Raw genomic sequence first — 144,179 nt, 5'->3', positions numbered from 1 at the left:
CAGGTTATGGCTAGTTAACGCTGAATATCTTGTTCAAAATCTTCCCATGATTCAAAGTCATTTCAGAGAGATTTTAGCCTTAATTGCCCTATATTGTCTGTGCTGAGATATCTCTTTCATTTCAAGCAAGCTTCAAAATACATGTCATTGCAAAAGGTGATGCAAAAGCAGAAGAAATAGAGCATTACAGAGTCAGAGCTATCAGAAATGTCACCTATATTCGCTGACATCGTTTGTAGCGTCGGTGGGGGAGAGACAACATGGGAAGTCATATACAACAGGCTTGAAGATGAGTGTCCTAAAATTACTGTCATAAAGGCAATGAATGACTCAATAAAACCTTCGAGAGTCCAATTCAAAGATGCTGCCTCTTCTTTCCTTCATGAAATAGGAGTAAGAGTGAAAATACTCCCATACACTGATATGATTAGATGGGTGGTGGAAAATCTCAGCATTGAAGACAGGCAATTCAGGAACTCGAGGATGGAGCTCATGGGGTCATTCAAAGCTGAAGACTTGAAGCAAATGTATCATGTACCTGACCCTTAGGACATATATGACAAGTCATACCTAGCCAACTTCGCAAATAAAAATGAAGAGTCTTTCAAGATGATCCAGGGCTGGAGGGTACTGTAGAACAAGTTCAAATATGATAAAACAAGTATGTATCCCGTAGCTTCTTTGGAAAACCCCTACAACTATGCAGCTTCTATGTTATGTAGGCTATATGGATTACCTAATAATACCAATTTTTCCATAGAATGGATTCCCTTGATTGACGCTTGTGTCAATTCCCACATAATTAATTGGGCCACTATCCTATCTGATAACTTAGCCACTGCCATCTCCGAGTATCATCAGAAGAGGTCTTGCTCCATAGAGAACCTTCCTCCATTTTATTTTAGTGCCTATATCATGGGTTCCATCTATTTCTGCACTAAATTTCCAATCATGGGCTGGAAATGGACCTTGCAGGACCCCTACCCCATCCATCTCAGCCATAAACAGATTTTGGAATCCCATTATATTCCCCATTTTTATAAAGTATGCCATCTTGTTATTTTACCATTGCATCAATTTATTTTTAATAAGAAAGCCCCCAGGATTTTCAAAGAATCCGCTACAAACCTTATCGTAGTAGGAAAGTATTTTGTTGAAGAATGGTTTACATACATCAGGGTTTTTGGCAGTACAACGAACCCGCATGTCCTCCCTTTGTATGTCTCTGATAAACTATTAGCAAGAGAAATATCCCACCAGACTGTGGGAAAAGGCTTAACCAAGACCCTAAAAGATAATAAAATGTCATTGTGGCCATCTTTTCCCATTCGATTTGGTTCTTTTTCGTTAGCCAATTTCAACCATGCAACCAAGGAATCACTAATCCTAGAGAGCCTCCGGCTCCATACTCTGTCGAAGAGGCAATTCGACCCTGACAAGATAGCACATAATATTACTACTGCAATGAAGATTAAGCCCTTTAACCATGAGGCTAATAATTCTGAAGACCTTTTATAGTCAGTTGAATCATTCAAACAAGCGTTCAAGTGAGCAAGGGCCAACTTGAGTCTTGAAGATTTTGAAAGTTTTCAAGAATTCAGAAACAAAAGGATCGAAATAATTCCATTGCATTTGTTAAAAGACGAGGACAAACCTACACCCAGTGTAACTATCAACAACGAGGGACCAAATTCTTGCATAGAGTATTAGTTGGACACAGGGAAAGCACTGGATACAGGGAAAGCCCAAGACACTGAGAATATAGTGGAATCTAGCAGGAGGTCAGCCGAAAAGCAGGTCATAAGTGACCTGACTAAAGATATCAGTTATGAGATTAAAAGAAGTAGTTTGGAGTAGGAGTGGGACCAATTCAATAAAAAACTACAAGACACTCCTAAGACAACAAATGCCCAGGAAACCACGGAATATCACACTCCTCTACATACCCAGAAAATTACAGAGTCTGAGCCGATGGATGAGCAAGGGACAAGTTCGCAACAGACAGAAATCATTCCTACTTTGTGCACATCGGAAATTGTCCTAAAGGTGACTAAAATTCCTCCTTTAGATGGGTTCTCTACCCCACTTCACAAGGTTATGGTAAGGAGACACAGGAAAAGAAGGATGGTAGAGACACCCGAGATCCCACCTGGGAATGAGCCAATGGACATAGTCTGGAAGGATAGTACTTCCAATCTAGCTGAAAACTTGACCAGACTGTCGCAGTTTACAGGGGCATATACAACTGCCACCATGGATAAATCTACGGAGATATCTATTTTGTTAAGGGAGAGGGAAGTGAAGATAGCGTAGCTAGAGCAATAGTTACAAATTGAAAAAGCAAATGTGAACCAACAAGCTGCTGAACAAATCGCTCAATTGCAATAGAATATGGAAGTGTTAAAAATAAGCCATTAAGCAGACATTTCTGCGAAGAACATGCAAATTCAAGAATTGAAAGAAGCCATGGAAAAATATGAAGATGTCCCTGTTGTCAATGAATTCATCAAAGAGATACTACAACTAAATTCCCTTCTATCAAAACAGCAAGAGAAATTTTGCCAAAGAATGTCGCATATCGCTCCTTATCTAACCACCAATGATCGGTTAACAGATAATACGACTGGCCAAAGAACTGAATTTAATGATTTAAATACAAGGATCTCAGAATTCATTGAATGGAAAGAAACAAAAGAAGGAAGGAGAGCTAATCTGCCCGAGATTGAGGAGACACATAAGGACATTCTATTCACGGATTGGGATGCGTGAATCAAGCAAGCTGAATTAGTAGGGGTGTCAAAGAACATAGTAAAAGAAGTAAACTGCACTTTGCACTCGACCAACCTGGTGAAACAAGGTAACTCGAAAATACTGCCAGATTTAAATGACTTGCATAAAATCTGGAAGGAAAGAGCAGAAATCCAAAGGGAAGCGATCACAAAGTTAGCAAAGACTAACTGGGAGGCATATTGGCAATAACTTGTCAATCCACACAGCCAAATCATGACCCTCAACTACTCACTCCATTCAACTCAACGAATGATGCCACCTCTCACAGATGCTATTTTCGCAAGACAGGTCAGAGCATAGTTTGGGGCACCTCCTCAAGTAAAACCAATGGTCGATATATGTGATTTAAAAGAGAAGCTGACAGACAGAAAGTCATCGTTATAAGCTCTGCTCATCAAGTCACTTTTATTTTTAGAGTTAGTTGACTAGTTAGGAGGAAGTTTGTTTGAAACCTCCTCAAATTTTTGTATAATCTATTTTTTAACATTAGTTAGAATAGTAGTTATACCCTTCTCATGCATTTATAGAAGGGTCCAAAATTTTATCAAAAACATTTGCAAAGAATGCACTTCTGTAAGTTTGTGAATGGCTTGATGAAATTATGGAACATGGTCTTTTCTTTTAAATATCATACTACTTTCCTTTGTTGATGCACAATTGTATACTTGGAAGATAATTTGATCTGAAGAAAGGAGCTAATCTATGTCATTAGTAAAAGGAGCTAATCTGTTTCTGTTTAATTAGTGATAAAATTTCATTTTCACGAATTGTATATGAGATATGTTCTTTATGTTATGCATTAATTGCACTACTGTATGATGCCTAGATGAAATTGTTTATTTTCATATATAATCATTAGATATATGCGATATAGTTTATACATTTCTTTAACTAACTATTTAGTCAAAGAAATTATCTTTACACGTTATCACCTTTGTTTAATGCGTGATTGATCTTTATTATCACATGTCAAACAAATATCTTTTTAGATTGCATATCACACAGAATACCCGGGTTTATATTAGATTAAGTTAGCTAGAGATTTGCATGATATAATAGGCCATTTAGTTATCATTATCCTTACTGCAATCGCTTGAAAACCACCCACTATCATTTTAAAACCCACACTAGGAAACTGGTCCCATCATCCCCAGTCAGAGCCACCACTTCAAACAAAAAAGGAGTTGTCTTTAAGGTCTGGACTGGGTCGTTATCCCCCATTTCGGAGCAGCAGAAATTTGAGGCTTCAACATGTGTCTATTAGGTAAAAGTGTGTTTTTCAGTTTGTTTCTTCAGTATGGATTAGTTTCATTGTAATCCGACAGTCACGATATGTTTTAGACATAGAGTGATTTGACCACTCATATTCTCATAACAACTAACAACTATTGATTCATGGCTTAACACTCAATTGCTTCATGATTTCCATTTAAATGGTACGGAAGGTCATGGTCAATGATTAATTTTGAGAAGGATCTTATGTAAAATATAGTTTTTTGTATTCATAAAATTTCTTCAAGTGGTCACATTAGCTGTTGGGTGTCGAGCCTGGTTATCTTCTTTATATAGAGGTATCACCACATTGGACCCCAGTTTGTAATGTGGCGTAAATGCCACTTGTAAAATGTATGCTGCCACGAGGATCCAAGGGGGGGCGATGACAATTATTTGGAGCCCCCCCCTAGTGGGGGCTCGGGGGCAGCACCCTCGAAGCTAAAAATAGATGTAAAATTTCCTTGTAAAATGTTGTAATTTCGTAGTCAATATGGGCTGCTCATTAGGCGGAGATCTGACGATAGAATTTGTGTTTAATTTAGTTTTTTTTTTTTCCCTAGAAGGAAACCCCTCGCTATATATGAGGGAATTGTATTGCGTTTATGGATATTTGTATTCTGAGCGAGAAAGAGAGAGGATATTGAGACTGAAGAGGGAATTACAACAAATCTATTGTAGGTTGTATCTCTTCATTTTGCTAGATAATATAAAAGGAAGGACTGGTTGTTTCTTTGTGGATGTAGCCCAAATTGGGTTAACCACGTATATCTGTGTCTCTCTTGTTTTATGCATTTTCTGTGTTCATGTTTCTGCAATATATTTTATGTGTTCCATTGCTCTGTAATATATAATTTTCTAACAACTGGTATCAGAGCCGAAGGTCTATTTGGCTGATAAACTCGGACGAGAGAAGGGTTCCTGGTTTAAGTGGGAGTAATGGCGGAAGATGGTAGGTTTAGGGTCGAAAAATTTAATGGCCAAAAGTACCAGCTGTGGAATATGCATATGGAATATTATCTATATTAGAAAGATCTATACCTACCATTGAGCAAAAAGACAAAGAAGCTGGTGAGTATGACAGACACAGAATGCGATATTCTCGACAGAAAGGTACTTGGAACAATACGGGTGTGCCTAGCAGTGTCAGTAGCCTTTAATATTTCAAAGGAAATGACAACATAGGGTTTAATGTCGGCATTGGAAAAATTATATGAAAAACCCTCAGCCTCAAATAAGGTATTTCTTATGAAGCATTTATTTAATATGAAGATGTTAGAAGGTGGATCTGTTGTTGATCATTTAAATGAATTGAATACAATTACCAGTCAATTAAGTTCTGTAGGGGTAAATTTTGATGATAAAGTTAGGGCTATGTTATTTCTGTGCTCATTGCTAGAAAGTTGGAATGGATTAGTTATGGCCATTAGTAACACTGTCTCTGGATCTAGTACTTTAAAGTTTGATTATGTTGTCACTAAAATCCTTAACAAGGAAATGTGATGGAAAGGCTCTGGTGAGACATCATGTAATGCTTTAACTGCAGAGACTAGGAAAGAGGAAAGAGCCTAGGATATCACAGTAAGTCAAGGAAAGTCATATCCAAGTCCAAATCAAGGATAGTGTGTTGGAAATGCAGGAAGAAAGGACACCTGAAGAATGATTGCAAGTCTCGAAAGGGAAAAGAAGGAGACGATCAACAAGAAAACAATCATGAAGCGAATGTGACAGGTGATGTGTTACAAGATGCTTTGATTCTTTCATTAGAAAATATTATTGATGCATGGGTGGTAGATTTAGGGGCCTCATTCCATGCCACACCTAATAGGAAACATTTTCATGATTATGTTCAAGGAGATTTTGGATAGGTTCGATTGGGTGATGATAAAACCTGTAAAATCATTGGAATGTGTACAGTTTTCATAAAACAAAAAAATGGAAATAAATGACTATTGAAGGAGGTAAGGCATGTTCTAGATCTAAAGAAAAATATGATTTCAACATGGCAGTTGGGAGGTGAAGGTTGTGTGACTACTTTTACAGATAAAGCCTGGATGTTGGGCGTGGGATCCCCCCAAGGCAAATTTTGGAGCTTAAAGCCCAATTTTTGACTAAGTCCATTGTAAAGACTCCACGATTTGTGGGCGTGGAGCGCGAAGTGGTAATAGAGTCATAGGGTTGTCCGCCCTTACTTTTGTAAATGTAGTGTCAGTTTAAGAGACCTACCCATGGTCCACGGCTCTAAATGTAAAAAGGATAAGAAGAACAAGGATCTAAGAAATCCATGAAGCAATAAGTCGAAGTGTAGAGGTGTGCCTTTGTGTCGTAGAGTAGGAAAAGGCTCTGCAGCTGAGTGCACAGAGGCCTAGTAGTCTGCATCTGAGTGCATGGACCCTTGCAGCTGAGTGTGCAGGGCAGGTGGAGTCTGTAACCGTTGGAAGCATTAATAAAGAGAATTTTAACCATATTTCTATGTATCTTTTTCTGTTTTATGCATTGAAGTATATTGGGTATGAATTGCATGTTTATTGTTTATTTACTGCACGAACTTATATAAATATTTTGAGTAAGGGAATATAATATAAGGTATCTGTTTATGCGAATATAACTGATTGTTATAAGAAGATAAGTAAGACCCATGGTGTGACTTAGGGAAATAGTACAGATCGATGCTCCAGTAGTGCGGAAGCCCCTCAGCCCCTGGTTAGGGTTGTGTGAAGACGAGTATAATAGGGCGCAAAGGCCTCGCAAGTCAGGAAAGTACGCGAAGTCACCTGAGTAAAGGTATTCACAGTTGGATTAAATCAACCCCTCAGACATCTAAAGGGTGCGGAAACCTAGTTCCAGCATCCCCCCATACTGCTTCGGGTGAGACCTCATTTCACGCCCCACAGACTGTTGCTGAAAGGGCCAGTAGTACAGGGATTTGTTTGGCTAATTAACTTTGAACCTGGGTCAGGCCACAACAAGCCAACAAATGGTTCCGTTGCTAGGACCGAAATCTGCATAGAGATGTCTGATGTCGTATCATTGGAATCCAACTAAGAAAGAAATTGAAGGTTGGTTGGACAGGAGAATTCACAATTTTGCGACGCAGGAGAACAGGAATCTGTGACTATTAAAAGAAGAGTGGCTAGATTGCTACCTGTACACAAAGATTCATGAAATTTTCTTCGCACCTTTCCCTACTGAGTTGTACGAGTGGATCACAAAGTTAGCAGATAGCCAAGGAAAGTGCAAGCTCGACAGTCATATTGTGTGGACCCCAGAATTGGTGCGTAGATTGGAAGCATCAGAGAATAAGATCGCAAGCATTTTTGATCACTAGCTCGATCGAATTATAGGAGGATTCATTACTAAGTTCGCGGTAGATACTTCAATCAACTATAGTGAGGTAGAGCAACGCTTCCTTAAAGGACCACGGGGTAAGTACATTAAGTCTCTAAACACTTGGATTAAAATTCTATTGTTTGAAAAGTGGATCTGCGAATACATTGATGTTTGGGGCTATGTGAAGTGGGAAAATTTACAGAAACGAAGGTGGTACAAAACTAGAAACTAGCCCCTTGATTTCACCTCTGTGAGGAGCGAGGAAGAGCTCGCAAAGGTCTCACGAAGAAGTGCGATCAATTTGATAAGGTAGAGGATTCCACACATACCACCTCCACCCACACCACCACCAGTTTCATTTCCTTCATCCCCATCTTCGCCCATACCACCTCCGCCACCACCGCGAGTCAATATGGAAAGCGCGATAAAGTTGCCAGTGTTCAAGGGAGTAGGAAATGAAGATCCATGCCAGTTTTGGTTTGTGATATAAGTTGTATGGGAAGCACAGGGAGTTATAGATTATAATATAGAGAAAGCAATGTTGGTAAGTGCTCTGCAGGATCGCGTACTGACCTGGTATATTAAGCATTATAATGATAATCCGAATGTGGGGATCGCAGACATCCAAATTGTGCTGAACAAAGAATTTAGTAGGCCGAAGTCAGAGGCGCAGTTGATCATTGGGTTCAAGGAGATCACGATGCTACCAGGTGAGACCCCCTGGGAATTAGATCAGAGACTGAAGTGCATGATTCGCGAAGTTAATATGACCTTGACGGATGGACAACACTGCTAATGAATTGTAGCATTGTTAATGCCGCATTTAAGGAATGCACTGCCACAACAAAGGTTAACAACTCAGGTAGAGGCCTTGGAGATCATGATGGGGTTGCATGAAACCCCGATACATGATCCTAACCTAGGGGTTAAATAGATCCACACGCAGTTGAAAAACTTGTGCCTTGAGATGCAAATTCTGAAACCGGATAGGACAGCTCGCCCGGAAGTGCGCAAAGAGGTATGGTGTGTTAAATGTAAAGGTTAGGGTCATGACAAGGACCACTGCCCAGTGTTCGCAAATTACGTCATGGGAGGAGGACCGATGTCGTTAAGACTGAAGGCCCAAGCAGGACCTAGTGCGGCGCCTGCGTTGTGGTGCGTGATTTGTCAAATAGGAGGAAAGCATGCTATGGAAAACTTCCAGTTGTTGCAGAAGTAAACACATAATTCACAACAATTGTTCTGTAATTTCTGTAGATCAGTGGGACACGATGAGCGCACCTATAGGAGTTATGAACTGATGATGGATAGGACTCCCACCTATAGAGTTCAAGCCGAAACGTGACCCCTTGACCAGAACACAAGAGTTGCGTGAACCGGATTTCAGGGGCGTGGATGAGGTCGAGGTGGAGGAGGACCTGGAAGAGGTTGCGGACAGATGATATGTTACGATTGCGGGGGACCAGGACATTATGCCCATGATTGTACGAATCCAACGTGTCCATCACGCATGTATTGTACCTTGTTCGATCATGAGACGGAGGATTGTCCCACACCGATAGTGATGCTATGCAACAAGGGAATGCTCCAACCTCCCCCGAATCAGAACCTATAGATGATGAGGTCTGAGCCGAGCGAGGAAGACCCTAACATGAACATTGTGCTCCAAAGTGGAATTACGGCAGGGGATGATAAAGGCAAGAAGCCTAAAGATAGTACTTGCGTTCGCAAGGCTCCGATGAAAGAACCAGAGTTTGACTTGGAGCTCGCTAAGAAAACCTTCATGGAAACTAGGAAGAGCTTCGCCAATGCCTCCACTTCAGGAAGAAAAGATAGACCGGAGCTAGAAATGGAGCCATCAATGCTCACGATGTTCCTAAAAACATGCATGAATCTACTACGCAACAATAAGGTTGTAAAGGGATTGTAGGAACTCATAAATAGATGCACTGGGATCGCGCCAGGCGAACTGTGCGTAGTCTGGAAGATTGGAAAGCATGCAATGAGGATGAGAAGAGAAATGAGATTGACCTTGTAGATTGGAGAATATGAGATGGACCAAGTGATTCTAGATCTAGGAGCGGACACGAACGTTTTGCCAAAGAAGACATGGGAGTGCATGGGAAGGCCTGCGCTACAATGGTCTCCTATCCAGCTGCGAATGGATAACCAACAAAAGATCATACCTATGGGGAGATTACAGGGAATCACCATGGATATTGAAGGAGCAAGCACGCTAGCAGACTTTGAAGTGATAGAGTTTGTGGATGACAACAATCCCTACCCTGCGCTATTAGGAATAGATTGGGCCACTGACATGAATGGGGTGATAAATCTGAAGAAGAACAAAATGTTTTTTGAGAAAAATTCTCTGTACGTAGTCATACCTTTGGACCCTGCAGAAGAATCATGCTACACAGAGCTAGTGCACGACTATGAAAATGATGATGACTTGAATTGCATCTACAAGATAACCGCGCAAGAGCAAGATTGGGTAAATCCCACTGTGGATGGAAAAATCTCATGGGAGCACGAAAGCTCCTGTACATCGGGTTCCGACGAGGAATTAGAGCGATGGCAGAACTGGTTGCACGAGGTGGCCATGCTGATCTGTAATATGATGACAAGATCGTTGCACTGCGTATCAATGGAAGTAAGGGATCTGCCTACTTATGATGGGTTAAGTGAGGTAGATGCTTTCCTGAACAGATTTGAAAGAGAAGTGCTCGAACAGCAACGTTTCGAGGCTTTGAAATGGGTACTCTGCGCTATGCTCACGAGGTGGTGGGGTAGGCACCAAGGAAGCTTTGAGGACTGGCGTGAGTGTAGTAGACTGATGCGCATGCGGTTTGGGAAGCCTTAGATGTGTCTAAAAAGCAAATATGATGGACGAAATAATTTGCGTGTGCATCTGTCTAGATGGGTACAGGAATATGCTAAACACCCTGTGCGGATGCACATGGACTTTGCATTCGGGAACATGGTCAATAAGCAGGTGTTGATGAGGTAGTTGTGTGAATGGTCCCTCCAGTTGGAACGACGAAGGGTGGAAACAACGAGTGCGTAGAAGGCTACCCACGCAGAAGCCTTTAACGAAGTGTGTGAAGCATTGAATAAGGTATATAATGTGTAGTGGAGTGATTGGGACCTGCATGTACCAATGGTTTTATGGGCTTATAGGACAACGTTCAAGAAACTGACGGAACAAACACCTTTCTGGCTAGCTGATGGAGCAAACACTATCTTCCCAATAGAGTATAATATTCCTAGTCTGCGTATAGCAGTGCCAGTATATATGAGGGTTCGTGGAGCCTTGGAAGAAGGAATAGCGCAACTAACCGAAGCAGAACACTTGGGACATGAGGAAGAAATCCGACATGGTGATCTCAGGCTCTAAGAACTCATGAAAGAAAGGGTGTGATTAAGGGAGAAAATCACTCTGATAGAATCGGAAGTCAAGAAGCTTGAGGAGGAAATAAAGAAGGCTTTTCTTGATAAGAAAAACAGGGTGATAAAACAGGGTGCGCACAATTACGTTGAAAAATCTAGGGACTACCACCAAGAGTTGATCAGTTCGATGCCTTGGATTGGACCCTATATTACTAAAAGGATCACCCATGATGGCGCAATGCAGATGCTGAAGTGCACAATGCAAATGGTAAAAACCAAAAGACAGATTTGTTTCAAGAGAAGTGATGGATGACCGGTTGGAACCCTATACAGGTGGTGCGGCCACCTGACTAGCTGTGGGAAGTAGAGTCTTAGCACTCCCAACAGTTGAAAGGAGGCATGGGACTATAAACTACTCTACTCGAGAGCTGCGCAATGGCAAGGGTGTGCGCAAGAGTAAAGCGTCACAAGGTCCGCGACCGTGCAAGGGGGGTTGCGCTGTCGCGCGGGTTGATTGGAAAGTGACCATTATAGTCACTATTCACAATGTGATTCTTGACTTGAGACCAAATGGAGCAGGCGACAGGCATTTAAGATGAACTTTATGGGCAAGATTTGGGAAAATATGCTGCCAAGGGAGAATTAATGGACCGGATTTGGGGAGAACGGTCGAATTCAAATTCAAAAGGCGTTATAAATTACAAAGGGATGCCCAGCAAACAACACTTGGTCATTTGTGAATTAAGCTGTCGTGTGCCCCGAGTATTCCGAACCGAGACCTGTTTGTCCTGTGGATAGCGTTGGTAGAGCACCTGAGTGAATGGTTGAGAGATTTCTGGACGAACAAGATGGTAGCATCTAAAGAAGCCAGGGAAATTGTCGAGATAACCGCCGAAGAAGCCGTGAAGGACATGACCATACAAGATGCTCCTAAGGGCATCGGGATTGTTGTGGATATCCATAAATCACCACGCACGCCAATACCAAAGAAAGATACACAGTTAATGATTTCGGTGCATGTGTCCCCTCGAAACCCTATGCGAACCAGATTAACAATGGAGGAAAAAGGGAAAGCGATGAACCTGGGAACCGATGAGGAGGAAGAAGACCTTGAGGATCTCATAATTGAGGAGGACGAGGACGAGGGCATGGAGGAAGGAACCATGGCTGCACACCCTCCAACAAAGTTGCCCGCGTATGTTCCCCTGTGGAAGGGGAAGGCAAAGGTGCCCAAGGACCTCGATGAGAGCAAGAGCTCTTTGCAGACTCTACTCCTCCCAGACGATATCATTTTTGAAGGAACGCACCTGGGATGGGTGCTGAATTTAAAGTTCAAATATTGGGATCTTGCCAACCACGAGAAATTCCCTCACTTGGCGACCGCGCAACTCATGAAGCCGAATCAGAACACCATGGCGGGAGATGTAGAATTGGAGCCACACAAGTGGTTGCATAGAGTCGAAAAGGTAGGGGTGTTGAACCTGCTCTGGGTGCTGCATTACCATCGCGCCCCAGTGACTATCTTCGTCATCAGGCAACTTCTCTACCTGGTGCGTGATGGGTGTTTATGGATGGAAGAGCCCATCCCCATCACAGACCACTTAATCCATCGAATTACCCGGCTCTCGTGCAACGGAGAGGACCCCACAAACATTTCAGAAGGTAAGAGCAATGATTTGGCCATCACGGAGGCCATGAAAAAGAAATATAAGCTGGAGAAGAAAAAGAGGGGCTACACAATCTCCAGCATGAACAACAAAGCATTCAAAGTCATGACTCAATACTGGCAAGTAAGCTCATGTGGAAGTTGTTAGCACTTGAAATTTCACCTCAGGCTGAGAAAGGTAAACCTCAAGGCTACATCAAACCATTCAGCCTCGTAGCTAGCCCTACGGGGCAGGAGAAGGCTCTCTCCAGTCAATCTCGGTAAATCTTCAATGGGATGAGATGACCAACAAGGTAACACTGATATTAGGCTAGTAAACTGATTAAAAAGGTGGATTTGGGGTTTTTTGGGTTTTTGGTGGCAAATTGAGGAATTGCAATTTTGGGTGCGGGGATTGGACACAGTTTCTGCAGGGGGTTCCTTGGGGCAAGGTAGGAAACAGTATTGATGCCTTAAAGTGAGATGGATGATCAGGAATGAAAGATGAGGAGCTAAAGAGAGCAAACAATGACTTTGAATTCCCTTTAGACAGTAGAAAACATTGAAATTAAACAAATTTAAAAGCAGAGCATGGCTAGCATGAATTCATACTTTAACACTTCATTTGTTTAATGTGCAACAGTAAAGAAAGGAAATGAATCACATAACAAAGCTTACAAGAACACTGAGAAAACACACCATCAACACATGAGTCCACAAGAATCCCAAAGATGACTGCAAAACCCTGGTCTTCCTTAGCCAAAAATTGCAGAGATACATTGAAAATATACAATGATAGCTTCTCCCTCAAGAGTCCAACCATGAAAATGAGCAAGAAAGTACATAATATAGATGATCTAACCTCTTTCCCTGCCTCCATGGGTCGAGCTCACTATCCTAGGAGCTGTTTGAACCACTTCTAAACTAAGCACTACAAAATAGGCAGTCAAAACAACTTGCCTCTATAAACTTGGAAACCAGTTCATACATTCAATTTTTACCCTTTACATAAATGAATCTTCTAGAAGTGTTAAACAAGAGTAAAAGTATCTAAAAAGTGTCACAATTACACCCAAGAGGACCATCATTAACCTCAAAAAGTCAAAAAGAGTCAAATCTGCGTTTTCTGGGCTGAACAAGTCAATTCTGGCAAAATCTGCTCAACGGGTCGCGCCCCCCTGCTCAACGGGTCGCGCACATTGGAAGCTCTGTTTGAGGCACTTGCAGGTGTCAGCATTGGGTGCAGGATAGCTCGTTGGAAATTTCTGTGAGTCTACTTTCCAACCCAACTGGAATTTTTGAATTTGGAGGTCATTTACCCTGTCAAAACTTAATTCTCCCAAGACTGGTTTCTGCGACTCAAAAAAGGGGCAGAAAGTCAAATTTTGCATGTATTTTGACCTTCTGGAGGCCCAAAACCCCATAAAAACTCAAGTCCATCCATAGGCATATGTAACTTTGCATAACAAATCTAGAAATGATGAGTTTTTGTAAAAAGGAGCTGTCATGACAAAGGGTGTCACTGGGGGTGAGACCCGTTCAGGAGCCAAAACCTGTAAATTTCCAAAAAATGCCAAAATTACCCAAAACTTTCATAATTTTTTGGGATTTGAGCTGTGGCTAGGCTAATGAGTGCCATGATCCTTGAGTGAAACCTCAGCCAAGATACAGAGGGGATTTGGCTTCTTTCTCTGTTTTTGAGCCTCGGTCAACCTTCTTTGAAAAACTTTCATTTTGGCTTTGCATACATGCATCCTTGCCCAATAATGATTTTTCATATTTCTCAGCAGCTTTTTCTCTTGGTTGGCCTTAGCCAACAACCTCTCTAAGTATGCATTCACCTGAATGAGCATTGACTCTCGGTCAGCAGGAAATGGATCACCGGGTCTTCTTCGGTTCAAGACTCGGTCACTACGAATCCTCCATAACTCATCAAGTGCTTTCTCCTCCTCTAACTGTTTGTTCCGCTGCTCCAAGTAAGTGATAGTCCATTGGGCACCCTCAAGTCTCTTCTGCAAAGCATCATTTTCAGCCCTGAGATGCTGAATGATCTCCTTTGCCTCTCGGCTAGGAGAACTGGCCTCAAGATCAATGACCTCGGTGTCTGGGACTCTTGATGGACCCTCATGAATCATGGGCTGTTTGCCCCTCTGTGCTGATGAAGAGAGTGAGGCCCCTTCCACCTGATGTGGAGATAACACTCGCTGAGCTGATGATGAAGGCGAGACCCCTTCCACCTGCTGTGGAGATAGTACTCGCCTAGCTGCTGCAAATAAGGCCCTTGGGCCTTTTTGATAGGTGACCAGAGGTGTGGAGCTGACATGTCAGGTGACCGGAATATCAGGCTGCTGAGATGGTCCTCCCTCCTCATGAATGACCTCCTCATGATGTGGCTGAGGTGGCACTATGAAAAACTCACGAGAGATAAACTCCTCCCATGAGATACCCTGCTGTGTCAATTGATGCAAGACTATGAGCTGAATCAAACCATAATGACATAAGCTCCTGTACTGCTGGGCCGGGGTCTTCTTCTGCAACATGGGCACCATCCTCTGAATGTTATGAAAGAAGAAGACCGGGATGTTCATCATCCTCACTCGGGTGAAATGCATCAAAAGGCGAATGTGATATGAGTACACCTGTGAAAATCTGCCCTCACAGGTAAAATAGTGCATAATAAGCCTCATGATGGGAGCATACTCGCTCCGGAGAAATCTGAATGGAAAAACACCCGCCAAATGTCTCATGAATGGTGGCCGGACATAAGGCTCAAAGTGAACAAAATCTAGCAACCTGCGCTTAGGCCACACCTCACCAACATTTGGTATCCCTGTAGCATGTGAGATCACCTCGGGTGTCAATGTAAAATCTACCCCTGCTAGATTGACATGTCCATCATGCAAATGTAAAACAAAGAGGCGGGCCAACTCTCTGTGATGTTGAATCCGGGAGATCCTCTCACAAAACTGATAACAAGACATGTACTGAAAACAAGTCACTACCATGGGACAAGCCTGTAATTCTGCCAAAGAGATGGGCTCCTCTCGCTTATGATGTCCACCCTTACCACCCCTACGAGGCCTCCTTTGTACCTCAACCTCTGTAGATGATGAATGGTCATCACTTTGCTCATAAGTTTCGGTTTCTGACATGGTTTAGGAGCAAAGTGGACAAACTGAACTGCTGTCTCTGCCTGCAAAAAGTGCTGAAATCTATGCTGTTTCAAGGGGAAAAAGACATGAGGGAAATGTTAGGGGAGGGATTCTTTAACAAGGAATGGGAATATATAAATATAACAGGGAATTTTTTAAGGGAAATGTTGCAAATCATTTTGCAGACAGGAATACATATTTATAATTGGAAAATCATTTGCAAAGATCATTGTATATGGGAAAAAACATGTATGAAAGTGAACATGGGAATATGCTTACATGCATTAATAGGGGAAATAGGCAAACCATACACACAACATGCTGACATATTTACCAACATTCTTGTTTTATTTACACATGCATATGGTGGGGGAAACTGGGGTTTTGAATTTTGTTTTTTGATGCTTTGGGAAAGGGGTAGGGTTTTCATTTTTTAATGATTAGGGATGGGGAAAGATTTGCATTTTATTTGTAAAATAATATGGGAAAAGAGATGAACATATAAGTGTGAGTGAAAGGGAAAGGAGGGAAACAAACCAAAGGGAAAAATAACTTGAAACAACATAAACCCTAGCACCATTTTCTCATTAACATTGCAACCATATAAAGGAGTTCCACTTGCAAAATTTTAATCATTTTAACATGTTCATGACACCCACCATCATAACCAGGAATTAATCCATGTTTAGAGCACCCACCTCGAGCAAATTGATAGCTTGGAAGGAGTTTGAGCTAAGTTGTTTGAAGTTTGCAGCAAGGCGGTTCAACGGGTCGCGCACCACCTTCAACGGGTCGCGCCCCTCTGACGGGTCGCGCCCGTTGTTTTTCTGAACGGTGGGAGACCCTCTGATGGGTCGCGCACACCCAACAGGTCGCGCACCTGGCTCAACGGGTCGCGCACCTCTCTGCTGCCCGAAATTGCTCTGCCGTTGCTTCTTTCTCAAAATCGCTCTCTCAAACCTCTCTTGCAAGAATTAGGATGCACAATGAAAGTGAAAGGAGGGAATTTAGGCTTTTATGGATTTCATTTGAAAAAATTTCATTCATAAATCCACTTTCTAATGTTTTCCTTTTGACACTTTATAACACTAATTTTTGGTTTCTTTTATCCTGATTTTGACTTATTTGAGTGCTTTGACTTGATTCTTTTGGCAAGTAGATCATCTGAGGGATCTTGGCAAGGGGACCAGGGTTGCATTTTGTCTGCCGAAGACTTTTGAAATTTCATCACTTATTTACAAAAACTGAGAAAATGACCTTGGCTTTAAAAACAGAGTTTTTAAATCCAAGGTGAAAGTTCACTGTACAAGATAAAAATATCGGAGAAACATGTTTACAATCCTCCCTCTAGCTTGCTGAGTACTCATGGATTTCCAAAGACATGACCTTGCAGAGATAAATGACCAAAACCCTAGACCTAGGACTTTGACCTCAAGACAAATCAAGACAAGCTTGAAAAACTTAATGACTGATATGACCTGATCCAGCAAAGCCAAGAGGGGTATAAATAGACCAGCTCCTCCATCAGGGTTATGGCATGCCTAACGGGATGCAAAATTTGACACTGATGAGACACCTACTAATGCAAATGCAAAGATCTTTGATCACTGATGGAGGGCTTTCAAGACCGACACTAACAGAAGTGTCGTGCGGATGAGGTGCTTGCGCCGGTGGTTGCACTTGCTGAACAGTGCGCGGAGGGGGTCCAGTTTAACTGGTCCGAGTTTTTTTGTAAGGAGTTCCTGGGAAATTTTCGCGAGGCACAGGAACAAGGAAAAACTTTCCATTGTGCATGGATTTTACTATCGATAGTGCTAGTGGCTAGGGAATTTCTAGACGACAGCCAGTTCCCCACAATTACAAGGGATCTCCCAGAGGCCGTGAAGTACGCTTCATTGTGGGCCACTAAGGATGCGAACAAGATCCGTGACAACAAAATATTTTGGGTGTTCATGGAGATGAACATCAAAATGGGGATTAACGCAATCCGTGGTTATCACCCACTGTCTACAACAGCTTGCAAAGTTTTGCAGAATTTAAAGCGGACTTTCATCACATCTACTTCAGGGCGTGCAAGGATCCTGCAAAGAAGTGGAACGAACTACCTTATATAGCCACAAATGATATGATCTTTGATGAGCTTGAGACATGGCCGTTAGAGTGGTGCACTCTAGACATCTCTACGCTGGAAAAATCTGCTGCACAGAAGAAGGAGGAGGCAAACTGTTCGTGATGTAGTTGGCAGAAAAAGAAGGAAAGAAGCAGTAGCAGCAAAATCGCAGGAGGCACGAGACATTGCACAGACAACAACAGAATAGAAAAAGGCCGCAACAACAACAACACATAAGGCAACATAGAAGGCGCGTGAGGGCAAGAAGTTGCCTTTGCCTGAGCAGGAGAAAGAGATGGAAACAGAGGAAGAGGAGGGTGGCGCGGACCCAAAAATAGTGTCAACACAATTGAAGCGCCAACGCTCGAGCGAGCGGATGGTGCAACGCAAGAAGGTAAAAGCATCCAAGCTGTCTATTGACCCGATCACCCTTACTGAGGGAGATCTGCATGATAGAGGTGAGATGATGTGATCTGGAATTTATCCAGGACAAAGAATTAAAGGTATTACATACTCATGTGCATGGATGTGCCTATGTTACTTATGCAACGAATCGATAAGATTGCTAGAATACATAGACACTGAGGCAAACAACGAAAACATAACAGTCAAACATGTAAAAAAAACAAGTTTAATAAGGAGTTCACCCAATGCTCCTGGCTACGTCTCCTGGTCCAGCCTTTCAGTGGTGGCCTCTCTATTATGTTTTCAAGTAGAGTTTTACAACAGTGAGCTTGATTCGAGACTCACTAAATAGAATGGAGCCAGTAAGAATGGAGTGCACAGACTCTCCTTACTGAAACTCGACCTCTGAGGGTCACAATAGTATGACAGGCCTATACCGAAGAGCTTGCTTGAACCTCTCAAGCCTTCAATGGAGTACACAGACTCTCTGACTCTCTCTGGCTCTGTCTGGCTCGATGTTTCCTTCAGGTCAGCTTGAATTCTACTCTCTGTTCTCTGCTATTAGCTTTCTACGTCTTTCTGTTGCCTCTCTGTATGTTGCCTCCTCTACTTCTGTCAGTTCATGGCTTTAAAGCCAGATTGTTATTTTCACTGTTCATTTCCACTTCCCAGCCTTCTGGTTTCCTTTCCTCTGTCTGTTCGGATTCCTCTGCTCTACGTCATCATCACTGGGTAACACCTCGTAGGGAGGTGGCCAGCTATTTTCTAACAAACTGGGTGTCAGATTCCTTGAATCATATTTGAATGGTCGTTAAATCTGTTTGCTTCAAGATTGCCCGCGAACACGAATCATTTACCAACTCATCATCCACGTCAGAATTCAAATCCCCTATCATCTTGCTTTTTGACCTGTCAAATCCGGTCAGCCATCGGGACGTATCTCTGCTGTCGATCTAGGCCCCCAGATCCTATGGTCGTCCTTCATATTGGGCGGACAAGTCGCACGGTGTTTACCGATCCGATGTGGGCAGTTTTCTCTCTCTTTTGCCGGATGCATGTCGCTCGATGTGTGGCATCGGGCAGGACTCAGCCAAAACTGCTTACCGCCTCGAAGCCTTCCAACATCCTGCTGGTTTTTGGGAATCCCGCGCTACGAAACTGAAACAGTTACTTTTCTGAATTTTATAACGATTTCAGGTCCAGGCGCTTCAGGGCTTTCCTTCACTGAGGGGGACGCCCTACGATACGCGATTATCAGAATCCACCTCTATTTCCTGAATTAGCCTCCGGTTTTTCCAGTTTTGTGCCATCGCACTTTACCATGGGCCAACAATCTGCGCGCTTGATCGAGGGTCCTCGTTGCTCCGCTCTGGTCACAACTGCAATTGTTATGAGGATTCCTTCTGATAGCTTCGATATTTTCTAGGACTTGAATCTTTTAGCATAATTTGAAATAGTCATGAAAACTTAGAGAGTTTTAGGATCCAATTCGGATCATGACCTTCCCACTGAAAAAGCTTTTGGACCACCAAAAGTTGGTTTTATTTCAAGCATCAATCAAGTGAGGGTATTGCTTCCTTGCTTGCTCAATTTCTATCCATTTCACACTGCTTGGCTTTGAACCTTTGAGTCCGATCCTGAGGTACTCAACATCCCCTCTGTGTGTAGTTCTTACCTTCCTGTCCAGAACTGTATCTTCCTGCAACTCATTAAGATATTCAGGTAACAGATCATCAATAGAAGGCAATTGACTCTGCTCTTCGGGATCTTCAATTAATGAAGGTTCAAATAGTCTCAAGCTGTCTGCATTAACAACTGAGTAGATGTGCATGTAAGCTGGTAGATCAAGGCAAAAAGCATTCTCACCAATTTTCTCAAGTATCTTGAAAGGTCCATACCTTATTAGCTTCAGCTTCTTACCTTCACCTTGCATTCGGTCTTTGCTGATATACAGCCAGACTTGGTCACCAACTTGGAAACTATGCTCCATCCGATGCTTGTCATGCCTTGCCTTGTACTTGCCTTGGATCTTTTCCAGCTATTCCTGTACTGCCTGGTGAATCTCTTGGATTTGTTCAATGAACTTGGTTGCCTTGTCCACATCACTGTGTCCATCAACTGCTATGTCTTTACCAAAGACAAAATCCAAGGGAGACCTTGGTGTGAAACCAAAACATGTCTCAAAAGGAGATCCTTGTGTAGAAGAATGTTTAGCTTGGTTGTAAGCATGCTGCACATAGCATAAATGTTCATCCCAAGGTTTTGGATGCTTGCTACAATAGCCTCTGAGCAACTGGATCACTATCCTGTTGACCACTTCTGTTTGACCATCTGTTTGCAGATGAAAAGTTGTGCTTTTCTTCAGCCTGGTGTCCATCAATTCCCACAAACTTGACCAAAATTTCCCAACAAATCAGGTATCTCGATCAGATATAATGGAAGTGGGTAATCCAAAATGAACCCATACATGCTAAAAGAACAACTTTGCAGTTTGTTCAGCTGTAATCTGTTTGTTACAAGGTATTAAAATACACATTTTGTTGAACCTATCCACAACAACATATAAATAGTCATGACTTTTCCTAGATTTAGGTAGTCCTCCAACAAAGTCCATGGAAACACTTTCCGAAGGATGAGAAGGAACTGGTAGTGGAGTGTACAAGCCTAGTTTTCTATTGATGGGCTTGTTTTTAGCACACATGGTACACCCTCTTACATATCTAGAAACCGTTTCATTCATTTTTGGCCAATAACAAAATCTTTGCAGTTGTGCAACCATTTACTTACACCAAAGTGACCTGATATTAGAGAAGTGTGTGCTTCTCAAATTATCTTTACTCTTTCATTTTGTGGAATGCATAGCTTCCCATAATGATACAAGAGTTGGTCCTTAATATGATAATCCAATTCTTCTACCCATTTGCCTTGACTCAAAGTTGCATATACATCTTTAAAATCTATATCTTAAGCATATTGTTCGATGTAGCTTTCATGCAATACTGAATTATGCTTAAGTATAGTAGATGCATTTATAATTGGTCTAGATAACATATCTGCAACTTTATTGTGTATGCCCTTTTTATATCTGATGAATAAATGAAACTGTTGTAGAAAACCCATCCATCTATAGTGTCTTGATTGCTGCAACATAGTTTTGGAGTGTAGATATTGAAGTGGTTGATGATCAGTATGTATAACTGTCTCTTTGCCCATTAAGTAATGTTTCCACTTTTTCACACTCTGTACTAATGCATACAATTCTTTATCATATGTGGGATAGTTAACTACTACAGAATTAAATGTCCCGGAATGATAACATATGGGTTTACTGTGCTGCATCAACACTGCTCCCATGGCATAGTCACTGGCATCTGTTTCAATCTCAAATGGTCTTTGAAGATCGGGAAGTGCTAGTACTGGTGCTGTACTAATCTTTTCTTTCAAGGTGTCGAAGGCTTTATGTTGTTTGCCTCCCCACTGAAACACCTTGTTCAATCCTGTTAAAGCATGTAAAGGAGCTGCAAATAAGGAAAAGTTAGAAATAAACTTTCTCCAATATTGTGTTGCTCCTAAGAAGCTTCTAACTTCTGTAGCAAATTTGGGTTTAGGCCAGTTTACAATGACTGCAACCTTAGAGGGATCTATCTTTAATTCACCACCCCCTATTATATGTCCCAAATAATTCAAAGATGTTTTGCCAAATTCACATTTTGAGAGTTTAACATAAAGTTTTCTCTTTTCAAAGCATCCATTGTCTGCTTAACATGCTTTAAATGTTCTTCCCATGTTTTGCTAAATATAAGAATGTCATCTAGATATACAATAACAAAATCATCAAGAAAAGGTCTGAGTACATCATTCATTACTCTCATGAAAGTAGCAGGAGCATTAGTTAAGCCAAAAGGCATAACTAGCCACTCATACAATCCCTGCTTTGTTTTGAAAGCAGTCTTCCATGCATCTTGTTCTACAACTCTGACCTGATGATAGCCACTATGCAAGTCTAACTTGGAAAAATAAACAACTTCTTTTAATTGATCTAATAGATCACCTATGCGAGGAAGGGGACAACGATTTTTGATCGTTATCTTATTCAGTGCTCGGTAATCAATGCACATTCTCCACGAGCCATCTTTCCTTTTCACCAAAATGATTAGAGACCCACATGGTGATGTGCTAGGCCTGATGAACCCTTTCTCAAGCAGCTCCTGTACCTGCTTCTTTATTTCTGCATTCTCTAAAGCGGACAACCTGTACATTTCGATGCTAGGCAATGAAGCATCTTGCTGCAAATTAATATCATGCACTATTTCCTTTTGGGTGGCAGAACTTTAGGTTCTTGAAACAATACGTCATATTCTAAAACATCTTTTTCTAAATCAGCTTGTTCTTTAACATCACAACCTTCAAATACATTGGTTTTATCAAGTTTCTTTTCCTTTACAACTATCAGTAAAAATTGTTTGCATGAATTTACAATTCGTTTCATCTGCCGAAAAAATCAATGAATTACAACTAATGAACAGGCCCAAAAATCTTAAATCTGAAATCATTACCCTATACAGAAGGGAAAAAATGAATGAAATTCACTCTTTATAACAAATGAGATTGCTCATATTGAAGAGAAGAGATTATCTTCTGGGATAAGATGGCACACTCTGCAGCTGCCCGTGAGGGTTTCAGTTAGGGTTACTGTAAACCCTCCCACAACCGCCTGAAGCTACCCGTGCACCTGAACCGCCTGTTACCTGGCCCGGATTTTCTGGCACCATCTGTCGTTTTCAATATGACCTCGAACACTGTCGGTGACGTTATGGAAACGGAGGAGGAGGTTGATTATTCTGAGGATCCGCTCCCCTCTCAGGTTATTTTTGGTCGACCACATTTCAGCTCGTCTTCTGCAGGCCCTAACCTTTCGCCGCACTCATCGCCGCATCTCTCTCCTGTGGTCACTCTCCCGGATCCCCACCCTCCACACTTGCCTGAAGGTTCATCTCCTCACGCGCCCCCGGGCCTGGAACTCCCCCCTCTGTCTCCAGGGACCCTCCGCTTCCTGTCGACTGTCATTCCACCGTCGCCTTCATTTGATCCGCACCCTCCGTCCACCTCATTCCTGGCCGCATCTTCTTCTGGACTCCCCCCCTCGTCGACGGCCGGGCCCTCTGCCCCCATCCTCTCACCCTCGGGTTGTTTTGAAACCCCCGCTATTAGGGTCAACTCATCGAAGGCGACCCCACTGGAAAGCTCCCCGGACCCATTGGCGGATCACCCTTCAACTCCGCGTTCGGGAAAGAAAAGAACCAGGTGCGTCAAAGCTACTTCCAGGGACATTTCAATTCGATTTGGAGAGACTTCGACTATTGGGGAGGCTGCCAAAATGGCGAACACCATCCTAGTCGGGCATGTTCGAGGGCGTGCATATTCGGCTGCCCGACTCACCCTCTGGGTGAAGGAGATCTGGGGAGGGGTTCTTAAGGAACTCCCTGAGGTGCAAGTTCTGCCCCGAGGCTGGTTCGCCCTGCATTTCGCCAAGGAAAACTACACTGATATGGTACTAGCCAGGTACTGGCACATCGAGATGGCGCCGGTGTTGTTAAAGAGATGGAGCCCCCTCTTCGACCCTGAACGAGAACAGATAGGGGCTGGGCCATTATGGGTTCGCCTGCCTGGGCTCCCCCTACAGTACTGGAGCGAAGAAGTCTTCATTCGCATCGGGAACGCACTGGGATCCTACCTCGACCATGACCGCACTTTTGTGGAGTCCAGAAACAGAACGCTTGCTCGCATCCTCGTTCACCTAGACACCCGCGAAGGATTGGAGGAAAAGATTACTCTTCACTGGGGCAGATTCACGCGGGTTCAGATTCTGGATTATGAAGGGGTGCCATTCAGATGTCGTCGATGTCACAGAGTGGGTCATATTTTCAAGGACTGCCCTCTCAACAAAAAACAAGAAGATGCTCCTTTGACATCTACCATTCCCTCGAGGACCATCTCTCCGGCCATGCAACGCTCTTCGGCTGCGAGCACCCCCACCAGCATAGCTCAACAGACACATGGTGCAGCTCAATGTACTGTATCAGCGCCGGTCACCAGATCTCGGGCAGCCTCAGCAGCCACTACTGCTCCGGGTACTTCTCATCTCTCTTCTCTGTCTTTATACTCCAATGTTCCCTCTTTGCACTCTCCCGCATTGTCTGTTGCATTTTGTACATTGCCCACCTCACCGGCCATTGCACCTTCGGCGCCCTCATCTCACATGATTCCCTCGCCATCATCCTCTCCATCATCCTCCCGGGGTTCTAAGCATAACTATAATCTTCGCCCTCGTTCCCACACCCTAGGCTCACATCTGAAAATTGCTGGATTGGGCATCTCATCACCAGGGCCGAACCCCTTATCCGCTTGGGGGAGAAAATCTCATATTACTAAATCTATCAGGAGAGCGGAAACTGAAGTTGCCACTGGGTGACAATCCACTATCGTTGGGGTTCTTAGAGTGATGAACACCCCTAGGAACCTTCCTCCATGAAGTGCCTTTCCTTCAATTGCAGAGGCCTAGCTAGCGCCTCCAAGAAGCTAGCCCTGAAACGACTGTTTGGATCTTCTCCTGTAGATATAATCCTTCTCCAGGAAACCCTGGGTCCTGCCGACTCCATATCTGCTTCTCTCTCCTCCATCACCCCGGGATGGCAATACTCGGCGATGGACTCCACGGGTCGTTCGGGGGGGCTTGCGATTGGTTTCAATCCTGCTACTATTAGGGCTCATGGTACTTGGGGGGGACCTGGATTCATGGGACTCGACCTCTTCTCGGTCGATCTGGGTAAATGCCTCCGGGTTATTAACATTTATGGACCCTGCCATCATAGAGAATCCTTCTGGAATCACCTCCTGAGTTTATCGATCTTCACTGCTGAGAATATCATCCTGGGGGGCGACTTAAACTTTTCACTGGGCTATAGTGAATCCTGGGGGTCTATGGCACAGATAGACTCGATAACCGAATATATGACCGACCTCCTGGATCACCATGACCTGCTGGATGTTCCCATGAATAAACCTCTCCCCACCTGGAGGAACAGAAGAATTGGAGAAGCTGCCCTGGCAAGAAGACTAGATAGATTTATGATGAAAGGTACTCTGTTTCAGCAGCTTCATCATTACAAACAATGGGTCGGTTCTGGAGGAATATCTGATCACCATCCTATCTACCTGGAGATTGCGGGTCCTAACCAAAAACCAAAAGCCCCCTTCAAATTCAACCATAGCTGGTTACAGGACCCATCCTACATTAAGTTGGTCAAGGACTTCTGGATACTACATCCGATCGACAGATCAGACTCGCTGGCAAAGGGATTCTGTATGAATCTATCGCAGCTCAAACATCTTACTATCGACTGGGCCAGAGAAAAAAACCATAAGGAGAATTCTGCACTTAAGCTCATAGAATCAGAACTATCCACCCTCACAGATGACAGAGGATTGGGTTTTACCACAGCTGAAGATAAAGCCCACCTGGTGGATCTAGAAAACCAGAAGCTAAAAATCTTGAGGGAGCGAGAAGAATCTGCCAGACTTCGTAGCAGAGCTACTTGGCTAAAAGCCGGAGATGACAATACTCGCTTTTTTCATAATTATGCAAAAGGCAGAAAGGTAAAGAACACCATTTGGAGCCTCCCTATGCCAGATGGTGGTGTAGCAGACACTTTCCCCAAGCTCTCACAGCTGGGATCATCCCACTTCAGGAACCTCTACAAACAGCCACCAGGTGCAACTATTGCAGATATCATCAACATTGCTGGTCACTTCCCCAGATTTGTAAATGATGAAGAAGCGGAGATCCTCTTTGATCCAGTGACACCTGAAGAACTTGAAAGCACCATTAAGTGGTTCAAGAAGGATCGAAGCCCGGGGCCGGACGGATGGACCATCGAATTTTACATCGCCTTCTATGAGCTAATTAGCAATGACTTACTGAGGGTGGTTGAGGAATGTAGAGTATCGGGATCGCTATACAATGCTATCAATTCAACTTTCATAGCTCTAATCCCCAAATCTGATTCCCCTTCCTCTTTTGATGATTACCGTCCCATCTCCCTCTGCAACGTGCTCTACAAGATCATTTCCAAAATCATAGCAAATCGCATCCGTCCCATCTTGTCTCGTCATATCGCTCCTCAACAATTTGCCTTCCTCGAACACCGACAGATCCATGAAGCCATTGGAGTGGCTCAAGAAGCCCTCCATACTATCTGGACCAAGCATCACAAAGCCATTATCTTAAAGATTGATCTAGCCAAGGCTTTTGACCGGGTCAGTTGGCTCTATCTCAAGATGCTTCTCATTCATCTGGGGTTCCCTAATAATTTCATCACTTGGATCATGGCCTGTATCACCACTCCCACCTTCAGTGTTCTGATAAATGGATCTGCATCCCAGTTCTTCCACTCTGAACGTGGTCTTAGACAGGGCTGTCCTCTGTCTCCCCTCCTCTTCCTGATCGTCATGGATGGCTTGAGTCACCTTATTGAATCGGCTAAGAGAAATGGGGATCTTTGTGGCCTTAAAATTACAGATGACTGCTTCCTCACACACCTTCTTTTTGTAGACGATGTCCTGATCTTCCTTGATGGCAGCATTCGAGATTCTCGCTCCTTCTCTAACATTATCTCCCTTTTCTCATCCGCCACAGGGATGCTGGCCAACCACTCAAAATCCTCCATTATTCTTTCCAGAACTTCTATCCAGGAATCACAACTGGCCCATCATCTATTTCCTTATAGCATCCATCCCTTAGACAATGGACTCAAATATCTGGGATTCAGGATCAAGCCTGTCAGCTCAAAGATCATGGACTGGGTATGGCTTGTTGCAAAATTGGAGAAGCGCCTCAATATCTGGAGCCATCGATATCTCTCCCGAGCGGGCAGACTTGTACTGGTAAAAGCTGTCTTGGAAGCGACCCTGGTCTTCTGGATGGCTCTTGCCTGGATTCCGCGAAACATACTGACCAGGTTACAGCAAACTCTCCGGCCGTAAATATATCTGTGGAATGGAAATCAAGATAAGCGCATATATGCTTGGGTCGGCTGGAAAAATATCACAACACCAAAAAAATGGGGAGGATGGGGCCTAAAAGATCTTCCTACATTCGCTCAAGCACTCGCGACAAAAATGGGATGGACCTTGCTCACTGGTAACAATCTATGGACAATCATTACATATCACAAATATATATGGCCTCTCCATATCTTGGATTGGATTCGCCTCCCAACCTGGCCAAAATCTGGCATATCATCAGTATGGAAAGCTCTACTCAACTCTATGCCAATTATCAGGGAAAATTTGGTATGGAAAATCAATGACGGAACTCTGGCTCGTATTGGTTTGGATCCATGGAATGGTAGTGGCGGTAGGCATATTCTACCCGAAGATCTCATCCGTCATCTGCACTCACAGAACATTAAAGTATTGGCTGACATTGCAGATCCTCAAAACTCTTCCATATTCGACCAGCGCTGGAAATCAGCAGTCCAGATTAATATCCCACCCCTCTGGCACCAGGACTGGTCTTCATATATCAGCGCATTAACAGATTCGCATATCAGGATCAAACAAGGGCAGGATGAACTCATATGGTATCACTCGGAAAACGGCATCTACACTCCAAAGTCCGGCTACCTCACTTTGATATCACACAAGGTTCCAGACACTATCTCATTTTGGTGGAAATCTGTTTGGAAACTCACAGCTCCCCCCAGGCAAAAAATTTTCTTCTGGTGCATATTAAAAGGAGTTGTCCCCACTGGGGAATATCTCATGCGTCGTGCAGTCCACGGACCGACCTGGTGCACCCTATGCAAACTCACCTCAGAAACGAGTGCTCACCTGTTTATAAACTGCTCTTCATTAAAGGCATTATGGCAAACACTATCATCCTCTATACAACACTCTGGAAAATGGGAGGGAGAAGACATAATCCGAACTTGGGAATCTTGGTACTACAATCACAAAAACTCCAAACTACAAAGTCTGCCTGTAGTCATTTGCTGGTATCTATGGCTTGCATGAAATCGATTGATTTACGATGATAAATCGGTAAACTGGCTACATCTTACTACCCTCATCACTTCAGCCTATAATGAGCTGCCTGAGCTGCCTCAGCCTAGAGTTAGAATTCCGCACGACCCCCCGAGAATTGATCACAATACACCATGGGCATACTTCGACGGCGCAGCCCAACAACAGGGCTGTGGGGGCGGTTTTCTATTATACATCAATGAAAAACACTTTTACAAAGCAAAACTGGGTTTGGGATCTGGCACAAATAACTTCGCTGAATTGATCACTCTCCGACACCTTCTGCATTTTGCATTAGGACACAACTGCATGCATATACATATATTTGGAGATTCGAAGATTGTCATTGATTGGTTCAACAATACTACTATATGCCACACACACACTCTCAGCTACATATTGGATGATATCAACATTCTAAAGGCACAATTCACTGATATCTCTTGTCAACATATCTACAGGGAATACAACAGCAGTGCCGACCAACTATCCAAGGAGGCCACGGCACTACCCAGAGGAGAGTGGATGATCCAGGAGCAGCGTGGAACAAATGCATACCAATACTATCATCGTCCATATATAGATACACACTATCACAGGGCAGCCAGCCCATGAGATGCAGATCTGAAAATGATACTTTTTGGAACTTATTGTACATAGCTGATAATACAAACTACTTGCAGCCCTGCGTGGCAATATGTATATATATAACAGAACAACACTGAACATCCTGCGTGATGTTTTTTGCTTTTTGAACAGATTAGATATATAGATATACCCATATGTGGCAGAAGAACTTATAGCATATGCAAAATGCATCTACAATATGTAATTTTTCAAAGTTAATGAAAGATTACGATTTTTCCAGTGGGAAAAAAAAATTCGTTTCATCTGCCTAGAGTTTATGAGAAATTAGTCAGTTACGACTACCTCTCATGGAAATGGTCATACGTTTGAATGACTTACTTAACGCAGTTGAATCCCAAAATGATATCTAATATAATGCACTGCGTAAATCCCCATACTTAAATTCAAAAAAGAGTCAAGGGATCTCTACTTGAATGGTTCATGAGGCACAATACTTGCTAAGGTTTTGCAAATGGGGTAGCAAGCTAAGTGGGCTTGATTGTGGAAAAACTCCACAGTTAAGCGCGCTTGAGCCAGAGGAGTTCTGGGATGGGTGACCTCCTGGGAAGTCCTGGTTACCGGGTGCAAGCCCCGGAAGTGATGATTGATGCTATGTGATTCGTTCTCCACATTTCACTAGTTTCAATCCCACTTCTTCACCCCTGTGAGCATCACCCGATGCAATGAGTGCTAAGTGAACTATTCAAAAATCATGAGAAATTAGTCAGTTACGACTACCTCTCATGGAAATGGTCATACGTTTGAATGACTTACTTAACGCAGTTGAATCCCAAAATGATATCTAATATAATGCACTGCGTAAATCCCCATACTTAAATTCAAAAAAGAGTCAAGGGATCTCTACTTGAATGGTTCATGAGGCACAATACTTGCTAAGGTTTTGCAAATGGGGTAGCAAGCTAAGTGGGCTTGATTGTGGAAAAACTCCACAGTTAAGCGCGCTTGAGCCAGAGGAGTTCTGGGATGGGTGACCTCCTGGGAAGTCCTGGTTACCGGGTGCAAGCCCCGGAAGTGATGATTGATGCTATGTGATTCGTTCTCCACATTTCACTAGTTTCAATCCCACTTCTTCACCCCTGTGAGCATCACCCGATGCAATGAGTGCTAAGTGAACTATTCAAAAATCATGAGAAATTAGTCAGTTACGACTACCTCTCATGGAAATGGTCATACGTTTGAATGACTTACTTAACGCAGTTGAATCCCAAAATGATATCTAATATAATGCACTGCGTAAATCCCCATACTTAAATTCAAAAAAGAGTCAAGGGATCTCTACTTGAATGGTTCATGAGGCACAATACTTGCTAAGGTTTTGCAAATGGGGTAGCAAGCTAAGTGGGCTTGATTGTGGAAAAACTCCACAGTTAAGCGCGCTTGAGCCAGAGGAGTTCTGGATGGGTGACCTCCTGGGAAGTCCTGGTTACCGGGTGCAAGCCCCGGAAGTGATGATTGATGCTATGTGATTCGTTCTCCACATTTCACTAGTTTCAATCCCACTTCTTCACCCCTGTGAGCATCACCCGATGCAATGAGTGCTAAGTGAACTATTCAAAAATCATGAGAAATTAGTCAGTTACGACTACCTCTCATGGAAATGGTCATACGTTTGAATGACTTACTTAACGCAGTTGAATCCCAAAATGATATCTAATATAATGCACTGCGTAAATCCCCATACTTAAATTCAAAAAAGAGTCAAGGGATCTCTACTTGAATGGTTCATGAGGCACAATACTTGCTAAGGTTTTGCAAATGGGGTAGCAAGCTAAGTGGGCTTGATTGTGGAAAAACTCCACAGTTAAGCGCGCTTGAGCCAGAGGAGTTCTGGGATGGGTGACCTCCTGGGAAGTCCTGGTTACCGGGTGCAAGCCCCGGAAGTGATGATTGATGCTATGTGATTCGTTCTCCACATTTCACTAGTTTCAATCCCACTTCTTCACCCCTGTGAGCATCACCCGATGCAATGAGTGCTAAGTGAACTATTCAAAAATCATGAGAAATTAGTCAGTTACGACTACCTCTCATGGAAATGGTCATACGTTTGAATGACTTACTTAACGCAGTTGAATCCCAAAATGATATCTAATATAATGCACTGCGTAAATCCCCATACTTAAATTCAAAAAAGAGTCAAGGGATCTCTACTTGAATGGTTCATGAGGCACAATACTTGCTAAGGTTTTGCAAATGGGGTAGCAAGCTAAGTGGGCTTGATTGTGGAAAAACTCCACAGTTAAGCGCGCTTGAGCCAGAGGAGTTCTGGGATGGGTGACCTCCTGGGAAGTCCTGGTTACCGGGTGCAAGCCCCGGAAGTGATGATTGATGCTATGTGATTCGTTCTCCACATTTCACTAGTTTCAATCCCACTTCTTCACCCCTGTGAGCATCACCCGATGCAATGAGTGCTAAGTGAACTATTCAAAAATCATGAGAAATTAGTCAGTTACGACTACCTCTCATGGAAATGGTCATACGTTTGAATGACTTACTTAACGCAGTTGAATCCCAAAATGATATCTAAGTATAATTATTCTTGAGCTTATGAGCTCTTACAATATATTCGATTCCATCTTTAATGAGTAGATACTTGTTCTCAGCTCTATAGAAAATAGATTTTCTATCATACAAGTAAGGACTTCCTAAAAAAATTCCACATATATCCAAAGGAACTATATCTAACTCAACCTCATCTACAAATGCTAACCCCAAAGAAAACTTAAGTTTACATTGTCTAGTCACTTGTAGCTTTGCTTTATCACATAGCCAACCTAATGGATATGGTTTCTTGTGAGGTGTGGTTAGTAATCCCAACTTCTTTACAATTGCTTCAGAAATTAAATTTACTTGTGAACCACTATCAAACAAAGTATCAATCTTTTGATGATTGGAAATAACTCGAATATGAAAAATCTCACGTCTTTTTCTCTCATTTTCTTGATTATTAGTAGATTGTGCAGAATTACTAGTAGATGCTTCAGAATTTTTACCTTTTATACCTATGGTTGCGATTGTTTCTTCATCTCCTAAGTCTGAACCCAAATCCTTTTGAATAGCTGCAAGAGTCTTCTTCTTCTTTCCCTCGAACTTCTTAGGTTTCAACTCCGGATGTAGAATCTATCAGTGTTCATCATCATGCCCATCCTTCTTACAATGAGTGCATGAAGACTTGCTTTTCTGTACAGTGTTTGTCTTCCTCTCTTTCCATTTTTGTTTTCTTTTCTCCTTGTTTTTTCTTGCAGTGGGTTTGGATGATCCCCCAACTTCTGGGTTCCCATTCTTACCTCTAGCTTCGAGACGCGTAGCCTGAATGGATACTTCATCTATACTAGTGGGATTAAACATGAGGATAGTGTGCATCATGTAGTTGTGTAGACCACCTATATATTTCAATAGAGTCTTAGGTGAGTCTAAATAAATTCCTAGAATCAAAGCTCTTGTCCTAAATTCTTAGGTGTAACCTTGTACACTTTTCCCTTTTAGTTGTCGAAGAGTTTTCCAACTCATCATGGCCTGTTGCATGTAGGCTAGTGGATGGAATTGCTTTTTAATCGCAGAAACAAATTCACTCCAGACAGAAAGAATCTTACCATGTTTCTTCATGTCAACTTGTGTCCTGCCTTCCCACCATACCAAGACAATGCCTCCCAGGCATAGGTTGGCCTGCTGAATCTTACTCCTGTCTGAGTCAATGCTCTACACTCTGCAATAAACATCAATCTGTCTAATCCAATTATCTAGCTTCTCTGCATTCAACTCTCCATCATATATTGGTAAATCAAATTTAACATCTAATTTAATCAAAGATGTCTTCTTTTTATTTTCAGGGCTATTAGGAGGTGTGAGGAATTTTTCTTCTTTCCCTTTGCCTTTGGAGTGGTCATGGAGGAGAGATTCTTCTACTCCTTTGTCTTGTTTGGAGCTTGATGAATCTTCATCTCTATGTTTCTTATAGTCCCTACACATTTCCTCCACCATGGATTTTAGGGTCATAAAACTATCCATGAACTAGGGGTATGATTCCAAGGGATTTTCTCCTAACATTTTCCTCTTAGAATAGACTCTTCCAATTTCCGGGCTAGTTTTAGCCAATTCTCCTTCTCCTAATTTAAGCTTTGATCTAGTTAGCATTCAACAACAAGATCAAACACAAGCTTGTCTAACCTTAGTAAACTTGAGCTCTGATACCACTTGATCTAGAATTTATCCAAGACAAAGAATTAAAGGTATTACAAACTCATGTGCATGGATGTGCCTATGTTACTTATGCAACGGATCGATAAGATTGCTAGAATACATAGACATTGAGGCAAACAACAAAAACATAATAGTCAAACATGTAAACAAAACAAATTTAATAAGGAGTTCACCCAATGCTCCTGGGCTACGTCTCCTGGTCCAGCCTTTCAATGGTGGCCTCTCTATTATGTTTTCAAGCATATTTTTACAACAGTGAGCTCGATTCGAGACTCATTAAACATAATGAAGTCAGTAGGAATGGAGTGCACAGACTCTCCTTACTAAAACTCAACCTCTGAGGGTCACAGTAGTATGACAGGCCTATACCGAGGAGCTTGCTTGAACCTCTCAAGCCTTCAATGGAGTACACAAACTCTCTAACTCTCTCTGGCTCTGTCTGGCTCGATGCTGCCTTCAGTTCAGCTCGGCTTCTACTCTCTATTTCTTTCTATTAGCTTTCTACATCTCTGTGTTTCCTCTTTGTATGCTGCCTCCTCTGCTTCTGTCAGTTCATGGCTTCAAAGCAAGTCTGTTCTTTTGATTGTTCGTTTCCGCTTCCCGACCTTCTGGTTTCCTTTCCTATGTCCATTTGAATTCCTCTACTATGTGTCATCATCGCTGGGTAATGCCTTGCAAGGAGGTGGCCACCTATTTGCTAACGAACTGGGTGTCAGATTCCCTGAATCATATTCGAATGGCCGTTAAATCTGTTTGCTTCAAGATCGCCCATGAACATGAATCGTTTACCAATTCATCATCCACTTCGGACTTCAAATCCCCTGTCATCTTGCTTTTTGACCTGTCAAATCCGGTCAGCCATTGGGACGTATCTCCGTCGTCGATCTAGGCCCCCCAGATCCTACAGTCGTCCTTCATATCGGGTGAACAAGTCGCACGGTGTTTACCCATCCGATTCAGGCGGTTTTCTCTCTCTTCCGCCGGACGCATGTCGCTCGATGTGTGGCATCAGGCGGGACTCAGCCAAAACTGCTTACTGCCTCGAAGCCTTCTAATATCCTGCCAGTTTTGGGGAATCCCGCACTATGGAACCGAAACAGTTACTTTTCTGAATTTTATAGCGATTTTGGGTCTGGGCGCTTTAGGGATTTCCTTCACTGATGGGGACGCCATGCGATACTATCAGAATCCACCTCTGTTTCCCAAATTAGCCTCTAGTTTTTCCAATTTTGTGCCATCGCGCTTTACCATGGGCCAACGGTCTGTGCGCTTGACCAAGGGTCCTTGTTGCTCCACTCTGGCCACAACTGCAATTGTAATGAGGATTCCTTCTGATAGCTTCGATCTTTTCTAGGACTTGAATCTTTTGGCATAATTTGAAACAGTCATGAAAACTTAGAGAGTTTTAGGATCCAATTCGGATCACGATGCACGACGTCACCACAGAGGCCCTCCAGAACTCTATGGAGGAGAATCAAATTGTGTTAGGGGCCCTCCAAGTACAGATTCAGGAGTTGCAGGTACGCACTCCTCAGGCTGGTACCCTCTCCACCAGCTTCACAGTCAAAACAGCCGCAGCCGAGGAAATGTTGCATGCTCATACAACCAACATAATAGTGCTGCCAGAAGGGGCACTCGTTATAGAAAATGAGGCTGACCAGCCTACGGTTAGTACACTGAAGGGGATAGGGATAACCATGGATGCGCTCCCATGGGAGACACTCTATGTTCTGCAGGATGGGATTACTATAGAACTGCGGGCTAGGGAGAGCCACGCATTGCAGGTGCTGAGTGAGCAGAAGATCAACATGGAGCAGTTAAGCTTGTAGCACAACAAGGTCGTGTATCAGAACAGGTAGATGGTGTAGGTACTTGAAGAAGCCTACTAGATGGTCCCTATGCTGGCCATCCTAGCAGACACACCAGCAGAGGTGTTTATCCAGAAATTAGCAGCAGGAGTGTGCGAGGCACGTGAAGAAATGGCCAAGGTTCAACTGGAGTTGAACCTTCAGATAGCAGAGCTGCGGTTGAAGGCGCAGCCTTCAACTCCTCCAAAGGTAAGGGAACAACGAGCTAGTTCCATTACATTAGGGCTGGAGGAAATCAATAGTGTAGTAAGGGACTGCACCAGAGTGTTGGAAGAATCTTTCGAGGTCCTCACAAATTTGCAAGAGGACCAAAACATATGGTGCTTAGAAACATAGGTGCGCGAGCTACAATAGCAGTGCGACAACGTCAAAGGGACCGCACAGACGGCGGCCCTCACTCAGAGGCTCGCGCGAATGTAATAGGCCAAAGTGCTTAAAGAGTAAGTGACGTAGCACGACACAAAGAAGTAGTTTGGAAGGCGCGTGTTCAGCCTTGGATCAAGGAGGCCTCGGTAATCACAACAACAATTGAAGGCAAGCTCACACAGATGTAGGGGACGTATGAATAGATGTAAGGGATCAGTTCTGACACTACATTCTCAGAACAACAAGTACAGGAGATTTAGCAGGCAGCCGCTCAGGGTGATGCCAACCTTGCAGTAGTTTGAGTAGAGTTGGGAGGTCTCTGCATGAAGATCTCTGCACCAATAGAGTGACTCAAGGGCAAGTCACGATGTTTGTGTTGGGGGCCTGTTGGGCATGGAATCCCCCCAAGGCAAGTTTTGGGGCTTAAAGCCCAAGTTTTGACTAAGTCCACTGTAAATACTCTGCGATTTTTGGGTGCGGACCACGAAGTGGTAATAGAGTCATAGGGTTGTTCGCCCTTACTTTTGTAGATGTAGTATCGGTTTCAGAGACCTACCCATGGTACGTGGACCATGGGATTGTATAAACAGAGCGAGGCTCTAAGTGTAAAAAGGAGAAGAAGAACAAGGATCTAATAAATCCATGAAGCAATAAGTCGAAGTGTAGGGGCATGTCTTTGGGTCGTAGAGTAGGAAAGGCTTTGCAGCTGAGTGCATAATGGCCTAGTAGTCCGCATCTGAGTGCATGGACCCCTGCAGCTGAGTGTGTAGGGCAGGTGGAGTCTGTAACCATTGGAAGCATTAATAAAGAGAATTTTAACCATATTTCTATGTATCTTTTCTTGTTTTATGCATTGAAGTATATTGGGTATGAATTGCACGTTTACTGTTTATTTACTACGCGAACTTATATAAATATGCTGAGTAAGTGAATATAATATAAGGTATATATTTATGCAAAGATAACTAATTTTTATAAGAAGATAAGTAAGACCCATGGTGTGACTTGTGGAAATAGTACAGATCACAGTTGGATTAAATTTCACAGATCTTTGTGTACAGGTAGCAGTCTAACTACTCTTCTTTTGATAGTCACAAATTCCTGTTCTCCTGTGCCGCAAACTCGTGAATTCTCCTATCCAACCAGCCTTAAATTTCTTTCGTAGTTGGATTCCAATGATACGACATCAAACATCTCTATGCAGATTCCAGTCTTGGGAACAGAACCATTTGTTGGCTTGTTGGGGCCTGACCCAGGTTCAGAGTTAATTAGCCAAACAAATCCTTGTACTACTAGCCCTTTCGGCAACAGTCCGCGGGTGCAGACTGAGGTCTTACCCGAAGCAGTATGGGGGGATGCTGGAACCAAGTTTCCACACCCTTGGATGTCTGAGGGGTTGATTTAATCCAACTGTGAATACCTTCACACAGGTGACTTCGCGTACTTTCCTAACCTGCGGGCCTCTGCACCTTGTTATACTCGTCTTCGTGTAGTCCTAACCAGGGGCTGAGGGGCTTCCACGCTACTAAAGAAACGATCTATACTATTTCCCCATGTCACACCCTAGGTCTTACTTATCTTCTTATAACAATTAGTTATCTTCGCATAAACAAATACCTTATATTATATTCACTTACTCATCATATTTATATAAGTTCGCGCAGTAAATAAACAGTAAACGTGCAATTCATACCCAATATACTTCAATGCATAAAACAAGAAAATATACTCGAAATATGGTTAAAATTCTCTTTATTAATGCTTTTAACAGTTACATACTCCACCTGCCCTGTGCACTCAGCTGCAGGGGTTCGTGCACTCAGCTGCAGACTAATAGGCCTTTATGCACTCACCTGCAGAGCCTTTTCCTACTCTACGACCCAAAGACATGCCTCTACACTTCGACTTATTGCTTCATGGATTTCTTAGATCCTTGTTCTTCTTCTCCTTTTTACACTTAGAGCCTTCCTCTATTTATACAATCCCATGGTCCACGGACCATAGGTATGTCTCTTAAACCCACACTACATTTACAAAAGTAAGGGTGGACAACCCTATGAATCTATTACCACTTCGCGCTTTGCGCCCACAAATCGTGGAGTCTTTACAATGGACTTAGTCAAAACTTGGGCTTAAAGCCCCAAAAATTGCCTTGGGGGGATCCCACGCCCAACACTGGAAGGTCATTAAAGGAGCCCTGATAATAGCAAAAGGAGAAAAGGTTGGTACATTGTATTTATGCAATGGTATTTCTAATTTTGTTAATTCTTTAACCTCTACAAGAGAAGATACAGAATTGTGGCATCATAGGCTCGGGCACATGAGTGAGAATGGGATGCAGATTCTTCACTCAAGAAATTTGTTGCCAGGTTTGAAGCATGTTGATTTAAAGTTCTGTGAAAATTGTGTTTATGGAAAATAGAAGAGAGTCGGATTCCTCAAAATTGGGACAGGAAAGAAGAGTGAAAAATTAGAGCTTGTGCATACAGATGTATGGGGACCTGCTCAAGTATCATCTCTTTGTGGCTCTCATTATTATGTTACTTTTATTGATGGTGCAACTAGAAAAACTTGGATTTATAGTATTCAAAATAAATATGATGTATTTGATACTTTCAAGAAATGGAAAGCTTTGGTTGAAAACGAGAAAGGAAAAATGTTGAAGTGTCTCAGATCAAACAATGGAGGTGAATATTGCAGCAAAGAGTTTGATAGGTATTATTCAGAAAATGGAATTCACAGAGAGAAGACAGTTCCAGGAACACCACAAGAAAATGGTGTGTCAGAAAGGATGAATAGGACAATCATGAAGCGTGCAAGGTGCATGAGATTGCATGCAGGATTACCTTTACAATTTTGGGCAGATGTTGTAGATACTGTTTTTTATCTAATAAATATAGGGCCTTCAAGTTCCTTGGATGGTGGTATTCTAGAGGAGGCATGGACAGGTAAAAAGGTAAACTACTCATTTTTAAAGACTTTTGGTTGTGAAGTCTTTGTCCACATTAATAAATAAAATAGAACAAAGCTTGAGTCAAAATCAAAGAAATGTACCTTTATTGGATATGGTGTTAATTATTTTGGTTATCGCTTTTATGATTATGAAAAACACAAAATCATTAGGAGCAGAGATGCCATATTCATTGAAAAGGTTTTGTATAAGGATCAGATGCAGGAAAAGAAACAGGAAAAAGAAAATAGATAATACACAGTGCTTGATGAGATCACAGAAAAAATGAAGGTGCCTGAAAATCATAATGATCAACAACCAAAACAAATACAAAAAACACGACAGCAACAAGCACCTCAAACACCTGAAAATGGTGTTAGAAGATCTACCAAGATAAGTAGACCCCCTGAATGATACTCTCCTTCATTATATTATGTATTATTGACTGATTCTGGTGAACCATAATGTTATGAAGAAGCAATGTAGATAACAACCAAGAAGAAGTGGGAGCAAGCCATGAAAGAAGAGATGGACTCCTTAGCACATAACCAGACTTGGGACTTGGTTAGGTTGCTTACAGGTACAACAACATTGCAAAATAAATGGGTTTACAAGCTGAAGGAAGAAGATGGAGGTAGAAAAAGGTATAAAGCTAGACTTGTGGTGAAGGGGTTTGCACATAAAAGGGGTATATAATTTGATGAGATATTTTCTCCTGTTGTTAAAATGACTTCAATCAGAACTATTTTAAGTCTAGTAGCAACTGAAAATTTACATATTGAGCAGTTAGATGTAAAGACAACCTTTCTCCATGGGGATTTGGAGGAAGAGATATATATGCAGTAGCCACAAGGATATGAGTTCAAAGGGAAGGAGAAACTAGTGTGCAGGTTTAAGAAGAGCTTGTATGGCTTAAAACAGGCTCCAAGGCAGTGGTATCTAAAATTTGACAGGTTCACGTCTAAATAAGGTTATACTAGATGTCACTTTGATCATTGTGTTTATCTCAAAAGGAAAAATGATGGCAGCTATATTATATTGTTATTGTATGTAGATGACATGCTTGTTGAAAGTTCTAACATGCATGAAATAATGTGCTCAAAAAGAAATTTGGCAAACTCATTTGCAATGAAGGATTTGGGTGCTGCAAAACAAATCCTTGGTATAAGAATAACTAGAGACGAGAAGAATAAAAAATTAACATTGTCTTAGAGTGAGTACATAGAAAAGGTGTTGAAAAGATGTAATATGAAAAATGCAAAACTAGTTAGTACACCTTTGGCTAGCCATTTCAAGCTAAGTAAGGAGGTGTGTCTTAAGACTCAGGAAGAAATGGCTTATATGTCTAAAGTTCCATATGCATTAGCAGTTGGAAGCTTAATGTATGCAATGGTCTGCACAAGGCCTGATATTGCACGTGCAGTGGGAGTTGTAAGCAGGTATATGAACAATCCAGGAAAAGAACATTGGATGGCAGTGAAGTGGATTCTTAGGCATTTGGGAGGTACCACAAATCAAGAATTATGCTTTGGTGGTTCAAACATTGCTCTATAGGGATATGTTGATGCAGATATGGTGGGTGATAGAGATAACAGGAGGAGAAAAATACGGTATGTGTTTACTGTAGGTGGAATAACTATCAGTTGGGTTTCAAAACTACAAAGTGTTGTTGCACTCTCAACAACAGAAGCAGAGTATGTTGCTGCTATAGAGGCTAGTAAAGAAATTATTTGGTTACAGAGATTTTTGGATGAATTGGGTAAGAAGCAGGAGTTTGGCAGGTTATACAGTGACAACCAGAGTGCCATGCATCTTGCAAAGAACTCTGCATTTCGTTCCAAGACTAAACATATATAGCTCAAGTACCATTTCATAATGTCAGTGTTGGAAGATGGACAGTGGAAGCTGGAAAAGATACACACTAGTCAGAATCCTGCAGATATGTTAACAAAAGTTGTAACTAGGGAGAAACTGAGATTCTGCTCAATTTTAATTGGTCTTCAAGTATGATGAAGAAGATCAGAAACAACCAGGTCCAAAGTGGATTCATTGTCCAACAAATGAAGCAATGGTGGAGTTGCTATAATCAGTCTCCAAGTGGGAGATTGTTGGGTGTGGAGCCTGATCATCTTCTTTATTTAGAGGTATCACCACATTGGACCCCAATTCATAATGTGGCAGCAACATCGCCCGTAAAATGTATGCCGCCAAGGGGGTCCAGGGGGGGTGACAATGATTTTTTGGAGCTCCCCTGGCGAGGTATCGGGGGCAGCGCCCCCGAAGCTAAAATAGATGTAAAATTGCCTTGTAAAATTTTGTAATTTCATAGTCAATCTGGGTCGTTCATTAGGCGGAGATCTGACAGTAGAAGTTATGTTTAATTTAGGGTGTTTTTCCCTAGAAGGCAACCTCTCGCTATATATGAGGGAATTGTATTGCATTTATGGATATTTGTATTCTGAGCGAGAAAGAGAGAGGAGATTGAGAGCGAAGACGGAATTACAACAGATCTGTTGTAGGTTGTATCTCTTAATTTTGTTGGATAATATAAAAGGAAGGACTGGTTGTTTCTCTGTGGACGTAGCCCAAATTGGGTGAACCACGTATATCTGTGTCTCTCTTGTTTTATGTGTTTTCTGTGTTCATGTTTCTGTAGTATATTTTATGTGTTTCATTGCTCTGTAATATATAATTTTCTAACATTGGTTGGGGTCAGAGATTGTTTCCCTCACAGAGGATTTTAACCACGTAAAAATATTGGTGTTATGAATTTGATCTAGTTATGTGAGTGGTTATTGAAGGCGTTTGTCGTGTATTAATACCCTGTTTACCCAAGCAAGACTCACCTCATTTTTAAAGTGTCAAAGTATGAAGCAATTTCATTTAAATGGACAATAAATTTCACTTTGAAATATCTAATTTTGAAAAGAGGAATGAATTTTTTTGAAAGAAATCATGATTGTTTTTCCTTCTTTGATTGATTAAATGTGCCTAATATTTGTATTTTCAATATTTTTCAGTAGTGAATAATTTATCAAAAATATAATATGGAAGGAGTATAGGGTTTTCTTCAAAATCAAAGAGCCTAATATAATAAAACCTTTCTTGGCATTGAAAAATCACTTTCCTAAAAGAAAATCTTAAGGCCCATGAGAAAGTCTATCTATATCAGGACCAAAAATTGTCTTCATAAATTATGTAACAAAATAATTTTGAACTTGATTCAAGTAAAAGAGAGCCTTATTCTTCCATAATATTGAATACCAAAATTGAGTAACCTCTTTTTATATATTCACATTTTGATCAGTGGGTAGGTATTTAAATCTAACAGGAAGCTAAGAAAATCCTATTTGTACTTTTGAAATTCCCTAATAGGTAGGAAATATCATTACAGATAACACTATCCTAGTCAAATATAAATCCCTCATTGATTGGACAATAAATAATGCAAAGAATATATATATAGGCACATGTTCAGTGGAATCCCAACTGAAAATTGTTTCCAAAAGCCATGCAAATTTTTTGTAGGGGTTAGATAATGTATCTACTTGAATCGAAGAAGTGTTTATTGAGGTAGGAGAAGGATTGTTCAGAAAAAATCTTAGAAGTTCACTACATTCTCCTTAACTCTTGATGAATTCATTTGCTTCACCAATTTTTAGAACTCTATGTAGAGTGAGTGGTCATAACATTCTTCTGAAAATTCTTGGCATTATGTGTATAGGATTTCTACCAATTTCTTCAAGGTGAACCATCATTTTCTTCTTATTAAAATTTGTTGCACACCATGAAACAAATATGTGAAGTCAAATACTTTAGAAATGTAGTTTGCCTTTACTATTCTAATAACCCAAGCTTTATTGGTATTAAATTTCTTCTATGGTAGTTTATAATACTACTTATATGCAACAAAGCGATAAAACTCACTTTTATCCCTTCTAAGTGTTTATGTGTATCTCCAAAATAAGTCTTCTTCTTTCTATTTGCCTTTTTTTTGTATCCTTGAGGCACTCAGTGGTAATTAACTCTTAATGTGCATTTAATGAGGAAAGTTACAGTGAATGTTACTAAATATATTAACCACTTTCCATAACATTTCGTAATGTCATATAAATAACAATTTCTTTTTCAAGATAATAGCCATGCAATCCCTTTATTGAGAACCATGTTGTATTGACTTCTAAGGCTAACTTAAATGTGTGAAGGATGTCATGGTGGTGAGTCTTTAATTCACATAGGAATTGATGCTTTGTACTACATTTATCTAAAAAAGGACTTAGTATGAAATATTATCAGAGTTGGGATGTCAAAATCAAGATGGATGGAATCAAGATGTATTTAAGTTGGAATATATATAAGTTGGAAAATAGGAATTTATGGGAGTCGAGATGTCAAGATCAAGATGGATTGCAAGGGTTGTTTGGGGTTTAGGTGATCCCACCATCTTGAGTTTCCAAAAAAAAGGCTAAGTATGAAATCAAGACATCGAGATCGAGATATGTAATTCGAGTGGTAATTCATCCAACCATCCCACCATCCCAGCTAAATTAAAAATGGCTATGTATGGATGTTTTCTCAAGAGAGGTATTAAGTGACAGTATATACCAAATAAAAGCAAAGTATGGCTAGGTTGTTCAAATACAATTTTTAAAGTATGTGGAAACATAAAAGTTTAAAAGGTTTTACTATTAATCAAAAATATTAATCAACAACTGGCTTGTCTCCCTATACAATGATTTCTTCGAATGGCTTCTACAAATTAAGAAATGGAAGAACTATTACTTGACTAATATTTTGTTTCAATTCATCAAAAGCTTTTTAATGACTCATTCCTCACTTGAAACTCTTCCCACTAGTTTTTATGGCATGAAATGGTGCAACTACAACCTAAAATAATGTTATGGACTTTCTAATTAGGTATAGTGTTGCTCCAATGAAACTCCTAATGTCACTGACATTAATAGAAACTAGCCACCTGAGGATGTGCTATATCTTCAGGGGATTTATCATAAATGTTGGAATAAGGAATTACTGATAGGGGGAGGCAGGGGAATCAATAATTAATACTTCTACCAATTTTTATTATTATAATTTAAAAACTCAATTGCATACATTCAAATAATCACATGAAATACCAGTCATTCACATACATTTGAGCACTATGATTTATGTGGAAACTCTTTCAGGAGAAAATCCACCAAATTTTGTTTTGTATTATGATGATAATCAAGGCACCCACTATGATTGCATCATATATTTGAGAGAACTTACTCACAGGAGGCCACAAACCCCTTCAAATCAGCAAGCCACAACTTGCCTATAGTCTCCCACCTCTTATAATTGCATGGCTCTACCTGCTTCAGCCAAATGTCATTTTTTTCATATAATTTTCAGACTAAGAACAATGACCTACTTCTATTACATAAAATAAAATGGCATGGCCTACTATCTTCTATAAACCTTCCTCTATGCTCTAGATACACACACTCAGTTGCCCTTGTGTCTGCTTCTTTACATCTGTTGAACCCTCTGCTCTTCTCTTCACATCCACAACATTGGCACACAGTCACTCAAGCACTTCTCCTTAGTGTTGCTTACTTTTCACATACACTGCTCTCAACCCACTAACATCATACACTTCACACCAAAAACATAACTCTACTGCATTCGCCCTTATTGCATTCCATGGTTTTGTTACTCTATAACACAAAGAATGATGTTGGATCTTTTGTGCATCACGCTGCTTGAGTGTACTCTCAACATGGCTCATTCGGTCCAATACAATTTCGTAGCCACTATAACTATATTAAGTTAGAGAATGAGATTTTAAGTGTTTTCCCATACTGATAACTGAATCTCCTTCCACCTGCAGACTCAAGGAGTACCACAATTAAATTATGCTTCTACAAATAACATGACTCTCCATTGTTTATTCAATTTGTTCCCCATAGGAGATTTGAACTTTGACTATGTCTATATTCTAATCAGTAGTGTTAGAAGGATTTGATTCATTCAATTATGTATGGCTTGGGGTGTACAGTGAGTTTCTGTACTCTACTTGAGACTGAGGGTCTATTCTAATTTTGTACATATTAGATGACAAAATCCATTACTAGAGTAATGAAATTTACCTACTCTATTAACAATAATATGTGAATTCAAACGATGCATGCCAAACATATATCGACCTATTCATCCAAGGATGGTGGATGTCCAATCTTTTCATAACTGTAAAATATGGCACATAACACTAAAAACGTTTTTGACCTATTCAAGCTTCATAAGCCCAGATAGCTAACACATCATCCTACAGTGCTTTTCAATCAATAATATAGATCGATGAAGACTCGTAATTACTTAACTTATGAAAACACCACAAAATTGATGCATAATTGGTCCCAAGGAACACCTTTTCGTAAACTAACAGAATTTCATTTGCCATGAAATTTTCAACCTCGAACCTATCTCCTAGAATATTTCCAACTACACCCCTTTTGAAATTATTGAGATCATACCTATAGGGTGACGTGTCTTGTGGGGTCCGCTATAGTAGTTATGGGTCAATTAGAAAACCATCAAGGTTATGTGTGCTCTCCACCATTGTTGACTTGTCTACTACCTGTACCAATTGCCATGCAACCTATTCTAAGTGTTTCCAAGTGTCACATGTTTTTAGCCTATTTTTCCACCCAAAATGCCAAATATATATTCCATGTGTCACTGTCTCGAGGTGCCACGTGTCCCTGGAATTTTAGATGTTGATTTCATATGCCATCATGGCGCCACATGAGAATCAGTTCATCTATGTTGTCCAATCAAAGTGTGTCATTCATCCTTAAGCCATGTCACCTATATAGATGAGGAGGGGGTCCAAGCCTTTGGTTTACCATGATTTTTTTTTATAAAAATTATAAGGTTGAGACAAAAAATTTAAAGACCGTGATGGGAATTCATAGTTACTACAAAAGATATAGTGTTTTTCATCTCCCCAGAGATGTATCCCCAAACATTTTCACCTGAGATTTCTTTGAAGTTGTTGGGGAAGAACTTATAGGGTGATATGTCCCTATGGGACTAAGAAATTCCACCTGATATTTTTCCATTGGTCCATTCTACCAATTATACATCATTTGGACCCGTATGTCAGGTCGTCTCAATAGTCCTATCCCCAGAAGTGAACACTTGCACTTCCTTTGGAAACTGTCAGGGTCAATCCATCGAGGTGAGGTGTCCTTAGCGGGCCAGTGTGCCATTTCTCCTAAGATTTCAATTGGTCCACCTTTGCATCACCTCTATGCTGGAAATGTTGCAAGGCCCATGGCAAGGTCACGAAATTTGACTTTTGACCTCCTAACTTTGACTTTCCATATATTTTTCTCTCGAGGAAAAAATTCAAACTTCGGTCTTCAACATAATATTGGAAATCTTTTTTAGAGAACTATCCAACTACACCACTCCCAGGAGCATTTAAACTGATCTCCTAAGGAAAAAATTCCCTCAAATCCTGGTCCAACTAACCATCATAGTTATAGTGTTTCAGCTTCATCACTTAACCTGCTACTATGATGGTTCTCTACTAAATACTGTGACTACCAGAAGACTCCCCTTGAACTTTACACTCCATGAATTTGTCATCCTAGCCCAGTTGACATCAATGCCAACATTATGCCCAAAATTGAGTTCCCCTCCACCAATGACATAACCTAATATACTAATGGCTACTATGCAAGCTCACATTTCTTAAGGTTATCCAAAAACTAATGTTTTTTCAGATTTTATATTACCTACATGAGATGTGAGATATGATCTTCTAAAGTAAAGCTATAAACCAATATATCATCTAAGTACACTATCAAAAATGAGTCTAAAAGGGTACTGTTGTAGCGGCTACAACCACCCTCCAAAAATTTTCCTTAACTTCTTTTTGGAGCCTCCCTTCCAACCTTCACAACAACTTGTTTTGCTTCATCAGGTTCACAAGCTTCAGTGTTTTGCTTGCACAAAGGAAACCTATCGATCACAACTTGATTCATTCCCCTCACAAGTTGTTCACTCGGACTTGGTCCAGCTATAGGTTGAGTAGCTTCCCCAAGAAAATTGCGCATTTTTGGAGGGCAACCAGCCTTCCCTCCAGAAATTGTGCAATCCTCTCTGGCAGCCTGCTGGGCTCCAAGATTGCACAATTTTTCCAGTCAACACTCCCAACAGGAATTGTTGAATTTTCCCCAGTAGGGCTGGTCAGTCCAGAATTTGCACAAATCAGTTTCTCTACCCAGAAATTGTGCAAATCTCCTGGGCATCCAGCCCAGCTCCCAGCCATAAATGCGCATTTTCTCCCGGCAGTCGAGCAGACTCTTACATGTGCAGCTGAGTTGACCGGTTCCCTCTGAGACCGAGAAAACAGAATTTCATGCATGGGCTGCTTCTCCCAAGGCAACATGCAAAGGCATCCCTTGTTTCATGGATCTATGTTTAGCAAGTGGAGGTTACATGCAAGGATCATTTCAGAAACCTCCCACCAAGTATCACTTTCCCACATCACAACCTCGATGTTATCGAAACTTATCAACTAGATGTTGCAGAGCTCATTCCTCACATCAAACTTACAACTTTGACATCCCACATCACATCTAGGAACAATCAGCACATTCATCTCAATTTTTTTGGGGTAAGCCCGCTTCCTATGCCTTTTGTTGCATTTCTGTCGCTTTTTGTGTTTTTGCTTGTATGAGCAATGTTTTCTTGATTTCTCTGAACACTTTTTGTTGTTTACATGTATATTAGCTTTTCCTAGAACCATTTCAGTTTTCGTTTCTATCTCACTGTTGTCGCATGCATGAAATTGTTTTTCATGAACGGTCGTCGATTCGGCGACTCACCTCACCCACATGCATGTTGTTCCGCTTTCTAAATCTGTCATTTGTCATTTGCATGCATTACCATTCACTTATGCTTACACTCAATATCACCATGCATTTGCACTCACATTCACTTTTAGTTGCCCGTCGACGAGTCTGGGCAGCCTCGACCCAGACTCTACCTCACCAAGAGCCTCACAAAGACAACATTGCACAATCCTGAGAGGGAAGACTCTATCTTCCTCTCAGGAAACTACCCAGGAACTATCTTCTAGGACTTCCTTTCGCATTTATGAGGGACAGTGACTGCTGGCCCAGAAAATTGTGCAATGCAGTCAATGAGCCTGCAGCCATTTCCATCTGGGATTGTGCATTGCGCAATCCCAACAGTCAGAAGCCATACTGGACTGTGCATTCCATAGTTCCAATAGTCAGCCAGTCTGCCAGCAACCTAGGCTATGCCTTTCGCAGTCTTGGCAATCAGTCTCCTGAACTCCCAACCGAAATTGCACAAACTTCATGATCAGTCACACAGGTATGTTGAAATTCAGTTCTCAAGTTCATTTTGGTTTTTGACTAACAAATTGCTTGCCATGAGTGTTGCCATGTCTCCAAGTATTGCAGGTTTTCATCTACCTCTCAGTAGTGTAGGTACAATGGTTTCCAATAGGGAAGAGTCGAAGACACCATTCAGGACACACCTGGAGATGCAGTCAATCAAATGTCTATGAGCTTGCCTACTCACAAAGATATCAAGTTGTTCATAGACAAGAACATCAAGATATCACAGCGAGCAACATCATGAACAAAATTTGAAGGCAACATACCAAATGCAATGAGTACAGTGAATGCAAAGAATACAACGAATGCAAGAGGAAGGTTGTTGACAACACAGAGGAGGAACAAAGTTGCAAGATCAAGCATATCCACTGATGATGAAATAAACTTTGGAGACTCATGATATGAGGTGACAACGAAACATGAAGATCGCGTGAAGACAGAGAATGGAACAAAGAAGAAGTTGCATGCGTTGAAGCAACAACTCAAGGAAGAACATGAGGCTGCACAGACAAATGAATCAATTGCAGCAGGAACATGAAAAATAGTGGGTGCAACATGCAGTCACGGATGAAATTGCGGTCGTATAAGTCAAAGAACCATCCTAGCAGCTGGCACAAAGCAGACATGGTGAGCAGTGTTGTTGATCGCATGCAAGGGATTCAGCAACATGCATGTCATTGTGTGCACACATGCGATCCAACTCACTCATCACACTCACCAAGGTGAAGACAAGAAGCAAGTCCAACTAGAGCTGAACATGTACTTCAGAAATTTGATGTGCATGACCACCAACACACACTTGAAGATCAACACGGACACTATGCATCAGTGCGTTTCCGGTTTAGCCGTAACCAAGAATACCATGTGCATGTTAGTAGACGAGCTAGATGAAGGATCCGAACCAATGCACTGATGCAATGAAGGCAATAGTTCACTTCAGCAAGATGTCACCATGGCGTGCATGCACACCATCATGGACGGCCAAGCTTGGCATTAGCTCACCACCTTCACCATCACAAGCATGTCAAAGATTTGGTCTCATCTCAATGGACTGTTAGTGATGGCTTGCATGGCTTGCTCAAGCCATTTTGTCTCACATGAGTACATGTGCATTGTAATGTTGAATCATGTCAAGTGTAAGTCAAGTGTCAATACTTGGATGTAACATTCATAGAGTAGATGAAGAGTCATGAGGGTAGTTGAACTGTCACAAAGGGGAATGCCAAGGAACACCCCACCCTCTACTATAAATAGTCCCTTATAACTCATTGTAAGGGATTTTGGTAAGCCAAGCTTCTGTTAAGACTATTTTGAAGAAAGCTTGGACAGTATTGTAACACGCCTTGGCTTGTCTATTGCACGGAGCTGGTACATCTCTTTGGAGGAGCAGGAAGATGTGGTTGTAATGCTTCAATTTTGGGGCTAGCAGGTTTACATGGATGTATTGTATGATTGGGACTTACACTTCTTTATATAATAAGAGCCATCACATTTTCATGCATATTTTGTTATTGTAGTTGGACTGCTCTGGTTGCTTAGCAATATATGTTGTTTAACTTACGTATTTGTGTATGAATTGCTTCGTATGAAATTATATGAATCTTGTTGTAGATGTGTTGTTGATTTAACCATCACTTTGGATTGTCGACTGATCTTCTTTCTAGCTTGTGATGCATCTTCGCTCGTGTGTTCCCTTCTCAACTGAGTACTGCTACAGGTTGCTAAGGGGCACACTCATCTCACCCCCCATGTGTTAGAACCTCTCATTCACCTTCTTTGACACACTGCAGCAGTCACACCCTTACTATTGACAAAGCTACCTTACTTGCCTTTGTGCGACATTGCGGTCAAGGCATTACCTTACAACCCACTGTTGGGACTCCTACACCAAATGGTCTGAGGTCTAATTGGCAATTCTTATCGGGGAGATCCCCTTGACATGTTGGTGGGTCCAGCACCATCAACATGTACTACATCATTCATCAAATACATAAATATAGTGAATGAATTACATAAACCAAAAGGAATTATTAGCCACTCATATAGACTTTTCCTTCTTATGAAGGAATTCTTATGAGTGTCTTCCTCTTTAACTTATACTTTTCAGTATCATGAATTGAGATCCAACTTGGTGAAGTACTTGGCATTCTACAGTTGATCTAACAAATCATCAATAATGGATAAAGGGTATTGATTCTTGAGCATGTTTTTAGTGAAATATTTATAGTCTATAAACATTAGCTAAGTCCCATCCTTTTTGGGTACTATGATTATAGGTAACCTACAAGTTGAGGGGCTTAATAAAATTACTCCCTTCTCCAATAGCTAGTGCAAATGTTTTTTCACTTCATCTGATTCTAGAACAAACTATCTATATTGTTGGTTGGAAATCCGTGAAAGGTTAGTGAAATTCCTTCCTACTATGGTTTAGAATAGTCTAACAAAAAATGGGATATAAAAATGATGACAATGTTAGATGCTGCAAACATTGTAAGGGGATCTACCTGATTTGAAGTCCCAATTAGACCTCACACCATTTGGTGTAGAGTACCATCTAATCATATAGTCTAGCCACCATTGGAAAGGTTTCAAAAGTATACCATGGTTACACAGACACACACACATAGGATATCATAGCGCCTATTTAGGTAGCAAGTATGTAGGCTTTGTGAGACACAAAATGTAATTTGCATGAGGGAACGTCCATGACTGGTAAAAGGAAAAGGAGTCTCTGGTTAGAAAAGTAGTATTACTATCCTAAAGGGGGACTTAGGAAGGAAGAGAAAGACTTGTTGAATACATGCAGATTAGTCCACATAATAAAAAAAAAATCATTAAAGCATAAAATAACTCATGCAATAACAACCATATATAAGCAATGAATTAGTTCATTCAGTTAGTATGAAATTAAAGAAACATATATCATAAATATAACAAGAAGAGTCCTAGTATACCTATGATGCATGTATGAAGAAGTGTCGCCTCATAGAGATTTCGATTAAGAGTGAAATATCCTAAGTACACTATTACATGAATGAAACACTATATCCAGTAGTGGAACATGAAGCCACAACTTTCTTCTCCAAAGAATGATCTATCTCCTAGGTACTACAAGAGAAGCCAAGGCAAGACTCCAAGAATTAAAGAACCTAGCTTGAGTTATGAGGAGCTATTTATAACTAATAACAATGACCTTTGAGCTTCCTCGTGACTCTTCAAATCCTATGACTACTAATATTTTATTCATGACATATTACATTCCATAGGTGACTATTCACATTCCACATGTGTCCCTAGGACTTCATTACATACCATTTATTACAGACGACAAATTACATATGAGACAGTGGCTATATAAGACAAAACTGATAATGGGACAAATGCTCATCAAATTGATAAATCATTTGATTCCTCATGGAGCTCATTTTTAATGTATGTGTGCCATGCTTTGAACTTCATTGATATGGCTTTGATCTGAACTCAGAAGTCCCCTATGTAGTGCATCTTCACCTCCAGTGCCTCTATCAATATGGTCTTGGAGCTTGATTGTACATTATTCCATAGCCATGAAATCTTGATATAAGTTATAACTGGTGCGATGGCATCCTGTAGAATATTGTCCTTAGTGTAGAAGTTTCTAATTCTAACAGTTAGAAACCCTCTATGTACTTTCTGATTTATTCCTTCCAACTTGTTCTGATTAATTAGCAAGTTATTTACCATGTAAATGCTGAAAATAAACACAAGAACATACTCAACACATTACATATCATCAACTGAAGGAAACAAAAACAAGCACACAAATGACACCATTATTTTTGGACTAATGTCCCCAAAAAAACCCAATGTGGGAAAACCAGTGCAGATATTTGAGGGTTTGATTTATTAAGCAGTTTCATAATACAATCTTGGTGCCAAATTCGGCTCACCCAATAAAGAAAAATCTCGGTAGTAGTACCTCTCCTTCGAAGACAGATGCTCTTGCTAAAACCCCAGATAAACACTCTGGAAACTCCTCAGCTCCAATCTGCCCCACAAAAACCCCAACGTCAGCTTCTAGGGACTGCACCAATCTCTTCTCCCTTTGCGTCAGCATTCCCAGCAGTTCCGATAGTTCCCAGCAGTTATGGTTGTTCCTGATAGTTCCGACTTTTTCCCTCTACATCAACTTTCCTGTTAGTTCTGGCTTCTACCCTCTGCATCAGCTTTCCCAACAGTTCCCAATAGTTCTGTCTTCTGCCCTCTACATCAGCTTTCCCAGTTGTTCCGGCAGTTTCGGCTGTTCTCGGCAGTTCCTGCTTCTGCCCTCTGTGTTAGCTTTCCCAGCTGTTGCGCTGATCCTCCCGGCACTATTTTTGACTATCTGCTTCTGTATTCACTGCCCCTCAACTGCAACTCCATATCACTCTCTCAACTTTCTCAGCAAACCCAATCCCAGAAAGTCGAAATCTTGATCAACTTGGTGTGTTCTCCAAGTGACCCTCAAGCCTTCTCTTATACTTTTCTCGTTGAAAAAGCAATGGCCAAGATTAAGTCCCTAATCAACGGCTAAGATTATATCTAGCTTGATCCATGACTTTTGGACCATTCTAACACAGTTTTATATTAACTCACATTAATATTTTAATTTCCCTAAGTTTAGACTTAGGGACTCCATTAAAAATATTAATTATTTTAATATCTCCCAAACTGTTTAGAATCTTCCCAAACCCTTTTTGGGTATTAGATATCTCATGTGCCTTAACTTCTCCACCAATTTTCGTGGCTAGATCACATCCGATGCTACCCCAAATCAACACTCCCTCTTAGCAAGAATTATGCTCTAGTAATACTCCTCTCTGGGCATCACTCTGATCATCTGGCATCGGTCCCTATGCTGATGCTAGGCCTGCTTCCCAACTCCCTCTGCATTCGTACTGCTACCCATGGCCCTACACTGCCACTGTTGCATCTACACTACAACCCTTCTCATCATGTTGCATCGTGCTACCCATAGCACTACCACTGCTAACTGTTGCACTGCAACTCAGTTATTGAGAAGTAAGTAAATGATCTCCCAACTCTGACATCTCCGTTAAGCTAAAAACACTCCTAATGTTGAAGCTCCCTCTATCACTGACAAGTGCTCCCTCTCTGACCTCTGCGATGTTGTAACAACTCTATGCATCTCGCACCATTGCACACCTTTGTGCCATCCTGCACTGGTGCAACACTCTCGTGCCTCTCGCACTGGTGCAGCCTGCTAGTCTTGCGGTGTCCTAGGATTCCTGCGCTGTAGCTCCCTCTGTCACTCCATCTGCATCCTTCTCTACTGACATCGCCAGTACTATTACTCCTCTTCGGGGCTCCTGTAGAAAGGTCTAATCCAAGAGGTTGGGTACCTCGAGGATGCTGCCCCTCATTGCCTGTAGTCCACCTGGCTAAAGCTTGATGTTTCCCCACTTCCGCTTAAGTGGCATGTGAGCACTCATGGCACACAAAACAGACAAGATCATGGCCTTCCATATGACAAAGTTGGATGCCTCATCCAACCTGTCTTGATCCCTCAGCCCATTCATGGCCATCTCTCCACTCTTCTTATCGACTCCTCTGAGTCTCTCTACTTCCCACCTGGAAGTTCTTTGTTCGACTCCTGCTGAGTCCACTTCCCACCTGGAAGTTCTCTGTTCGACTCCTGTTGAGTCTACTTCCCGTCTGGAATTTCTCTGTTCGACTCCTGCTGAGTTTACTTCCCACCTGGAAGTTCTCTGTTCGACTCCTACTGAGTCTACTTCCCACTTGGAAGTTCTCGGTTCGACTCCTCCGAGTCTCTCTACTTCCCATCTAGAAGTTCTCTTCTAGACTCCCTCTAAGCCCTAATTTCCCTCCTGGAAATCCTTCTGCCAACTTCAAGTTGCCCCACTCCGATCGTATGTGCAACTGCACACTGATATGGATTCCTTGGCTATAAATCCACTTTAGTAGAAACTCCCTCCACCTTGGTATTTCCCTGTTAGGTAATGTTCTGACTACAGTTCCCCACTAGCTTCACTCTGCAACTTACCCACAGCCTCCTAAGCCCCAACAAACTAAAGGTTAGAGCTTCTAGGCTCTGTGCAATCCCGGCACTAGCAAAATTTTCACCTCCTGGCCATGAGCGTCAATCCTTCCTAACTGAGAAAGATGACCAGGAACTACGTAGGCCGAGTCTGCTCCCCTCAGCCACTGCACTGATCCTCTTCCCAACTCAAACTTGATGACGCAGGCACTACGTCACCCCTTCCTTGCTAGTTCTCTACTAGGAACAACTTTTGTCACTCGGGACAGCTATTTTCTGTTGTTGTTGCTCTGCTCGGCTGATGTCCTCAGTTCTCCTGGATCTGCAACCACTCTCTATTACCATGTTTAAGTTTTTAAGTCTAACAGTTAGAAACCCTCCATGTACTTTCTGATTTATTCCTTCCTACTTATTCTGATTAATTAATGAGTTATTTACCATGTAAATATTGAAAATAAACACAAGTACATGCTCAACACATTACAGATCATCAACTGAAGGAAACAGAAACAAGCACACAAATGACATTGTTATTTTTGGACTAATGTCCCTGGAAAAACCCAATGCGGGAAAACCAGTGCAGCTATTTGAGGGTTTGATTTATTAATCAGTTTCATAATACAATCTAGGTGCCAAATCCAGCTCACCCAATAGAGAAAAATCTTGGCAGTAGTACCTCTCCTTCAAAGATAAATGCTCCAGTTGAAACTCTAGATAAACACTCCGACAACTCCTTAGCTCCAATCTTCCCCACAAAAAACCCCAGCGTTAGCGTTTAGGGACTGCGTCAGACTCTTCTGCCCTCTGCGTCAGCTTTCCTGGTAGTTCCCGGTAATTTTGGCTTCTTCCCTCTGTGTCAGCTTTCCCGACAGTTCTAGTTATTCCTAGCAGTTTTGGCTTCTGCCCTCTGTGTCATCTTTCCCAGCTGTTGCGGAAGTTCCCACAACTCCGGTTGTTCCCGACAATTCCGGCTTCTACCCTCTGCATCATCTTTCCCGACTGATGCACTTATCCTCCCAGAACTATCTTTGCCTCTCTGCTTCTATATTCACTGCCCCTCAGCTACAACTCCAGATCACTCTCTCAACTTTCTCAGCAAACCCAGCCCCAGAAATTCGAAATCTTAATCAACTCAGTGTGTTCTCCAAGTGACCCTCAATCCTCCTCTTATACTTTTCTCGTTGACAAATCAACGACCGAGATTAAGTCCCTAATCAAAGACTAAGATTATATATGGCTTGATCCATAACTTTTGGACCATTCTAACACAGTTTTATATTAATTCACATTAATATTTTAATTTCCCTAAGTTTAGACTTAGGGACTCGATTAAAAATATTAATTATTTTAATATCTGCCAAACTGTTTAGAATCTGCCCAAACCCTTTCTAGGTATTGGAGATCTCATGTGCCTTAGCCTCTCCACCAATTGTCGTGGCTAGATCGCATCCGATGCTACCCCAAATCAACACTTAGTTACCTCCAAGCCTTCTTATTTTGTTGCTTTCTTGATTTGTTCACTATATTGCCTAATCTCTTGGAAGATGACTTATCTGCCTCTGATTTCTTTGTGTTCTTATTGCGGGCATGCCATGCTTTTGTGCTAGAGACTTGAAACCATTATGCAATCAATTATAGGAAGAAATAGTACTAATTAATTGTTCTCCAAAAGACATGTAGTTCTGGTAGTGGAGTCTCAGCTGAAATCTATCCATTTTGGTGGAAATCATGTCTTTATTTCCAAATGTTGCAAAGCATCTGGATGCTTGGTAGCCCACTCCTGAAGATGGTCAACTGCTCATTTTCATACTTTCATAATTTTAACCACTTCTTGTGCTTTCTTCTGAATTCCAACAAGAGGATCCACCACATGTTGTATAAATATCACCTCATCATATAACCATGCCATGGTGTCCTCCATTGGCCCCAATTATTCCTGCATGGCTACCTACCATTCAGTGGTGTTGAAACTTGTCATGATAACCATTTATTTTCCACCACAAGATGTTCTCCCTATTGCTTCACTGCAACAACTTATTTCCTCAATCTAAAATTCTCACTAGGATATTTTGAGTTAACTTGTGTTGTTGTGGAAAAAACAACATTTTCCGCCATGACCACCCTAGGATTCCTTCTAGTTTTGGAATTTATCACCTTCTCTGTAGCAACTAAGATTTGATTATGAGGATCTTTCAGAAAGCATATATGCCTCTGCTGCATTATCCTCTTCTTAAGTTGATCAAACGTGACACTGCATAGATCCATGACTATGTCTGCTACTGGACGTGTGATCCCCATCTCTCCAAATGGAATATGACCACTTGTGAGAGGAGGTTCCTTTGGAGAACCTGACTCATCATTGATGGATTGAATGGTATCTTCTTCCTCCAACTCTTCCTCTTCTACCACCTAAGTCAATTATTCTTCTTCCAATATTTGTGGTGCTTCTTCCTCTTGGGACTGCCTTTTTTGTTCTTCTTCTATCCTTCTCCGATCCTCTTCTTCTTGTGGTTTCTTTTGAAGAAATTGAACTCATTTCCTCTTCTCCTCTTCTTCTTTTGTTTCTCTCCTCTCTTGTTTTGCTTGAATAGCTCGTATATTTAGAGGATTATCTTTCCACTTCCTATTGCTCTCGCTTGTCGAATCATATATGATCCTCTCCTTGGGAGCTAATTTCCTTGCTTGAGGGGTTATATGTTCTTCCTCCTACACGTGCAAGTCTTGAGTTAATGGATCTTTGGGTGAAATTGTCTCCATCCTTGGATGTGCCTTCATGTTTGCATTTTACCAATACTTTACCTTCTCATCTTCTACTACAGATATTGATTAATAACTCATAGTATGACTGATCCTTTCAAAAATTTCTTGCACACTCTCCTGGGATCATATCCATGAAAGCATTTAATGGTGAAGGGAAATAGATCCAGCTCTTGTATTTCTTCCCATGATGCCTTGTGGCTCTTCAACTCATATAATATGATCCTCAATGGGAGGGTGGGCCAATGGGCTTTCTTCCTCCTGTGAATAACTCCTGACAATCCCTTGTCCAACTGGTTTTCTACTTCCTGCATGACCACCTTGTTGGTCACATACTACTACATGAGATGAGGGGGTGTCTAACAACCAAAAAATCTAATGTATGTACCCTTAGGAACTACAAACCAATTTTTGATATCTCGTAGTGACTCCTTCACCTGATGAGTCATGCAAGGAGGATCGATCTTGAATATCATATGAAAGATTACTACAAATAAGTTCTCAACCAATGTGTTATATGTGCCTCTGAATATTGATTCTGATAACACTCTCTAGTGAAATTAATCTGGGAACTTGTGCTCAGGGATCCAGTTCCAGTACATTCCTAGGTGTTGAAGGAAGTGTAACTAGGTTTGGTCTTCATAAATGTACTTTTGATATTTGTGCTTATTCAAGAAAAGAAATATTATTTTTATAATATATGACAATGAGTTTTTTTCTCATTGAAGTATGTCTAGCACATGTCAAAGTGCTATAGGTGAGTCAAATAGTCAAGAGAATATATTAAAGGCCTTAAAGGGCATGTTACACTATGTATAAATATATATTAAAGTCAAAGGGAAACCTCCAATAAAAGTCAAGTCTACTCCTATGCAATTGCACCTTCAAGAAGCTCCTTCAAGCATGCTACACCCCCATGGAAGGTATCCACAGACTCCTCAACAAATCTACCTACAAACAGTACTCAAAGTCATCCTACAAACAAAGGACTAGTCAGAGTTCTAGTCAGACTAAATGGAGGGATAGTACTCTACTTATAGAGGTTGTCCACCCCAACGATAATGCATCAAGTGTGCTTTGAAATCTGTGAAGGGAAAGGCAAGAAAGAATGAAGGAAGGAGGTCTCCAAAAGGCAACTAAGAGAAATGGTACACCACTGAGGGCTAGAAGTCTGTTTTGAGGTTGCTACAGTCACACATACGAGGGAATCTGAGAGATGCCCCTGAGGCTAGGACAACACCAATACATAGACACTTACCTACCTTCATTTAGGCTGAAACTAGGCCTACAAGGCCTTGTTACACAGTAATTTGTCACCATTTGCCACCGTCCTTGTCACCCCTCTCCCGCACTTTGGAGGACTCATTCCGGGACCTTTGAGAAGTGACATAACTTGAAAACACTTGCATTATATTCCTCTAAGTATGGAATTCATATGCCCTGAAGACATCTCCTACAGAATATCCTTAAAAAGTTCCCTTTTTCCATTAGCGCGGATCCACAGTGTACTACTCACGCCAATAGGGGAAATCCTCCAAAGAGGATGCGCCAGTTGGCGCTCTGTCTCAGAGATATACTCACGCCAACCGAGTTTGGGAAAGATTTTTAACAAACGCACGCGCGAAGGTTCTTTCCTTTCGACTCATGAAGCTTTTTAAGGATAATGCCAATCCCATGGATGTCATGATTAATCTTATCTCCCTTTCCTCTATCCATAATAGCTTTTTGAGGATAAACCCAATCCCATAGATGGTGTGATTTATCTTATCTCCTTCTCATCCATCTATAAAAGATTGTTCTGTTGCCTTCGACAAGCTAGTTCGAGCATAGGGAGAATTATACTTTCAGAAGTCTAAGAGATTGTTGTAAGAGTTTTCTTTGCATTCATAATCAAAGAGAGAGAGAGGCTTGTTCCCAATCCCAAAAAGATTTGCAAGACATATGTAGCTGATCACCCAGTCAAAGGAGGATTTGACGTCAGAACTATGGTTGTATTATTCTTTGTTGTTTATCAATAATAGATGAATATCATTATGGTTCCACTCTTGTTGTTCATTGTAATGATGTTTGAGTTATATCTTTTCTAACCGGTATATAATTGCATCTATTGGATTTTATGCTTGTATTTGTGTCGTTCTTTGCATGTGTAGGTGTCCATTCACGAAGATCGTGAGGATCGTGACCGGCCAGAGCAAAGGAACGGGAGTGTCGACTCTTCTACAACACTAGCGTTGGAATCCAAGTAGGCTCTCATCATTTACCTTTAATTTGTAATTATGAACCTGCATGTTAGCATTGTTTGATTGTTGCTAGACCCATTCTGGGCTAGTGGGGATCACCTCTATCCGCAGAGTGGATTTACCTCGCCAACAATTTGGCGACTCCACTGGGGATACTATTTTTTGTTTGATTTGTAAACTTTGGACGGAGCCTGAAGTACGGCCAGATAGCCTTCGAAACGCTATTGCTCTGCATTAGCGAAGTAGATCAACGCCACTTCAGTCAATCTCTGGTTTGGTTTACGAACCGAACAACTTGGAGTTTGTCTTGCCCTTTGGTTTTCTCTTGTTTTGCTTGCTTAGATAAGCTTTCTGGGTTGAATTTTTAGTCGTCTCTTGCTGCCTGGTCTGTCTGGATACTGTTGATCAAGCCTTGGACTGTTTTTTTTTTTAAGCTAGCAAACTTGATTAGCGCGATTTTTTGCTTGACAGTCGCGCCAGTGGGTGCATGTTGCACAAAAACAACTCGCGCCAATCCCTTAAAAGCACGAGTTACAGCCTGACAATCGCGCCAGGCCTGTGAACTTTTCCAGTTTGCTTGTTTGGAAGCCTTCTGAGCTTGGATTTCTGTCTTGTCACATCTTTTTCAACTGCTGGAGTGTGTCAGAGCTTTGTTTGACTGGTTTTGACCTTCATCCTTCGGGTGTTTTCCTCTTTCCATCGATTTCACATTCCAGCCCTAGGGCATCTAGTGGCTTTGTGCATCGAGCCTTTCGTGGGAGTTTTTGGTTCTTTGATTGTCCAGTCGACTTCTTGGCTACTTTTTGCACTTGTCTAGTGGTTGTCAAAACTTTTTATTGTGTTCTTCGATCAATTTACCTCTTTTGCGTTTGGATTTTGCTTAGCTTCATTTGGGCTTAGATTACATAGCTCATTGACGTCTTTGTGATTTTTCTTGGTTTGAAAGATTGTCTTGGTGTTTCAGGGACTTGATTGTGTTTTCATTGAGTGAAATTTGTTTCTTTTACTCTTTGTTATTATCTCTCAAGATTTGTTTAGTGCATTTTGCCATCAAAAAGAAAACGAACAATCTCTTTTGCGTTGCAGTAGTTAATGGAAATTAGAGCTTTTCATTGTTATTAGCGATTAGTAACTTTAAAGAAAAGTTTCTTTTATTACCATTAGCTGCATTAGATTCATTGTTGATTTTTTTATGATCATTTTGTTTGATTGAAAGATCTCAACTCTCTCGTAGCTAGCGTTCATCGAATGAAATGATATATTTTGGCATATAGCTTGCATTTAGGAAATTGTGAGAGATTACATATGGTAAGACCTGGAAACTGAAACCTAATCAAAGATCAACCGTAAAATGAACTGAATGAATCTAAAAACGCATTGGAACTTAACGCATACATCTAGAGGTCCAGGCTAGAGACGTGTTCCGACGTCGTTAAACCTAACCACTGTTGTTTCACATTAAGGTTGGGTGATTCCTCGTTTTGTGACTCAATAGTGTTCTAGCACGGATTTGTGCTCCCACGTACCGTCGAGTATATGGGGAGACTCCACTAGGTTATCATCCTTTATCCACAGGAAGCCGTGTCTGCCGCCTTACAAGCCGTAACGCACTGAACACAACATTCAGGAAGATTGACTGCCGTACGGAAAGTCCTTGGTTTTCATATGATTGCCAAGGTGTATATGCAGTTTTACGGATTTGTTTGGTAAACCCTTTGCCTAGTTTCTCCAGAGCAGTCACTTTTGATCCTTTTCGGACTCCCTAAAAGAAAAGGCTCACCTGATCATTTGTCACTCCGGGTTCACTAAACATTCAAAGGCGACTAGAGTCAACTTTTCGTCCTTTTCTCGACTCTTAAAACATGAAAAGGTCAAGTTCAGTTCCTTTGTCTAAAAATTTATTCGGCTGCGATTCACATTTACCCAGTTAGATCTTGTTTGCGTTAGTTTGAGTAGGGTCCTTTCTCGTTAGCTTCCCTAGGATATTTTGAAGTTTTCATCCTGGCGGAATTACCAATTTCGTCGCCTATTCCAAGTGACCAAGGGTCTCCATCCTTTACTGCTCCCGAGATACTAGTTGCGAGTGATACTCTTCCTGTTATTCTAAGTATCCAACCGATTAACTCTCGTGCTCCAGGCGACGAGACTTACGAATTTCATTGGAACCCCATTTAGGAACCTTCTGAAGATGGTATCCCTTTTTGGGAATACACTTCCCCTCGTGTTTTTGCCCCACTATTTTCTTCCGATATTGAGGAAGTATCCCCTATTCCGACTGAAGAATCCGTTGCGATGAGCGGTGAAATTCCCACCGCAATGGAACCTATACCTGTTAGTAGCACCCCTACTACTGGGAGACTACCTGCAGGAAATATGGGGAACATCCCGCAAACCCAGCCTATCGACATCTCTACGAAACCAAGGATTGTCGAACATCTTCACATTGGAGTCACTTGTACTCTGAAGGAGATTCGACTCTATACCAATCTTTTTCGCGAATTTCGTGACGTCTTTTCATGGTCCTATGAAGAAATGCCCGGCATTGATCCTAGCATAGTGGTGCATGAGATACTCACGTATCTGGGTGCTAAGCCTGTTCGTCAATGTTTACACCCCGTACGCCCCCGCAAGGCTGCAACTATTAAGGCGGAAGTGGAAAAGCTTCTTAAAGCTAGTTTTATTTACCCTATCCCACTCACAGATTGGGTCTCCAACATCGTGCCTGTGAATAAAAAACAGGGTACCATCCATGTTTGTGTTGATTATCGTGATATCAATCAGGCTTGTCCTAAAGATAATTTCCCCACACCATTCATTGATCAACTTATTGACGAGTGTGCTGGAAGTGAAATGGACTCCTTTATGGATAGTTTTTCTGGGTATAACCAGATCAATATTGCCCCCGTTGATCAACACAAGACCGCTTTTATCTGTCCATGGGGCACTTTTGCTTATAAGAAGCTCCCTTTCGGTCTCAAAAAAGCCGGTGCTACCTTCCAATGTGCAATGTCTTACGCTTTTCATGACATTCGCCACATTGTACAACCATACCTGGATGATCTCCCAGCTCATTCAGCCAAACGCCAGGACCACCTTACTCACCTTCGCGATATCTTTCTTCGCTGCCGACACTACCGTATCAGACTCAATCCTCACAAATGTGTCTTCTGCGTTGAATCGGCCGACTTCTCGGGTTCATCGTCTCCAGAGAGGGTATCCGTTTGGATCCCCTTAAAGTCGAGGCTATTTTGAATCTCCCTCCCCCTGCTTCTTTACAACAATTGCAAAGCTTGCAGGGTAAAGCAAACTTTTTGAGACGATTCATTCCAAACTATGTCGAGGTGGCTAAAGGTTTCACATGATTTCTAAAGCGAGACGTCCCTTTTCGTTGGGATACTGTCACTCAAGAATATTTTGAGCGTCTCAAGGGTCTCCTTGTTTCCGCTCCATTTTTGCGTCCTCCGAACTATCATCGCGACTATACTCTGTATTTGGCCGCTGCCGACACCACTATCGGCATGGTTCTCGTTCAAAGTGGTGATGATGACACTGAGCATGTTATATATTATCTCAGCCACAACCTTTTAGACACGGAAACTCGATATGCTTATGTCGAGAAGTTGGCTCTGGCCATCGTTTGTGTCGTCCAACGCTTCCATCACTACATTATGCCGCGCACTACCACCGTGGTTTCTGATTGCAACCCCATGACGTACATTTTGTCACTCTAGTTGCTGGGGGGGCAAGTACTCAAAGTGGATTGTCATCATCCAAGAGTTCGACTTGGAATTTACCACTGCCAAGTCCAAGAAATCCCTTGTATTCGCTGAGTTACTTTGCTCTTGCCATCTTCTTCCACGCCCTCTCCCTCAGAGGATCATATTCCTGATGAGACCTTGTTTCTCATTAGCACCCTCGATCCCTGGTACGGGGATATCATCGTATATCTACAAACGTCCTCCTTTCGCCCCGCCATGTCCAAAGACGCTCGGCGATGGATCCGTTATCAGTCTCAACCATACCGTATCGTTGGGGATACACTATACCGCCTCGGCGCCGACTCGGTTCTCCGTCGATGTCTAACTCTCATGGAAGCTGAGCGTGTTTTGAATGACTGCCACTCTGGCGCCTGCGGCGGTCACATGTCCGGATATGCCACTGCCCAAAAAATCCTTCGTGCTGGCTACTTTTGGCCCTCTATCTTTAAGGATTGCATTCTTGTCATCCGCTCTTGTCATGAGTGCCAGATATACCAGTGGAAGATGCATGCGCCTCCCACTCCATTGCACCCTATTGTCACCGTCGACCCTTTTGCAAAATGGGGCATTGATTATATGACCTGTAACCCTCGCTCGGCCGGGGGGCATGGGTATATCATTGTTTCCATCGATTACTTCACTAAATGGGTCGAGGCAATGCCCACATTAACTAAAGACGGTCACACATCGGCGCAATTCTTATTCAACCATGTTATCTCGCGATTCGACATCCCTCAAGCCATCATCACTGATCATGGGAAGCATTTCCGTAATCATATGATGACAGAACTAACAACCCAGCTGGGCTTACGGCACGATAGTTCGACTCCATACTATCCTCAGGCCAATGGCCAAGTTGAAGCTATCAACAATATTTTGGTTAGAATGCTTCAACGTACCATTAGCATGCATAAGTCTAACTGGTACTTGATGTTGTTCCCTACCTTGTGGGCCTACCGAACCTCTGTGAAGGATGCCACCGGTTTCACTCCATTTCAACTAGTTTATGGACTGGAGGCTACCCTTCAAATCGAGTGCGAAATCCCTTCATTGAAATTGGCCATCGAACTACTTCCCAACACTACTCCGGTAGAAGAATGTCTTCTTTACCTGGAATGGTTGGACTAGACCCATCGCCTAGCCTCTATAGCTATCGAAGCACAAAAGAAGAGAGTAAAAACTCACTTCGATCACACTGTCCATCCACGTTCTTTCGTTGAGGGAGATTTAGTCCTATTATACGATCAGGCAAACGATAAGCTGGGGGCAGGAAAACTCAAGCCTATGTGGCTAGGTCCTTATATTGTCAAGAAAGTTTTGCAAAAAGGGGCCTACGAGCTAATTGACTATGAAGGGAACCCCCTCTAGAAGCCCCGAAATGGGTTGTACTTGAAAAAGTACTATTCGTGATGCTTATACACTTTGTTTTGTACATACATCTACTTTAGCAGGTGTGTTGTGTGTGTGTGTTTTTGTTTTGAAGGCATGACTGCCACTTATTGTGTCTTTCGCTTCTTGTGCAGATGTCTGATACACCTTATGTTGGTTTCGTTGATGGTGCCTGCTGCAGTACTCGCAACTTGTCCTCTGCAGTGTGGGTGATCTATGATCCTCATGGCGAGTTTATAGATCTTCAAGGTGTGTGTTTGGGCTGTACCACTAACAATGTCGCCGAATATTGTGCTGTAATTGAACTACTTGCTGAAGCAATTAATCTCGGCATTCGTGCATTGGTAGTGAACCTAGACTCTCAACTTGTCGTCCACCAGCTCAACGGGCAATATTTTGTCAGAGACCATCGCATTCTAAGGTTGTATTTACGTGTGAGATTGTTAGAAAGGAACTTTGATTTCATTACATATCAGCATATTCCAAGACAATTGAACACATTAACTGATACATTGGCTAACCATGTATTAGATAGACATTTGCGTAATAGATAAAACATCATACAAGAAAGCATATAAAGCACAATAATAAAACCATAGAAATAGGCATATGTATATATATGTGTGTCGCAATGTTTGCACCACGTGCATCATATAGTTCAAAAAACTAATACATGTTCATCTCAAATACATCCGAAAATGACATTTCTCTCAAAAAATATGCATGAAAAAGAAACCTAGGAGTCTAGTCCCAGTGGTGCTCATGATAGCACAACACCGCGTGCACCAAGCGTCTCAACAGACGATGGACACAGTTAGGCACCCCCACTGTGTGCCTCTGGTATGCTAGTGGCATATCTGCTAGTCTAACGTAATCAAGAATCCCTCGGGCGAGTCCCTCAAGATTCTGAATCAGTTCCTCCCCCTCGGCACCGTCTTCTTGAGGGTCGGCAGTGGGCTGGTTCCTCTGAGCGATGGAAGACATGCCAACTGGTCGCTCTAGGCCAACATCTGCATATGTATACAATTGTTGTTAGGACAAACATGTATTAACAAAAAAAAACATATAAAACATCAAAAACAAAAAGAGATCTTACCCAGCTCCTCGTCCCACTCCTCTCCCTCGGGCAGTGGGAGATCTGGGTCTCCGGTGAAGTCAGTCCCTGCATATGGCCAATCCTCCACCACAATCAGCTGACGGCGGAGCCATATAAAGAACTTGGGCCTCCAGGACATCTGCTGGCCCCCTCCTCCCCTGGGCATCAGTGCTGCCCAGTGAGCCATCCTAGGCTCTCGTGGCAAAGGATCAGCCACTATAGCTCCCTGTCCCTGAAAAATTGGTAATCGTTCCAAGAAAAACGATACCACGATTGAGCCGTACCCAAACTGCTTTACTCCTCCTCGCTTACACTTTGTAAGCTGCCTCTTGATGTTAGCGGTCACTGCTGTGGCCCAGTCAAAGATGGTAGGATTTAGGCATTCTGTGGCTAACAGAAGATGGTTTTTGCTCGCCTCATGGGGCGCCTGCACCCCTACAGCTCGAGTAATGGTGAACAGTATCACCCTGAGAGTCAAGTCCGGAACGGTGGGAATATCCACCTTTGCACTGTTCCTTCCAAATTGTGCCCCTGGGCACACTCGGTCTTTCACTTCGGTCATCTTCTCCCCAGAAGGTCTACTCCTGGTCAAAATGGGCCTCACCCCTCTCCGTGACAACCCCGTGATGAAGTAGACATCGGACACATCAAGCTCTAGCACTTGGTCCCGTAAACAGAACACTTGGTCATTAACATCCCACAAATCAACTATGAATTGCAGTAGCTCGGGTTGAGCGCGCAAGTAAGGCGTAAGAAATAATTTCTTAAGCCCGCAGTCCCTTAGGGCATTCATGCACCCTTCATCCTCAAGGGCCAAAGCATCCACGATATCATGTTCTCGTTCCTTCCATTCTACTACCATTTTGCCTGCTTTCCTGCACCCACAAGAACACATAAATCACAATTAGATCATTGGTAAGCTTGCAATCCAGTTAGATTCAAAATGCATTGGGAAATTTTAAGTGGAAAATTGAGTTGCGCGGTTGGCGCGACTGTTTTAGAAACAGTCGCGCCAATGGGCGCGACCCTTTTGGAAAAATCACCCCATTAGCGCGGGTCCGTGCCGGATACCCGCGCCAATGGGCGAAGCCCTAAATTTTGCAATACCCTCTTGTTGAGGCTCAATCAGGAAGCAAATGGCATAAAAAATGTATGGAAATGAAGTACGAGAAGAGGCCTCTTACCTGTCACTGACGGCGCTCCGATTGGTCACCTGGATTTGTGGCAATCATCACCTAAAGATCGCACACCAAAAGCCCCAATGTCACTCTCAAGAGGTAAAAGTGAAAAGTAATTTCTTGTTTTTACCATTTTCACCATATTTATAACTTTTTGACTTATACTCAGGTTTGAAAAGTTACTTTTTGAATATTTTAATATATCTTTGGTCGAAAATGGATTTTACACTTGCTTTTTGTGCAGCGACAGGTCTTTTACGTAACTTCGATGGTGAAACGAGTTGTATTTTATACTTTTTCGGACCTGGTAAATACACGAAAAAAGTCACTGTGGAGTCATCTTTCAGCTCTTTTCTGACTCTCTAAAACATGAAAAGATCGCTGAGTTATCCCTCTTGACTCGTTAAACGTAAATAAGAGGCGGTCGTCTTTAAACTCTTTTCCGACCGTGTAAAAACGAAAATATCGTCGGACCTTTGTCGTTTCAGGTTCGTTAACGGTCACAAAGTGACATGATTTCGATCGCTTTTTTACTTTTTCAGGTCGAAATCACTACTCATGAAAAGTACACCTCGATCATAATGGTCGGGCGGTTCTTTCGAGCATTGTTTTATACTTTTTCGGGCTTGAGAGACACAACTTTACGAAAAAGGACACCCTTGGAGTTTTCTTTTCTGCTGTCTTTTCAATCTCGCTAAACATGAAAAGACGTCGAGTTCTTCCTCTGTCAGACTCGTTAAAACCTGATTACATTGGATTCTGTCGAAATGACGCCTCACAAGCATATACTATCCCCATCAAGCTTTTTAATAAAAATAACTGGGGTACTCACCAGAAATGGTGGGGGAAAATGGAACCATAATTATTGTCATGTCGGCAGTATGTCACTCTTGAACATGGCACTTTATTTGCATTCATGTCTGGGTGGGGACATCTCATCTCGTTTTTCACTTGCCTCCGTGGGTTTGGGTGATCCTGTTTGACCTCTCATCTACTCATTGCCTCGTCACCATGACCTTTGATCCATTACTGTCAAATACTGCCAAGTCCAATTTCGTGCCACCAATATGTTCAAGAGAAGTTGACCTTTGCAGAATAACAACCTCCCTCTAAAAGCTCACATAATTCTGATTCACCACAACATTCTTCCTCTGTCTTGTGTCAATGATGTGGGAAACATTATGGCCCACCTTCGATCAAGGTCACTTCCTGTCGACTTCAGCTCATTATCCAGGAAGTTGATCTAGAGACTCCCTTCCGATGCCTTGGAGCCTGCATGCCTCAATGGCAGGTTCTTCGTGTTCGACGTGAGGTTTTCCTCATTGGCCTCTGATCGAATTATTCTACCGGTGTTCGACGGCAGCTCACTGATTCGCACACCATAGATTGTACCTATAGTACCTTGAGGGCCATTGTCATTATTGGTGGTACCTCTCGTGTCTGTTAACAGTTTTCATTATTGACTGGTAATCAGACGATGTTCATGCATGTTCGACTTCAACTCATGTATTCACATGCTTGAACTTGTACTTTTGTTCGGGTCGAGATGGAGCGCAAGACCCTGGATTTTGTCTGTTGGAATCCAGGCTGCAATTTTGTGGATTATTGTGATTATTACATGACTCATTCACTGGATGGCTGCGACCATGCCTAAGTCTATTCATCGATCCTCACCAGATGGCTGCGCCCATACCTTGGATCTAGATTATTATGTACTCTATTATGGATGGCTGCGCCCATACCACATATATCATGTACATGAGATATCAGTTGTACCTCTCTATGCAGATTCTCCGGCGGCAGCATTTTCAGTTGCATGTGTTCTTGTAAAGCATTTCACCCCTCTCTCTCTCAGGCCTCATGCTTTAGGGGGCATCTGTTACACAGTAATTTGTCACCATTTTCCACCGTCCTTGTCACCCCTCTCCCACACTTTGGAGGACTCATTCTGGGACCTGTGAGAAGTGACATAACTTGAAAACACTTGCATTATATTCCTCTAAGTATGGACTTCATATGCCCTGAAGACATCTCCTACAGAATATCCTTAAAAAGTTCCCTTTTTCCATTAGCGCGGATCCACAGTGTACTATTCGCGCCAATAAGGGAAATCCTCCAAAGAGGACGCACCAGTTGACATTCTGTCTTAGAGATATACTCGCGCCAACCGAGTTTGGGAAAGCTTTTTAACAAACGCACGCGCGAAGGTTCTTTCCTTTGGACTCATGAAGCTTTTTAAGGATAATGCCAATCCCATGGATGTCGTGATTAATCTTATCTCCCTTTCCTCTATCCATAATAGATTTTTGAGGATAAACCCAATCCCATAGATGGCGTGATTGATCTTATCTCCTTCTCCTCCATCTATAAAATCTTGTTCCGTTGCCTTTGACAAGCTAGTTCGAGCATAGGGAGAATTATACTTTCAGAAGTCTAAGAGATTGTTGTAAGAGTTTTCTTTGCATTCATAATCAAAGAGAGAGAGGCTTGTTCCCAATCCCGACAAGCTTTGCAAGACATATGTAGCTGATCACCCAGCCAAAGGAGGATTTGACGTCAGAACTATGGTTGTATTCTTCTTTGTTGTTTATCAATAATAGATGACTATCATTATGGTTCCACTCTTTTTGTTCATTGTAATGATGTTTGAGTTATATCTTTTCTGACCGGTATATAATTGCATCTATTGGATTTTATGCTTGTATTTGTGTCGTTCTTTGCATGTGTAGGTGTCCATTCACAAAGATCATGAGGATCGTGATCGGCCGGAGCAAAGGAACGGGAGTGTCGACTCTTCTACAACACTAGCATTGGAATCCAAGTAGGCTCTCATTATTTACCTTTAATTTGTAATTAGGAACCTGTGTGTTAGCATTGTTTGATTGTTGCTAGACCCATTCTGGGCTAGTGGGGATCGCCTCTGTCTACAGAGGGGATTTACCTCGCCAACAGGCCTCCTCCTTGAGTGTGGAAGAAAGACACTCAAGCAAAGGCGAAGGGCATACACCACCTAGCAATACTCTCCACACGTGCAAGAAACTTGGGTAGCAGAACAGTCATACACTCAAGGAGGATCTCGGTTAGTCAAAGATATACTTGAGTAAGGAATAGAACAACAACACTTCATTTAGAAGACCCGTTCAAGGAAGGTCTAACCCTAGATAAGAATTATAGCAAGAAGAAGAAGTGTCAGAAGTAGGAGGATGAAGTGTCAGGAAACAAAGTGTCAGAACAAATGTCGGGGTATATGGTGCAAAAAGCAGTGGAGACTTGACTTGTTCTTGGAGGATCTCTTTGTCAGGGGTCTATTTTTTGGCATTGATCAATAGAATCTTCAATAAGAGAAATTCACTAAATGGTTTTCCTCTCAAGAGTAGAGAGTTTTGGCCTTGGCAGAGAGCCAACATCTTGTGTTCTTGTTTTTATGTTGTGGTAGCAGTTTGATGAAGTACACACATATGCACTATTAAGAATAATAATAATAATAAGATAACAAGAAAAGTAAAAAGACTCCACAAAGGGTTATGAAGTAACAAAGAATCAAACTACACTACTTTTCCCTAGATTCTTCAACACTAGGAATGCATATTGTGCACCAATTCCATCTAAAAGAAATGCAAACATGTAGAATTCTAGTGCCTGAATCACCCTCAAAGATGTTTTTTCCTTCCGCATTTGAAGAAAATTCCATGGTTTACCACCATATTTAGCATAGATATCCAGTTTTTTTCAAACACCTCATCGTTCTTGCACCCATGAAACCAACAACAAACGGCTATCAGATACTGATATACATATTTGAGGATCTTAGTTGTATAAACTGTTAATGGACGATAGTGAAACTTAGCAGGATTTCGACACCGGGATTTGATAATGTCACTTGTGTGGAGGTCATCCCATCTAGTGTAGAAGGCATTATTTGCATATTTTTTGGGCCTAATCATCTTGTAGTATGTTTGCATGTCTTCTCCATAATAAGTGGTGAGTTGACTGCCACTCTCACTACGAAGCACAAGATAAGAGTCATCCATATGTGTAATGATCCACTCAATCACTTCTACACAAGGGATGACGGGAATCTGCATGTGATCGTGTGCATCCTGGAACCCTTGATGTTGATGTACACTTCCAAGTCCTCCAAGTTCTCAGCAAAACTTTTCTGCATGAATGTGTTGTATACACCACTCCGTGACCTCAATAGACTTATCAATGAAGCATTGTGCATCTACATAAATGGGAATGGTTTGCTTGGTCACTTCAACAAGTTCCTTAGTGCTTACTTATGAGACTTCTTTGGAGGCCACTTTATGAGGAGGCATGACTCCAACAGATGATGAAAGGGTGAGAATACTTGTAGCTCTAACACTTGTTTGTGGCAGCACACTCATAATGACAAGATTATCTTAATGAAACCTAACTATGCATCAATAACTCATAAATCATGTACAAAGATCCATCAAAGGTAATCGATCATGGAAATATATCAATAACAACACAAAATCACTTGTGTGCATAAGAAAATAGGCATACAAACTAGGAGGGTGCACTTTGAAAGCGCAAAGGGAGGTCAAGGGTTATTTGGGGCTTTGCAACATGCTCATGTTCTTAAGAAATAGAATAAAACCATAAAGGTCACACTAGCACACTCCAAAGGGCCGAAGGGGTTATTTGTTAGACCTTCAGGCCTTCACATTGCACTCATGCACTCAAGGAGAGAGAGAGGGCACACTCATGCACTCTGAAGGGATGAAGGAATGCGTTGTCAAGGCTTCAGGACTTCATAGTACACCATGTGCTCAAATCCAAGGAGGGTGCACTAGTGCGTGTTGAAGGCTTGAAATAAAGTGCTTCGAGTCTTCGTGGTGTGCTCATGCGCTCATGGAGGGTGCAGTTCTTCGTGGTGAAGAAGTGCACTTAAGAGGAAAACTTGACTATTTTGGTCATAGTTTTCAAGGTTGATTGGCTTCGAGTTCCATAAGTGTGCTCTGCCTATTGAAGGCTCATAAATAAGTTTAATAGCAATATTTTATGATAATAATGATGGTAAGAAGGATTTGCAAGCTTCTATAGATGTTGTTACAATCATGGTAGAATGTGAAAGGTTGAGGCATGTGAAGAGTTGTTGCATGTGACAACAAATTAACACTTGTAGAATGAAGATTGAACATACACTCCATCAAATAAATAAAAAATAAATGAAACACCAATAATAAAAGCAAGATCGACACTGAAATCACGAAAGGCAATGAAAAGATTGGACATACAAAACTTACTTTCAACATAGGTTGATAAAGAGTTTCTTAATACACAATTGTGCACCCAACCTAGATGAGAATGGTCATGCAAATTAATGATTAAACCAGGTCAATTTAAAAGAGTTTGCATGCAAAATGTTTCATGCATGATCACCACTTGTTGATAGCTGAAAGGATTATTTAAGGGAAGTTAAGTGGGCTCCTATTTTCTAGGAGTGCGCCCACATGCAAACAAGGGGCACATGCATGCAATCAGGAAGAGCGCATGTCTTCAGCATGAAGGAGTGCGCTCAAGTAGGGTGTACCTACTTGGCATGAAGGAGTACACTCAAGTAAGGCACACTTCTTCAGCCCGAAGAAGTGCACTCAAATCAAGTTCATGTCTTCATCAACTCGGAGTGCACTTTGTCCTTTGTGAGTGATTTTCTTACTTTTTTTGTGTGTGCTTTTGAGTGCCTTTCGAGTGTGTGCATGGTTAAAAGGAAATTTTGCAAGTCAAGATAGTTCATGAGGTCACATAACCATAGACTAGATAACTCAGGCACTTCTAATGATTAAGTGACTACACTTAGGAAACATTGACTTAGGAGGATGTGAAACTAGGAGAAAACACACAAGTAACAAATCAAACAACATGATGACACTAAGGGGCTTGAAATGATAGTTGATGTAGGCTCCAAAATTGACTTAGGAAAAAAATTGGAGGGTCGTTGTCACAGTGACAAAAAATACTTAAATGGTAATAATAAATATATATGTAACAAATATGTAGAAAAATAAACAACAAAAATATGTGACAATAATCACAACTTGAAAAATATAAAAGACATTACAAAAATTCATCCAATGGAAAAGTTTTTTAATTCATTAATTAAAAATACATATTACACTTGAGGAAGAGAAGGATGATCAAGGGTCATTGTTGAGGATGATGTTGGAATTGAGTTCAAATGGGCAAGGAAGCATGTGCATGGTGTATAGTGCTCAGGGGTGGTCCTATGGTTGTTATAGTCTTTGGTAGAGAATCATCATAGTAGCAGGAAATTTAAAGATAACTATGTTGGTTAAGGGAATTTTCCTTTCAAGGCATTTCTACCTCATAATAACAACTCAGATGTTCCTATATTTGGCATAGTTTGATAGTGCTTTGAAATAACTTTTCAACAGTATATGGCATCCTAAAAAAGTCCTAAGGATGAAGGAGATATGGTAATTCAAAGCATGCAGATCAAAAGGTCAAAAGGTAAGGTTCCATGGCTCAAGGTTTCGTATACATTTTGTAGTTTATGTGAAATTTCTTTGTTAATAAATTTTAGACAACCATTTTTGGAGTAAGGTCGGGGTGTGCAGCAAATTCACAGAGTGAAAATACTCTGATCCCCAACCCCTGACCAAGACTTAATTAGGACTCTATGCTAGTTGGGAGGTCAGTTCATTTGGTGAAGATCAACATGAGTACAAAGGACTAACCTCTGACCTCCATCCTTTGACCTATGTAGGACCTACTAAGAAGACAACTAACAAGGATGATACATGGAGCACAGATGGTAGCCGGGGTGGTAAACAAAATCAGCTCAAGGTGACGTGGTAGCACAGGAAGAGGATATGTGGCATGTGTTTTCGAAATTTTCAAGTTTCCTGAAGAAGAATCACAAAGCCATATAACCATATGCACAACAAATAAACACACAAAAATTAAACTAACGGAAAAGGCAGAGAGCCATCATGTGGTCTCTCGTGCTCATGTAATTCACATTATTCAAATAATTTAATAATATATTTAAATACATGAGTAAGTGGCCTTAAGATAGTGCGTTTACCTTAGACTCCCTTGGTTGAGACAATTTCTCAACTTATACACTAATTTAGGAGAGCTAGTTGGAGAGAATCTCTCATCCAAACTAGACTCCTTAGTTTGAGGAATTCTCATGATTTTATTTATTTAATTTAATAATTGGATTTATTATTGATTTTTAAGAGAGTGAGGCTAACATTTCCAAGTTGGCCAAATATGGGTGACACATGTCACCACCAAGGAGGTGCCACATAGCCCAAATGATGTCAACATGACATAAATTGATGATGTGGCAGGACCTCGACGTTTATGCTAGGGGGTCAATTTGGTGAATTTTTTTCTTTACATTTAGTATTCGGGAAAATGTGATGATGACCCAATTTGGGAAAATGAAGGCACATAGTAGGTGGAGTGGACCGACTCCTGACCTGCATTAATAGGCACACCAAAGAGTTAGCACTGTGACGAAGCAATTGGACTCGGTGCAAGAATACAAGTAGAAAGCGCTAATTGGTTGGCATTTGACGAGGAAAGGAGTTAAATCCCACTCATGTTCATGGAAAGATCATATGCCACGCATACCAACCATATCATAGAATAAAATGAGGCGACTCATGCCCTAATGCAAGTTAACAACAAGAGTGGTCTTGTGTTGGGTGTTTTTCCCAAGCCTTCGATCAAGTAATCGAATGTCCAAATTAAAAGCGGGTCCCCTCCCCCTCATACTCAAAAACTACTTAAGGGGGTATCGGATTAAACCACCGGTGGTAAATGGGTTAGTTTCTATTTTTTCCTATGCACTAAAATTCCACATTAAGCCATATTTGAAGGGTCGCTAGATTTGGAGAGCCTCTGCTAAAACCTACTACTGGAATTAAAGGAGACTGAAATGAATTGAGAAGCAAGGTAACTAGGACCATGAAGCTCAAAGATTTGATTGGGAATCACCTTCAATTAGTTAGATTCATCCTTTATCACAACTTTTATGCATCAATTCATTTGATGAGAAAGGAGAGCCATGTTGTGTAATTAAAATCTCTGATAGTGTGCTATCGGATTTAGAGAGCCTTGCAAAGAAGAAATGGAGACCTTGCATCCTCTTGTTGGTTGAGTAAATTTTTCTCATTCTCAGGCTCTTTATTGAATATTAGTGACCCATATTTTAGGACATATGAATTAAATTATGATCTGGTAGATTACATCAAGCTCCATGTATCTAAGGAACAAAAAACTTAGGGAAACAAAGAGTTGTTGAGTTTGTTGATTGGGTGTGAGTGCTTGGTGTGTGAGCATAGTTGTATGAGTTGTGAGGTTCATAGGTGATTTATGTGAAAAGTGTGATAGTACAACAAAGCTAAAGTCACAGATTAGAGGGAATCTATGAGCATGGATGTAGCTTAGAGAGGAAGGAGTTGTAAGAGACAACAAAACAAGTTATTTGTGTTTTATGTATCAAAAGTAAGTCACTACTCTCAATTTTTAAAATTGTAGGAAAAGTAGGAAAATTGGCTAAAGCAGGTTGTGGCTTGCATTTATAAGAGGTTTTTGCCTCTTGGAAAGCTATGGCTTTATAATTTAAAGGGGGTTGGGTCCTCTTGTGAGTGGGTTCTCACAAAAAAAATGATGTAACTAAGTAGGAGCTTAGATTAAATCATATTAACAAACAAATTAGTGGTTTTTCCCTTTTGGGTTTTGACATTAAATCCTTGTGTCCATATGTGTATGCTTCCAATATAGACTAAATCTATTAAAGAGACAAAAAATAATGATACATGGAGGCACTGGCCTCTGCAGAACCTGTATCAGAGTTTACCAAGTATTAACAAACAGTAACTGAAAAAAGAGACAACTCCTACAGATGCATGTGGGAAAAAAGTTTATGTGAACAATGAAAAGGGCCAAGAATGTCATTCTCTTTAGTCTTAGCCAATTTTAACTTGTAAAGGTTATGCATTGTAATTAATCCAAGTAAGTGTGTGAAAAACTTAATAAGACTCATGAAGGTGATGAGAAAGTCAAGCAAGCCAAACTCTAAACCTTCAGAATGAGATTTGAAAGATTAAGGATGAATGAAGAAGAAACCATATCAAAATATTTCCTTAGAGTTGATGAGGTAGAAAACATGATTAGAGGTTTTGCTGAAGATATCAAAGAGGAAGTGGTTGTTCAAAAGGTTTTGAGGTCTTTGACTATGAGATTCAATGCCAAAATATCATCCATTGAGGAGATGTCAAACTTGAAAAGTCTCACAATGGATCAACTACTTGATATTCTCACAACCTACGAGATGAGATTACATAAAGAGAAGATTGAACCAACGGAGGAAACATTTAAAGTGTCTAAGAAGAGTAAGGAGCACAAATATCACCAAGAGTGTTCCAACTGTGAATCTGATCAAGAGATGGCTCACTTTTCCAAAAAAATAAAACATGGTTCAAGTATGAAGGAAATCTAGCCTTCAAATGCGAAGAGTTGGGCATTTTTCTTCTAAGTGTCCTTATAAAGAAAATCCAGATAAGGATAAGTTTCAGAAGCCCAGAGACACAACTCAAAAATATTAGAAGAAGAAAACCTTCAAGAAGAAGGGTCTTTACTCCAAAGTGGATAGTTCTGCACCAAAATTTAGTAGCGAGGATGCTTCAAAAGGTGCGCCTAATGATTGTTTTCTAATGGAACTTGAATTTGACTCAAAAAAAGAATGACTAAGACTCTGAGGAAGAAGAATAAGGATTAGTGGATCTTGAAGGTGAGCTCATTGGTGCTCTTGATGAATTTTTAAAGGCCAAAAAGAGGAACAAGAAATTAAAAGAGCAGTTGTTGCAAGCTAAAGAAGGTACGTATAACTCTAATAATGCAAAGTTTGTTTATAAAAGATAAAAACTTAAATAATCCATTAAAATTAAAGACATCCTAGCACATGAATTAGAAGTAAAACAAAAAACATGTGAAAAACTAGAGGATGAGAATAGACTCCTAAAACAAGAGTTGATCAAGAAATAAGAGGAGATGATTTCAAAAACATGTAAAGGAGAAATTTTGTCTCTAAAATTCAAGTTGGAGGAAGAAAAAATAAAGGAAGAGGTTCTAAATGATTTGATCCTCGAATGGGAAGAGAATTTTCATATTTTAGAAGCAGAAATGAGTATATTTGAGAATAGAACTTGAGAATTCCACAACTGAGAAGGATTTGGAAAGAAATTTTCTTGAAGGAATATAAAAGTTAAATGGATTAAAAGGTCTCAACTAAATAAAGTTGGTATAGGGTACTCTAAATCACAAAATTCTTCTAAAGAAAAGACCGGTTGCAGTCCACGGGATTTGAAGGCCCCCAAATGTAGAAATTTACAGGGTAAGTTCCGCAGACAGAACACCAAAGGACAACGCTCACAAACAGATAACAGATCAATACACCAGTAATGTTGACGTGGTTAAAACCCTCAAAGAAGGAAATAGTCCAAAGCCTAAGCCAACACGGCCACTTCAGGCAATTTATTAATAAAAGAATGAAAATTTACATAAGCTTCTCTCATGAACGGTTACCCTACAAATGACCCTCCATGCTCTTTAAATAGAGATCATGGACCAATCAGGTGTTAAGCCACTGATCAAGTGTCAGTAATACCAAGGAGAGAATGAACCGTCAGATCACTACATATCGTGACCGTCAGATTGTAAGTTACAAAAGTACATAGTAAGGAAACACACTTTACCTAACTCTACACTAGACCAAGTTATATTTAACTATTTCCTATGTGTCGGAATATCCTAACATCCCCCCTTAAGAACAAATTGGGATATGATTGAAGGATGTACAAATATGACACAATAGGAGAAGGAAGGAGGCATTAGAGCCTATCCCCCATAATGACAACTTCCTGAAATCCAACCATAAATCAAATTTTAGTAAACTTCGCCTCTATGAGAGCCTTTGTAAAGATGTTTGCAACTTGATCATCTGTTGAACAATATTGCACTTCAAGAACATGGTTGTGAATGAGCTTTCTGATCAAGTGCATGTGCAATTCAATGTGTTTGTTGTGCTGATGTTGAACTGGATCTTTGCATAGTTGAATGGCACTTTAATTATCACACCAAAGTGTAGTCAAATGCTACTGCTGAAAGCCAAACTCTGACAGGATCTGAGGAAGCCACAAGGCTTCCTTACTAGCTTCTACGGCACCACGATATTGTGCTTCCGCTGAAGAAAGAGAAATGGCACTTTGTTTCTTGAAAGCCCATGTAATAGGTCCTGAACCAAAAGTGAACACATAACCTGTAGTAGACTTCTAATCATCAGGGTCACCGGCCCAATCAGAATCAGTGAAACCAACCATTAGAGAACATGCTTCTACATTGTAATGAATCCCAAACTGAACTGTACCTCAAACATAACGAAGTATTCTTTTAGCTGCTTTCCAATGACTTTCATGTGGGTTTTGCATAAACTGAGCAATAAGGCCAACAGAAAAGGAAATGTCAGGATGAGTATGGGTCAGATACAAAAGTTTTCCTACAAGTTGACGGTATAAGGTAGCATCAACTTCAGGAGAAGTACAAGTAACTAAAAGTTTAGCTCCAGACTGAAAGGGGAAGGGGCTAGCTTACATTCTTCTATGTGAAAATGGCGTAGAAGATCACATGCATACTTGGACTGGGAAAGGGAAATACCTTCCTTGGATTGCAAGACTTGAAGACCAAGAAAATAATGCAAGTGTCCTAAGTCTGTCATTTCAAAATTCTTTTTAAGGTTGGACTTCACATGGTTTATAAGGTTGGGATCACTACCAGTAAGGATAATATCATCAACATAAAGAACAGGAATGATAAGTGACTTGCCCACTTTCTTGGTGTAGACAGTATTGTCAGAATGACACCTAGAAAATCCAGTTTCTAAAAGAAAGCTATCCATTTTGGCATACCAAGCCCGAGGGGCTTGCTTGAGACCATAAAGGGATTTCTTAAGCCGACATACAAGGTTGGAGTCTGTTTGTATAAATCCAGTAGGTTGTTCCATATAGATTTCTTCATGCAAGTCCCCATGCAAGAAGGTAGATTTAACATCCATCTAATGGACTTCCCATTTGAAAGAGTCAGCGAGGCAAATAACAAGGATGATAGAGTTCATTTTGGCAACAGGGAAGAAGATTTTAGTATAGTCAATGCCTTCAACTTGTGAAAAACCCTTAGCAACAAGACGATCTTTATGTTTATCAACTTTTCCATCTGGTCCATACTTGGTTCTGTAAACCCATTTGCATCTAACAAGTTTTCGTCCCTTTGGAAGGGGAACAAGATCCCATGTGTCATTTGCCAATAATGAACGGTATTATTCATTCATAGCTGCATCCCAATCTGGATGGCCTGAAGCTTCCGCAAATGTGTTAGGATCATAATTAGTTGAAGCTTGAGCTAGTAAAGAATAGGCTCTATCGAACTGAGAACATGTACGTCGTTGATCTGTAGGATCACCGACAAGAGCACCGACTGCATCTCGAGTAGCACGGACCCATTTTGGAAGCTGAGGAGCTAAAGGAGGATCCTGAGAAGGTGGGGGGGGATTTTCATCCTCGCTATCATCAACTGAGGAAGAAATGTTTTCAGAAGTAGAAGGGATAGAGAGAGGTGGCACATCCACTGAACTAGGCTCGTAGGCCGATATATTTTCAGCAAACTTTACATCTCTTCTAATGATAACCTTTTTGGACTTGTGGAATAAGTTTGTATCCTTTGACATCTTCAGAATATCCAACAAAAATACATTTTTCACTCTTAGGTTCTAAAGCTTTATGTTTCTCATCTGGAATATGGGCCCATGCTTCACTTCCAAAAACACGAAAGTGACTTACATCTGGTTTAATTGAGCTCCATGCTTCTTCTGAAGTGATATTCATTAAAACCTTAGTAGGGGTGCGATTTATTATGTAATTTGCATAGTTAATTGCTTCTGCCCAAAAATTAAGACTAAGTCCTTTAGATTGAAGCATACAATTATCCATTTCGTTTAAGGTGCGATTCTTCCCTTCAGCTACACCATTTTGCTGTGGAGTATATGGAACAGTATGTTGCATTTGAATTCCATTCTCAGTGAAAAAGTTGATGAATTTGTTGTTAACATATTCTCCGCCATTATCAGATATTAGCTTAATAATTTGATGTCCAAATTGTTTTTCAACAAAGGCCTTAAAGGCCAAGAACATGTTAAATACTTCACTCTTGAGTTTTAAGAAGTATACCCAAGTGTGTCTGGAGAAATCATCAATGAAAGTTAAGAAATATTTGTAGCCAGAGAATGAAACAACTGTAAGTGGACCACATAAATCACTATGCACAAGCTGTAAAGGGGTTGAGGCATGTCAAGAGGTATGTTTCTCAAAACTATCCCGATGATGTTTTCTGAGTACACATACAGAACAAACACCATCTCTACAAGATACAATTGGAAGACCTGTCACCATATTTTCTTTACATAGATTCTGAAGGGAGCGATAGTTTAAGTGACCAAATCGCTCATGCCAAAGTTTTCTCACTTCATCATTATGAGCAACAAATACCGAGGGAAGATTTGATGACCCAGAGTTGTTAAACTTATACAACCTTGTAGAATCATCAGCAATGCTAGTAGCTAAAATCTGTCTAGGATATCTTAGGTCCTTAATTACAACATCTTGAGGTGAAAATTCAATGATTTTACCTTCACTTGAATGAGTTATCTGATATACAAATAGAAGGTTGCAGGATAAGGTTGGAACACATAATACATCATTGAATTAACCATTGTCTATATGAACAGTTCCAGTCCCTACAACACTAATAGATATATCATCACCAAGATATATATTTTTGGTGTTACAATCATTTAAAGAAGAAAACATGGCTTTGTTTTTGGCCATGTGATAAGAAGCTCCAGAATCAATGAGCCACTCATGAGAATGAGAAGAATAAGATACATTTAGTGCATATCCAGACTGAGATGCTTGACAACCACATACAGAAAGTGTTATTCCTGAAGATGGAGTTGAAGTTGTTGAGTGCTCCAAATGGATGTTATGCTTATTCATTGTTGCTTCCAAGGCTTCCATCTTCTTAAAGCATTTGGATTCTAAGTGGCCATCTCGATTACAAAAGTGGCAATGTATATCAGTCTTCTTCCCTTTGTTTTTATTTTCCTTATCATTTTGTTGAAATGTTTTTCATTTTGAGGCTGAAATGGCTTAGGACCCTTGTTTGGTTTAGGACCATTCTTTTTAGGATATGGCTTCTTAGGATTCTTTGAATTTGGTTGCTGCTGGGTGGCTAAGGCTTTCTTAGAAGAGTTTCCAAGATTAAGAAGACCAAGATGTAAGAGTTTTTCTTGTTCTCTTATTAAAGAATCACAAAAGGCATCAAAGGAAGGGAACTTGTAGTCTTATCCTTGAGAAATGAAGGCTTCTCTTGTAGAATGGAAGGTGGAAACAAACACAGAGTAGGCTGGTCCCAACTTAGTAAGAATGGAATAGATAAGGTTACCATCTTCTTTCTTAACCTTAACACCTTCCAAGAGAAGTCTAAGGGTCTTGAACTTGGACAAAAAATCTTCAATGGAAGAAAAATTATTTGGGTCCAATGTAGGCAACTCATTTTCGATTTGATGGGCTCTAAGTTCATTTTTAATTCCAAAAACTTTAGTGATCTGTTTCATTGCTTCATTAGAAGTATCAAGTTCTGCGATATGGAATCTAAGGTCTGGAGAAATAGACATCCCTATCAACCCACGTGCTTTATCTTGCCTATTTTCCCATTTGGTTGCCTTATCTTCATCTTTCAGTTTGGTTTCTTGGCCTGAGGCTATTCTATAAATACCTTTACTTCTAAGTAAATCCACAATGTAGGACCACCATTAGAAGTAGTTGGTGCTGTCAAGAATAACTTGGCATGGAATTTCCATTTTAATAGAAACTGAAGCTATAAATGTTGAAACTAAGTGTTCCAATGGAAATATCTCAAAAAATTAGGCTAATTCAAAAAAACAGCTCAGAAAACGGCTTTCGGATGAAGAAGTTATGGCTTTTTGAAGAAAAGTTGTTGAAGATGCCGACAAAGTTCGGGAATGTGCGGAAATGAATGATAATGTTATATTTAAAAAAAAATGTCCCCTTTCCAAACATAAACTAATTAGCTCAACAAAAAGGAAGACTTGAACTCAAGACCTCTATTCTCATAAAGTAGCTTTGGACCAAGTGAGCTAGATTAAAAGGTTAGTAATTTTTGGAAAAGAGGAAGGGGTTTTTTTTTTTTTTTTTAGTCACTGAAGCTTTGGGGTGCATGCTTACTTGAGAAAGCTCTTTTTTGCCTACAAAAAAAAATCACAAAACCCAACACAGACATGTAAAAAAAAATAAACCTTGCAGCTTGAAGTTAGCTTTAGCCGTAAACTAAATATTTTCCTCAATGTTTCTGATTTTCCGAGATCACACTAAGGCGCGGCAGAAAAGAGCATACGCATGAGAAAAATCCTTCCTTTCTGTTTTTGATTTTCCCAAATCACACAGAGTCACAGGGCAAAGAGCATACGCAGAAATAAAAGGTATAGATCCAATAAAAAAAAACAAAGAGCTAAATAAACCAAAATAAACAGAGAGAAAATAACTAAAAACTGCAAATAAACATTGTATACCTCCATATCTTAAAATTGACGTAGCTAGGGCTATCGGAAACCTTTTCGCATCAAACGAAAGGGGTTCCTCATTGGAAAAGATGCTCCTAACATAATAGAGTAGTCCTCTCGGCCCAAAAGCAGTCAATAATGGTAGATCTAGGAAACGACAGTCGGATGCAGTTCTACCAGCTTCAGATTTGGATCACCAATGGAGGCAGCCCTCAAATAGCTTTGATACCATGTAGGAACTTACCCTATAAATTCCTACACCAAAGATTTACAAATGTATTATAAGGAATAATTAATAAAGATAGACTAAAACCACCAAAGAGGATCACTCAATGTTAGAGCAAGAATACTAACTTCTCAAACAATTCTCACTATAGAGATGTACAAGAAAACAAAGTTACTTGCAACCAGCTCAATCTCATCAATTATTAAATACTAGGTACCCAAAATTATTTTACAATGATTTCTATAAATTCCATATATTTAGACATAAATCCATTAATTGGTTAATTGTTAAAGTTGAAAGAGATGAAAATTTGATATACAAAAATTATCAAAACTATAGAGCTCAGAATTCAATCCCTAGGAATCGAAATCATTTCTCTCCCCTGATGGATGAAATCTAATGCTTCAAGTATAATAATATTGGGCACAAGGTAAGTGAGTGCAGAAGCAGGTTTGTGTTGGACAGTTGGCATTATGTGCATGACTAGTGGACTTCAGAAGGCATCTGCAAGTGTGTTGGCATTGATGTCAATAGTCATGTTGAGGAGTCTTTATGGGCAGTTCGCTTGTCTAACAGTTGGCAAGAGTGTTGGCATTGATGTCAACTAGACAATTTTGGTTTCTTGTTGCAGCATATACTGGTAGTGATGGCTCAGGAGGAATCTCTTGGTAGCTGTAGGATTTATGTAGATAATCATCATAGTAGTAGGCTTATTGGAGAAGCTATCAAATGATGATTACAATCATGGCCTAAGATGGAAGTCCATGGGAGTTACAGGCCTCATGCTATGGACATATTGTGAGTGTGATTCCTATATGTCTAGAGAGTTCAAGAGCAGAAGATTGGTAGTGATTTTGGAGCCATATTTTGAGTTAGAAAATGGGCTTAGTGGCTAATTGGACTCCTTCCATGGTAAAGTTCTCTGGAAGAGATTTCAACAATACGTGGAAGTCCAGAAATGTACTTGCGGTTCAAACTATATTGCCTGTTGAAGTTCAAGGTGATTAAATCCTTAAGTAGGGAGGAAGATCGGAGCATCGAAAGACCCGCAAGTCGGAGTTCGGAGGTTCTAAGGTGCATTGCACAATGAGTGAAAATATCTGATCAACAAATAGTGATATCAGTAATCGTAGGTTCCGACAGATTGCATATCGACGTTCAGAGGTTCTAAGGAACAACACACAATTATTGCAAATCTCCAATCAGTGATATCACATGATGGAGGTCCTGGCATATCGTCAATCGAAGGATTTAAGGTGCAGCGTAAATAGTTAAGGAATTCTCCGATTAGAAACTTGAGATCTCGCATGTCGAAGGTTCTGGCATATCGGCATTCGAAGGTACCATGGTGTGGTGCAACAGCTAAGGTAATTCACCGATTAGTGACTTGTGATCCCGCATGTTAGAGGACAAGGCCATATCGGTGATCAATGTTTGCCAGTTTCACAAGTGACAAGCATTTGGAAATCGTCGATCTACGAATTGAGTTAAAAAAGGTCGGGACTCTGCATCCTTTGTTAAATCATTGGGGATGCCAAAAAGGAAAATACAAAGGAATTTGGTGAAAACCCAGAGTAGGAGAGGCCTCTTTCTCTCTCCTCCAGGCAGGATATATGGAGGCATCCGGTAGGGTCTGATAAGGACAGATGGCAGTCTCAAATAAGCTCCAATGTGGACAAGTAGTTGGATCTGATTGGTTCTTATAAGGGACATGTGGTTGCTGATGTCAGCATGATGTGACGGTACGGAGGGACACATGGCAGGCAGTTTTCGTGTTTTGAGGTGGCCTAATGGGCCATATATGGGTGACACATGTCACCACTCAGAAGACACAACGTGGGAGGTGATGATGTCACATCAGTGATTGCAGGTTTGCAATGGTTGGAACTTTGGAAACCTTGGTGAATTGTTAATTAGAAGGCTCTGATTAGAGGGCTAGCATGTGGTTGCGAAGTCTTAAGGAATCGAAGGAAAAGGCTGAGCAGAAGGGCCTATCAACAATTGGCGAGCGCGGTTTGTTGCTACTAGCATATAGGCAACAAGTGGAAATCCCCGATAAAAAGGGCTCTGATGGTTTTAGTGCTTGGTTATGAAGCAAACACAAAATCAAATTCGTAGAGCTTTAACAAATGAAAAAGGCTCCCGACACAACGCTGAAAGACTTATCACCTTAGTTCATGGCACCCGGTCACGCCCTCGGTCCTATAAAGAGAAATGCAAAAAGGGGCTAGAACAAAAAGGGCCAAGGACAAGCAGAATTCATTGTTTTCACATGTTTGTTTGTGAATGAAGTTTCGATAGAGGAAAAGATCTGATAAAGCACAATACAAAGGAGAAAAGTCCCCCGGCACAATGTTAAAGGGATTTACGCATTAAGGCTAAGTTTCTGGTCATAACACTTGGTCCTATAAGTGGATATTTGATGAGGGCAGAAAACAAATGGGCCTTGACATAATCGAAGGTCGGAAATCGACAGGTTCTTGGTGTTGCACCATGATATAGGACTGTGAAGTATTTCCTCTGATAATGCACGTAAATCGTATTGAAGGAGGTATGGGTCGACAGCTTCAGGTTTGACTGCCGAACGGAGGAACTAGTTACTGAAGATATTATGTGCATGCTTTGCAGAAATAAATGAAAAACATTGATGCCATGCCTAAATTACAGAGAGGCCATGATGGAGTGTTTTCAATCTCTAAGAGTTTTGAAGTGCATGGAGATTCTCAGTGATGGGATAACTGTAGACAGTGAAGATTGTGCCTGGTTGAGTATGCATGTGGACTAACTAGTGGCAGACGCAATGACATCATGGAGAGGTCATGCCTAAGTACAGTTCAGTGATGAATGAGAAGTGTGTGGCAACATTGACAGGGTGACAGCATCGACAGGGTGGCAACATTTATTGTGTGAATAGTAGAGGAAAAAAACCCAAGACCCAGGTTCAGAGTTAGTTGTGCCAACCAACAAAACCCTACACTGTTGGCCCTTTCGGTAACAACCCGTGTAGTGCAGGCTGCAATCTCACCCAAAGAAATATTGGGGGATGCAAGAACCAAGTTTATGCATCTAGAGACTAGTGTGATGTCTTCTAGTGCCATAGATCTACTTCCATGCAGATCAACAGACTTCTAGGGCTCTTTTACTGTAATTAGGTTAACTAGTCTTTAGATCTTTGCAAAGGCCCGCTATCAGTCCTTGCAGACCTTACATAGTTGATTTACCTACTTTCGCACATAAACAAGCAACCCTAGATCCAGTTTCACGTATATCTATTTAATTCATCATAACACATAAGAGAAATAGCTTCTAACTTCGCAGAAGTGGATAACCATTTACTCCATATGTTATTAAGATATATTCAGTTAATTTGCGCAGCATTCATTCAATATTTCAAAAACATATCATTAATCGATGGCATATAACATAAACAAATATAATGGAAATACTCAATAATTCTTCAAAAGTTGTCTTTATTGATCTTATATTCACTGATTACAGACTCTTCTTACCTAGCACACACAGCTGAAAGGGTTCGTGCACTCAGCTGCAGGAGGCTTCCCTTCTCTACTTAAGCGCAGGAAGCAGAGCCTTCCTGCCTTAGCTCTTGCCCAACAAAACTCTTCAATGTACCCAATTCTCTATCAAAGTTATCCCTAAGACTCACTAAGACTCAACTATTTATAGCTTTCCTAATATAATACTATGGCCCCCGGTTCATGGGTGAGTCTTCAAAATCAACCAAAAACAAGGGGCTAAGAACCCTTTAACTCCTACCTATCGGCTTGCTCCACATCCACATTACATAAAGACTTTACATATTTTACAAAATTGACTAAGTTAACTCAATTCTACCCCTGGGGACCCCATCCCAATAGGCCCCCAACACAAATATCGTGACTCACCCTCGAGTCACTCGACTGGTTGTTCCACTTTCTAGCAGAGATCCTTTAGTGCCTTGGTCAATGTCTGAAGCTCCACAGTACTATGTTCTGCTACTTTTTGTACTTCCTGGACCAGTTTCTTTGTGGTTTTCCCCTGTAATGCAAGTTGCGTAGTCCTCTTGGTCTGTTGCATGGCCTACAACTTCTCATGAATGTTCTATGAAAGTTGGCAGGCTTCCTCTATCCAAGGTTGAAGTCGTTCTCGTAGCAAGGACTGCTTCTTCTACAAATCCTGGATGTGTATCAACTTTTCCTTGCCCTCCTGCAAGCGTGCGAAGTGCTAGACTGGTGCCAATGTCTGTGTCGTCGTACTAATTTCATCATATTGTTGTTGTGCTTCCCTTATCTTTGTGTTCAACTGTTGCAGCGTAGGATCCTCATGCAATGTATCCCATAAGCCCATTACTTGAGTGAATAGCTGGTTGCAACCCTAAACTGCAACATCTAGTTGACCCATGGACTCTTTGATAGTTGTGCCTCTTTGTTCCCAAACCTCTGGCGGTGTGGTCGACTGCAACTTCAACTGCAGCTCAGCTATTTGCATTCGAAAATCGAAAGTCACCTTATCGATTTTCTCCTTTGAAGTACACACTGCAGAAACCAATTTCCTCACTTTGGATAAGATCTCTACATCTCCTGGTATATTGATCTCAGGCATGGACTTACAGGCCTGCTTAATTGTTGTTATTACGTTCTACCGCTGTGTCCACAATTCCTCTTGTTCCTTCAGTTCCTAAGTTTTCTCTGTGAAAAGTTACTCGTTGTTAACTTTAAACTCACTGACGATAGTGAGTGTGAATTTCTCTCTTATTTTCAATTAGTCAAAAACTCACTGATGTAGTGCATGAAGGGTCTGGAGAGGCAGTGCGACAAGGTTCATCCCCATATCCTTCACTGTGTTGAGCACAGCGCGATCCTGCAAAGTGGTAACCAATTGCGCCTTCTTTATATTATCATCAGTGATTTGCTGTGATATCCATATAGCATTGGCAATAAACTAGAAATGCTCTAGATATTCACTTCTTGTGCCCTTAACTATCGACATCTTCATGGCATTTTCCATGTTGAATTGTGGGGGTGGAGGTGGACGTGTGGGTGAAGGGGTATGCAGTGGAGGTGGAGGTGGAGGTGGATATGTTGTGTTCTAGGGATACCTTAATTTATTAGTTGAACAACGCTTCATGGCGTACACGGCGTAGTCTGTATTTCCCCTTCTTCGTCACTTGAAGGGGGTCCAATCAATGGGCTATACTCTGGACTTGATTATTCACAATTTCTAAGGAACCTTCCACTTCGTGTAGCTCCAAACATCAAGGTACTGGCATTATCCGCTTTTCACACAACATCATCTTAATCCAAGTATTCAATGACCAGATGTACTTACCTTGCGGTCCTTTGAAGAATTTCCGCTCTGCTTCGCTATAGCTAATTGATGTGTCTACTGCAAATTCAGTAACAAACCCTCCCAGAATTTGATCAAGCCAGTGATCAACAGCCCACATGATCTTGTTATCGAATGTATCTAATATTCTTACCAATTTTGGCATCGACACTATACGACTATCGAGCTTCCACCCTCCTTGATTGTTTACCAATTTAGCTAACCAGTCATATAATTCAATTGGAAAAGTGCTAAAGAAATTTGAAAAGTGTGGATTCCTGTTTTCTTGCGCTGCAAACTCGTGAATCTTCTAATCTAACCACTTTTCAATCTCTTTCTTAGTCGGATTCTAATGATGCGACATCACACATCTCTTTAATAAAATCCTAGTCCCAACAACAGAACCATGTGTTGGCCTAGAGGGTCCTGACCCAGGTTCATAGTTAGTTGCGCCAACCAACAAAACCCTACATCACTGGCCCTTTCGGCAACAACCCGTGTAGCGCAGGATGTAGTCACACCCGAAGCAGTATTAGGGGATGCAAGAACCAAGTTTCTGAATTTAGAGACTAGTGTTTTGTCTTCCAATGCCTTAGATCTGCTTCCGTGTAGATCGATATATTTCTAGGGCTCTTTTACTATAACTAGGTTAACCAGTCTTTAGACCTTCGCGAAGGACCGTGATTAATCCTTGCAGACCTTACACAGTTGATTTACGTACTTTCGTGCATCAACAAGCAACCTTAGATCGAGTTTTGCATAGATCTATTTAATTCATCAGAACACATAAGAGAAATAGCTTCTAACTTCATGGAAGTGGATAACCATTTACTCCATATGTTATTAAGACATATTCAATTAATTCGCATAGCATTCATTCAATATTTCAAAAACATATCATTAATCGATGGCATATAACATAAACATATACAATGGAAATACTCAGTAATTCTTCAAAAGTTGTCTTTATTGATCTTCAATTCACTTATTACAGACTCTTCTTACCCTACGCACATAACTGCAGGGGTCCGCGGACTCAGCTACGAACTCTACTCAGGCCTCCTGCACACTTAGCCGCAAGAGCCTTCCCTTCTCTACCTAAGTGCAGGAAGTAAAGCCTTCTTGCCTTAGCTCTTGCCCAACAAAACTTTTCAATGTACCCAATTCTCTATCAAATTTATCCCTAAGACTCGCTAATACTCAACTATTTATAGCTTTCCTAATACAATACCATGACCCCCAGCTCAAGGGTGAGCCTTTAAAACCGACGAAAAAAAAGGGGCTAAGACCCCTTTGACTCCTACCTATCTACGCGCTCTGCATCCACATGGTGCAGAGAATTTACATCTTTTACCAAATTCTTTACAAAATTGACTAAGTTAACTCAATTCTACCCTTGGGGACCCCATCCCAACAAGGGGGAAGGCAACATTGTGGCTTGTGAGATTTTGAGAAAAGAGATTTGTGTGAGTGCACTGCCGGGAGAGGCTGTGCAAGAGCCATTTTTGTGTGTAAAGGCCAATAGTGCCTAAGAAGAAGAGAAGAGACCCCAAGAGCAGTGATATGAGTGTGTGAAAGGAAAGGATTTCCTATGCTATGTATTTAAGGCTTGAAGTGCCTATGTTTTGAGTGAGAGGTAGAGGTGACTGCGTTGTGTGAAAAAAGTTGTGTGTGTGCCTTTGTGAGCAGAAGGCAGAGAGTTGAGTATGTGTTGTGTGAAGCAAGGTTGAGAGCAGACTGTGTATTATGGAGAGAAGAGAGGCCAAGAGTTGAGTGACTGCTAAAGTTAATAAGATCAGAGGGCTATTGAAGATTGTCGCAGAGAGCTATGATGAGCACCAGTTTTGCTACAAGAATGTTGCAACTCCTGGGGCTAACAACTTTACTTTATCAACCCAGGGTTTTTACAAACTTTGAGGTGACAGTGTTGTATACACAAGTAAATTTGATGGGCCTTCTCTTTGTCACTATTAAGATGGCGATAGACCACTAAGGTTTTTCAAGCCATACTTCTATTGATTCAGAAGAAGCTCGATTACCAATGAGGAAAAGAGAAATCTACACTAAAAGAAATCTTGTCTACTAAGTGAGGGAAAAGACTGAAATCAAATGCCAAAACACACCATTCTTCTAACTAAATGCTAAGAGGCTTTTCTTTAAAATAATGCTAATTTAACATGTATGAAATCCTATTGTCCTAGGCATGCAAATTAAAACATCAAACATTCTACTGTTGTGCATGTAAATGAATAAAATTACTTTGTTTTTCTTTTTGTATTTTTTGTGTGAAAGTGTGAAAGCTAACTACTTTTGGTGATGTGGGAGGTGGCTTAGGGATGATGGTGTTATCGGGAAAACTAGTGTCCATTCAGAGCTGCTAGTCCCACTAAGATGGGTAGCTATCTTAGAAACAAACAAACTAAAGTTACTTGTGTTTTCCTTTATGAGAGATAGATGAGAGAGAAGCAGAGAGTACCAACCTTAGTCTTTCGCTAGTCTCCTTGCTTGTTTCCTCTCTCCCTTGATAGAGCTTTCACCACTCCTTTCTCACTTGTCCCACTTCAAAGAACACCTGTAGAGTCAAAGAAACAAAATACCATCAAAGCATAGAGATATATAACCATAAACAATGTAGGATCAGATGTACATTAACCATACAAATGCATATACAAATACAAGATTCCGAGATATACAAGCATATGGAGGAAAACTCAAATAGCTTTATTGATATAAGTAGTAGAAGAGAGGATTACAACCAAGCTGTCTGATCCAGCATCATCCTCCCAGCATGAAAGCCCTCTTCACCTCATACAAAGCAATATCACCCAACAATACAATGTCTTCAAAGAGAAACCAACAGCACTTCCTTACAAAATACAAAATTCCAGCCTCTGGATCTCTAGGATGAGGGATCCATATATAGATGTTTACAGGAGAGTGAGTCAGCTTCTGGTATTTTAATTAGTTTCATTTCACTGATAGTTCTTGGTTCCACTTGGAGATTTCATGATCTCTTACTCATCCCTGGGCGAATTCAGAGAGGCAAGTGTCATGTGAGCAGTTTCTAGAAGATTCTTTGAGTTTCCACCTAGCAAACTGCTTCTTCCATTTGTCTGCTCTCGCTCATCGCACCCTATAGAAGGGCTTTTCAGTATGCATCGCACCCCCCGTGTGTAACAGGTGAGATGCATCGCACCCTCAACATGGAGCAGTCTGTATGGTCCAGTTTTGACCAGTTCTGAGCAGTTTTTCAGGGAGAACTTCTAGGAAATGATGTAATCAGTTGACCTTGTTCCTTTAGGGTATGAAACAACACTTTTAGGGGTTTATAAGCCCTTGGTTTATGGACATATGCAATTGGGGTTGCAGTGCCCAAATATGTCTATAACAGTTGCCCCCTAAAGCATGAGGTCGTAAATCTTCTGATGTCGGGTGAAATGCTTTATCATGAGGATCCGAGGTTTTTCGAACTGGAAGGTGACCTGTAATAAGATACAATACAATACATTATCTTCATAATATTTTCATGATCTAGCTGAGGTGGGCATTCCCATGCTTAGCTTTATAAATTCATTTTCATGTACATAGGATAGACAATCGTCTGTGTGGCAGACTGATGATTCTGGTAGAGCCATCATCCCTTAGCTTGGATGATTATCTGTGCAGCAATGATGTACATTTGATGTCTTTATTTTCCTGAATATATCGCAGCCTGGATGGATGAAACTAGATCCGGGGTCTTCAAACTCGTTCAATCTTCGCCCGAAGTACAAGTCGATCCATGTGAAAATATGTTCTGATGTCGAACATGGAAAGACATCGCCTGATTACCAGCCAATGATGTAAGCTGTTAATAGGCACGAGAGGAATCACTGATAATGATAATGACCCTCAAGGTACTGCAGTACAATTCACGTGGTGTGAATACATGAGTTGATGTTGAACACCACGCAAAATCTTTCGGTCAAAGGCCATTGATGTAAACCTGTCACTGGAAGTGAGAAACTTGCCATTGAGGCATGCAAGCTTCAAAGTACTGAAAGGGTTGTTCCTAAGTCAACTTCTTGGATAATGAGTTGATGTCGACAAGAAGTGACCCATCGTAGGAGGGCCTTAATGAATCCCACATCTACGACACGGAACGAAGCAAATGATTTTGTGGAGGTGAAAACGATCTGATGATACAAGGTTCAGGGTGAAGGTCATGAAAAATGGAGAGTGAAGGTATTGCAGCGGATGAGGCATTAGCTGGGTTGGTGAATTCTCTAAGTGACTTCTCTTGAACATATCGGCGACACTGAAATGGATCGGTAGTGTTAACCCCAAAATGGATGGTACGGCGGACCAATGGTGATATGACCAGTGAACGAAATAACCCAACCCGACTCAATCATGGTGATGGAGTGAAAGTGTCATGTTCAAGAGCGACCTACTACCAATGAGGTTATTCAAGTTTTCTTCCCTTTTTCCCCAGTCATTGCTGACCAGTACCTCTTTATTTTTGTCAAGCTTGAGGAGGATAACATATTCTTGTTCTATAATTTTCCCTTCAGGAAAACTTGTCGCTATGTTTTAACGAGCCTAGCGACAATGAAACTCGTTCTTGTCTGCATGGGCAAGTTTGTCGCTATTGTTTTAACGAGTTTAACAACAAAGATAACTCGGCCCTTTTCAATTTTAGAGAGTCTAAAAAGAGACGGAAAGGCAACTATAGTAGTCCTTTTTCGTAATATAATCCCTTAAGTCCGAAAAAATATAAAATAATACGAAAGGGATGACTTTTCGATAGTTTTAACGAGCCAAACAAGACAAGCGCTCGATATTTTTGTGTAATGATCCCTCAGGTCCAAAAAGACTAAAATATAGAGGAGGGATGGCACTTCCAATGACTTTAACGAGCTGGAGAGGCCAATTGCTCGGCAACCTTTTCATATTTTATGAGTCATATGAAAAGAGCTTAAAGGATACTCATTTTTTGAGGAACGAGTGATGTTGTTGGATAGCAACTAATTCCAGGTAAGGTTTGGAACTTTTCAATCACGGTAGTGTAAAGAAGGTGGCTAATAGAATCACTTGTCGCAGTTGTTCCTCAAAAGGGTAAACAATCGAATGGAGGCGTATGATCGACTAAAAAAGAGTGGAGTTGATGGTAAGAACACGACCAAGGTTCAAAAGCTGATAATTATGCGATCGCAATGCTTATTTACCGAAGGTGGGTTCATTTTTTAATGATCTTGAACTCTGGGGGAACATTTTCTCATTGCTAGGTTTATTTTTTAATGAGCTTGAACTTCGCGTAAAACTGCTCATGCCAGTCATATAATAAGGATGTCTTTCATCGATAGGTTCATTTTTTATGGAGCTTGCCCCATTTGAAACTTTTCTCCGGAGCCTTTTGTTATGCACGCTAGGAACAACCAATCTACGAGGTTAAAGGGTTGAGAGCCTACAAACTAAGAAAATAAAAGGTTGTTTTTCACTTGCATGCAAAAAGGTTTGCATGCCCCTAGGTATAAAGTAGAGTTTCCAGGTTACCATACGAAAGTTCTCGCATTAGCAAGATTGTTCCATCTGCGTAGCAGACAAAACACTTCCTTGGCTTTGTCCATCGAAATGGACAAAGGGTGACCGTTTTCAGTGCCAATCACATAACCTTTGACGGGGGAATCCTTTTCCAGTCTAATCCCATTTTCCTAAACGGACAGGGGGCCAGACTAGTCATATATCCCACGTGGAAACATACCTTATATCTGGGGTTTTCCTACCGAAGCAGACCAGGGCGCATTACCCCTGGGTTTCAGTCACAATCACTGAATCACTCGTGCTCATCAGGTGGACGGACTGGAAATTGATGAGACATTCCTTGTGCATAAAGACTAATTAGGGATGGTATTTGACTAATAGTTGTGTTTGAACCAGGGAATGAAAGCTGGTCAACTAGGTGGACTATTATGCCTTCATGCGGAAAACAAATCACTCGAAAGAGTGAGGAAACAATAGCTCCCATGTTGTAAATGTAGTCACGACCAAGGAGTAGATTGTAATCTAGAGGCCCTTGGACTACCATCACGTTTAGATGAAAGGTTTTCCTTCTCAAAGTTATAGGCAAATTTGGAAGGATCCCTAATGGTCGACTGGTTCCTTTGTTGAAGCCTGTCAGATTTCAAATCTCAGGCAGAAGCGATGGCAAACCAAGCGCTTTCCAGGTAGTTGAGGAAAGGATACTCACAGAATCCCCTTCATCTATGATAGTAACCATGATCATCCTGTAAGCTTGTACTATGATTCGGAATGGTACATTAGAGGGTAGGTAGGGTCTCCCTAGTAGATTCTAATCGAAGGAAACGACTAGATTGCTTAGGGGAGGGACCGAATAAATGGTCGGATAAATCTTTGACGAACTTCCTTCCTGTGGTAAAGGAATGAGTAGATTTCCCCCATGTTCATCAGATTTTGTGTTAACGAAAAGAATTTGAACGGCATCATTCTCATTCTCTTTGGTGACAGTATCATCTGAAGGTGGACCTTCTGAAGACAAGACTGGGTCGACTGCCGTCTCGACCTGTTGACTTTGGTTCGGTGTGGACTCAGAGGGTTTATCTTCAACGATAGGTGCTTTGACCGACAAAAAAGGTGTGTCAGTCAGATTTTCAACTAGCGATGGACTCGGCAAGAGTTTCTTGTATCCAGGAGGAAGTCGCTGCGATGAAGCAAGACGGTTATCCAAGACTCTTTTAGCTTCGTCTAAAAAGGGACAACGGTGGAGGGCATGATCGCCTTCACACAGTCTACAAGGAAATTTAGATCTTCCTTTCTGTCCATTGACTTCATTTTCACTAGTTGATGGTGTGCTCTCAACGTGATTGTCAGAGGTTGAAGACACCGGATTGTGCAAGCGGGGAGACCAGTCCCTCAAGATCCGTGGGATGCAGGGACAATGTCGATGATAGTGGTATCCCTTGCAAATGACACATGGAGATTTAGGTTTGGATGGTGCAGTGTGTGGATTTTCACCAAACGATGCATGGTTGCCCCCTTTTGTCGTTGACTTCTTCTTCTTGTTCTCCTTCTCTTTCTTTTTCTTCTCAGTTACTTGGTTTTTAGCATTACTAGCTTCACCAAGCGAAGAGGAAGAAGGAGAGGGAGAAACAAACAAACTAAGTGGTGGGGGAGAAACTTTAGGATCATCTGGTTGCTGATTTGATTGTTGAGGAATTACGGTGTTTTAAACGACAGAGGTCGAGAAAAGCCATACTGGCAGGCCAATTGTGAGTCCTGGAAGGGATAATGTAGCCATGTGTGGAGCATCAACATCTCCCCAAGAGGAGAAGGGACTAGGATTTCCCCCAAGGGGAAATCCTTGATTGGTAGACTCCATTTTCTCAACCTAAGACCAATGAGGGAACAGTGACATTATTCTGATTAAAATAAATTTTATGACGCTTTGACACAACTTGCTTTTTCAATTTTTAAGAATCGAGAAAAAGCTAAATATGACTCTAGTCTTCTTCGATTTTTAATGAACCTGAAGTAACAAGTGCTCAGATGGACCTTTTCTTTTAAGAAGTCTGAAAAGGAACAAAAGTGACTTCTCTAGAAATCTAGACAGAGGGATTACCAAACCAATCGAAAAACTGCAGAATACTTTTTACGGTACGACAGTCAATCTTCCCGAATGTTGTGTTCAGTGCATTGCGATTGATATGGCGGCAGACACGGCTTCCTAAGGATAAAGGATATAGCCTATTGTGGTCTCCCAATATATACTCGAAGGCACGTGGGAGCACAAGTCCGTACTGGCACTTGTGGAAGAATCACCCAACCTACGATGAAGACGATAGTTACCAGGATTTACGACGCTGGAATACGTCTCTAGCCTAGACTTCTAAATGTTGTGCGTTAGGTTCCAAAGCGTTTTTATGTTCATTGAGGTTTATTTTACAGTTGATCTTTCTTAAGAAGTTTGCCTTTAAGGTTCACCACATGATGTAGATATACAATTCCTAGATGTGCAATCTAAGATGATAAACAATCATTTACTTTCTTTTAGCAATGAAAATCCTAGCTACTAAGGAAAGAGAAATGAAATTCTCTCAACATAGAGCAAAGAGCACACACTAGATGCACTTTTCCTAAATCAATTATTACATGCAGTCTAAATGCAAATGCACATGCATGTATTTGTTTTTTCAGTTTCCTTAATTATTTGAATCATTTTCTTTCAAAGCAACATTACTAACAATTTTTTCTTCAAAAAACGAAAGGAAGACTAAGACAACACTTTGCAATTTCGAATTCAAAAAACGAAAGGAAGATTAAGATGACACTTTGCAATTTCAAATTCAAAAAACGAAAGGAAGACTAAGACGACACTTTGCGATTTCGAATTTAAAATTTCCTTCGACACTTGAAATACTATTAATTCAAATCAAATACAATGGCAAAAGTGTAACAGACTATCTAAAAGAGGAAGACTTTATGACACTCTTTTTCTTAACTGAAAACGACACTTGCGACACTTTCAAATCAAAAGACGACAGTTCGATTAATCTATTGTTTGCAAAAGAGAACTGCAAATGATCAAAAATACATAAAAAAACATTCAAAATTCTCTATCAATGGAGGCTAAATAATGCAAAGGAAGAAGGTTTCAACAGTGATATACTAATCATAGACAGCAAAACTACTGAATAAAGCTAAAGACAATGAAGAAAAAACCAAAATCTAGAGGCAAAAACAGTCTTACTCAATCATTGCACCTGTAACGCAGGGAAACAGGGATGCATCTCACCTGCAACACACGGGAGGTGCGATGCATCCATATTGCTAATGAGAGACAGTGCGATGGTCCAAGGATGAGACTGAACTTGGTTTTCAGTCACAGTTTGCATCTAAGTTCAGGGATTTAGGTTGAGCTAATGATTGTCAGTAAACACAAAGTATAGGGGCTGATCTAATGAGGTTATTTGAGCTACCACAAAGGCACTTAGGATGTTTGCAGGTTAGATGTTCAGTTCATAAACCAATCCGGAGATTGACTGAAGCAGCGTTGATCTACTTTGCAGTTGCATAGCAAAAGAAGTTCAAAGGCTAGCTGGCTTAATTTCAGGCTCCGTCTGTGGTTTATAAAGCAAACAATAGCAACAAAAAAAACAAACTATTCGCTCCCCAGCGGAGTCACCATTTTGTTATTTGGAAAACTAGTGTCCATTCAGAGTTTCTAGTCCCACTAAGATGGATAGCTATCTTAGAAACAAACAAACTAAAGTTTCTTGTGTTTTCCTTTATGAGAGATAGATGAGAGAGAAGCAGAGAGTACCAACCTCAGTCTTTCGCTAGTCTCCTTACTTGTTTCCTCTCTCCCTTGATAGAGCTTTCACCACTCCTTTCTCACTTGTCCCACTTCAAAGAACACCTATAGAGCCAAAGCAACAAAATACCATCAAAGCAGAGAGATCTATAACCATAAACAATGTAGGATCAGATGTACATTAACCATACAAATGCATATACAAAAGCAAGATTTGGAGATATACAAGCATATGGAGGAAAACTCAATAGCTTTATTGATAGAAGTAGTAGAAGAGAGGATTACAACCAAGTTATCTGATCCAGCATCATCCTCCCAGCATGAAAGCCCTCTTCACCTCATAGAAAGCAAGATCACCCAACAATACAATGTCTTCAAAGAGAAACCAACAACACTTCCTTACAAAATACAAAATTCCAACCTCTGGATCTCTAGGATGAGGGATCCATATATAGATGTTTGCAGGAGAGTGAGTCAGCTTCTGGGATTTTGATTAGTGTCATTTCACTAATATTTCTTGGTTCCACTTGGAGATTTCATGATCTCTTACTCATCCTTGGGAAAATTCAGAGAGGCAAGTGTCAAGTGAGAAGTTTCTAGAAGATTCTTTGAGTTTCCACCTAGCAAACCACTTCTGCCATTTGTCTGCTCTCGCTCATCACACCCTACAAAAGGGCTTTTCAGTATGCATCACACCCCCCCTGTGTAACAGGTGAGATGCATCGCACCCTCAACATGGAGCAGTCTGTATGGTCTAGTTTTGACCAGTTCTGAGCAGTTTTTCAGGAAGAACTTCTGGGAAATGATGTAATCAGTTGACCTTGTTCCTTTAGGGTATGAAACAACACTTTTAGGGGTTTAGAAGCCCTTGGTTTATGGACATATGCAATTGGGGTTGCAGTGCCCAAATATGTCTATAACAGATGGTGAATGGTCATAAGGCTTTGGAGATAATTAGGGGTCCTTTTCTAGCTTCCTAGGGGATTTTTCCACAATTCGGCCTCAAAACAGGCCACTACAGGTCAACCTACAGGATGTCCTAATGTGTTCTATAGGATGTTCTGAATTCCTACAGGATCCCCTATATTCCTACAGGATACAACCAAGAGAAAAAGGAGGGATGTTGAAGGTAATGGAAGGCTTAGGGAAGGTGTATGGTGGATGGAATGAGGTAAGGGAGTGCCCAGGACTCCTTCAAAGCTCAACATCAGAGTTGTGAGATGGCTAGATTTTCTCAACAAGCTTGGAGAAGTACTCTTGTCAAAATGATGAAATTGGTGAGGGTTTTAGTGAAAGAAAGTGATGACCATGGATGGATGAAGTTGGGATGAGGTTTCTCATCATGACATCTCTATGTACTTCTGAAACTTCTGCACTGCATCAAACATTGACATTTATCCATAAATCATGTAAATAAGAAGGATTTCAATTAACTAGGGAAAATAGAATTTCATGAGCTAGTTGCCTATTTCATGCCCGGGAAGAACTTGCAGAATAATATGAAACATTGATGAGATCTAATGTGAGACTGAAGATGAAAGAAATGATAACTAAATCATATTCTTGCAAACTAATTAAATGTTTGCCTAAGTAACATAAAACCCTAAATTCCATGAGAAACTAGAATTTTGTCTTTTTGGGAGGAGTGAGGCAAAATCCACCTACTGATAGATTTTTGATATTCCTTTATCTCTTCTAAGCTACTGTTGAAGTAAGGCACACATGGAAGCAAACTAATTAAATCCACAATTACTTGCAATGAAATAATGTTAAAGGCAATTCAACTATGAAATCAATTAAACATATTAATACAAGAAGAGGATCCTTTGCTGCTAGGGTTGGGCCCTAACCCAAGAGTTTCATCCCTCTAATTCAACTTAGTGCTAGATCAAGGAAATTCTCATTCTCATTATCAAATCAAAAAATTACATAACAATGTCTTCGAAATGACTAGTGTTTTTACAGGAAAATAAAAAATAAAAATAAATAAATAAATTTCGAATCCTAATGAGGCTCTAGGCCTCTTTATTTATACAACTGAAGTCTCCAACAACTTCCTTAAATATAGGGAGGCTCAGCTCCCAAACTCGAGATAAACTGACTCTTTAACTGTCACTTGCTCGGTTGCCTTCTGATCTTCATGATTTGGCTACTTGTACTATGAGCTAGTGTGATTGATGGAGGAATATTTGAATCAGTGAGGAGTAAATGAGGAGGATCTACCTCCTACAATCTTTCCTCCTTGTCTCATTTGAGTTTCAGCCCTTAATTAGCCAAAATTTCCGTGATTTTCTCTTAAAAACCTGCAACCAATGCACATTATTCCACTAGGCATAATATCTCACTTTGACCCATCTCATTAAGCAAAATACAATCAAAATATGTAATAAATTATGAGAAGAGTTTATTTGAATAAGCTAGGAGGTGTATTAATGGTCCATATAGTTATCCAATGATGAGGCTCATCTGTAGGTTTTAACCCCATACATAAATTGCCTGCATAGGAATTCCAAGAACAAAAAATAAACAATGCGAGAGCATAACACATAAAACACATATACACAGATATTTTCCCCTCGATCCCAAAACCGGGACTACCAGCTTTATTTTTCATTATGTTCCTTTCAATGTTACAATACATATTTATACATGTTGAAGCATCCAATACTATGGACCGAAAACCATCGTGTCCAAAACCATGTGCGAAAACCATGCACAAAACCATAGGTAGGTCCGCCCAACCTAATATAGGGTCCAAAAAAAATTTCCCTGGGGCGCTACCCTGAACCCCGTAGAGGGGGGCTACCCGCCCCCCTCAAACCCCCTATGACCCCCCGCTGCATAATCGACAACTACGTGGGCTAATCGGAGAAATAATATAACACAACCTGACATCATCATCACCCCCCTACTGAAAGTGTTGCTCATCCTCTGAGCAACTCAATCTATATCCATGTATTTCATTGCTCTAATGGCCTCCATGACATCCCATGCTTATGCTGTAGTTTCCTCTTCCTATGCATAGAATCTTTCCTTCCTCTCTATCTCCTCCCACTGCTTTCTTTCTTCCTCTTCCTTCCAACATTCCTAAGAGCAGTGGTGGACTGAGTCTCAAGCCAATCCAATTGCTTTGAGTCTTTGGAGAGCTTGCTTGTACATGGGTGTCATGTTCAGTGCTTCTCTCATTCTCTGAGGAGAATGTACTCTATGATTTTCAAGTTGTAGGGAAAAGTGTTCCATCTCCTAACAGCCTGAACATGTCCTCAAAATGTGTGATTGCTTGCTCTTGGGCAGTAAGGTACCTAAGTACAAGTTGAGGGTCATTTGCAGTCAAGTTATGTGTGTTGATGACTGCCATTGGATTTGATTCCTCAGCTCTTATCATGAGGGGTTGTGTTTCTTCCCTTGCCATTACTCTCTTCATTTTTGTAGCCCTTTCTTCCTCATGATTCATCCATGATGCCAAAGCCATCAACTGTAAGTCCCCTGGTTTTGAATTAGGGTCCCACAGATTCAGATCAGTCAAGGCCAGGATGTGGAGGTAAAACTCAGACATTTTAGCTTTATCCTCCAATGTGCTTTGATCAAACAGATCAATGAATTGTCTGTAATCCTGAAATGGCATAGTGCCTCTTTGTGCTAAAGTCTTGATTTGGAACTGCAGCCACTGTTCCTTAAGATACAATGCATAGGACTTAGCTGGAATCCTGCATTGGATTGCCTCTAAGGATAGATTAGCCATGGATGCCAATTGATTCTATATCTCTTGTAGATGTCCCCTTAATCATGCATTTTATGCCTCCAACTTAGCTTTCATCATTGCATCTCTATCCCTCAGGCTACTCAGTTATCTTCCCATCTCTTTAACTTTTTCCTCCATATGACCTATGTCCTCCACTCCTTTAGATTTTTCAATTTACATCCACCTATTTGTTCTTGCCCTTTCTTTCTCAAGCTCAAAGAATAAGGGGATGGAAATTTTTTGTGGAATGACCCTACCCCCTTCAATAAATTTGTAGTAGGAGTCAAGGTTAGGTTGAGGACTAGGTTCCCTGAGCTCTGGATCCTCCTTCCTTCTTTCTTGCTACATACTCCCTTCTTTGTCCAATTTCTAAGTTTCTTGTAGGTTTAGCAGAGTTTCCTATAAGATTACCTCTGCTTTATGTAGGTCCTTTTGTGTCTCTTGTAGGAGACCTTTTCCTTTGGATGAGGCAAATCTAGTGATAGGCCTCCTAACATAAGTGATATGACACTTTGGAGAGGCTTGTCCTAATGATCCTTCTCCTTGGTTTTTCATGAGAGGAGTTATCTTTTCCTGTTGTTTTGGTGAGTCTTTAATGACAATAGGAACCTTGGTGGGAGTTTGAGGTTTTCATTGCCTTATTCTTGTAATTTTTCTTGTCCTAAAGTACAATGGAGTTTGTCTCTGTCTCTTCCCTTTTTGCTTGATAGGGGTACTAAGGGTAGTGAGGGCAGTTGTTGCCTCTTTCTCAATGGGTTCTGGAGATACCCTGGGTGATTCCTCCCCTTCTTTGCCTTGCATTGTAGACCTATGTTCTTCCTTGTCTTCTGTCTCCCCTTTTCCATTTTCCTTTTCACTCTTTCTCCTCTTCTTCTCCCTCTAGCTCCTCACTCTATTCATCATTTTCCTCCTTTGCATCTTCTTTTGTATCTTCACCACTTTCCTTCTCCTTTTATTCCTCTTCTTCCTCCTCTGTTTCCTCTTCATCCCTCTCTATTTCTTCTTCCTCCTTCTCTGTTTCTTCTTCATCCCTTTCACTGACAGTGGCCCGGATTTTGTCATACTCAAGGGCTTTTATGTCTTCCTCTTTCTGCATGTCTCTAAAAGGTTCCCATGTGATATGGAGTCTTAGGTTTTGTAGGGCATCTTCTATGATAATTCTAATTAACCCATGATGGGCTAGTTGTTGATGGTTTCCTTCCTGCACCTTAATGCTCATATCTACCATTGATTTAAGAATGAAGTAGGGTATGTTGAGTCTGTTTTGAGGAGGTGTGTTTGCTCCAAACCTCAACTCTTGGAGAAGCCTACCTTCACATGATATATACTTAATAAGGTGGTAGCTAATTTCATTCCAAGGATATGGTACGCTTGCTCTTCTGACCCCATTTTTGTCTCCATTGCCTCCTCTCCTTCTAAAAATAATTTCTTCTTTTCAATTTGGTTGTTAACCTTATCCTCCTTTCTCCACGGCATCCCTAAAGGAAGGGTGGTGATTCTGCCTATGATTTCAGGGGTGAGTTCTGTAGAGATGCCTTTCACCACAACAATGGCATGGGTCCTCGTTAGTGTAATGAGGGAGAAAGAAAATTGTCCGCCCACTTGATCATCATATCCCCTCAATTTTTCAAAGAAACCCATCCAATTTTTCCTTGTGAATATCTCTAGTACAGGAGGGTGTTGATGAATCCTTACTGTGCTGGTGGGTTCCCTCTTATTAAATTCCCCTGTCATTTTTCTCTGATGGATGCAAGGGTGTATATGTCTGATACCAAGTTTAATGGATGAGGAAATTTAAATGAAAATCATGTGTATGCAATTCCCCTAGACTGAAATCTTTTTCAACAAAATAGAAGGCTTTTCTATATTCTTTTCACTTGGAAAAATGTGGGAAATTTCAGCTCCTACCTCCTTATCACTCTCTGATGAAGCCAACCTCTGATTTTCCCTTTTAAAATTATTCACTGCCAATCTTGTAGGTGTTGTTTTGTATCCTGTAGGATCTCCCGTAGGATCGTGTAGGATTTCCAATAGGATCCTGTAGGTGCTCCTGCACTGGAAAAAACAATCACTGCCTTTCCTGTAGACTGCTTCAAGGCCGACAGCATCTTTTCTAGTGTGTAGCCTCGAGAATGTGAATGCCTCTATGTAAGGGGATCAATGTTTTATTTCCTCATATGGGTGATTTGAGTGGGGTGGTGCGCTGGCAGCCGAAGTACGAGTATCCATTTTTGGACTGTTGGTCCCACTACCACATCATCGTTCTCCTTACCTTGTAATCAACTCCCACTTTTGGCACCGTAGCTTAACCACTTTTGACCTCATCTCTCCTTTTCCTTGACTTGACTATTGCCACGTCCGTAAGGACTAACTGTCTTCTCCTCATTGACTGAGAGAAGGTTGCTAATTTAATTGGCGACCTTTTGCTTATAAAACCAACTATTTCACAACTTTTACATGTTTGATCATATCATGCTAACGAGAGAGTGGAAGCGAGATACATACCTATGGCAATGATGCCTTGATGTTGTTTGTTTGAAGAGTTAAGTCCTTGTTGTGTATTTGTTGCATGTGTTTCTCCTTCTTCTTTTTATTGTCCTCTGATGTGTTTCTTTGATGTGCAGGTACTAAATGGTGATGTTGATGATCCTGATGTTGTTTCTAAGCTCTAGAGGAACTTCTTTGACCTCTGGATCTCCATGTTGGTGCTGATTGCAACCTATGATTTTTTTGTTTTGTGTGATAGGCTTCTACAATATTTCCTACAGGACGTCATGTAGCTTCCTCTCCCTCAAATTTTTTAATCATTCTTCACTTTTGGAGCATGATGATGGTTGGCATGGGTAGAGAAGGTATCTAGGGATAGATGAATGAGAGGTATAGCTTTCAGGTGTTGTCCCCTTATTCTATGTCTTCATCCTCTTTTATCTGTGTCTTTTTTCTGAAAATTGTAATGATTTTTTTTCAAACTGACTTTATTGGAGGAATGCAGGGGTGTTCATGGTGGAGAGAAGCATAGTGATGAGATGGTGAAGTAGAAATTTATTTTTTGACATAATCAGGTCATCCCCTTGCTCTAGGGTCACTTCCTTTGGGATTCCCAAGTCACTGTAATTCCTACAGGATCATCCTGTAGGTTTCAAGGAATCATGTAGGTTTACAGGGAATCCTGTAGAAAACACAGAACTCTTGCAAACTGAGCTAAATGAGTAGAAAAATGGAGGGAATGATGGAATGATGAAGAATAATGAATGGAGAAATAAAAAACATGAACTGGACAAGTCCCTTTTGATCCCCTCTTGTTGCTCTAATCCTCCTCCTGCTGACCTGCAAACAAAATTTTAAAAATTTTCTTTTCTCTTTTTATTTTTTTATATATTTTTTCTTTTTTCCTTTTTCGAAAGCAACTAGTCTGCCTCTAAGAGTTTTTAATCCTAACTACTTTCCCTGGGCACCTGAAAAGAGGTTTTAACCCAAAGATCTTTTTATTTCTCTTTTTTTTTTTACACCATTAGGTCGCCTCAAAAGTTTTTCAACCCAACAGTGGGACTCAGGTGCCTCATGGAGGTTTTCACCTGAGTCTCCTTGTTTTTTCTCTTTTTTTTCTTTTTTCTTTTTTAGTGACTTGATGAGGTAGAAGTTGACACTTTCTCAACCACCATCACTGTCTTGTTGATGCCATCAATGAATTCTTGCTTTGACAATGGCTTGTTGTAAACCTTCAATTTGTGCCCATTAACAAGTAAAGTAATAGCCTCTGCATCAATGGTTCTAATATGCACTGAACAATTATCATGACATTTCTTTATGACATAAGGCCCTAGCCATCTATTCCTTAAATTTCCTTTAAAATCTTTGTATCTAGAATCATACAACAAAGCCCAATCACCTTCTTGAAATTGTTTGTTCTTGATGTTCTTTTCATGCCAGATTGTTAGGTCCCTATAATACTAGTGATCCCCCCATTACTATTGTCAGTGTATCCCTTATTATTATTGTTGTGCCCCTATTGTCCCCATATTATTATTATTGTGCCCCATAGAATCCCTCTATTGTTATTTTTGTGCCTTTATATTATTATTGTTAGGTCGGCTTGGTTATATTGTGACCCCTTAGACTCCTATATATAGAAAGGAGGTTTGTCATTTGAATCATCCAAGAATTTTTCATCTGTGTAATGTAAAGGAGGTTTCCCCTTGAAGAGGCTGAATTCTAAGGCGTTGATCTATCTTTCTATCTTTTTGTGAGCTAGTTTCATAACATTTGGTATCAGAGCTTTGGATTCTAGGGTTTCACTGCTCCAAACAGGACATCGTGGAATTTTCGCTATAACATTTTTTCTGCGATGTTTCAGAAGCTCAAGAAAAACCCATTTGAGAATAAATCTCTCTGAACCTCCGGTCTAAATTTCAGATTTTGTCTCGCTATATTTTCGGAAATATGATCCGAGGAAGTTAGGGTTTTTGCAAGCTCCAGAATTTCATCTAAAACAAGTCATCGTGGAATTTTTACTATAACTCTTTCACTAAAAAGTTTTAGATGCTAAAAAAAAACCATTTGAGAAGGAATCAGTCTGAACCTTGGCTCTAAATTTTAGATACTGTATGGCTACATTTTCGGAGATATCATCTGAGGCAGTTAGGGTTTTTGCAGAACCCCGAATTACATTCCAAATAGGCCACCTTGGGAAAATCGTCATAACTTTCGCTCTGAGCATCAGATTGAATTTCATAAGATGTTACAAAAATAGGACGGATTGTAGTTTTTTTGGGTATCATTTTCAGAACCTAAGGTTGAAACAGTGACCTGCGACACGTCATACAAGTTTTCTCTACTGAACCAGTCTATAATCAGGTCGTCATGGGAGATTTGGCATAACTCTTCCTTGGTTAATAAAATCTTCATCAGACTTGCGGGGTTATAAATATTACTCAAAGGGTTACCACAGGAATAAATTTCAGACCTAGGAGATCCAAAATTATAGAGATACTTCATATTCAATATCAAGCTCCTACAAAGCGAAAAAAAGGTGTGTAGTTTTTTTTTTAATTTTTGCATAAACTTGGTTTGAAAAATTAGTTTGAAGGAATTCAAAGGGCATAGTGAAGCATTATTATCGGTAATTGATGCCCCGAAGAAAGAAAATGGAAACACCTAATAAGCAACCTAAAAGATCTAGCATGACTCATGAAGAAGAGGAAGAAATGCAACATGATATATCACAATTATGAGACCAAGTGCAACAAATTTAACTCGCACAAAAAGTAACAGAAATAAGATGGATGCTTTAAAGAAAGACATAGAAGCTAAGATGGATGGTTTAAATAAAGGCATGGAAGCTAAGATGGATGGTTTAAAGAAAGGCATAGAAGCTAAGATGAATGGTGTGGAAGCTAAGATGGATGGCGTGGAAGCTAAGATGGATGATTTAAAGAAAGGCATGGAAGATTTGCAGACAAATTTGAAGACAGATTTGACAAAATTTCTACAAGAAATGCTTACTAATGGCGAAAGGGTAGTAAAGGAAACTCATGATGAGAACAAACTAAATGTTAATCATGATTTCATAGACTCTAGCATTGGATCAAAGAACCACCATGTTCCAAAGATCGATATGAGGAAGTTTGATGGCAAGGATTTTGGAACATGGATACTATATATGGAGCAATTTTTTGATCTCCATAATGTGCAAAACACACAAAAGGTACGCATTGCAACTTTATATTTGGAACCAAATCAGTTTGTATGGTATCGATGGCTTTTCTCTCGTAAACAAATTGCCACTTGGGCTATTTTTACAGATGAAATGATAGCACATCATGAGGATACAAAATGCAACACGTTTTTTAGCCAATTGATAAATCTCAAACAAAAGGGTTCAATGATGGAGCACATTGAGGACTTCCAAAAATTGAATATAAGGGTAAAAGATATTCAAGAGGAGCATAGGATTTATGTGTTCATACGGACTTTAAAAGATAACATCCAACATGAGGTTTGCCTTTGGGAACCAGATTCATTGGAGAAGGCATTCAGGTTGGAAAGAAAAATGGAAAGAAAAATTGTGGAAACAAGAAATCCTACCACTCACAATCATAAAGATGGAAGTGTTACTGCCCCTAGCCATCCACAGCCTACAAGGTTGGCACCACAACAATTGGAAGAAAAAAGAGAAAAAGGGATTCGTTACAATTGTGATAGCAAATACGCTAAAGGTCATAAGTATGCTGAGAATAAATTATTTTACATAGATTGTGAAGAGGAGGAAGAAAAGGAAAAAGAAACATCAAAAGAAGAGGATATACACCAAGAAAAAACCCTAAAAAAAGAAGAAATGAAGCCGACCATATCTTGTAATGCATTGGCTAGAATTACCACTCCTCAAACTATCAAGATAGAAGGGCATATCAAGAAGAAAAAGGTAAGTACCCATAATTTTATTCATTGTAAGATAGCCAAGGAATTGAATTGCTTCCCATATCCAACACCAGAGTGTCAAGTGATGGTTGCAAGTGGAGGAACCATAAATTGCTTAGGAAAGTGCCATAATATCAAGTTATCCATGGGAAAATATGTATTGAATAGCCCAATGCTTTCCATTCCAATGAGTGGTATTGATGTTGTACTAGGAGTCCAATGGCTACAATCCTTGGGTACAATAGCTTTTAATTTTCAAGAACTTTTCATGAAATTCTCTTCAGAAGGAAAGGAAGTTGATTTAAGGGGTATCGCAGGGAAACCGAGAAACATAATCTGCTCTAACGGAATGACAAAGCTTCTAAAGAAAGAACAACGAGGCATAATTGCACAATTATGTTCACTAGAGGTTCCCACATCGAAATCATCCATTTCTACAGGTTTCCAAAAATTCTTGGACAATCATTCCAAGGTATTTGAGACTCCCAAAGGCCTCCCACCTATTTGTGATCACGATCATGCTATTAATTTGATTCCAGGAAGTGTTCCTCCAAACATCAGGCCTTACAGATATCCCTATGTCCAAAAGAGTTAAATTGAACGTATGGTTGCAGAAAAGATAGAGGTTGGTATAATTCAACCTAGTCATAGTTCTTTCTCTGTTCCAGTAGTATTGGTTCACAAGAAGGATGGATCATGGAGCATGTGTCCAGATTATAGGGAGCTCACCAAACTCACTATTAAAGATAAAATTCCCATTCCTGTCATTAATGAATTATTGGATGAATTGCATGGATCAATTTACTTCACCAAGTTGGATCTTTATCCAGGATATCATCAAATCATAATGAATACTGAAGACATTCCAAAAACAGCATTTAGAACTAATGAGGGTCATTATGAATTTTTGGTCATGCCTTTTGGCCTTACTAATGCACCTTCTACATTTCAAGGTTTGATGAAATCCATTTTCAAACCCTTCCTTAGAAAATTTGTGTTAGTATTTTTTGATGATATACTAATCTACAGCAAGTCTTGGAAGGATCATGTCCAACATGTTGACATGGTTCTCAAACTATTGGAGGAGAAACAATTATATGCAAAAATCTCCAAATGTTTCTTTGGAGTACAAGAGGTGGAATATCTGGGTCATATTGTATCTCATGAAGGTGTTAAGGTAGACCCTAGCAAAATTAAAACCATTAAGGAATCGAAAATCCCCACATCCATAAAGAATCTACGAGGATTTCTCGAGTTGACAGGGTATTATCGCAAGTTTGTTAAGAATTATGGGAGAATAGCAGCACCTCTAACAACATTATTGAAGAAAGATGCATTTTCATGGACTCCAGAAGCAACAAAGGCCTTTGAACGTCTTAAAGAGGCAATGTGCCAAGCACCAGTCTTAGCTACACAGGACTTCACAAAAACCTTTATTGTGGAATGTGATGCCTCAGGAAATGGAATTGGTGTTGTTTTAATGCAAGAAGAAAGACCCATTTCTTTCGAAAGTCGTCCAATCAAAGGAAAGTATTTACACAAAGCTATTTATGAGAAGGAAATGTTGGCAATACTACATGCACTTAATAAATTGTGACCCTTCCTAATGGGAAGACACTTCAAGGTAGAAACAGATCATGATAGTCTTAAATACTTTTTAGAACAAATATTATCTTCATAAGAGCAACAAAAATGGGTCACAAAGATGTTGGGTTATGACTTTGAAATCATCTACAAAAAAGGGAAGCAAAATGTTGTGGCAGATGCACTCTCAAAAAAGGATGAGGATGTGGAAGCATTTCTTTGTGCCAATTCTATTATCCAACCAGATTGGATAAACAAAGCAAGGGATCAATGGAAGAATGATGAGGAAGTGTTGGCACTCATTCAAAAGATACAACAAGATCCCAGTACATTTGATACATTTAGCTGGAAAAATGATTTGTTATGGTACAACAATTGGTTATACCTATGTAAGAATTCTCAACTCAAACAAAAAATTCTTAGGTAATTGCACACCTCTCCCTTGGGAGGGCACTCAAGATTTCTAAAAACCTACCATAGGGTTAAGAAGGATTTTTTTGGGATGGACTTAAATCGGATATTCAAAAGTTTGTGGCGGAATGTTTGGTTTTCCAACAAAATAAAGTTGAAAAAATTAAGACCCCAGGACTATTACAACCTTTATCCATTCCAAGCCAACGTTGGGAGGAGATTTCAATGGATTTTATCACAGGTTAACCCAAGTCTAAAGGAAAGGGTGTTATCATGGTGGTATTTGATAGACTTACCAAGTATGCACACTTTTGTGCATTATCTCATCCATTTAAAGTGAGTACAGTTTCTACTGCATTTATGGAAACAATTCAAAAGCTGCATGGAAACCCAAAGATTATTGTAAGTGATAGAGATCCCATTTTCACTGGAAATTTTTGGACATAATTGTTTTCTTGTCTTGGTACTGAGTTAGCTCATAGCTCATCTTATCATCCTCAATCTAATGGGAAAAATGAGATAGTAAACAATTGTTTGGAAGGATATCTTCATTGCTTTGTATTTGATAAACAGACACAATGGGTCAAATGGTTGCCTCTGGCTGAATGGTGGTCTAACACTTCCTTCCATACTGAAACAAAAATGACCCAATTTATGGCACTTTATGGATATCATCCACCATCCATCACATCATATTTAAGAGAAAAATCTAAGGTTCAAGCAGTGGAAGATCACATCGAGCATCAACAACAAGTTCTCCAACTCTTAAAGGATAACCTCACCATGGCGCAGAATAGAATGAAATAGCAGGTAGATCAACATCACAGTGAAAGAAGTTTTGATGTAAGTGATTGGGTATTCCTACAGCTACAACCATATAAAAAAATGTCCCTCAAGCAAGCTAAGAAGGACAATAAATTATCACCAAAGTATTATGGTCCGTACAAGGTGTTGCAAAAGATAGGTACTATGGCATACAAATTGGAGCTTCCTGCAGCTTCCCGAGTGCACCCAGTTTTCCATGTTTCATGCTTAAAGAAGGTTATAGGTGACAAGCTTCTAGTTCAAACAATATTTCCAGAACTTGATGAGGAAGGAAAAATCATATTGGAACCTAAAGCAGTGAAAGAAACAAGAACTCGACAACTACGAAATCGATCAATTTCATAGTATCTCATCAAATGGAAGAACTTACCGGTTGAAGATTCCACATGGGAGGATGAGAATTTTATACAGAATCATCTAGAACTACTCAAGCATTGAGGACAACACCTTTTTGAAGGAGAGGGGCATGTTAGGTCCCTATAATACTAGTGATCCCCCCATTACTATTGTCATTGTATCCCTTATTGTTATTGTTGTGCCCCTATTGTCCCCATATTGTTATTATTGTGCCCCATAGAATCCCTCTATTATTCTTTTTGTTCCTTTATATTATTATTGTTAGGTCGGCTTGGTTATATTGTGACCCCTTAGACTCCTATATATAGAAAGGATGTTTTTTCATTTGAATCATCCAAGAATTGTTCATTTGTGTAATGTAAAGTAGGTTCCCCCTCGAAGAGGCTGAATTCTAAGGCATTGATCTATCTTTTCTATCTTTTTGTGAGTTGGTTTCATTACACATATCTTCCTCTGAATTTGAGTCACCTCTGTATGCGAGAGGGCTTGTATTCTAAACTCATCTAACCCATTCAGCTGGAGCAATCTCTCTTTTTTTGCACTACTAAGATCTAGATCTAGTTGGGCTTCCATCCTCAATGTATTGTACTCAAATTCAATGAACAGCGGGGCCTTCTTCCTATAGAACAACTCATAGGGATTAAATCCAGTGGTGGTCTTCTAGGTGGTGTTGTAGGCCCAAGTGGCCTCAACTAATCTATCTGCCCAACATTTTCTGTTGTTGCTAACCACTTTGGTTAGAATTCCCTCCGGCGCTCGGTTGGTCACCTCCACTTTCCCATTAGCTTGTGGGTGATAAGGAGTGGATGTTATATGCTTGATCTTGTGCTAGCTTAATAAGTCTTCAATCATTTTAGATGTAAACTAGATGCCCTGATCAGTGACCGATTCTCTAGGGTACCCAAACTTATAAAATACATTTTCCCTTAAGAACTCATCCACTTTCTCCTCTATTGTTGCTTTGATTGCTTGGTTTCAACCCACTTGGTCAAATAGTCAGTGCACATAATGATGTACTGTTTTTTCTTGGATGGAGGGTCAATAGGTCCAATGAAATCCATGCCCCACTTTTCAAATGGCTCGAAAGTCATTTGAGGTTGCAAAGGCATTTCATCCCTTGGAGTAGGTTTTCCCATCCTTTGGCACCGATCACATTGACCAGTATACTTTCTCACATCCTGATGAAGAGAGGGTAAATAATAACCAGCCTGTAACACCTTGAATGATGTCCTCTTGGCTTCAAAGCGACCTCTACAAGGCCCATCATGACAGGTCAGAAGGATTTCAAACACTTCCTCCTCCCTGACACATCTTCTCATAATTTGATCCGGACCTAGTTTGAAGAGGTTGCCCCCAATCCAAGTTAATGGGGCGCTCTTCCTCATAATATTTCTTTTCTCTTTGGAGGAAAAATTTGGTGGGAACTGTGCAGACACCAAGTATTTTGCTATGTCAGCAAAGCATGGAGAGAGAACTGAAATGGTGAATAAGTGTTCATCCAGTAATTGATCATCAACCATTCCTTCCTCCCCTACAGGCAAAGTTAATTTGGAAAAAAAATCTGCAACAAGATTCTCCTTGCCAGTCTTATCAATAATAGTTAGGTCAAATTGTTGTAGTAAAAGTAACCATCTAATAATCTGGGCATTCACATCAGGTTTATTAGTCAAATATTTAATTGTAGCATGATCAATATGTACAAATGTTTGGTAACCTATAATGCAATGCCTAAATTTGTTCAATGAATGCACGACAACTAGGAGATCCTTTTCGGTCACTATGTAGTTTATTTCGGCCTTTGACAGATTCTTACTGATGAAGTAAATGGCATAAGGTAACTTGTCATCTATCTTGCCTAGAGCTGCTCCTATTGCTTTGTGTGAGGCATCAGCATATATGTGAAAAGGAAGGGCCCAATTTGGGCCTCGGAGAATAGGTGCAGTGGTCAACTTGTCCTTCAGGGTGTCCAGGGCCTCTTGACAGCTTTTTGACCATACAAATTCAGAGTCTTTTGCCAACAAACCAAATAAAGGAGAACCTAACTTGATGAAGTATTTTATAAACCTTAGATAGTATCCTGCTAATCCTAGAAAACTTCTGACATCTCTTTGTTTTTGAAGAGGTGGGACCCTTTTGCTGATGGATGTCTTATTTGGGTCCACTTGCAGTCCTTACTGGGATATCGAATGACCTAGAACAGTCCCTACCGTCATCAAGAACTCACATTTTTCGGGACTAAGGGACACGTTCATTTCAATGCATTTTTCCAGCACCTTACCTAAGTGGGACAAAGCCTCCTGGAAATCACACCCATAGGGTGTGAAATCATCCATATAAATTTCTACTGCATCATGGACTAGCTCGGCAAAGATACTCAAGGATGCTCTCTGGAAAGTGACAAGGGGATTGCATAGGCCAAAAGGAAGGACCCTATAGGTGAAAGTACCCCAAGGACAAGCGAAGGTGCTTTTATCTTGGTCTTCAAGGCTGATCTGGATTTGATTATATCCGCTCAACCCATCTAGGAAAGAGAAAAACTTTTTCCTTGCCATGCCATCTAGCACTTGGTCAATGAAAGGTAGAGGGAAATGGTCCTTCTTTTTTGCTTTTTTTAACTCTCTGTAATCGACACAAATCCTCCACTTCCTATTTTTATTTGGAACCAACACCGAAGGAGAGACCCACTCACTGTCTAAGATAGGGTAAATGAATCCTACATCTAATAGCTTTTGCAGTTCTTCTTTCACTATATCCTTGAGAGATGGATTCACTCTCCTTTGGGGTTGTCGGACTGGTTTGCAACCTTCTTTGATATAAATGTGGTGAGTACACACCGAGGGGTGCACTCCCTTCATTTCCTTGTAACTCCAAGCAAAGGCATCGAGATGTTCCTATAGCATGTTGCACAACTTTTCTTCTTGGTGTACAGAAAGAGATGGGTTGAATTTCAAAGTTCTCTCAGGGTTGAATTCTATGATTTTGACATGGGTAGGGTTTGACTCAACTAATCATAAATCAATCTTATGGTTGTTCTTGGTTTCCTTTACTACTTCCTCTAAGGACAATGTGTTGGGAGTTGGACTTTGGAGTATGTGTTCAATCAAATCATCTTCATCTGGTGGTCCTCATCCCATGGTTGTTTCTAAGGTATAGATTTGGGCTAAGTATACTTCATCTTGTTCCTCCTCTTCCAGCCATAAAGGTAAGTCATGCTCTAGAGATGGTTGAGCAAGAGGGTACAGGACCAACTTCTTAGAAATATGCCCATTTTTTATAGTCATATTTCTAGCCCTACAACTGATGTAGGCATCGGCAGTGGCTAACTAGGGTCTCCCAAGAATGAGAGGGTAACCAATAAGCTTGGCCTTAGGCTGGAGAACTAGGAAGTCTACAGGGTAATCCCAAGAGTCAATGGAGACCATCACATCCTCCATAATCCTCTCAGGGGTTATTTTGGAACGGTTTGCAACTGGTGTGGTCTTTCTCAATGAACCCTGGAGATTGAGCTTGAGCATGATGTCCTTATTCATTACATTAATGGCAGTCCCAAGATCAATCAAAGTGTGTGGGACAATGGTGCCATTGATGTGCACATCTACTACAGGGCTTCCAGGGTCCAAATACTTCGAACAAATTACCTGCCCCAGCATTAAGTCGGACAATTGTCCAATGACATTAATAGTATGGGTGTCTCTTTTTTGCCTCCCTGGATGTTTGAATCACTTCTCCTTAATCAACTTGTTGTAAATAGATACATCCTTTATCACTTGGAGAAGTGGAATTTTTACACATAGATTTTTCAATTCACCCAGAAGTTCATTCTCTTATGGGGTAGGCTGGACTGGATGAGTTAATCTCTCAGGAAAGGGTGGTGGATCTACTCTAGGCATGCTTTCCTCTCTTCCCTCCTCACTCTCCCTAGGTGGAGGTGAGTTTGGTTGTCTGGGAGTACTCTCCCAGATCTCAGGTTGATTTCCTGAATCTACACAGCATAAGCAGGATAGGATGCCTTTCCATTTTATACTTGTTGTGCATGTCTATTTTTCGGGTTCATATTTGTCTGGGCAAGTATCTGGGGTTGTTTATGTGGAGCAGGGTGTAAAATCTATGCTTGAGTAGGTTGTGAAGGCAATAAAGCTGGAGCATTGTTGTATGGGGACCTCCACCCTTGGGTCGGTGTATTCCACTGAGGCTATCCCAGAGTATATGGCTGAAATGACTAGCTGGTCAGCTGGGGATGGTACTAAGGTGCAAAGGACCAAGGAGGAGGTGTATACTAGGAAGGATGAGTAGGGGCCCACAAGAGGGAATGGATGTGGTTTGGTTGGGGTTGTAATAGGCATGGGATGACCCTTGCATGCCCTATTGGTATGGCCGAGGCCCATTAGATCTCCTTTGATTTATGTAGCAGAGTTGTTTAGTCACCCCTTCAGTTCCCTGATACACAACTTTTAGTCCAGGTAGAGAAGGGCACTTGTCTGTGGAGTTGTTTTCTTCGCAGGTCGTGCAGACTTCAATCAGATTCAATGGACATTCATTTCTAGGGTGTCTCATTATGCATCTAGGGCAGAAAAGGGCTAAGGCTCTCTCTGCTTCCTCCTAATTTCTCTTGATGTGCATAGTGTCCATATGTAGGGCAACGGTTTGCAGCATCTCACTCTTGAAATCTTCCAGCATGTTTCCAATTTCACCTTTGATGGATGTATTGGAAGAGGATGGACTTACCATAGGTTGACTACCCATACCCTTTTTCCTAGCTACCCTAGAATGGTTCCTAAACACGGACTTGATATCTTCATAGGGTATTTGGTAGATGTCCCCTCGTGCTAGCAGGTTTAGGGTATCCAGAAGATCTTCCCTTACCCCTGTAAGTAGGACTAGCTTTAGTGACTCGGGATCAAGTGTGCACTTGGCCCTTTTGTAGCTAAGTTGGAATCTTTCTTCATAATCCTCTAGGGATTCATCATGCCCTAAGGTAATCCTAAAAATTTCCTCTTTAGTGTCTTTGGACCTGCAGTAGTCTCGATACTTGTTGTTGAAGACTTGTTGCATATGAGCCCAAGTTGTAATCTTATCTCCAAGTAAACCCATGAACCAGCACAAATTTTCATCCTTGAGAGTGGATGGGAATAGTTTCAACTTTTGCTCGTCATTGGTGTAATCATAGGTTCTGTATATGACAGCAAACTCAAACAAGAAAGTGTTTGGATCTTCTAAGGTCAGGACATAGAAATGTGGAAGAGCAGAGGGGCTTATATTCTTCATCTTGGTATCCCCATCAGTTTCTCTGATGGGAAAGACACCCTCAACTCTTTCTCTATTTCCTCTATCATTTCTATTTTCAGCCATTGGGTCAATTGGAATGGGTTCTTCTTCTTCTTCTCCCCCTGTAGGCTCTTCAAATATCTTTGGTTTTTCACCTAATGGGTTCTCCAATTCATAGCCACCAAAGAAGAGGGAAGGTTGGTTGTTTGAAGCAATGGGGGTATTGGGTAGAAATTTTCCTAAGTTATCCCTATTCCTACGAGGCATGAAAGAAGTATTTTTGTATTGTTTTTTGTTTTTTCAAGCTTTGAAAATAATTGCAGAATTGAAATTACAAACTGAATGGAAACTAACTAACTGAATGAAAACTAACTGCTTGAATGAAATATCACTTGCAGAATGGAAAAGAAAGCAAAGAATGCAGAATGGAAAATAAAGCAAACTATATTACTTTTGCATAAATGAAGCTAATATCAGAATGTCAAAGAAGAAAGAAAGAAGAAATAACATATTACTAAGACAACTCCCCGAAAACAGCACCAAAAAGTGATGAGCACCAGTATTGCAGCAAGAATGTTGCAACTCCTGGGGCTACCAAATTTAATTTATCAACCTAGGGTTCGTACAAACTTGGAGGTTACAGTGTTGTATACACAAGTAAATGTGATGGGCCTGCTCTTTGTCACTGCTAAGCTGGAAATACACCACTAAGGTTTTTCAAACCATACTTTTATTGATTCAGAACAAGCTTGATTACCAATGAGGAAAAGAGAAATCTACACTAAAAGAAAGTTTGTTTGCTACAGTAAGGGAAAAGACTGAAATCAAATGCTAAAACACATCATTCTTCTAACTAACTGCTAAGAGGATTTTCTTCAAAAGAATGTTAAGTTAACATGTATGCAATCCTATTGTCCTAGGCATGCATATTTAAAACATCAAAAATTATATTGTTGTGCATGTAAATGAATAAAATAACTATGTTTTTCTTTTTGTCTTTTTTGTGAAAAAGTGTGAAATCTAACTTATTTTGGTGATGTGACAGGTGGCTTAGGGATAATGGTGAATGGTCAGAAGGCTTGGGAGATAATTAGGGGTCCTTTTCTAGCTTCCTATGGTATTTTTCCACAATTCGGCCTCAAAACAGGCCACTACAGGTCAACCTACAGGATGTCCTAATGCATTCTACAAGATGTCCTGAATCTCTACAGGATCCCCTATATTCCTACAGGATACAGCCGAGAGAAAAAGGAGGGATGTTGAAGGTGATGGAAGGCTTAGGGAAGGTGGATGGTGGATGGAATGAGGCAAGGGAGTGCCTAGGACTCCTTCAAAGCTCAAAATCAGAGTTTTTAGATGGCTGGGTTTGCTTAATAAGCTTGGAGAAGTACTCTTGTGAAATGATAAAATTGGTGAGGGTTTTAGTGAAAGAAAGTGATGACCATGGATGGATGAAGTTGGGATGAGGTTGCTGATCATGACATCTCTATGTACTTCTGAAACTTCTACACTACATCAAACATTGACATTTATCCATAAATCATGTAAACAAGAAGGATTTCAATTAACTAAGGAAAACAGAATTTCATGAGCTAGCTGCCTATTTCATGCATGGGAAGAACTTGCAGAATAATATGAAACATTGATGAGATCTAATGTGAGACTTAAGATGGAAGAAATGATAACTAAATCCTATTGTTGAAAACTAATCAAATGTTGGCCTAAGTAACAGAAAACCCTAAATTCCATGAGAAACTAGAATTCTGTTTTTTTGGGGTTGCATAAGAGTTATTTCCTCAAACCATGATCCCAAAAGGGAGGAGTGAGGCCAAATCCACCTACTGACATATTTTTTATATTTCTTTCTCTTCTAAGCTACTGCTGAAGTAAGGCACAAATGGAAGCAAACTAATTAAATCCACAACTACTTGCAACGAAATAATGTTAAGGACAATTCAACTATGAAATCAACTAAACATACAAATACAAGAAGAGGAGCATTTTTTGCTAGGGTTGGGCCCTAACCCAAGAGCTTCAGCCCTTTGATTCAAATCAATGTTGGATGAAGGAAATGCTCATTCTCATTATCAAATCAGAAAATTACATAACAATGTCTTCCACAAGTCTTGAACTCGAAAATGAATAGTGTTTTGATAGCAAAAATTTGAATCCTAATGAGGCTCTAGGCATATTCATTTGTACAACTGAAGTCTCCAATGACTTCCTTAAATATAGGGAGGATCGTCTCCCAACTAGAGATAAACTGACTCTTTAACTGTCACTTTCCCGGTTGCCTTCTGATCTTCATGACTTGGCTGCTTGTACTCTGAGCTAGTGTGAATGATGGAGGAATATTCGAATGAGTGAAGAGTAAATGGGGAGGATCTACCTCCTACAAACTCTCCTCCTTGTCTCATTCAAGTTTCAGCCCTTAATTAGCCAAAATTTCCATGATTTTCTCTCAATAACCTACAATCAATGCACATTAGTCCACTAGGCATGATATCTCACTTTGACTCATCTCATTAAGCAAAATACAATCAAATATGTAATAAATTATGAGAAGATTTTATTTGAATAAGATAGGAGGTGTATTAATGGTCCATATAGTTACCCAATGATGAGGCTCATCAAGCTGCAAAGTGCAGCAGGGTGAGCTTAGAAAAAAATAATTTATGAGGCAGATTTGTTGCCAAGCTACATAGAACAACTAGTTTTTGTTTGAATGTGGGTTGGTGCATGCAATCAGGAAGTTGGTTCTTCCATCTCTAATGGAGCTTGAGAAGGCTTGGGGGTTGGTGCTTGCAATCAGGAATTTGGTGCTTCCATCTCTAATGGAGCTTGAGAAGGCTTGGGGGTCGGTGCCTCCTGCAAGTTGGCGCTTGCTTAAATCCAAGGAGTTGCAAGTTGGTGCTTGCAACAAATCCAGGAGGTCATTGCCTCACATGGTGCTCCTAGTAAGCTAGACAGGTGTCTACAAACAGATGGAGTTGGTGCTAGCAAACAATCAAAGGGAGTTGGTGCTTCCTATGAGTGAGTGCTCACAAACCAGATTGGTGTAATAGAGTAGGAGCTCTTACTTGCATCAATAACAACAACAAGCTTTGTGGCTTCTCCCGAAAGGGTTTCCACATGAGAAACATGTGTCTGATGTGCATGATGATTATGGTTTGTTTGCTTGTATGTTGACTTTATGCAGCTGCCATATTATATATTTTTGTTGATTATATGGTTGGATGTCAAGTTTAAATAAGAAAAGTAAACAGGCATAAAGAAGTAAAAAAATAGATTTAATATTGATTCACCCCCCCAGTATTATCATTTTTTTCATCCATTGGTATCAGAGCCACATTCCTTCAGGAATAGCTTAACATCTAGAAGTTAAATCAAAGGGAAATAATGGCTAATGAAGTTTTGCTAGCAGTAGAAGGAGTTCCATTCTTAGATAGATCAGGCCATGATCTCTGGTGTGAAATTTGGAAGGTTAGAATGGAAGCCTACTTGATGTCCTTGGATTGTGATTTATGGCTCTCCATATTAGATGGAGAAAAGAATGAAAAATCCAAGGAGGTCATCCTGAAAGGGCTATCTAAAAATTTTGAAATCCAAAAAGAAGATAATGGGAAGCTTATGGGAAAGACAATCAAGAATTAAAATAATGTATATGTGTTTGTTGTTTCAAGAGTTAAATGCTACTTGACCAAGACAAATCAAGTTTGGATGTGGCATAGAAGACTTGATCATATAAATTTTGACAACTTAATAAAGATTAGAAAAATAGATGCAGTCAAAGGATTGCCAGGATTATCAAAGCCCAATAGCTCAATCTGTAAGTCTTGTTAGTTTGGAAAGTAAACAAGTAATCAATTTAATAAAAATGAATTCTAATCCTCTAGACCTCTAGAACTGATTCACACTGGAATTTTTGGTCCTATAAGAACAACTAGCCCAAGTGGAGAAAGGTACTTTATCTTATTTATTTATGATTTTACCTGGGCCACTTGGATAATTTTTTTGAAAGAAAAATCAAAATCTTTGGAAAAGTTCAAGATATTTAAATATTGGGTTGAAAATGAGAGAGATCTAAAGATTAAATTCTTAAGATTAGACATAGGTGGAGAATTCACCTCAAGAGATTTTGAAGGGTCTTGTGAAGAACATGGCATAAGGACGCAGTACTCAACGACCATAACTCCACAAAAAAATGTAGTAGAGAGGAAGAATTGAATAATTTAGGAGATGGCCAAAGAAATGATGGATGAAGTAGATTTTCAAGACAACTTCTAGGGAGTAGCGGCACAAGCAGTTGTCTATTTAGTAAACAAGAAACAACTTAGGCATTAGCGAAATTTTGAGGTAACAAATGGGCCTCACAACAAAAATGTACAACCAAAATCAACTTTATCATAACCAAGAGTATTCAAGATGATGATGTCAACCATGGGGGATGATTCACCATTTTTGGAGTAAAAAAGTAAAAACATTAAAAAAAACTACTTTTTCAACTCATATTTTCAACTTATCTCCCTACGATGTTACTCAAATTTTGAGCAGAAGCACTCGTTAGATGCATAATTTAATTCCTCATCTAAGGAGTACCCATGTTACATACTTTCGATGGACCCTACTACACGACAAATTAGAAATACATGAAATACGTGACATCACATTTTTTCATGTATTTCTAATTTTTCATCTAGTAGGGTCCGTCAAAGGTATGCAACATGGGTACTCCTTGGATGAGGAATTTAATTCTACATCCAACAAGTTCTCCCACTCGAAATTTTAGTAAAATCCTAGGGATATAAGTTGAGAATACGGGTTGAAGAAGTAGTTTTTTTCATTTCCCCTCTAAAATTTGATGATGTAATCTAATCTTATTTTATTATTTCCACTATTATTTTATAATATTCCTTAGGAGGCCCATTTTATACCTCAAATTTCTCTAATTCCTAAAAATTATAAGGCTCTTTGATTTATCAAAAGGGAGACTAACATCAATGAAAAATTTCTAAGTATTCAGGAGCAAATGTTATATCAAGAGAAATGATTAAAGTATTGGAAAATTTGACTCTCGAGATGATGAGGGTATATTCCTTGGATACTCAATCAAGAGTAAAGGCTACAAGTGTTTCAAGAATAGAAAAAAAAAGGATTGAAGATTACATTTATATTGTATTGGATGAAATACTGCGACATTCAGAATCCTTTAAAGAAAAAAAGGACTCTGGCGAAGAAGAAGGTTCAGCCTTTGGATTCTCTGATCAAGAAGAAGCAGATGCAGAAGATGAAGACAATTAAGAAGACACAACATAGGGGCATAAAACACCTTTTAGGTATGTGCAGAAACAACACCCAGGTGTTGTCACTGCGACAAACACCCTCCAAAATTTTACCTACACTTGAATTTTGGAGCCTACTGTGGATCTTGCGATCAGAATTTCCATGGTCACTTCTTGATCGATCAAAGTCACTCTCTCACACATGCTCAGTTCACAACAAGTTCATGAGGGAATTATTTTATGCATACATAGCATAGTCCATCAAGACGATGCCTATGAAATTTTTAACCCATGTCGATAGTCAGTGCGCACTATCATTGATAATCCCTCACTTTTGACTGTGTTTGTACTTATATTTTGGTGAGTTTTCCAAACTGTCACTTTTGTGCACGTTCACTTTCACGAGTGTGGTTTGCATGCTTTCAAGGCTTTCACTTGATTTCACTTTAATTAGTGTATTTTTCATGTTATCTTTGCTCTGACATGTGTCACTTTCACTGTCGTTCGCGTATCGCAAGTGTTGTTCACACTTCTCTCTTCATATAGTAAATGTCGTCTTTTAGCATGTGGAGTGTCATATAATGCACGAAAGATAGTTTTGGTGGTTTCAAGGGGTAACCTTTTTGTAAATGAGTTGGTATTACCATGTAAAGAACTTCCACACAAGTGTCATTACAGTCGTCACAAAGTGTATCTTTGGTGTCACACTTGGTGTAGGTTGTCACAAAGTTGTTGCATTAAGGAAAGGATGATGTTCATGTGTTATGAGTGTTCCATGTTGTGTCATCAAGTGATCTAAGTGTGTGTTCATGTTCAGATTCATGATTTTTCCTATATTTTTCTCACTGATTCGACACTTTGTCAAATTAGGAAAACTCCCTAACCAAACCACTCAGCCTCCTTTAGCCTAAACTTTGCATTGTGTAGTCTCAGTCCTCAAGCAACAGCCTTGCCTCTTGGCACTACGCAATGCATAGTTTTTGTCTCCCATGACTATGCATTGCACAATCTAAGTGCTCAAACCCAACCCCTGAGCTCTAGAACTATGCAATCCTTTCCTCCAGCCAACCTTCTCTGTGCACTTTGGAGTCTCAAGCATTAGGCCTCGGCCTTGAGCTCTTGAACTGTGCAATTTTGTAATCAATTTTCCTCTCTCCCCCAAAATTGTGCATTGGGAAACTTCAAGCCTTAAGCCTCAAGCTTGAGGCCTTGAACCCCTCAACTACGCAATCTCCTAGATTGTTCTCTTGTTTGAACTACACATTGGGCAACTTCAAGCCTCAAACTTAACCTCTTTGTTTCCTCAACTACTCGGTCATTCATCCCAAGCCTACATAACTGCGCACTATGTAGTCTCATGGCTCAAGCCTCTAGCTTGAGTCCTTGAGTCCCTCAACTGTGCAATCCTTTAACCCTGGTCATCTTGAACTGTGCATTGCATAATCTCAAGCCTTAGTCCCAGACCTTGGCCTCTGGAATTGCACAATCCCTGAGTCATTCACTCAACTAGCCACCAATTCTAGCCCTAGCAAGTGATTTCATGAATCACCTTAGGCAAGGGGTTTATCGAACTAATGTCATATTTTCGTGGGTGGATTGCAGTCGTAGGTATTCTATTATATCATTGCAAAATGATGATGAAGGATATGGAGAAGGAGACCGTGCTAGAATACATATAAGGAGTTGAGTTGATAAGATGATCATCAGGAAATAATATGAAGGGACACTAGATTATAATAGAATATGGAATATCAAGACTACATGAAGAATCCATATTGATTCACAACCCTTTGGAGGATGGATATAAAGAACAAAGCATATATTCTACAAATATGAAGTATTGGATACATATCTTATCAAAAGAAGCAGCAACAAAGAGTGGCCTAACATTGTCATGTCATCATATAGTCTATGCCATCAGTGTCATGTCATGTCATGTCATGAGTCATCATGTTCCACTTCATTTTGTGGATTATGTAAATTCTATAATGGATAAATATAATGTAAAGTGGAAGTCCAAGAGTCATTCATCTAATGTGAAAATTCATGTAGGAAGTCCAAGAGTCACAAGGGAGGTTAAGTATCACCCCATTTGTTATATATACACCCTCATTATACAAGCAAATGAATTTTTACCTTGGCTTCTCCCATAAGGAATCAGAGAGATAGATTCAGTACTTTTGGGGAGCAAGTCACGACTCCAATGCTCCACTATTGGAGCTAGTGATGTTTGTTGTATTCATGTATCTTGGGACTTTTACTTAATACTTGAAGCCTGATTGCCAGCACATTTTCATGCATGGATTGTGAATATTTGTAATAATGTTTTGTGAATGTTTATGATTCATGTTTTCTTTCACCTATACTAAAGTAGTATAACTATTTCAGTTATTGTAGTGCTTATCTAATTGCAAATTTGTTATAATGGTTGTAACAATCATCGCATCTATGTGGACTATTTTTCTTGATATTAGGCGATTCTATTTTCTCTTGTGTGCACCTCTGCTAGGGTGGTACTATTAACTCTCTCGTAGAGTCTCCCCTTTCCTCCCTCTGCAGTAGAAGAACCTTGATACACCTGCAACTGAACATTCACTAGGCACACAATTTCTTTTCGCAAAGGCACATACACACTTATCTCTCTTGATAACAGCTAAAGCCAAGGAAAATCTATAAGAATATATAGAAACAAGGTTGATAGTCCAAATGGGGATCCTATTCCAAATGGTTTGTTGTCTAATTGGGACTTCACTTAGGGGAGACCCCCTTGGTTGATGGATTTCTAGCACCATCAACAAATGGTGCTAGAAGGAGGGCTAGATGACAAATTGTACCCGTTGAGTTTGTTTTGGATCTCTTATCTTAAATGGCTCATTCTAAAATCATACTCCCAGGGTGTTTTTATAACCTATCACATGGTAAAATTTTAATCCCTGATGAGCCTCTTCATCTCTTGTCTCAATTGAAGTTTGATGGCGAGGGTGGAACATCCATAACCGAGCACATTTCTAATTTTCTTAAATTTTGTGAATATTACGAAATTGATGATGAATATTTTTCATGTGTGACTTTCTTCCTTGCCCTTGAAGGTCATGTTAATCAATGGTGTCATACCTTACCATATTCTTCCATACATTATTTTCATCATTTCCTCAAGGAGCTTTATCAATCCTTTGATATGTATGATTACCGATATGTTCTTAAAAGAATTAATCAGTTAAGATTGAAGCCTAATGAATTAGTTAAGGATCATAATATGAGGAAGACTTATTATTTTCCATTAAATTAAAAATCTAATCTTCTTCATCTATTTGTGAAGTAACAAAGATTGGTCATATATCAATATCATCATCTATCCATTCTTCGCTTTCTACTTCTATTGTTGTTTTTGCAGGAGGACATAATGTGAATTTCTTTGTTAAACTTCCATCAAAAATAAACATATCACCAGATATACAACTTATAAAAGAATCAGTTGTAGCTAACCATGGTCTTCCTAGAATCAATGGATGTCCTCCTAAATTACTCTTGGGTGTCAGAATCATAAAATCAAAAGGATACTCCCAAGAATATAAGGATACAAGTATGTATTCTAATACACCATCAGGTTTAATAACAGATATTTTTGCTAATTGCAACAATGTAGGTGTATATTGAAGATTAGGAAGTTTCAATTGATTCATAGTTTTTTTACTCGTGATGTTTATAGTTTCTCCTAAATCAATCAATGTATTTTGAATTTCAATACCATTGATATGTGTTTTCAAAAACGGACTTCCTGGATCAAGGTATTTCTGAATTGTTGTCTTTCCCATCATGATATCTGCAATTTTTCCAACTAAATAAACTCTTTTGATTTCTTTTCTCTTTATTCCTGGCCTTTTAACTCAACTCCCTGATTGTCTTTGCAAAAATTGGTATTTCCTTAATGGCTTGTAGCAAAGGAATTTTGTTGCAAACGTTCTTCAATTCATCTAGCACATCATAATCAGGCAATAAAATATATTTCTATACCCCTTTATCAATTTTTAATCTTTGAGGAAAAGGTGGTGTTTGGACAGATACTAAAGGTTGTTCTATGATAGGAGTTGATTTTATTGGAATATCATCAAAATGTACAGGGTGGTTTGTTTTTTAGATTTTTCTTCTTGACTAAGAGACTTTTCTTTTTCAAAGAGATTCTTCTTTTCAGACTCTTGAATAACAACTTATGGGAACTTCTTTTCCAATACTCTACCAGATCTAAGTTGGACGTTGTTTATATCTAGTGCATTTATCATGTAGGTTTGGAAATTTTGTCCTTCCATATTGTAAACGGGTTGTGATTTTTTATTATTGTTTGGATTTGGAAGTGGTTGAGAAGGAAATTGATTTGGTCTTTGTGGGAATGGTAATGAAAGTTGTGGATTTGGATTCTGAGGTTGAGTTGGTTGAACATGTTGAGGAAAATATTGTGGTGGAAAAACAGGATAAGGTTGTTTTTTTTTTTGAGACAAAGTTCGGTTGCTATATATTAATCTGAAAAGAAAAAGGCAGTTTGCCATACATATAATGCATCCTGAGCATTCTGGATCCAAGGAATTACAAAAAGATTCATTTCCTTGATCCTTACTTTAGTTATCCTTCCTCTAAAGCTGCTAGTATTACTATAAATCCTTACGAACTGCAGGCCCCAAAATTTACATCTACAAACCATATCTAATCTATGTCTATATGACTCATCTTCCTTGCTGTGGATGCTTCTGGGTCTAGATCTGGTTCGTTCTGCTTTGCACTAGAAGAGGATGTTGCATCTTTAAACTTTTTATCCATCATGTACTTGAGGATAGATATCTTTTCTTCAGCATGGCTACATCTATTACTCAGACTGCTAAACTGTTCATGCAAGGAATGAACTCTGTGTAAGAAGAGGTTCATCTCAGCCCTGTATTTCTCATGGATAATTTTGCACTGTTCCTCAAGTCTCGCTTCCAAACTTCTCACTTGATCCTCCAGAGCTCGTTGCTGCGCTCGGACTTCTTCAAACTCTGCTTGTAAATCCCTGAAGTGGAAGCATTGTTCTGGACGCTCCATTGTCGCTGGAAAATACTTGTATGTGCTGGTCTCTTTCTTAACACAGTGTCTCTGGATTCTTTGCTTGCTACTGTTAGTTGTCACCGTGCGCGCAGGGGCCTTAAAGCGACTACCTCGATCTATTTGTAGAGCTGCAGAAGCAGCTCCGCTCTTATAACTGTGAGCACAGATATCTACTATGGGAGGGTGGCTTGTGAAACCCGGGGCATATAAAGGCGTTTTCGACAAGCTGTAATGGCGGGAATGAGCCCTGCGTCTCCCTATAATCCACCACACCGTCCGATGCATATCTTGGCCTGCATCGAAGATCTGATTGTTAGGACGATTTTCCCCTGCGCGATGCCCGATTCCCATGCGCTGAATAGATCTCCTTATCTGAATTCTGATATAAGTCCTATCTACCATACCTACTCTGTCTCCTGCACTGATTGCTTGCCTGCAGTCATAGATTCTATTAACTACGGTACACCAGGTGTTGACTAGCTGCGTGATGTTCATGGTAACGGTTGGAAGGATGATGTGTTATTACAGCGAAGATTGCCTTTGGCGCGATCACATGCCCTGTTGGCACACTTGTCAGCTTCCTTATTCAGTCCACGAAGTATATGATAGTAGCGGACTTCTTCTAGCAGGTCGTGGAGAATCTGATTCCTACAATTTATCTGTTGCAATAGAATGTTTGGCGTGCTCTGCCTCAGAGCCATGAGCCTAATGATTATTGCTGAATCGCCTAAGACTATTACTTTCTTTATTCCTATCTTGATCAGTTGAGTGAGACCCTGATACAGAGCCAATCCCTCAGCCCTGTTATTGGATAACTCTCCCAATCCCCATTCAAATTGAAGAATTGTCTCGCCGTTAGCATTGCAGATAAGGCCCCCTGCACCTGCTTGGCCTGGATTTGATTTTGAGGCGCCATCAAAGAACATGTAGAACCTATTACAGTTACCCAACCAGATTGCAAATTCCGCTTCCTTTAACCTCAGCTTCCAGACACTGCTTGTCTCTTTCGGTTGGATCCTTTCTTGTCTTGATTCCTGAGTGCTAGTTATAATCCCTTGGGCATAGCTGATCAAGTTTCTTTCTTTGATGCTGTAGTTGGTAGCCTCGATCTTGCCTTGAGTGTGGGCTATAATTGCTTCGACCGCTAAATTCTTTGCCTTATGACACATGACTCTGGTATTGCATCCTTTTTCTTGAGACCTTCCCGTTTCTCGCCAACCAGATGCACCAGAGAAGGGTCAAAGGTATGGTGTTCCATATCCTTTGCGTCAAGTTGCTCTTCTTCTCTTTCCATGGACAATTTTTTTTCCAATTATAGACAGTTTCTGCAATAGTTGTCTTGCGCTCCCATGTAATTTCCCCAATTGTGGCCATATGTCTCCAGCATTCTTCAGCAACCTGGCAATCTATAAACAGGTGTTGTATTGTTTCTTCTGCTTTACAGCAATTAGGGCATCTTGACGGTCCCATTATACCCCTTTTTCTTAAATTTTCTGTTGTTAGTATCTTCCCTTTCAGGAGGAGCCAAAAAAAGAATTTGACTTTAGGGAGTGCTTCTGCTCTCCAAACCAATTTCCATTGGCTCCATACTTCCTGTGGATAGATGCTGTCACAAAGGTGTTGGTGACCAGCTTTGGCTGTGTATTGGGTTCCCGTTGGGTCCCAACGGTAGCCATCTTGCTTGCCTTTTTGAGTCGGAGCTTTATTGTGTAGAAGGTTCTTGAAAGTTGTGATGCTTGCCTCTATCTCTCTGGGGTAATCCGGTAATTTCCAACATGTCCATGCCTGAGAGTGATTATCCCATTGCGATATTTGGGCTAAGCTCCATATGCCTCTATTATTAAGCCAGTTTATGGCAGGAGTTGCCTCCAGTTTTGATCCAATGGGAAGCTGTCCTAATATGCGGTCAGTGGAAAAATTGATGCTGCTCCCTCCTCCTGGGACCTTTGAAGTATTTTGTGACATAAAGGGTATGGCTTTCTTGCAGAGCTGCCAGATTTTTGTGCTATCTCTATTGGGAATATCAGTGTCCAGGAGTTGGTGCCTAGTGTTGTTCAGGTATTTTGCTTCAAGTACCGTCTTCCACCAAGCTGTGGCCCCTGTAATCATTCTCCAAATTATTTTAGCTCCAAGAGCTAAGTTCAGCAGTTTTCGAGATCTTATTCCAAGTCCTCCTTTCTCCTGAGATTGAATGACATTCTTCCAACTGACCAGATTGAACTTTTTTTTTTTCCGTTTTCCCTCCTTGCCAGAGAAAATGCCTAAGATCTCTTTCCATTTTTTGGTGGAAGACCATTGGAGCTTGGTACAAAGAGAAACGATAAATAGGGAGAAAGGCCAAACCTGATTTTAGTAGAACCAGGCGACCTGCTGGGTTCAGCCACATAGTTCCCCATTGTTGGATTTTTCTCTTTATTTTGTCAATGATTTCGTTCCAAGTATCAGCCTTCAGTGGTCCCATACTTACCGGCATCCCTAGATATGTGAAGTGATTCCAGTTTAGCTTGTATGAGACTCCTAGAATTTGTGCAATGTTGTGGATGGTGTGGTCTGATGTGTTCCAACCATAAATACAACTTTTTAACTGATTAACCTTCCCTCCTAAGTATTCCATGAATTGATCTAATATCTTCTTGAAGCGCCTTGCAATAGTGATGGACGCCCCTCCAATCAAGAGGGTATCATCAGCAAATTGGGAATGGTTGATGTTCTTTGTACCTTGCTCAAATTTGATGCCAGTGATTAGGCCTATTCTTCAATTGAAATCCAAGGATTTGCTAAGAGACTCAGCCATGAGGATAAATAAATATGGGGACAGGGGACAGCCTTGTCTAAGGCCTCGAGACGATTGGAATGCAGCACAAGGTCTCCCATTGATCAGTGGGGAAATCCATGGGTTCGATATGCAGGCTTTGATCATATTGATGAAGGAGGGGTCAAATCCCATTTTATGAAGGACTGCAAACAGAAAGGAGTACCTAACCCTATCAAAGGCATTGGCAAGATCCAGCTTTAGGACAAACCCTTTCTCCTTTCGGCTTATGCTAGAGTGAATGGCCTCTTGCACAAGAAGGATGGAGTCAGAGATGTGCCTATTGGGAAGAAAGCCCCCTTGGTTTTCTGAGATCAAAGAGGAGAGATAAGGCTTAATTCTGGTTGACAGAATTTTTGTAATTATTTTGTATGCAGAATTGCATAAGGATATTGGTCGAAACCTTGAGAAGGTGGAGGGTCTGTTCTCTTTTGGAATTAAGGCTAGGTGAGTTGGTGAGTCCCCCCATTTTGCCTTTCTGTAAAACCCAGTGTATCATCTTTAAAAGATCTTTTTTGTTCATCTGCCAGTACTCTCTGTAAAAACTGATTGGAAACCCATCAGGTCCTGGAGCTTTGTCTGGGTGAAGACTCCATATTGCTTTTTGAACTTCTTCTTCTTCTATTTCTTGCGTGAGCTTGCTGTTTATTTCTTGGGTGACTTCTTTAGGCATGTGCTGAAGTAAACTTGTGTAATCCTCCTCACTTTTTTCCTCTGTCAAAAGGTTTTTGAAGTGATTGGTGGCTGCTTCTTTTATGGAATCCTGGGTGTTGTAGCTATTCCCCTCGCTATCCCTAATTGTGCTCACCGTATTTCGAACCTTTCTAATTGTAGCCTGCTGATGAAAATATGAAGTATTTTTGTCTCCCTCGTGCAGCCACAACTGCCTTGACTTCAGTCTCCATTTAGTTTCTTCATCCCTTATAGTTTGTCTTAGCTGGGTATAAAGTCTTGTTTCGTTCTCTTTGGCTTGCTGGGAAAGCCCAAAGACTTCAATATTTTGCTGCACTTCCTCAAGATCTTTCTTAATTTTCTTTTTACTCAACTCGGGCTCTTGGTAAAATCTCTTTGCCCAGTGTTTTAAAGCTTGTCTTGTTCTCTTTAATTTTGTCTCCCAGATATAAGTTGGGGAGCCTTCTACATGTTGGGTCCAAGCCTGCCACACCGCATCTTTTGCTGCAGGGATACGATTCCAGAGAGAACAATATTTGAAAGGAAGAGGACCTAGCTGGCAATGACTGTGCAGAGTAAGAATTATTGGATAATGATCAGAGGCTGAGAAATTAAGAATGTTTGACTGGCCAGTTGTGAAGGTGGACAGATATGTTATATTTATGAGGAACCTGTCAAGGCGCTCCATGATGTTGCCAGCTCCTAATCGTCTGTTGCTCCAGGTATACCTGCGGTTCTTGGGTTTGATATCAATCAGATCTTGATCCTGCATAATGTTCTCAAGTCGATTTCTGAAAGGGTCTGGGTTGAAGTTTCCCCCTCTTTTTTCGTTGGCATGCAAAACCAAATTGAAGTCCCCTGCAAGAATGAGATTGTTGTCCTGTTCTTCTTCTATATTTGTTTCCAAAGTGTTCCAGCACACTTCTTTCTCCCTGTATTGATTCAGAGCATAGATATTGTAGATTTTTACCGTTGATCCATCTTCCTTGCTTTCTAGATTAACACTGATCCAGTTCTGATGTATTTTAGTGGATTTGCAGCTCCATTTGTTACTGTCCCACATTGTTAGGATGCCACCTGAGGCTCCTCTTGCTTCACTTGCACAACCACTGTAACGCTTTTGTTGGCTGATGACTCTATTAATTTCATATTGATCTTGCTTTGTTTCTTGAATAAGGACGATTTCAGGCTTTTCACTTTGGAGTAAATCCTTAAGGGCTGCTATCTTGGAGGGGTGCCCTAGTCCCCTACTATTCCAGGATAGCATTTTCATCATGATTTACCAGTTACATGGAGAGGTGTCACCTCTCTTTGCCTTTGTTATTATTTTCTTTATCCGAGTGTCCAAGGATAAAGGATTCTATAGTAGTCTGAGAGCCCATGGCGATATCTTTCTGAGTACTTTCTTCTCTCTGCTGTTTGGCCGATTTTCTGCTAGGCCCTTTTTTGGGAACATCACTGGGCGCTCCATGATCCTTTGAAGAACTTCTGGTTATTCTGGCGGAGGGGGTATCAGGGGAGGGCTGAGAAATGTGAGGGGGAGAGGGATGGAAAGGAGGATCAGATGAGGGGTCGGAGTCTTCCTCAGTGAGAGATGCGAAAGGATTAGAAGATGGAGGAATGGAAGGATCCGCAAATCGAGGGGGAGAGGAGGGGTGATGGGGAGGAGGTTGCTGGGAGGAAGAGGAAGGAAGCTGGTGGGCTGAATGAAGATTGGAGGGGTGTTGGTGGGAAGGCCCAGGGGCTTCAGAGTCTGATGGTTTTTGAGGGGGTGATGATTTTTTTCTTTTAACAGTTTCCCATTGCCCTTCTTGCTCTTCTGTTTCTACATTTATGATTTTAGTACATCTATTTGCAAAATGTCCGTATTCGTGACATACCTTGCATTTGAAGGGGATCTGTTCATAATCCAGCTGTTGAATGTGGCACCAGTCGTCTACTTTCAGTTTGATGGCTTCCGGCAGTCCACGCCCCAGATCAACTTCAACACAAATCCGCGCACAGGCCTGCATGTTGTCTTTGGGTTCACTGCGGTCTATGTATTTTCCGACCGTGTTTCCTATTGCTTTGACCGAATCGTCGCCCCAGCAGTGAAGAGGGAGATGGGGCAGCCTGACCCAGACTGGAACTGCGCTTGGAATATCTAGCTCTGGATCGAAATCTGGGGTCCATTTGTTGAGATAGAGACCCCTGGAGTCCATAAAGTAAGGCCCGTTTCGGAAGATTAGGTCCTTGTCCTCCTTAGTTTTGAAATGAAAGGTGAAGTATCCTCTACCACAGAATCTGATGGATATTTTGCCTTGGATCTTGTCCGAACAGTTCCATTCAACCCACCTTTGCACTGTTTTGGGGGAAGGCCATAGTCCTGTAAATTGCCCGATTAATCCTTTCTCTGCTAAGGAAATGGCTGCCATGCGAGGTGTTAGTGTCAGTCTTTCCAGCCTTCCTCCAGTGATCAAATATGCTCTTACAAAGTGGTCTCATAGTGTCGAGATCAAATTTTGTCATTTCAGTGAGTCTTCAAGCCAAAATTTGGTCACTAGGCATTAGGTCTAGGGTTTGCCCAAATGTCAGTCCATGTCATCATTTAGCTGAGCCTATCATCATTCAGAGGGTTTTCATTATCATGTCAGTGTCTAATGAGTCATTTTACATCTTGTTCATGCTTCAGTTGCACCTAGGCAAGGTCATTTCCCTCTCCTAGGGTTTTGAAGGCAATTTCTCTTGGATGGTCAAATCACCGGCAAAACTTGTTTCCTGATGTTCATACACCTTCCCCTATCCTTAAAGTACCTTATCAAACACTTCCCATCCCTTAGATCCGTCAAATTCCTCATTTTTGCACAAACCCTAGTTTCTAGCTACAACCTGGCAATTTTCTAGGTTTGGCCTGTGTTTTGCCCTTTTCGACCCCTTCCCCTCACTCAATCTCTGAGATTCCACTTTCCCCTGCTTCCTAACATCCCTCCCCACTCCCAAAAATTTCCCCAAGAATTTAGAAGCCCCCTATCCCCTTCATTTCGCTCCATTTCGACAAAATCCCTTGTTTCACACATCGGGACAAGTTGCACTCAAATGATGTTTCAGAGCAATAAAAGATGAATTTTGGAAATCTGAGAGAGGTTTTTGTCCATAACATGCCAAAGAAGAAAAACCTCCTTCACTTTTTGCACAGGTGTCATGGTTTTAGAGAAATTCCAAAATTACAATCGCTGGATCCAAGGAGTTTGGCCAAGGCACAAAAACGGAAAAAGAAGACCAATCCACTCCGTATCTTGGCTGAGGCCTCTCTCACTCACCATGATACTCATTAGCATCCTCCTAGCAGCAAACCCAAGAAATTTTGAGAGTTTTGAAGCATTTTTGGCATTTTTGGGAATTTTACAGGTTTTGGCCATTTGACTGGTCTCATCCCGCGCGCGACCATACATGGGGGCAACTCAGAACGGGGAAAACTTTGCATTTTTGGAATTTTCATGCAAAAATACACTTGCCTATGGATGGGTTTCAGATTTTATGGAGATTTTGGCTTCCAAAAGCTCAAAATACATGCAAATGTTGACTTTCTGCCCCTATTTTGAGTTGCAGAAAGCTGTCTTGGGAGAAATGACTTTTGAGGGGTCAAATCAACTCCAAATTCAAAAATTCCAGTGGTGTTGGAAATTAGACTCGCAGACCTTTCCAACGAGCTATCTTTCACCTGATTTGGATACCCGGAAGGCCCTCAAACAGAGCTGTGAATGTGCGAGACCAGTCAGAGTGATGTGCGCGACCTGTCAGGGAAATTTGCCTGTTTTGACCAGTTCGGCCAGCAAAACACTGTTTTCATCTTGGTTGACTTTTGAGGCATGTAAATGATGGATTTTTGTGTAATTTTCATGGCACTTAGATACTTTTACTCTCCTTCATCACTTCTAGAATATTCTTTGATGTAAATGGTAAATATTTAATGCATGGATAGGTTTCCTAAGTTTTAGAGGCAAGTTGTTTTGACTACCTATTATCTAGTGCTCAGTTTAGAATTAGTTGAAACAGCTGCTAGGAAGCTGAGATTGACCCCTAGAGGTGGGGAAAGGAGTTAGATCATCTATATTATGCCTTCTCTTGCTCATTTTCATGGTTGGACTCTTGAGGGAGAAGCTCCTATTGTATATTTTACTTGTATCTCTGCAATTTGAGGAAAAGGAAGACCAGGGTTTTGCAGACATCATTGGGATTCTTGTGGACTCTTGTGTTGATGGTGTGTTCTCTTATTGTAATTGTAAGTGTGTTTATGTGTTCCATCTCTTTCTTTACTGCAGCTTATTGAACAAATGAAGTGATAAAGTTTGAATTCATGCTTGCCATGCTCAGCTTTCAAATTTGTTTAATGTTTATGTTTTCCACTGTCTAGAGAGGATTCAAAGTCATTGTTTGCCCTCTTTAGCTTCTCTTTTTTCTTCCTTGATCATCCATCTCAGCTAAAGGCATCAACACAAACTCCTACCTTGCCCCAAAGACCCACCTGCAGAAACTGTGTCAAATCCCCGCACCCTAAAATTGCAGATCCTCAATTTGCCACCAAAAAACCCCAAAAACCCCCAAATCAACCTTTTAATCAGTTTACTAGCCTAATATCAGTGTTACCTTTGATTGGTCATCTCGCCCCATTGAAAATTTGTCGAGATAGACCAGAGAGAGCCTTCTCATACCCCGTAGGGCTAGCTACGAGGTGAAATGGTTTGATGTTGCCTTGAAGGTTTACCTTCCTCAACCTAGGGTGAAATCTCAAGTGCTAACACGAGGAATGGTCGGAGGCAAATGAACTTCCTGTAAAATATCTAGCTTCTTCACAAATTTCGTTGCTGTTGGTCTAGGTCTTTGCTGGGGAAGAGATTTAACCAGATTTGAGAAGGCTCGCTGTAGCTCCGGATCCCCACTGGGCGGATCCGGAGGATCCATGATGCTGGTCGATCAAGCTGATGCAGGCAAGCAGGCAGGTTCGAAGGCAGGCTCAGGCGCGCGCGCACGCACAGCAGCAGCAGTTTTTCCTGATGATTCGAAAAACAGGATAAGGGTGGTTATATTGAGGATTTGAGGATATTTTCCATAAGGAATTTTTCATCCCTGTGCCCAAGGTTGAGGCCAATATTGCCAATCCAATTGTTTTGTGATGGTTGTGCAAATGCTTGAGTGTTAAATCCCTGAGTTATATTTGGTTGTGAATTTTTCCATGGTCTCTTAGTAATAAAATAGAGGGGATCTATTTGATCTGGTATTATTTCCTCTTGATAAATAGGTTTACGACCTGGTATTGAAGGACATTCTCTTGTATCATGATTTTTTTCACATATAACATAGGTTTCTACACTTTTTAAATCAAGAGAGAATTCTCTCAGAGCATGTTTCTTTCTACATTTGGGAAAACAGATTGACAATGCAGAATTTTTAGAATTTTGTTTGTTTTTCACTTTAAGGGTATCTATTTTTTCACTAACACTTCCCAAAGTGTTTTTTTTTTTTTATCAAGCAAATTACCTAATTCAGCCCTACTTACAGTCCCAGCTATAGATTTATTAATCCTAAACATGAGAGGATCTCTTGGATTTTTCCCAGTTCTTGCCTTACCTCTTGAAATGTGTACGCATAACTCACAAATTTCTCCAAATGATAACTAATAAATATCTCTTACCAATCAAATTGAGAAGATCAATCCACTCATCTCTAATGGATTTTAATAAGAGAGATTCCAAAGTCTCTTCATCTAATTCATGTGTTTTAGCCCTTTTAACATTATAAGCAAATCTTTCAATGAAATCTTCAAGATTTTCATCTTCTTTCTGCATCATTTTAAATACTTCATCCTTAATATTATGGGGCATACAATAATCCTTATATTTCTCTAAGAATGTAGTTTTCATTTCTTCCCATGTTCTTATAGAGTGTGCTCCTAAGCCCATGAACCATTTTAATGTTGCATCCTTAAGAGTTGCTAGAAACAATTTCAACTTTTGAGGGTCAAGCAAGTAATCATAAGATCTAGACCAGACTTCAATCTCAAAGAAAATTGTGTCAGTATCCTCACTTCTTAATCCATGAAAGTTTCGAAGGATGGAGGGTGAGATGTTTTTCATTGTTGTTGTTGCATCTTCATTGAGGATAGGAAATCCAAAAGGTTTTGGATCTCCTCTGCCTCCTCCTCTCTATCTCCCTCCACCTCTCACTCTTCCTCCACCTCTATTTCCTCCTCTTCCTCCTCCAATCCTAGATTGTTCACCATTAACATTATATACCTCTCCTTCCCCTTCTCAAGCCATTGTATATTCTTCAGAACTAATATAAGGTTCCAAAATTGGGTTTTCTAGTTCTTCTAGTTTTGGTTCTTCTATCAATGGTAAGTTAAAATAAGTTTCTTCCTCTTCTTCTTCACTAGGGATATCTAGCTCTTGTCCTAGAAGTATTTCTCTAGTTGAAGATAGGAAAACTACTCCTTGTGTTGGGGATGTAGGATCTTCTTCTTCTATTACTGCTTCGGTTGATGAGGTTGGTGAATCTCTAGGTTGGATTTCAGATCTAAGTACCTTAGGAAGTTTATGTTTGCCTACAAATGATGGAATATGAGTTTGAGTGGGTGGTGTGGCACTACGAGGTCGTGGTGGGGTGAGTGATGATGTTGGAATTAAACTTTTACCTCTACCTACAAATCTACCTCTAGAATCTCTTTCCCTATGCATATCATTTTTGTTTTTTTTTAATAAAAATAAAAGACTCCTATTTACACTTCCCCGGCAATGGCGCCAAAATGTTTGGTAATTTAATTAACCTTAAATTACTTGCATAAATTATCGTCTAGGGCTAGTAAGATGATGAAGTGTAAGTTCATTGTATGTGCTAGAAGTCCTTAGTTATTCACAACAATTCTAAATTAAGTTGAGTTATTGAAATATAAATTCTAAATTAAGTTATTGAAATGCACATGAGAAAAGAAATTATTCCTAGAAAATAAAATGATCACACTCTTTTAAAGATTACTTTTAGAAAATCTCACACTTTTCTTTAAAATAAAATCTCACAACTCTGCATATAAGTGAATCAATCCCCCACCTATTGTAAATGAAAGTTGATTGCACTCTTATTAAAATTATAACTAATTATGAAATCCACACAACCAATAAAAATCCCAAACTTATAAATCAATCTCACACTTGTAAAATGAAATTCAATTCACAAAACACACACACACACACTGCTATATATCTGAAATATTCTATGTAAGAATCAACTCATCTATCAAGATAGAACACTCTTGCATGAAAAAACAAATTAAATTGAATCTTTTCTTAACTATGTTCACACTTGATCGTTTCTTATAAATCACTCATGCTTGAAATATAACCTACAAGCAAATCCTCTGTTTTACGAAATATAATTTTACTCTAAGTATAAACTCACACTATTGTTATCACTACTTGTTAAACTTAATTCATGTGCATCTATAAAAAATATAAGATTAGTAAAGCCATCATAATTTGAATCTAAAAGAAATTAAGAACGCATCTACTCAATTGAACTAAACTGAAATTTTATGAAATTATACAGAAACTCTATCTACTGAAAATGAACAAAATTCCTTAATGCTCGAGGGGGCCCTCCACGAGAACAAGGTAATCAATCTATCGATCAAACAGTCAACCACACATAGAAATGAAAAGGTTATTCATAAAATGAATTAAAAAAAATAGTTTTAAGTCTTCCTGTGCATATATAAATCACCATGTTTATGCTTTCTGCAAGGTATTTTTATAAAGCATGTATCATTAAATGTTCAGATCTCTATGCCTAACCTTGCTAATAGAATGCTAAAATTAACTATGAAAAGATAATATAACAAAATTCACTCACGATTTTCTATTAACAAAGAAAATCATGAGGCATACATCTCATTCCTCGCTTGCCTGTTTATTTGTAGTATATGTTGTGGGGAAAAGTATCCGATGCGGATGACCCTATCCCTACTCTAAAGGTGACAGTCTTTAGCAACAACTGAAAGTAAAGCTTTGATGTTTTCCTTTATGAAAGTACAGAGAGAAGGAAGAAATGATTAACCAACCTGGTGTCCTTCGCTTGGTCGATCTTGATCCTCTCTCTTTGTCTCTTGTTCCCAGCTCCTTGCTCTCTTTGCCAGTCCAGCTACACACAAGCCCTGCACAAAACAAGAGAGGAAACTACAAGATACAAGTACTCATAACTGATGCATGGATTAGAGTGAATCAAATATACAAGTAAATACAATCCATCAATGTAATACAAGTATATAGGAGAACATGCAAAACTTTATTGACAGAAGTAACAGGGTTCTGAGAAGGTTACAACCAATGATGGCTCCAATCCAGCAGCACCTCCCCAGCAGCAAGAACTCTCCTCTTCACCTCTAGTAAAACAATCACCCAATAGCTCTAACTGTAATCCAACAGCACCTCCTTGCTTTACATAAAATTCCAGCCTCCTTAGACCTCATAGAAGAGCTCTATATATAGGAGGGAAGAGGAAAGGATGAGTCAGCTGGAGGCTAGCATATAGCTGACTAGTGTCCTCTCCATCTTCAGTTAATCTTCAGTTCGTGTGTCCACTTGGAGATCCTTGCTTACACATGGTGATCAAGTACCTCTTACTCATCACAGGGCGAATCTCATGAACCAAGTGTCATTTTGGAAGCTTCCTGGGCAATTGACACCTTGCAGGATGACTGTGCCACTTGGCCAATCTCGCCCAGCGCAGGTAGCCTTCATTGTTTTTTACTTCCAGCGCAGGTACAGAGTGGGACAGTTGCAATACAGCGCAGATGCTCAGTTAAGCAGCTGACATGATCCAAAATAAGCCTGTTTTGAAGTGTTTTCAGGTGGAGAACTGATTGGAAGTGCTGTTGTTTGATGACCTTGTTCCTTTAGGGGTAAGAACAACATGTTTAGGGACTGAGGATCCCTGTAATTATCGACATTCCATGCTCCATGACGCGAGGCACAAAAATGTCTATAACAGTTGCCCCCTAAAGTATGAGGCCGTTTATCGGGTGAAATGCTTTAGCTAGAGGATCTGAAGTTCGTTCCAGTGCTGAGGAGAGTGCCCTGTAATACAATACAATACAATACATTATTTTTCATTCATCATTATTCTCATGATCTAGCTGAGGCGGGCATTCCCATGCTCATCTTTCTATAAATACATTTTGGTACATATGACAGACGATCGTCTGAAGATAGACTGATAATTTTCTGCTGAAACTATCATCCTTTGAATAGGATGATCATCTGCTGCAATGATGTACATGGCAAATGTTTTTATATTTCCTGAATATATATCGCAGCCCGGATGGATGAAACTAGATCCGGGGTCTTCAAACTCGTTCGATCTTCACTCTAAGTACAAGTCGATCCATGTGAGAATTGCGCTGAAGTCGAACATGGAAAGACATCGCTTGATTACCGGTCAATAATGAAAACCGTTAACAAGCGCGAGAGGAATCACCAATAATGACGATGACCCTCAAGGTACTGCAGTACAATTCACGTGGCGTGAAAAAGGACTTGGCGTCAAACGCCACGCAAAATCTTCTGGTCGAAGGTCATTGATGTATACCTGTCGCCGGAAGTGAGAAACTTGCCATTGAGGCATGCAAGCTTCAAAGTACTGATGGGGGTGTTCCTAGATCAACTTCTTGGATAATGAGCTGAAGTCGACAAGAAGCGATCCGTCAAAGGAGGGCCTTAATGAATCCCACATCAATGACACGGAACGGAGCTAATGACTTTAGTGGAGGTGAAAACAAACTGTGAAATGTGATTCAGGGTGGCGATCATGAATGGATGAAGGATAATGTATGGTAGTGGATGGGACACGGTTGACACTTCCAGAATGACCCCTCTTGAACATATAACGACACTGATGCGATGGATCGGTAGCATTACCCCAAATGTGGATGGTGTGGCGAGGACCATGGTGATGAGACCGGTGAATGAAACAACCCAACCCGATAAGGTACGGAGGAAAAGTGTCATGTCCAAGAGTGACTTGCTACCTTTAAACTTTGATGTTCTCCCAATTTTTCCCCAGTCATTTCTGACCAGTACCTCTTTATTTTTGTCAAGCTTGAGGAGGATAACATATGCTTGTTCTATAACCTGCCCTTCGGGCAAGCCTATTGCTATGATTTAACGAGCCTAGCGATAGGGAAACTCGTTCTCGTCTAAAGACAAGTTTGTCGCTATTTAATCATTTTAACGAGTCTAACGACAAAGAAAACTCGGTCCTTTTCATTTTTAGAGAGTCTAAAAAGGTACAGAAAGTTAACTCCATAATTCCTTTTTCGTCAGCAAATCCCTTAAGTCCAAAAAAGTATAAAACAATACAGAAGGGATGGTTGTTCGGTACTTTTAACGAGCCGAACCAGGCAAGCGCTCGATCCTTTTGTGCAATAATCCCTCAAGTCCAAAAAGATTAAAATTTAGAGGAGGGATAGCGTTCCGGTCATTTAACGAGCTGGAAGGCCAAAACTCGGCAAACTTTTCATATTTTACGAGTCAGTGAAAAGAGCTGAAAGAAGACTCGTCTTTTGAGGAACGAGTGATAAACAGGGAAAGCTACAGATTCCAGGTACAGGTTGGAATTTTCCAATCACGGCAGTGTCGTAAGGATGGCTAGGTGAAATCACTCTTCGCAGCTGTTTCTCAAAAGAGGTAAACACACAAATGGAAGTGAATGATCGGCCAAATGAACAGTGGAGGTGATGGATGAAAACATGATCAAGGTTCTTATGGCTGATGAATTTACGATCTCAAAAGGTTATTTACCGGTTCATTTTTTCCATGAGCTTGAACTCTGGGGGAAACTTTTGCTCACACTTTTCTATTTTTTAACGAGCTTAAATTCAGGCCTAAAACTGCTCGGATTTGCGTTTATTTTTTAACGAGCATGAACTATATGCTAAAACTGCTCAATATACCAGTCATATGAAGAACGCCTCTCGTAAGGACCAATTTTTATAGAGCTTATGCCTTACCACAGCTGTGCTCACTTTTGGCAAATTTTACTTCTGCCCCACAGGCTTTCTTTCATGCAAGTTCGGAAACGGCTAATCTTAAAACCAGATAAATAACCGCCCCTAGCTTGCACTCCAGAAAGTTTGCATGCCCCCAGGTATAGGATAGAATTTCGAGGCTGCCCCTCCTCTCCCCTACTTCTGTTTTTCTTTGGGTGTTCTTACTTATTTGTCATCTTGCTAATCTAATGTTAACGATACTTGTCTTCTCGTTATTTTAAGGGGTCTTACGCAGTACTCAGACTTCCTGTCGGCCCACTTTGAACAAACAGCTATCTGTGACAATAGAAGAACACTACTCAAAGATAAAACATTGGTATTATTGAGGGAGGCTTGCCTCTTTCTTATTATCCGAAGAGTGGTTCTATTTGCTGCCGCAAATCAATCTCTTTCTTCGGCGGTGTCTATCATTGGGTTGTCCAAAGATGGTTACCCTCTGTTACAACAATACGGTCTCCTTCTTAGTTGACTGCCCCTGCTTATCCTTCAAAACATATGTTTCGATGGGCGAGGCTTGAATTTAAAGATGGTGACTACTTGTTACAATAAGGGAATTCCTACTTGGGCATTGCCCACTTTTTTAGACAAAGGTGAATGATTCCCAAACACATAACTTTAACAAAAGATCATTATTCCAGAACAACCCCACTTCCTTCGGACGGGGTACGGACTAGTCATGTTCTTCTGCGGAAATTCTTCCTTATACCCGGAGTTTCTTCTGCCCGAAGCAGACCAGGGTGCATGCCCCCTGGGTCCTAGTCTTTCTTTCCGAATTACTCGCGCTCATCGGGAAGGAGGACTGGGGGCGGAGGCGAATCTTGAGTGAACAGACCATTTAGGATTGGTATTTGACTATTTGCGATGCGAGATCCCGGAAATGAAAGTTGGTCTACGAGCTTGACCACCCTTCCTTCGTGTGGAAAACACATTACTCTAAAGAGTGAGGAGACTATCGCTCCCATGCAATAAATATAGTCGCGTCCAAGGAGTAGGTTATAATCCAAGGGTCCTTGAACTACCAACACGTTCATCCTGACGGTCTTCCCTTTCAACGTAACAGGTACATCGGGGAGGATCCCTAATGGTCGACTGGTTCCTTTATCAAAACCTGAGAGATTTCTCAACTCAGGTAAAAGCGCTGGGGAACCCAGTGCTTTCCAAGCAACAGAGGAAAGGATACTCACAGACACTCCTTCATCAATGATAGTACCAGCCATAATCATTCTATAGATCTTGACAATGATTCTGAATGGAACACTGGCTGGTAACCGGGGTCTGCCTAGTTGATTCCAATCAAAGGATACAACCAGGTTGCTTGGTGGTGGGACCGAATATACGGCCGGATACGACTCTGATGATGCGATAAAGGAATGGGCGCATTGCCCTGATGCTCATCTGAGTCGGTGCTGATGAAAAGAACCTGGATGGTGTCATCCTTGTTCTCATCAGTGAGGGTGTCGCATGAAGATGACTCTTCGGCGAAGGTGTCATTTGAAGACGGGTCTTCAATGACGGGGTCATTGGACGATAGAACCTCTGAAGGAAGAACCGGGCCAACTGCCGTATCGACCTTTAGACTTTCGTCTGGTCTAGATTCGGTAGGTTCATTCTCAATGACCGACACTTCAGCTGACCACCTGAGTGGTTCAACCGGATTTTCAACTATCGAGGGATTAGGCGCGAGTTTTCGGTATCCAGGAGGAAGTTGCACCGGTGACACCGGGCGATCTTTCAAAACTCTCTTGGCCTCATCTAAGAATGGACATTTGTGGATGGCATGATGACCTTCACACAATAGACAGGGTGATCTTGGTCCCCTTCTTCGTCCTTCACTCTCGCTAGTTGACGGAATGCAATCAACTTGACAACCAGAGGTTGATGCTACCGGATTGTGCAACCTTGGGGACCAGTCCCTTAGTATCCGGGGAATACAAGGACAATCACGATGGAAGTGGATCCCTTTGCAAATGACACATGGCGTTTTAGGCCCGGTCGGTGCAGTGTGTGGGTTTTTGTCAGCTTTCTTCTGCTTGCCCCCAGTCGCCTTCGCCAGAGGCTCCTTCTGCTTCTTTTCTCTCTTCTTCTTTTCCTTCTTCTCCTTGGGAGGCTGACTTTTGCCAGCTCTACCTTGCGAAGATGAAGGATCAGAGGAAGTATCACAAGAAGTGGAAGGCTGGTGGGTAGTTCTAGATTGCTCTGACTGTTGATTCGAATGCTCAGGATTAGTGGCGATCTGGACTACATTAGTTGAAAAGAGCCATACAGGGAGGCCGATTGTCAATCCTGGAAGCGACAATGTAGCCATATGAGGCGCACCAACATCTCCCCAAGAGGAGAAGGGATTTGGATTTCCGCCAAGGTTACTTCCTTGGTTGGTAGGCTCCATACTTTTCAACTGAAAGATCAACGTGGGAATAACAGGTGATTATGTTCCGCTTTAAAATAAATTTTATTTACGACGCTTTTAGACACAAACTTGCTTTTTCATGTTTTAAGAGTCGAGAAAAAGCTAAAGATGACTCTAGTCGCCTTCGATGTATTAACGAGCCCGAAGTGACAAATGCTCGGTTGGACTTTTTCAGTTATAGAGTTTGAAAAAGGCCAAAAGAAACTGCTCTGGAGATCTAGGCAGAGGGTGTGCCAAACCTTTCGCGAAACCACAGAATACGTTTTACGGTACGGGTGGTCGATCTTCGTGAATGCTGTGTTCACTGCATCGCGATCAGTAGGGCGGCCGACACGGTTTCCTAAGGATAAAGGATAAAAGCCTATAGGGGTCTCCCAATATACGCGACGGTACGCGGGAGCTCAAGTCCGTGTTAGTGCCACCGACTCTCAGGAGGAATCACCCACCTTCGTAGAGATCGACAGTCACTATGTTTAACGACGCCGGAACACGTCTCTACCTAGACCTCTAGATGTTTGCGTTAAATTCCAAAGCGTTGTTATGTAAATTGAGTTTATTTTAATGTTGATCTTTCTTAACAGTTTGCCTTTCAGGTTCGCCACGAGATGTATATATACAACTTCCTATATGCAATCTAAGAATGAGAAGCAAATCTTTTCAATCTTTCAACTTTTGAAAACCTTAATCTACTTGAGGGAAAAGAAAGACACAACTTTTTCCACAGATCAAAGAACACACACTAAAATGCACATTTTCCTAAATCGTCAAGCACACAGTCAAATGCAAAATGCACAATGCATGTATTTCTTTTCGTTATCCTTAATGTTGATGCTAACAAAAGGAAACTGTTGTATGATTTTTGAATCAACTTTCAAGTAGAAATAAACAAGTTTGTCCACAATCAAAAAGACACCTTATGATAGACTTGTTTAAACACAGGAAAAGTATAGATTCCAAACCATAAAAGTGAAAAGCAAACAAACTCAAACAGCCATGAACAGTAATAAAACTAGCTCATAAGATCACAAAGACACTTTTACAGTTCAGGATCTAAGAGGTCACAGCTATACTGGTTCGCTTTTCACAATGGGAAACTGTAACTGAAATAAGAAATACTGAAAGAACATTCACAGTTTCATCACACAACTGAGGTGGAATAAAGTCAAGGAGAAGTGGTCTACAGCAAATACAATGACCGGCAAGCAATCAGCCAAAAACAAGTGCAAACAGGGCCAAGACACAAAAGGAAGACTGAGCAAGACAAGGGCTAACTGGACCAGCGCAGGTTCTAGTCTGCCAATCTCACTCTCAGCGCAGTTCCCGAAGGGAGCACCTGCGCTGTAATGCAGGCTGCCTGTGTACAGCCTGCACTGACTCACGAGAGTTACGTCTGCTAAGAATTCCGGGTCATAAAAAAGCTCAAAAATGCACTGTATTTGCTGAAATAAAAAGCTATAGGTCAAGTACAGGCTAAGGGATGATCAAGAGGATAAAGATCTATCACAAAGAGTAAAGATTCATCTGTAGATTAGCTCTTTAAATCTTGAATTTGCTCAGCAAAGGAGCAAGAGTAGCAGTCCCTCTACTTCGCTTTTGATATAGTCAAAAGCTTTTCGATTTGGT

Source organism: Pinus tabuliformis, chromosome 7 (genome assembly GCF_031772625.1).
Source record: "Pinus tabuliformis cultivar Carrire ecotype Pingquan chromosome 7, CPIR1, whole genome shotgun sequence".
In the NCBI taxonomy this organism is placed as follows: domain Eukaryota; kingdom Viridiplantae; phylum Streptophyta; class Pinopsida; order Pinales; family Pinaceae; genus Pinus; species Pinus tabuliformis.
This window is presented reverse-complemented; position numbering follows the sequence as displayed.